We start from the raw sequence: 101,210 nt of genomic DNA, 5'->3' as shown, positions 1-101,210 counted from the left end.
TTTTCAATCAGAGTCAAGATTCGGAGGTTAAGTCCCACTCTCTTGATTTGTTGGCTGATGAAACGGGGTGATATTTATATAAACCAATGGGAAATTTTTAGGGAACTAGGTAGCGTCAAGTGACAGACCGTGGTTAAGAACCGATCCCTAGTATCATTGGCCAGCTTTGTTGAGTGGCGATCTCCCTGCCAATAAGATTGGCGGATGTTCCTGCTATCCTGGAACTGCCCCTAATAGGCGGGGCCAAAATGCCTTTTCCCGAAACACCGCCTCCGGGCCTGGATAACTCGCTTCCCGCCGCTATTGGCTTCTAGCACAATAGCGACAGTTCTTTCGTCCAATGAGTCCGAGAGAAGGTCCCCAGGGGGAAGACTCATTTGGCCGTAGGCCCGTGCTTCGCTTTCATTGGCTTGTGTGCACGAGTGACAGCGCAGCCGACCAATCGGGGGTGGCGCGAGAGCTTTGGGTGCAGCCCCAGGGCCCGGGCGGGAGGTCGCTTGGGTCGGGTGTTGCCTGAGAACCGGATGAGGCGGCGACCGTGAGGCCGAGCCGGGAGCGGGCGTCGCGCCGAGGCCCGGGCGGGCGGGGAGCAACGGCCGCGGACGCCGCGGGGCCGCATCGTCGAGGGCCAGGGGCGGGCGGGGAGCGCTGGGCTCTCGGGCCGGGGCCGCCGGCGCCATGGGCAACCGCGGGATGGAAGAGCTGATCCCGCTGGTCAACAAGCTGCAGGATGCCTTCAGCTCCATCGGCCAGAGCTGCCACCTGGACCTGCCGCAGATCGCCGTGGTGGGCGGCCAGAGCGCCGGCAAGAGCTCGGTGCTCGAGAACTTCGTGGGCCGGTGAGCGAGCGGGGCGGCGACAGCGGGCAGGCGGCGGCCTAGGGCGCGGAGGGCGGACCGGGAATGGCGCGTCCTGCGCCGCCGGCGTAACTGCGGCGCTTGCGTGCCCGCGACGGGGACGGGGACAGGGAGGCGGGCCCTGTGGGACGCCCTGGGCGGAGGGCTCCCTGCCGGGGCTGGGGGGCGTGGGCCAGGAGGTGCGGTGAACCCCCGCCGACTCTCTGGCCCCCGGCTGTAGTGGGTGAATTATGCCATCTGGTTGTCTGTGGGTCAGGGATAGGTTCCCCTTCTCTGTCCGAAACCTGTCACCTAGATATCTATTGGGCCGATCCCTGCGGTCTGGCTGGCTGTTCATTTATCTGGAGCAGTTTCTGTCGTCTGGTTGGCTGTCTCTCTGTCCTGGATAGGTTTCCCCGCCGCCACCATTTGGCTATCCATCTGTCCAGTACCGCAGGGCAGCCCCCTGCTGCCTGGCTAGCTATCCAGAATGACCTGTCCTGTCTGGTTGCCCATCCGTGCCCTTCCCAGACTTTAACACTTAGCTATTCCTCTGTTGGGTTACCCAGCTGGCCTCTGCTGTCTGTCTGACTGGCTGGCTGGACCTAGGAGACCCTGTTGTCTGGCTCTCCTGGGCTGACTCTTCAACTTGGTGCCTGGTGAACGCTGGCTCCTCTCTTCCAAGTGGACCCTTTTGTCTGTCTGTCCTGGTGTCTGTCCTTCTCCTAATCTGCCTGTCAGTGCCCTAGCCGTCACCTCTGTGGCAGGGGGTGGTGGGAGCAAGCAGAGGAGAAGGGAGCTGAAGGATGAGACCTGAATTCCTTTCTATTGGAAGTAGGACCCCAGGGGGAACTTCCTCCAGGAGTCTCTCCTGGCCCATGTCAGGGTGCCTCTGGGGCCCTGGAACATAGGGTCCAAACCCCAAGCTAAAGCCTGAAAATTGGGGGCCCTCCTTGGATCCTGGGAAGGAACTTCTTGCCTGATCAGGTTGTGGTGGCAAGAGCTGGTATACAGCCTTCCCTAGGCAGCCCTGAGAAGCCTCAGATTGCCCATCTGTCCAGTGGACAAATTCCACTCTCTGGGCTGTTTCCAGGATTCAGGAAGCTAATGGATGCGAATGGACCCTGTGGCCACTGAGGGCGGTTGGTTCTCCTCTCTCCCTTCCCCCACCTCTTGTCCTTCTGCCTCCCAGATGGGTGGCCACTTCTGCATTCTGGGAAGGACTCCATTTGTGACTGTGGCTGCCAAATAATAACGTCATAGTCATCATTATTATTATTGTTGTTATCAATGTTAAGAGATAATGTTCATCCAGCAGGCCCCAAGCTGAGTTGTTTCTTGGTTCAGCTCAGAAAAGACTTGCTATTTGCCCAAGGCCACCAGGCTGGCACTCAGTGGAGCCCAGCTGGGCACCCAGCCCCGCCCCTGCCTTCCCAGAGGCCTGGGGTTTTGCTCCCAGCAGCACGAATTTCCTCCTTTGCTGCTTTGTCTCTGGCTCAATGCCCTCTGTCTACTGTGGCGGAAAGGTGTGTACTTGGGATCAGCGCGGCCTGGGTTGAGCCTTGGGCTGGGCTGTGGGCCCCCTGCTTGGCCATCTTCCCGTCTGCCCAGGCTTCCGGTGAGCGTCTGTAAAGCTCTGTCCATTTCACCTGCCTTGTGACCTCGCACAGATTGTTTGACCTCTTTGAGCCTTAGTTTCCCCTCTGAAAAATGGGGCGATGGACCCTCAACAAGACTGTTGCAAGGATGCAGTGACATGGTGTGTTGAAAGTGCTCACTTAGCATGGTGCCTGGCACACAGTAGGTGTACTTGGATGGGGCTGTTACTCCCCAGGCTGGTTCCTTACGTATCGACAACAAAGGCTAGTCAGAATTAAAAGTGCTCTGCAGTTACACACTGGACTTCATTTAAGCCTTATGAGACTGGCACTGCTGTGATCCCATTTTCTAGAGCAGAAAACTGAGGCTCAGAGAGCTGCGCATTCTTGCTCGAGGTTGTTCAGTGAGGGATTGAGGGCTCTGGGTTGGAGACCCCGGGTCTCTCTCCCATCCCCACCTCTTCTCGGGCCCCCTGCCCTTCACCTTTCCCTCCCACCCACTCTGGCATCTGGCAACGGCCAACTGCTATTGAGCTGGCTCCTGTGGCGACCTCCTCCTAGAGCCTGCAGCGTGACGTCGGTCGTTAAGCGCATTAATTCAGGGCCCGAGAGCCAAAGCTGTAAAAAGGCCTCTCTTTGGGTATGGGGTGCTCAGACAGGAGCCAACTTCTTTTTATTTCTGGAGTGTGGGTAAGGCTTCTCAACTACAAAGCCCTGCCATAGGGGGATGGCAGGCAGGCCTCGCTTTGAGTCCCACTGCCTGCTTCTTTTTGTGACTTTGGCTAAACTGTGCTGCAGCTGAAGACCCTTTTCCTCCCTTGCGCCCTGGACCCACACAGAGGGTTTCCCGGCTGGTTTCAAGGAACAAACAGGAGAGCATATCAAGCTCTGTGCCTTGGGGGCAGCACGGGCTGCTCTGTTTCCTTGCCTCCTCCTTGTGGCTTTTCTAAGAACTTGATCCGAGAGTGAGAATAGCCCAGATAGCCCAGCCCCGTACCAGGGGTTGCAGGTCCATGGCCACGGGGGCCGAAGCCTGCTTGCTCCGTCTTTTTTTTCACCAGCATGGAGTTTAAAATGTTTTGTTTTGTTTTTTATAAATTTATTTATTTTATTATTTTTGGCTGCGTTGGGTCTTCGTTGCTGCACGCGGGCTTTCTCTAGTTGCGGCGAGTGGGGGCTACTCTTCCTTGCCGTGCGCGGGCTTCTCGCTGCAGTGGCTTCTCTAGTTGCAGAGCACAGGCTCTAGGCGCGCGGGCTTCTGTAGTTGTGACGCGCAGGCTTCAGTAGTTGTGGCTCATGGGATCTAGAGTGCAGGCTCAGTAGTTGTGGCGCATGGGCTTAGTTGCTCTGCGGCATGTGGGATCTTCCTGGACCAGGGCTCGAACCTGTGTCCCCTACGTTGACAGGCAGATTCTTAACCACTGCGCCACCAGGGGAGCCCTAAAATGTTTTGTTTTTAATTAGCTGTCAACATTTAAAAGTGAGATTTTGCATCAAAATCAGATTTTGGTCATGCTAGCAAAAACCCCAAAGATGTTTAGGGTTTAGTGGTGTAGAGCACAGGCTCTGGGCCCTAGGCCTGGCTCTAGCATGCTTGGCTGTGTGACTATGGCCCGATTCCTATTCCGTAAAATGGGGTGATTACTAGGCCCTCTCTGCAGGACAGGGTGAGCTAACGTGTGTTGAGTGCATGGACCCTGTACCCGTGGCTGCTGCTGTTATAATCATCGTATTCTGGCCTCCCTGGGCATGTGCCTGGCACCAACTGCCTGGGTCTCAGAAGCAGCAGCCACTGGCTGCCCCATCAGACTAGGAGTGGCCCCTTGAGCTGCCAGAGTCCCCACTACTCCCTAGTGCTTGCCCAGGCCCATTTCATATTTGTCCGGAGCCTCCTGGCCCCGGAAACCTTTAAGGTTAAGGCCCAGGGCTTGTCCTGCCCTGTACCAGCAGATAGACCTGTGGCCCTAAAGAGAGGGGAGGATGTGGCTCCCTGGTGACCCTTGTCATATGACCCTTGCCATAGCCTCAGGGTCTGGCAAAGGGAAGGGCTGTAGAAATATTCCCTTGGGAAAAGAGCAGGAAGGGGAGGCAGAGGTTGAGGCCTCCAGCTTGGAGTCTCCCAGTCTTGGACTTGATCCTGTCAGTCTTTGTCTTCCGAGCCTCAGTTTCCCCGGCTGGGAAATGGGGCTCTTAACATTACCTCCTCATGGGCCCCATTCAGGCCACCAGGTTGGGTGTGTTTCACCTCTTAGGGCATTGAGGGTGGAGTGAGGATTAAATGAGTCTCGGAAGAGTGTCTAGTGTGAAAAAGCACTTAAAAGGTAAAAGGTCATGCATTTTTCATTCGTTCATTGAAAAGTGTTTTCTGAGCATGTTCACTCTGTGCCCGGTTCTGTTCTAGGGCTGCAGACACAGCCCTGAGCAAGATACCAAAGCCCCTGCCCTGGGGGAGCTGACCTTCCAGCAGGACGCAGATAAAGAAGAAACAAGGTAGAAGATAACCGTTTTATGGAAAAAAAAGAGAAGATTATGGAGAGGGCAGGGGGAGGTTATAGGTTTAAATGGAGGGTCAGGGAAGGCCTCCATGGGAAGGTGACATTTGAACAGAGACTTAAGGAGGTGAGGGAGGACCTGTGGAGATCTGTGGGAAGAGCGTCCCAGGCTGTGGGAACAGCCAGGGCAAAGGCCCTGAGGTGGGAGTGTGCCTGGAACACGGTATAGTGGGCGAGTGGGGGGAGGTGAGGTGAGGGGGGTACTGGGGTGGGGCGGGGTGCAGGCCACGTGGAGACTTGGAGGCCAGGGAGGGCCCTGGGTAGAGGGAGAGCTGCTGGTGGCACTGTTGTGATCCTTCTGGATCTGGTTCTGGGCAAGCTGAGGGCTCTTGCCTTTGATGTGCAGCTCCGCCTCGGCGCTCTCAGTGAGTAGTGGCTGTGAGCACATGTAGGGCCCGGTGCCATTTTTCTTTTGACAAGAAGCAGCTACCCACGGACTCTACCGTTTCCAGCTGCGTTTCCATTTGGTCTCGGGTGATGGGTCCTTGCAGGGAGACGTAGCTGTATCATGGGGCCGCTGCGGGGCACACAGTGGGTACTGGATGAATGCGTGTCAGATGACCGTTGGCTCACGTCCCTGCCAGACTGAGGGGTGGGCACATGGCTTGCTCTTTGGGCTGGTTTGTCCCTTAACAGCTCTTCGGTGTTCAAATGACAGCTGCTGTTTCCATGGTCCTTCCTTTCAGGCAAAGCCGAAGGGCCTTTGCCTGTGTGATCTGTAGTACCCAGGCCAGCCGGAGCAGGCAGAGTCCAGAGGCACCTGTGGGAAGGTGGCATCCATCAGCTGAATGACCTCACTTCTTGGGCCTCAGTTTCTTTGTCTGGAAAGCGGGGTTCATGATGGTTCCTCTCTCCTGGGAGCGGGCTGAGCATTCGGATGAGCTAATCCTTGTGAAACATTAGACCTGTGCATTTTGTATAGCCCTGGGTCAGGACTCTGAAGATCAGTTGTTAATTTCTCTTTCCTTAAAGAAAAGGAATTCATGATTGTTAATATAAGTAACGCCTCATTTTAGCACAGACACTCATTGAGCACCTGTCAGTGTACTTTGAGCTCTGGGGAGGCAGCTGGAACCAGCTGGTGAACCAGGTCCTGAAATGCTTGTGGGAGCCCGTTCCTGCTGTTTCTCAGTGGGAATGGTGACTGGCCATGAGAGTTTTTTTATGCTCATTCAGCATATGATGGTGGGAAATTGGGAGCAAAAAAGGCCCAACAGTATCGAATTGACTAGACAATGTGTCCAGACAACCAACTACGAAATAGCTACTCAGAGTGATCTAGAAGAGAATTGAATGACCCAGAAAGCCTGTGCAAGACCTGTTAGGGCCCAGACCAAATGGACGTGTGAGCCCATCTTATTCCAAACAGTTGTATTTTCATAGTAAAAAGCCTGGAAAAATGTACCGCTTCGAACCCCACATGTGGGTTGTCTCCCCACATAATTCTTTATTCGTTTTGGCTCATTTGGGGATTATGTTTATAACCAGGAAGACAGATTTCTCCAGAGCTCAGCTCTGGGCTGCCCAAATGCTTTTCAGAGTTATTTGTCTGGGGATAATGGCCCTTGCTAGGTACACGGATTGAAATCCTCTGGTAAAAAGTCCAGTTCATTGTGGGTGAGGGCAGAGGATGGCCTCGTGGACAGTTCCAGATTTGGAGTTTTCAAAGGTAGTGCGGGCAGAAAACGCTGGGCATGGCATGGAACCCTGTGTCTCTCCGGTGTTTGCATTTGGTTCAGAGCCACATCTGCCAAGCTTTTGCCCGATTTGAATGAAAATGCCGAAATTACAGGCCCCTCAGCTGCAGAAAGAAATGGGGACGTCGGCTAACCCTTAATTTACTGGGGTTGCCAACTGCATACTGTAATTAAGCCCTTATTGTTAGAGCTTTGGAAAAATGCAAGCCAATAATGAGATATTTATAGTCCATTAGCCCCAGTCCGAATAAAGAAAAAAATTACCCTGCCTCCGAGGCAAAATGGCACTAGAGAGAAAAGGCTCCTGCTTCCAGGTACATTGGGGTTCCTGTTAGTATTGGCAGTGAGGTCCCTGCTAGATGCTGGGGATTTTCCCCTTTGGAGTCACCCTCACCTTGAACAGGGAGCTGGGTGGCCCTTTCGGTTTCACCTGCTGCTGGATGTTTATAACACAGTAAGAGCTGATGTTTGTGGAGAGTCACTGTGTGTCGTGCCCCAGGGACTTATGTCTAAAATCTGACCACATGGTCCCAGCCGTCCTTGGGGGCAGATACTGCCCTTAGCATCCCTGCTTCACAGGTAGAGAAACTGAGGCCTCAGAGGTAGACTGGCTTGAAGTCACATAGGGAGGAGGGCAGGAGCGGGCCCTGAGCCGGGCCTGCCTCCTCCAGAGCCCACTGCCCGGGGATAGTGGGGTTCGGAAGGTGTGGCCATGGCTTTTGGCTGTCAGGTCAGTAGTGGACACTACGGTGCTTGTATCTGGGGCTGGGGCCGAGGTGACGGATGGAGCGATTTCTGGCTTTCCGGATCCTTGAGGTTAACTCTGTGTCTGACAGCATGCCGGGTGCTGGGGACCCAGCGGGGACCAAGATGGACAGAGGTCAGCAGAATGGTTAAATGAGCAGTGACATTCTGAAGATGGAGAAGTGCAGTGAAAATGATGGGGAGAGTGAGAGAGTGGCTGGGCAGGGGCTGCTTCAGACGGGGTGGTCAGGGCGGGCCTGCAATGGAGCCAGCCCCTTGCAGACCCCAGAGAAGGGTGTCCCAGGCAGAGGGCTCCACAGGTGCCCCCTTCAGATATGGAAAGGGACCTGAGTCGAAGGCAAGACCACTGGGCCCATGGGGGTCAGGAAACTGCCTGTCAGATGCCTATTTTTCCTAAGTTTTTGTTTGTGTTTTTTTTTTTTTTTTTTTTTGCGGTACGCGGGCCTCTCACTGCTGTGGCCTCTCCCGTTGCGGAGCACAGGCTCCGGACGCGCAGGCTCAGCGGCCATGGCTCACGGGCCCAGCCGCTCCGTGGCACATGGGATCTTCCCGACCGGGGCACGAACCCATGTCCCTTGCATCGGCAGGCGGACTCTCAACCACGGCGCCACCAGGGAAGCCCCCTAATTTTAATTATATAAGTAGAACACTGAAGACTGAGTTCTCGGAAAAAGGGAAACCATGACAGATGAGGAAGGATACATTGCCCACCCTGTCCCTTCCTTCCAGCTCCATGTGGAAGCACCATTGTCAGTTTGGCATATATCCTGTCAGAGCCCTCTCGTGTTTACGTACATATGGACACGCTGGTACCTATAGAAAATATACAGCACTATTTGGGGTTGCTTCTTTTGGGGGTACATCTTTTTTCCAGAACTGGGACTACCCTGTTTATATTGTTCAGAAACTTGTTTTCCAACCACGCAGCACATCCTAGGGGTCCTGCTTCGTCGAAATGTTTGTAACTGCTGCTTGGAGCTTCCTGACCCTCCCAGAGCGGTAAGAATGGAGGTGGGGGGCCAGCAGGAGTCACTGCGGCTGTCCCAGTGAGAGAGGACAGTGCTGTCTCACGTGCTGCTTGCCAGGATCCATGCTGGGACCTGGGTACAAGGCGCCTCACCTACTTCGAGGCCAGTGCTTGATCTCCGTCTACTGACGAGGAAACTGAGTCACAGAGGTTTGCCCAAGTGGCCAGACTTGAACCCAGAGCCTCGGCCTTCATGGGTGGCCCCCTTCCCCCAGGCCTGCTGGCCTGTACCTGAAGTAGCATCCTCACCCCTGGCTCCGTTGGATTTTCCAGCCTCCCTTTTCCCCTTGGCTCCAGCTTCACAGGGTCCAGTTTTCCCTCCCTCTGCACTGCATTTGTACCTCAGAAGTTTCTGGAACAAAGCCGGGTGTTGAGGAATAAGTGAAGCCCTTGTGGGGATTTTTGCAGTGCCCATTGGGGTGCCTGGTGCCACGGCTCAGCTGCTCGAGTTGCCTCCTCTGGTGGCGATTGGGGGGCGGGTCTGGTCTTCCTGTCACACTGAATGGACTTTCCATGCCCTTGACATACTCACCATGTGCTAGGCACTGAGTGCTGTCTGTACGTCCCCTCAGCTTGGCCCCATTTTACAGATGAGGCAGTTGAGGGGCAGAAATGGGGCAGGCGGTGGGGGTGAGGCTCTGAGCCCCATCCTTACCCACTTGTTCACTCTGCCTGAGAGGCCCTAGAGGTCCTTCTCTGAGGAGGTACTTTCCAGTGAGAAGGGAGTGGAGGCATGTGGGAGACGGCGGCCCCATAGGGAGCCTTGGGGTGGGAATGGTGGTCAGGGAATGCTTCTTGGAGGAGGCAGTAGGTCTTTCTGTCTAGACGAGGACAGGCAGCAGCTGCCTGGAAGCAGGTAGGTGACTGCTACACGAGGACCTTTGTGCCCATCCTGCCTGGCTGTGGGCCCTGGCTCGAGGCTCATGGCCTGTTACACAGGGTGCTTTCTTGTTGTCACGGCTGCATAGTACTCCATGGTGCAAAGCCACCTTTGTTTGTTCACCAGCCTCTTGTTGGTGATGGATGCTCAGGCTGTGTCTAGTCACCCGCTCCCAGGATTTGCACGTGGACATGGGACACCTGTGTAGAACACGTGTCTACACAGAGGAGGACATGGGGAGATGGATGGCCAGCACTGGGTGTGTGGCCTTCCCCTCCCTGGGTGTGGAGGCCAGGATGCTGCCTGGCAGCTGTTCACCTGGGTTGAATGAGTGGACTTGGGATTGGCCAAAGAGTCCATCCCAGGGCTCCCACATCAGCGTGTCCTCGCCGCGCTTCACCTGTCCCGACCCCTTCCACGACCTGGACCAGTGCAGCTGCCTCTGCCCTGGTCCCCTGGCACCCGCCCTGCCTCCCCCACCGCCCACAGTGTCCACAGGGTACCTGTGAACACCTGAGTCTGGGCATGTCCCTCTTCTGCCCACCACGCTCTGCGGCCCCCACACTTGGGCTAAAAGTCCAAGTCCTCCACTGGCCCCCCAACACCCCCGCCCTCGCCTGCTCCCACTGCCCCCCAAGCTCATCCCGCCGGCCACACAGCCTCCTGGCCGCCCCTGAACCCCCCAGACTCACGCCTACTCGGGGCCTTTCTCTTCCTTCCTCCACATCTCCTCTTTGTCCAGAGTTCTCCACACCCTGCCCCTCTCTCCTTGGGTCCCTGCTCAAACCTCACCCCTCTGAGAGGCCGTCCCTGACCTACCCTGGTTCACACAGGGCCCTGGCACTCAGACTGCGTGCCTAGATGTGTTTTCTTCAGAGCTCATCGTAGGACCGGAAACTGTTTTGTGTGTTGTTTGCTGCCCACCCCGCGGACGGCAGGTCCACAAGGGCAGGGATCTTCGCGCGTTCCTCGCCATTCTGGCACAGGGTAGGAGCACGCATATTTGTTCCGTGAAGGTACCTTAAGACCAAACTTGGATTAATTTCACTGCACAGATGTCCACTGAGAAGGGGACCAGCGGACAGCCCTGTGACTTGCCTTTAGGGGCTCATAGCCCACCTGGGTTGTGTGGGACTGAGAATAGAAGAGGGTTTTGGGGTGCTCCAGGGGGGACAGAAGCAAGTGTATCCTTTTTATGGGGAGGGCTGTGATTTGCCCTTTGGGCACAGGGTAATAACAGTAGCAGGCTAAGACCTCGGGGCCGGCCAGGCATGGCTGTCTCTCTGGACCGGCTTCCTGGCTGTGAGATGGGGCCGAGCAGGGCCCCCTCCCTGGGCTGAGGTGACTGAGGTCCTGCACAGCTTCCAGTGAGCCATCCCTTCCGACTCTTGCTTCTTGCCTGGGTACCAGGCAGCCACTCTGTCTGGGCGCTGGCATACTCTCTCAACGGGGACCCGAGGTCTGAAGGCAGCTTCCCTCCCACCCCCACCCCCCTGCCCGAGGATACCCAAGTGCCTGCTTGGACCAAGAACCAAGGAAAGGAAGCTGCTGGGGTCATCGCTTCTGAGTCCTGGCAGCCCATTAGTGTCCGTCACGGGGAGATGCCCAGTGCCAGACCCCTCCCCAGACCAACTTGAAACTCCCAGGGGGATTCCAGTCAAATGCCACAGCATGGAGAACCATGCTCTGTTTGTTCTGGGAGACCTCCTTTGCCTAAACTTGAACCCGCTTGGATCACAGACCCATAGCGTGTGGACAGGTGGCCAGCAGAGCTGCCCAGGGCCCCGATGACACCCTGATGCCCAGACGGAGGAGGAGGACGAGGCACCCTGGAGACTCTGCCCCATGACACGTTTTCCCAGCCATAAGAGTCTCTAGGGACTGGCAGGCCAGCAGGCGAGCACAGCAGGCAGGAACAGTCCCAGCTGGGGTTACGTCTGCTTGCCGGGTGATACGCCCTGGCACAGCCAGGCCAGCCCTGGAGGAAGCCCCGGGGTGGGCTGGGGACACAGCCCCTACTGTCCCAGCCACGGGGCCTCTGTCTTCTGTGCTCATGGCCAGGATCCTTCTGGAGGGTCACAGCCTGCTTGCCTACAAGGCCCTCAGCAGGCCCTGCAGCCAGGGAGCCAGTGGCTTTGAGGATGATACCCTCAGAGTTGTTCTTTTCTGGCTGGTGGGGCGATGGAGTCCCAGGGATCTATAAGTCAAGATCAGGGGCCTGTGACCGGGGGCTGTGAGCCGCCCACTCAGCTTGAGAGAGGCTGCCTGTGGTTTGGGCTGACACTTCTCCTCATCTTGCGACACTTCCCCTCGTCTAGGCGGAAGCCATTCAGGAGGAAGCCCGGCTCCAGCGGCCTCTGCCCTAGTGGCATCTCCCGGTGGCACCGCCTGGCACAGGTTGACAGCAAGCTCAGAGCAGGCCACTTTCTGAGGTGGGGAGGCCCCCACCTGGAATACGCTCCTGGCAAAAGGATGTCCTAGCTTCATTTTTTTTAAATTAATTTTTATTGGAGTGTAGCTGCTTTACAATGTTGTGTTAGTTTCTGCTGTACAGCAAAATGAATCAGCTATACATATGCATATATCCCCTCTTTTTGGATTTCCTTCCCATTTAGGTCACCACGGTGCATTAAGTAGAGTTAACATAGTGCTATACAGTATGTTCTCATTAGTTATCTATTTTATACATAGTATCAATAGTGTATATGTGTCAATCCCAATCTCCCAATTCCTCCCACCCTCCCCTTCCCCCTTGGTATCCATACATTTGTTCTCTACATCTCTGTCTCTATTTCTGCTTTGCAAATATCTGTGCTATATTTCTAGATTCCACATATATGCATTAATATACGATATTTGTTTTTCTCTTTCTGACTTACTTCACTCTGTGTGACAGTCTCTAGGTTCATCTAGCTTGATTTTTAATTACAAGAGTTCTTGGACTGTTTACTCGCTGTAAAATACAGTTCTCTCCTATAGGAAGAGTAAGGTGGAGGTTCTTCTTGCCTTTTGCTTGGGACCACCTTCATCAGCTTGTAGCTCTTCTCAGATTCTTTTTCTTTATTTTTTTTATGTGTGAATGCCCCCCCCCCACCACATTAAATGCCAGGATTAAGTCTGTCTTTTTGTTTGGTTTTGGTTTTGTGTTCTTCTTTTTTTTTGACCGTGCCGTGCAGCTTGCGGGATCTTAGTTCCTGACCAGGGATTGAACCCAGGCCCTGGTAGTGAGAGCTCTGAGTCCTAACCACTGGACTGCCAGGGAATTCCCAGGTCTTATCTTTGATAGTCCAAAATCTCGCTGGAATGTGTCATGCCTCATGCCAAGTTCTTTGCTATTTAGTGTCTTGAGGGGTTTTTGCCTTTGTTTTGTTTCTTTAAGACATTTTTTATTCTGGCATAACTTTAGATTTACAGAAAGTAAGCAGGCTGTAAACATACAGGAAAGTTATGGGGATAGCACAGAGAGCTCGCATATACTCTTCACCCGTCTTTACCTAAGGTTAACCTCTTACCTTGCCGTGGTGTATTTCTCACAGCTAAGAAATTAACCTTGGCATATTATCGTTATTAATGAAAGGCAGAATTGATTCACATTTCCGCAGTTGTCCCCAATACGTCCTTTTTCTGTCCCAGGACCCCATCCAGGATCCCACATCGCATTGGGTCATCCCGTCTCCTTAGCTTCCGCCCAGCTATGACAGCGCCACAGCCTTTGCTTTTCATGACCTTGGTTTTTTTTTTTTTTTTTTTTTTTTTTTTTTTTGTGGTAAGCGGGCCTCTCACTGTTGTGGCCTCTCCCGCTGCGGAGCACAGACTCCGGATGTGCAGGCTCAGCGGCCATGGCTCACAGGCCCAGCCGCTCCGCGGCATGTGGGATCTTCCCAGACCGGGGCACGAACCTGTGTCTCCTGCATCGGCAGGCGGACTCTCAACCACTGCGCCACCAGGGAAGCCCTCATGACCTTGGTATTTTATAGACTGTCCCGCAATTTGGGTTTATCTGGTATTTTCTCATGGTTTGAGTGGGGCTATGGGTTGTGGGGAAGAGGACCACAAAGATGAGGTACTCTTCTCACATCTTATCCGTGGTCCATGATATCAATAAAGCTTCCCGTGGATGATGTTGACCTTGATCTTTTGGGTGAGATGGCATGTCTGTCATTTTTCCTTGCCACAAAGTTACTTTTTCTCTCCTTTTTGTACACTATCCCTTGGAAGCGTTGAAGATTCTTTTTTTTTTTTTGGCTGTGTTGGGTCTTCGTTGATGTGTGTGGGCTTTCTCTAGTTGCGGTGAGCAGGGGCTGCTCTTCGTTGCGGTGCACAGGCTTCTCATTACGGTGGCTTCTCTTGTTGCGGAGCATGGGCTCTAGGTGCGTGGGCTTCAGTAGTTGCAGCATGCGGGCTCAGTAGTTGGGGTGTGCGGGCTCAGTAGTTATGAATTCCAGGCTCTAGAGCACAGGCTTAGTAGTAGTGGCACATGGGCTTAGTTGCTCCGCGGCATGTGGGATCTTCCCGGACCAGGGATCGAACCCGTGTCCCCTACATTGGCAGGTGGATTCTTAACCACTGTGCCACCAGGGAAGTCCGAGTGTTCTTTTTAATATAATTGTTTGAATAGGTAGTATGTCCAACATGGAACCAAATTCAAAAATATCAGGAAGAATGGAGAGAGAGAAGCTTGCTTCCTGTCCTCCTACTTCTACAGCCATGGCTAACCACCCTCGCTCCTCTCCTGCGTCCTCCCAGTTTCTCAATGCAAATGGAAGCAAATATGAATGTGTGTGTATCCACTTCCCTCTCCCGCCCAGCTTAACACCCTGTTGTGAACGATGAGGTTGTCACTTAACAGTATTTCTTGGAGATCTTAGTGTATCAGAACACAGAGCATGCTCAGTTTTGTGGGTTTTTTTCCCCCACCCTAGGTATAAAATTTACATATCGTGAACACACAAAGAGTTACCACCACAAACAATATATAGAACACTCTTATCACGCTCCAAAATCCCCTGTGTCCTTTTGCAGTCACCGCCCCCCCCCCCCCGCCCCACTCCATTCTATCGTTTTGCCTTTTCCAGAATGTCATATAAATAGACTCATGCAGCCTTTTGAGTCTGGCTTGTTTCATTCTGCATAACACCTCTGAGAGCCATCCAAGGCTGTGTGCCTTGATAGTTTGATCCTTTTTGTTGCTGAGGAGCATTTCATGGTGTGTCTGGATCACTGGCTGTTGAAGTGTTCACCCACTGAAGGATGCTGACGGATGCTGGGTTGTCTCCAGTTCTGGGTGCTTATGATCACTGCTGATATAAATATTTATCTGCACGTTTCTGTGTGCCTTATAACTGTGATGCATTTTGAGAGATTTTGAATTAATTAAGGTTTTAAAATTTGGCTGTGCCACGCGTCTTGCGGGATCCTAGTTCCCCAACCAGGGATCGAACCCGGCCCCAGCAGTGAAAGAGCCAAGTCCTAACCACTGGACCACCAGGGAATTCCTTGTTCTTTTTCAGAATTGTTTTGGCCAGTCTAGTTTCTTTACCTTTACATGTAAATTTTAGAATCAGCTTGTTGGTTTCTGCAAAAATGGTACTTGTGCCTTGGTACATGGAGAGCTTTGCTATTAGTTGTTTTTTTTTTTGAAATAAATTTATTATTTATTTATTTATTTATTTTTGGCTGCGTTGGGTCTTTGTTGCTGTGCGCGGGCTTTCTCTAGTTGTGGCGAGCGGGGGCTACTCTTCGTTGCGGTGCACGGGCTTTTCATTGCGGTGGCTTTTCTTGTTGCAGAGCACGGGCTCTAGGTGTGCGGGCTTCAGTGGTTGTGGCACGCGGGCTTCAGTAGTTGTGGCTCGAGGGTTCTAGAGTGCAGGCTCAGTAGTTGTGGCGCATGGGCTTAATTGCTCCGCGGCATGTGGGATCATCCCGGACCAGGGCTTGAACCCGTGTCCCCTCCATTGGAAGGCGGCTTCTTAACCACTGCGCCCCCAGGGAAGTCCCGCTATTAGTTTTTGTAACCGTTATTATTCCCTCTAACATGAGTGCTGACCTGGACCATTGCAGTCACTTCCTGCTAGGTCCTGCACCTTCTGACTCCACTCCCCCCACTCCACCCCAGGCAGTTCTTCCTACAGTGGTGGGAGGGGGCCTTTTAAGAAGGTGCCCCTCCTCTGCTCAGAACCCAACATGGCTCCTAGTTCCCTCAGTGTAAAGGCTAAAGTCCTTGGAAGTTACCTGGTGGCCTAGCGGTTAGGATTCCGGGCTTTCACTACCGTGGCCTGGATTCAATCCCTGGTCAGGGAACTGAGATCCTGCAAGCTGCATGGTGCGGCCAAAAAAGTCGTCATTATCACCCAGAAGGCCCTGCATGATATCCTTACCCTCCTCCCCCTGCCCCATCACCTCTCTCCCCTCACCTCCTCCTATTCCTCTCTTTCTTGCTCTGTTCCAGCCACACAGGGCCCCACACTATTCCTCAAACATGTTAGACACAGTCCAACCTCAGGACCTTTGCATGTGCTATTACCTCTGCCTGGAAAGCTCCTTCCCTCAGATAGCCGTGTGGCTCGTGTATCATCTCTATTGGGCCTCTGCTCAAATTGTTTCCTCCTCAAGAGGCCCTCCCTGGCCACCCTGCTAAAATGTCCCCACCCTATTACTCCATCCTCTTGCTCTGCTTATTTTTTCCTGGAAGCACTTGTCAGTCCGCGTCCTTGTCCTACCTGTTTATTTGGTTTATTATCCTACCACCCAGTAGTAGGTGAGTGCCCTGATGGTGTGGCCTTGCTCCTAGGTGTGTGCCAGCCCCTTGTACTGTGCCTGGCGTGTATTAGATGCTCTCGAAATCCATCTCCCTTTCGGTGTAAACTCACCCATCTGTGTCTCCATCACGAAGTGGGACCCACTCAGCAAAGGTAGCAGAGCCTGTTCGGTACCAAGCTCTGACCCCAGCCGCTACTCAGCTGGGGCCAAACAGAGCTGGTCACCACTTGGAGTTAGACTGGTTTGTGTGGGTCAGCAGAAGTTCTTTTTTTTTTTTTTTTTAAATTATTTGTTTTTATCTTTGGCTGCGTTGGGTCTTCGTTGCTGCACGCAGGCTTTCGCTAGTTGTGGCGAGCGGGGGCTGCTCTTCGTTGCGGTGCGCGGGCTTCTCATTGTCATGGCTCTCTTGTTGCGGAGCACGGGCTCTAGGCGCGCAGGCTTCAGCAGTTGTGGCTTGCAGGCTCTAGAACGCAGGCTCAGTAGTTGTGGCACACGGGCTTAGTTGCTCCGCGGCATGTGGGATCTTCCCGGGTCAGGGCTCGAACCCATGTCCCTTGCATTGGCAGGCAGATTCTTAACCATTGTGCCACCAGGGAAGCCCAGCAGTTCTTTTGTTTGTTTGTTTTTTGGCTGCTCTGGGTCTTCGTTGCTGCATGTGAGCTTTCTCTAGTTGCGGTGAGTGGGGGCTACTCTTCGTTGCGGTGCGCAGGCTTCTCATTGCGGTGGCTTCTCTTGTTTTGGAGCACAGGCTCTAGGCACGCGGGCTTCAGTAGTTGTGGCGCACGGGCTTAGTTGCCCTGCGACATGTGGGATCTTCCCAGACCAGGGATCAAACCCATGTCCCCTGCATTGGCAGGCAGATTCTTAACCACTGCACCACCAGGGAAGTCCCTCAGCAGCAGTTTTTTATCTTAAAGCTTTTTAAGATGGACTTTTCCCCTTGTTGGTACATAGGTGGCTCTTGTGCTTTTTGTTCTAAAATGACATCTTTACTGAGATATAATTCACAGACCATAAAATTCATCCTTTTAAAGTGTACTATCCGGCTGATTTTAGTGTTTTCAGAGTTGTGCAGTGATCACCAGTATCTAATTTCGGAACATTTTTATGTCCCCAAAAGAAACTGTGCCCATTAAGCAGTCAAGTCACTCCCCAACCCCAGCTCCTGGCAGCTGCTCATCTACTTTCTCTCTATGAATTTGTCTGCTCTGGACATTTCGTATGAATGAAATCATATGCTCTGTAGCTGTTTGTGTCTGGCTGCTTTCACTTTGCATTAATGTGTTCAAGGTTCATCCTTGCTATAGCATCTATCAGAACTTCATTCCTTTTTATGGCTGCATAACATTCCACTCTATGGTTATGTCACCTTATGTTTATCCAGTCCTCACCTGATGGACATTTGGGGTGTTTCCACTTTTTGGCTCTTAGGAATAATGCTGCTGTGAACATTTTTGGACAAAGTTTTGTGGGCGCATATGCATTCATTTCTTCTGGGTATGTACCTAGGAGTGGAATTGCTGAGTCATATGGTAATCCTTGTGTTTAACCTTGAAAAACCCCCAGACAGTTTTCCATAGTGACTGCATCATTTTACGCTCTCACCAGCATTGTAGGAGAGTGCTGATTTCTCCACATCCTCATTAACACTTGTTATTATCTGTCTTTTTGAATTCAGCTTCCTAGTGGGTGTGAAGTGGTATTTTGCTCATCGTGGGTTGTTTTTTTTTTCTTATTTTCCTAATGGCTAACGGTAAGCTTTTCATGTGCTTATTGTCCATTTGTATATCTTCTACAGAGAAATGTCTATTCAAATCCTTTGTCCATTTTTAAAAAACATTTATTTATTTATGGCTGTGTTGGGTCTTTGTTGCTGCACGCGGGCTTTCTCTAGTTGCGGTGAGCGGGGGCTACTCTTCATTGCGGCGCGCGGGCTTCTCATTGTGGTGGCTTCTCTTGTTGCGGGGCATGGGCTCTAGGTGCACAGGCTTCAGTAGTTGTGGCACGCGGGCTCAGTAATTGTGGCTTGTGGGCTCCAGAGCACAGGCTCAGTAGTTGTGGCGCAACTGTTGTTGCGGGCCTAGTTCTGTGGCGTGTGTTATCTCCCTGGACCAGGGCTTGAACCTGCGTCCCCTGCATTGGCAGGTGGATTCTTAACCCCTGCGCCACCAGGGAGGTCCCCCTTTGTCCATTTTTAAATTGGGTTATTTGTCTTTTCATTTGTTGGTTTGCAAAAGTTCTTTACATCTGGTATCAAGAACAGCCCTTTATGAGATAAATGATTTGCAGATATTTTCTCCCATTATGTGGGTTGACTTTGCACTTTCTTGTGTCCTTTGAAGCAGAAAAGTTTTAAATTTTGATGAACTCCTGTCTTTTCTTTCTTTTTTCACCTATGCTTTTGGTGTCATATCCAAGAAGCCATTGACCAATCCATGAAGATTTACTCCTATATTTTCTTTTATTTATTTATTTTAAAAAATTTTTATTTATTTATTTTGCGTTATGCGGGCCTCTCACTGTTGTGGCCTCTCCCGTTGCGGAGCACAGGCTCTGGATGCGCAGGCTCAGCGGCCATGGCTCACGGGCCTAGCTGCTCCGCGGCACGTGGGATCTACCCGGACCGGGGCACGAACCCGTGTCCCCTGCATTAGCAGGCGGACTCTCAACCACTGTGCCACCAGGGAAGCCCGTATATTTTCTTTTAAATATTTTGTAGTTTTAGCTCTTACATTGAGGTCTCTGATCCAGTTTGAATTAACTTTTATATATGGTGTGGGGTAGAAGTCCAATGTCATACTTTTGCTTATAGCTATCCAGTTGTCCCAGCACCAGTTGTTGAACATTCTTTACTCATTGAATAGTTTTGGTACCTTGGGTTAAAAATCAGTTGGGGAATTACCTGGCAGTCCAGCGGTTAGAGCTCCGTGCTTCCACTGCAGGGGGGCACGGGTTCGATCCCTGCTTGGGGAACTAAGATCCTGTATGCCGCAGCACAGCCAAAAAAATAAAATAATAAAATAAATCAGTTGGCCATAAATGCAAGAGTATATTTCTGGACTCTCAAATCTATTCCAGTGACGTTTATGTCTACCCAAATTCTAGTACCCCACAGTCTTCATTTCTGTACCTTTGCAGTAAGTTTTGAAATTGGGTAGCGTGAGTCTTCCAACTGTGTTCTTCTTTTTCAAGCTTGTTTTGGCTATCCTGAGTTCTTTGCATTTCCATATGAATTTTAGGGTCAGCTTATCACTTATTGCAAAAAATGCTGTCGAGATTTTGAGGAGGATTGCATTGAATCTCTAGATCAATTCGGGGAGTACTGCTATCTTAACAGTATTAAGTCTTCCAGGGAGGAGGGATAAATTAGGAGATTGGGATTAACATATACATACTACTATATATAAGATAGATAACTAATAAGGACCTACTGTATAGGGCAGGGAACTCTACCCAATGCTCTGTAATGACCTATATGGGAAAAGAATCTAAAAAAAAGAGTGGATATATGTATATGTATAACTGATTCACTGCTGTACGCCTGAAACTAACACAACATTGTAAATCAACTATAATTAAAAAAAAAAGAAAGTCTTCCAATCTGTGAACACAAGCTGTCTTTTCGTTTATTAGGGCTTTAATTTATTTCAACAGTGTTTTTTAGTTTTCAATGTAAACGTTTTGTGCTTCCTTTGTTAAACTTATTTCTAAGTATTTTATTCTTTTCGATGCTATTATAAATGAAATTGTCCCCTTAATTTCATTTTCAGATTGTTCACTGCTGGTATGTAATAATATAACTGATTTTTGTATATTGATCTTGCATCCTGCAACCTTGCTAAATTTATTACCTCTAATTTTTAAAAATTTTGCGATTTCCCAGCGTCTTCTATAGACGTGATCATGTCATCTGTGAATGGTTTTCCTTCTTCCTTTGGATGCCTTATTTCTTTTTCTCCCTGACTGCTCTCGCTGGACCCTCCAGTACAATGTTGAGTAGAAATGAAGGTGGGCATCCTTGTGTTGTTCCTGATCTTAGAGGGAAAACTTTGAGTGTTTCGCCGTTAAGTATGATGTTAACTGTGGATTTTGTGCAGATGTCCTTTATCAAGGTGAGAAAGTTCCCTTCTATTCATAATTTGTTGACTGTTTTTATCATGAAAGGGTGTTGGATTTTATCAAATGCTTTTTCTGCATCTGTTGAGATAATCATACAGTTTTGTCACTTACTGTATTAATATGGTGTATTGTATTGATTGATTTTTCCCAATTTTGGACCAACATTGCATTCCTGGAATAAATATCACTTAACTATTGCACGTAATTTTTTTTTTTAATTTGGGTGCGCTGCACGGCTTGTGGGATCTTAGTTCCCTGACGAGGGATTGAACCTGGGCCCCCAGTAGTGCGAACGTGGAGTCCTAACACTGGACCACCAGGGAATTCCTGCGCATAATTTTTTTTTATGTTGTTGTGTTTGGTTTAATAGTTTTTGTTGTTGATTTGTGTGTGTGTGTCTTTGTTCATAAAAGATGATGGATTTGTGGTTTTCTTGTGATATTTTTGTCTGGCTTTGGTATCAGGGTAACGCTGACCTCATAGAATGAGTTAGAAAGTGTCCTGGTTCGGGCTTCCCTGGTGGCGCACTGGTTGAGAGTCCGCCTGCTGATGCAGGGGACACAGGTTCATGCCCCGGTCCGGGGGGATCCCGCATGCCGCGGAGCGGCTGGGCCCATGGGCCGCTGGGCCTGCACGTGTGCTCCGCAGTGGGAGACGCCACAGAGGTGAGAGACCCGTGTACCGCAAAAACAAAAACAAACAAACAAAAAAAGTGTCCTGGTTTAGGGGAAGAGTTTGTGAAAGACTGGTATTAATTCTTTCCATATTTGTTAGAATTTACCTGTGAAGCCACTTGAGCCAGGCTTTTCTTTGTGGGAAGATTTTAAAAAATTAATTAATTTTATTTTTGGCTGTGTTGGGTCCCTGTTGCTGTGCGTGGGTTTTCTTTTAGTTGCAGTGAGTGGGGTCTACTCTTCGTTGCGGTGCGCGGTCTTCTCATCGCAGTGGCTTCTCTTGTTGCGGAGCACGGGCTCCAGGCGCGCAGGCTTCAGTAGTTGTGGCGCACGGGCTTAATTGCTCTGCGGCACATGGGATCTTCCAAGACCGGGGCTGGAACCCGGGTTCCCTGCATTGGCAGGTGGATTCTTAACCACTGTGCCACCAGGGTTGGTGGTTCCCTGTGGGAAGATTTTTGATCAGGAATTCCATCTCTTGTTATAGGTCTATTCATTTTTTTTTTTTTTGAGTCAGTTTCAGTAGTTTGTGTCTCTCTAGCAGTTTGTCCATTTCATATAGGTTATTTGATTTGTTAGCATAGTATTTCCTTGTAATCCTTTTTATTTCTGTAAGGGCTAGTAATATCCACTTTTTTAATTCTTAGTTTTAGTAATTTGAGTCTTCTCTCTTTTTTTCTTAGCTAACGTAGCTAAAGGTTTGTTAGTTTTGTGGATCTTTTCAAAGGACCAACTTTGATCTTACTGATTTTCTGTATTTTTCTATTCTCGATTTCATTTATATCCTCTCTGATCTTTGTTTTCCCTGTCTGTTCACTGTGGGTTTGGTTTGCTCTTCTTTTTCCAGATTCTTAAGTGGAAGATTAATTTTTGATTTGAAATCTTTCTTCTTTTTTTATTTTTTATTTTTTTAAATTTTTTTTTCTTCTTCAGCTAAGACAGCAAAAGATATGATTTATCGTTACATGTTACATTCAGCCACAACTGAGAATAGAACTAGTCCAGTATGTCAAAGGTCCAGGGCAAAGGGCCAAAAGGGGCCGTTTTGATACGAGCAAGGTGGGTCTCTCAAAGGCGGTCGAGGCGATCAGAATGGCCATCGATGTTCCAGATCCACTGAGACAAATTCTAGACAGTAGGCAAGCAGTCCAACAATTTGTACCAGCGTCCCTGGCCTCTGGCTTCCCTTGTTTCTGCTCCTGTGGCTTCCATGGATGTACAAGTTTACTTGGACCTCTGCCTCATCTTTCTTCTTTTGCGCTTCAGCCTGCGCATTCGCTTCTTCCTCCACTTCGCTCTCATGGGGCGGAGGTTTCTCCGAAGATGGCGCTAAGGCCGAGACCTTTCTTCTTTTTTTTAGAAAAATTTAAAATTGTTTTTAATTTTAAAAATTTTATGAAGCTTTATTGAGGTATAATTGATATATAGAAATCTGCAATCTCCTTCTTTAATATATAGGAGCTTACACTATAAATTTCCCTCTGACCTGCTTTAGTTGTATCCTGTAAGATTTGGTATGTTGTACTTTAATTTTCATTCATCTTAAAGTATTTTTCTAATTTCCCTTGTGATTTCTTCTTTGACTCATTCGCTGTTCAGGAATGTATTGTTTAATTTCCACATGTTTGTGAATGTCTCAAACTTTCCTTCTGTTACTGTTTTCTAACTTGACTCCACTGTGATCAGAGAACATACTTCGTATGATTTCATTCAGTCCTTTCACAGTTAATCAGTCTTGTTTTATGACCTCAAATATGGCCTATCCTGGAGAGAATGTTCCATGTGCCCTTGATAAGAATGTGTATTCTGTTCTTGCTGGGTGGAGTGCTCTATACATGCCTTCAGGTCTTGTTGGTTTATGGTGGTGTTCACGTTTTCTGTTTCCTTGTTGATCTTTTGTCCATTGTTCTATCATTTTTTTTGTTTTTTTTTTTTTTTGGCTGCGTCATGCGGCTTGCGGGATCTTAGTTCCCTGACTGGGGATTGAACCCAGGCCCCACGCAGTGAAAACGTGGAGTCCTAACCACTGGACCGCCAGGGAAGTCCCGATCCATTATTGAAGGTGGGGTATTGATGTCTCCAACTATTATCGTTGACTCGGCTGTTTGTCCCTTGCCCTGTGCTTTCTTTACAGCTGTGTAGTATTCCTCAGTCCCACTAAATCCGGTCACTCTCCTGCATGATTTTTGTTTGTTTGTTTTTGTTTTTTAAGTAGAAGTATAGTTGATTTACAATGTTGTGTTAGTTTCAGGTGTACAGCAAAGTGATTCAGTTATACATATAGTATATATTCTTTTCCAGATTCTTTTCCAGTAGAGGTTATTACAAGATATTGAATATAGTTCCCTGTTCCTTGTTGTTTATCTGTTTCCTATAGTAGTGTGTGTATGTTAATCCCAAACTCCTAATTTATCCCCCCCACCCTGACCCCTCTCTCCTCTTTGGTAACCATAAGATTGTTTTCTGAATGAGCTTTGAGGTTGTTTCCAGTTTTCTCCTCCTGACAGAGCCTTGGGGGTCGACCAGCTTGCACATCTGCTAGGCTCAGGGCTGATCCCTGGAAGGGGGCTGCTGTGTTGGAGAGGGAGCAGATATAGGATCATCTTGCCAGAGACCTTCTGGGGGTACCAAGGAGGGTCTGTGGTGCCAGGGGGTGACACCCCCGCTCCATCCCCATCACCCTTGTGAACTGTCCTGTGGAACAGGGCCCTACGTGTGCCGGGCATTGGGCTTCATGTGACTTGTCCTAGTCTTGCCAGTGACCTGACGGGGTGGGCACTGTTATTAGGTCCATTTTACAGATGGAGAAACTGAGGCCCGGGTAAGTCCTGACCTTCACCCAGGTCCCACAGCAAGGCTGTGGCTGAGCTATCTGGCTGCAGACTGTGCTCTGCACCCCCACGCTTGGCTCTCCTGTCTCCACAGGCAGCCGTGCCTGGCTGTCCTGCCTTCAGCATTCAGGGCTCCTTTCCATCTTCATTTCCGGATGTGTGGTATAGTGACTGGGATGGTGCCTGACAGTGGGGACAGGAACGAGTCCAGCTGGATGGGTGCCTCAGTGGTTGGGGAAGAGAGGTGTGCTGTTAGCTGTGAGGCTTTGGTCTAGGTGATGACCTAACCTCTCTCGCCTCAGTTTCCCCATCTGAGAAACGGCGTGGGTGAGAGTGTCCGTGAGAGTGAAACAGGGACTTGCGTGTGCAGAGGGCAGCTCAGGGCCTGCATGTCGTACCCCAGAGATGCCAGCCGGGCTTGCTGTTTGCTCCTCAGCAGGCATTTACTGAGCACTTGCTGTGTGCCGGACACCGGCAGTGAACAAAGCAGACAAGCATGCCTGTCCTGACGGGGCTGACGGTCTGCGGCGGGGGACCAGTGAGCAGGAAGGAAGCGTGGAGGGGTGCAGAGCCCGGCCCGGGGAAGCGGTGAGGGCAGCCTCTCCCAGGAGGTGCCGTCCGGCCAGCGTCCGAAGGAAGAGTGGAGGGCGCTCTGGCGTGTCTGGTGGCAAAGCAGCCCAGGTGGAGGCCTCAGCCAGCAGGGCCTTGAGGTGGGAGAGGAGGGAATGGTAGGGAACAGTGGGGCGCTGGCCCAGGCAGGGCCTTGTGGGCTGCGGGGAGGCCACAGATTTTGTCCCAGCGTGTGCGGGAAGCTACAGGTGGGTTTTAAGCACGTGACGGGCGGTTTGAAAAGCTCTCCCTGGCTGCTGGGCTAAGAACATACAGGGCCGGGAGAGGGAGACGTGGGTGGGGGAGTGTGGCTGTGACCCAGGGGACTTAGCCTAAGGATGTTGGGACCAAGCAGGAGAGAAGGGGATGCATCTGGGTCTGTTGAAGGCAGTGGCGACAGGATTTGCTGAGAGGTGGGCCCTAGGAGGTGGGAAAGAGACCACCCAGGGAAGGGCGGGAAGCCCGTCCTGTCTCGTGTGTCCCTGTGCCCCTGGTATGCCTTGAGGGTTCCTCACAGTGTGACACTCCATCATGCTGGCAGAGGCTCTGGGAAGGAGACGGGGTGCAGAGGGGGTGCACTTATCCCCAGAGGCCAATGCCCACCCTCTTGCTTGAAGGAAGCCTGCAAGGAGGAAGGCTCTGGAATGCTGGCAGTGGGCTGGGGCGCTGCCTGGCTTTCCTTTCCACGTATTTACCAACACCCTGCCCCTGCGTTCGGTTGGGCCCCTCTGGGTGGCGATGTATACAGAGCTAGAAATCCACATGTGGCTGACCACCGTCCAGGGGCTACAGATTCACGGCGAGCGCCCACCACCTCCCCAGCACCTGCGATGTCTCCTCCCTCCCCCAGCACATCCCATTTTACGGGTGAGGACACCGAGCCCAGAACATGAGTGACTTTGCTGCCAAGGTCGCACGGCCAACACTGCGCAAGTCAGGCCACCTGCTGCAGTGTAGAGCTGTGAGGAGGTGTCAGAGGGACGCCCGCGAGGGTGGAGTTGAGAGCTCAACTCCCCCAAAACTGGTGGTTTCCCCATCACCCTTGAAAATGTGGCTTGGCTGACCCGTTGCTTTGGAGCCTCAGTACAAATGGAAAGTTATGAATTAGTGGGAATTCCCTGGTGGTCCAGTGGTTAGGACTCTGTGCTTCCACTGCCCAGGGCCCCCACAAGCCGCACGGTGTGGCCGGAAGAGAAAAAAACGTTCAAGTTACAAATTAATATTTGCCTGTTATAAAAGTTATTTAAAAAGTTATAAAAGACCAAAATCCAAATCACATTGGAGACTGTAAGAAACAGAAGGTTTTCCATTCTCACTCCATAGACGACCTCCATGAAGGGCTCAGGGTGTCACCTCCAAACTTACTGTCCCTACACAGGCAGGAAAAAAAAATGGAGGACACAAACGGTTCTGCATGTCACGCTTTGCTTTGAGCACTACGGCCTGGATTGCTCCCTGGGCCAGTTCCAAGCTTGATTTAGCCAATTGCCTGCTGACGGACCTCTAGGTTGTTAATGGGTTTCACTCTGGAAAGTACTGCCGCAGGGAGTGGCCGTCCTTGCAGACCCACTCAGGAGAATGAAAACCCGGTGACGTGGGGCAGGAAGGGTCAGAAGAGGACAGTCAGGCCTCTCAGAGGAGGTGGCATCTGAGTTGAGTCCTGAGTGACCAGAGGAAGCCAGGATTATGGAAAGGCTCCAGGGAGAAGGTCATTCCAGGCAGAGAATGAGCATGTGCAAAGGCCCTGATGCAGGAATTGCTTCGGCCTGCTTGCTGTACTTTGACCACCGGTGTGGCCAGAGGGAGTGCGCGAAGTGAAGGTGGGGGTGAGGGAAGGGAGGTGATGGGGTGATTGCCCAGGGCCTCGGAAGCCACAGGGAGCACTTTGGAGCAGAGGAGGGATGTGATCTCATATTGCGTTGGGTTTTTCTTCGACTGCATGGGGCAGATGGTCTCTTTTGGGCACCGTGGTAAGAACTTCTGCAAACCTTCCACTCTACCTTACCTCACTTAACAGATGAGGAATCTGAGGCACAAAGATGTCACCCCACCTGCACAGGTTGTCCAGAAAGGATTCCAGCCGGGGTCTGAAAGGCCCAGAGCCAGGGCTGCTGTATGCTGTGGGCCACTTCCTGCTTTTGCTCCTGGCCTGGCTGCCAGATGAGACCACAGAACAAGTGACACTATGGCTGAGTGCCTGGCGAACCTGCAGGATTCCTGAGCAGGGAGGAGCCTGCTGGGAATTTTGTGAAGGGTGACACCTGGAAGTGAGATGATGAAAGCCGGCGGGGGGCACCCACAACCTATCCCATCGTCCCATCGTCATCCGAGCCTCAGTCTCCTCATCTGTACAATGGCAGGTTTGGTCCTTCGTCCCACAAGCATTGGTCCCCTGCCTCGGGCCAGGCAGAGGACCCTTTCCCCGTGAGGCTGCCACTCTTCTAATGGGCGGGTAGGTGGGAAGGGATAAACCACAGCCATGTGAACAAATCAGTAAACCAGAAGGTGGCGGTTATGAGTAGAAGTGAGAATTGAGCAGGATGGTGGGTGACAGCGGGGAGCTGCTCCATATCAGGGGGTGGGTGCAGGGAGGAGACCGTTTGGCCAGGAGTTGCCAGCTGGCCTTGTGAATGCTGCAGGGAGAGGGTTCCAGGTCTAGGGAGCAGCCCGTGCAAAGGCCCTGAGGCACACTGTGCCTGGTGTGTTTGGAGAACATGGAGGAGGCCAGTGTGGCAGGAACTAAGTCATTGAGGGGAGAAAAGGAGGAGGTGAGGGCAGGGAGGTGACTGGGAAGATCACGCAGGGCGGGTCCCATGGGCCACAGGGAGGACTTGAGCTTTTTTTTTTTTTTTCCCCCTTGGCCAAACTTCATGGCATGCAGGGTCTTAGTTCCCCTGTCAGGGATCAGACCCGTGCCCCCTGCAGTGGAAGTGCGGGGTCTTAACCACTGGACCACCAGGGAAGTCCTCAGGCTTGGGCTTTTAACCTGAGTGAGGTAGTAGCCCTGGGAGGGCTCTGAACAGAGGGGGTCATGCCCTGACTTGTGGTGGGCAGCCTGAGAGGCAGCCACTGCACTGGTCCAGGCAAGCGCTGGTGGGCCAGGCTGAAGGCCTTGGATGTGGAGAAAAGTAGGCCCATTCAGGCTCCATTTGGAGGTGGAACCTGCAGGACTTGCCGCCTGGCGGGGTGGGGGATGGGAGACAGGAGGACCCCCTGGTCTGTGGTCTGAGTCAGGGGCATAATCACCGTACCTGGCCCTTGGGGGGACCACAAGGACACTGTGGCACATGCCTAGGGACACTGAGTGCAGGCTGGGCTCCAGGTAGCCGATGGTTACTGTTGGATGGTATCGAGAGGGGATGTGGACGAGGCAGGGACCAGGGCAGGGACCAAGGGCGTGTGCACAGGCCGGATGTTGTGGCCTCGGAGACTGAGCGATGATGACCTCTGCTTCTGTTCTAGCAAAATTACAGAGGAGGGGCTTCCCCGGTGGCGCAGTGGTTGAGAGTCCGCCTGCTGATGCAGGGGACACAGGTTCGTGCCCTGGTCCGGGAGGATCCCACATGTCGCGGAGTGGCTGGGCCCGTGAGCCATGGCCGCTGAGCCTGTGCGTCCGGAGCCTGAAAAAAAAAAAAAGAAACTACAGAGGAGTCCCCCCAGGCAGGTGGGGGTGACTGGGGGCTCTGCCTCATTGGTGTCCCACCCAGGTTCCCATCCTGATTCTGCTCCTTCCTTGCTGAGTGGCTTTTGCAGGTCTCGAAACTGAGCCTTAGTCTACCCATCTGTGAAATGGGCGTATTGACCCTGGCATCATTCCTTTGGCATTGCTAGAGAGTTTACTGAGATGTTACCTAAAATGGGGTTAGAGCTGGGCCGGGTGGGCAGCCAGGGTTCCCTGTATGGACTCTTGTGAGAGCCTGAGAGAGTCAGGCCAGACATGACCCTGGGGCACATGCTCCTGCCCAGGGGCTCTTGCTGTGGCTGGCATTGTGTGTGGTCTCCCAGCCCCACTGAGGCTTTGGGTGACCCCTTGAGGAATTGATGATGAGGAGGGGATCCCAGCGTGGGGCCCTTGCCTGGGCCCTCACAGGCTCTGGCTTCAGGCTGACTCATCCTCTGCCGGCTTTTGTGTTTGTTTTCCCTCCCCTGGGGTTTTAGTCTCCATTGTTCCTGCATCTCTACCCTCCTGGGGACTGCAAGTCAAAGTGCTCCTGGGGAGGCCTTGTGCTCCATTCAGGAGACAGTAAATAAACAGCCTGGGCTTCTGAGTGGCCCACGGTGCCACCTCCTGTTGCGCCCTTCCCCTCCCTGCCCCCTACTGCCTTTCCCGGAGCCCTCATCACCTTCTAGGGAGAGGCAGCCCATTTTAGAGCCTGGAAACTGAGGCTCCAAGAGGGTGAAGTGACTTTTGCCAGGTCACGTATCCCAGTGGATGGGCGGCGTCCTCCCATCCCACAGGTGGCTGGGCCAGTGCCCAGAGAGGACAGAGACCTGCCCAGGGTGGGAGCAGATCTGGGCTTTGAAGCCAGGCCATCTGGCTCCAGTGTTCACGTTCCTCCTGTCCATTCAACATTTAATGAGCACCTGCTGTATGACAGGCTCTGTTCTAGGTGCTGGAGATCCAGTGGTGACCAGTTTAGGTGAAGAGGTCCCATCCTGACACAGGACTAGACCTCCACTGGAGGCCAAGTTGGTGGTAGTGGGCAGGGGCATGCATTTGGGAGGGAGAGGTGTGATCCGCTGCATCTGCAGAGCCTGAGAGGAAGGCAGAGGGAACAGCCCTTGCAAAGGCTTGGAGGCCAGCAGTGCAGGGAAGAACCCAGAGGCTGGGGCCGGTGGGTGGGGGGCGGCTACCAGGGGGCAGCCCTGGGGGGGTGGTGGGATGGGCAGGTGGGGGACCCTGTCAAACCTGGGATTGGTCATGTGACCTCTGCAGGAGGGAGGCTTGGAGGCCCAGGTCTCTGTTTTAGGAGGATGACCACATATAGCCTGAGAGGAGGATGGGTCAGAAGCCTGGGACCAGGGGTGGGCCCAATGGCTTAGAGGCCAGGGATGGTGCTTAAATGACCATAGTTAACACCTATTGAGCACTTACTGTGTACCAGGGAGCAGAATAAACCCTAGATCCTGTTCTGGGGAGCTGACATGGGGGTGGTGAGGGGCAGACAAGAAGCAGATAAGTGACATACAAGGGGTTAGTGCTCTGGAGAAAAATGAGGCACGGGAGGAAGATGGGGGGCGGGTGGAGCTGTGAATGAGGGTGGGAGAAATCTCCCTAGGGAGGTGTCGTTTGAGCCAGAGCTGTGGGGCGCAAGTCATGGGCAGCCTGTTTTGCTACCTAGCTGCCCTCTGAGGTGAGAGGAGTTTCCCCATTACTAACTAGGAAACCCAGATCAGAGAGGCTGGGAAGCTGGCCCAAGGTCACAGCATGCAGGGCCACCTCGGGGCACAGTGGCCCTTGTAGCAGCTGGGAAGAGAGAGGAGGGGGTGGGCACTTTGAGTCAGAGGGAGGGACTTGGTGACCAGTGGAGTGTGGGTGGGGTCAGGGAGGAGGAAGCTGATGACTGAGGCTTGAAAGTCGCCTCCTGATAAGTGGACAGTCAGTGTTGCGGGCAGAGCTGCTTGGGGGAGGCGGTCTCCTTCCACCACCCAGGCCAGGAGGGCCCCAAGAGTGCTCCTGCTGCTGCGTGCCGGGAAACCCTGTGGGTGGGCCTTACGGCACAGCCGGGCAGGAGCCTCCTTACTGAGCCCCTCCGAGATTTCTGGGGGGCTGCTTTTCAGGGACTGTTGAGGCTGAGGGTGGGTGTTGCAGTCTGGCGGCTTCCGGATACACGTCCCAGCCCAAGTTGCAGCCTTCCCCTGCGAGGGCCCAGAGCTCTCATCACGCTGGCCCTCGTGTTCTTCTGAGGCTCGCATTGTCTGTTGTGTGTGGTGTCACCATCGTGCTCACGGTGCCTGGGCCTCCTGGACATACCCCGAGCAGTCACAGGACAGCACGTGTCAACACCAGTGGCGGAAAGCCTGGTCCTTGCCGGGGAGATGCCTGTAGTTTCCATGGCGGACATGCAGGCCCAGAGGCCGGGGGCCTTGGTGGTCAGAAGCTCGGACCCCATGGGTTTCAGTCTACACTCCTGCCACCCCCGGTTGCCAAGTGACCGTGGGCAGTTGCCCAACCTCTGGGCCTAGTGACCTCCGTAAAATGGAGCTCACAGACCACCTTGTTGGATCTTGTCATGGTTAAATGAACCCATTTAGTGGCACGGAAAGTTCTCAGCTTTTTGCCTGGCATACAGTGAGCTCTCGACAACTGTTAGCTACTCTTAAAAAAATTTTTTTTTGGAGTCAGTAATCCATGTGGATGATGCAGAATTCAGAGATGTTCCAAAACAGTGCAGTGCCTCTCCGCCACCCTAACCCCCTGCAACAGGCCCCAGCCACCCTGGGCTCTGTGTTGAGGCTTTTTATTTACTTACAAAACACACTGTTCCACACGTTTTGTTTTCCGCACTTAATACACCCAGAAGGAAATTCCATGTCAGGAGATAAAAAGCTCTTTTTTGTTGTTGTTGTTTTGGGGTGTGTGTGTGTGTGTACATGTGTGTGTGGCTGCACAGTGACACGAATGGGCCATAATATAATCAGTCTCCCCCATGGGCTTTAAAGTCCTATACATCTGAGCTATTACTGGGAAACTAGTAAGATTATAATGTTTTTTTTTTTTTTTTTTGCGGTACGCAGGCCTCTCACTGTTGTGGCCTCTCCCGTTGCGGAGCACAGGCTCCGGACGCGCATGCTCAGCGGCCATGGCTCACGGGCCCAGCCGCTCCGCGGCATGTGGGATTTTCCCGGACCGGGGCACGAACCCATGTCCCCTGCATCGGCAGGCGGACTCTCAACCACTGCGCCACCAGGGAAGCCCAGATTATAATGTTTTTGTGGGCAAATTTTAATGGAGTGCTTTCTCTGTGCTTTGTATCTGAGTCTTCACGAGTGCATGTTTCTGGACCTCCTTGTGCTTGTGAGCTTGAGATTGAACTTAGATATGGTAAATTGTCCTAATCTTACATGTACACCTTCATTTTAAAAATAAATGCATGCACTGGTCAGATCAAGATAGAGGGCGTTGTCATCGCCCCACAAAGTCCCCTCCTGCCCCGTCTAGTCAGTTCCCCCAGAGGGGACCAACTGCTCTGATTTCTATCAGCAGAAACTAGTTTTGCCTGTTCAGGGTTAGGTCTGCCCTGTGACTCAGCAAGAGAAACAAGGGCATATGTCAACAAAAGGCATGGATGAGAATGTTCATAGCAGCTTTATTTGTAATGGCCCCGAGCTGGAAAGACAACCCCTCGCTCCCCACCAAAAGCCTCATCAGCTTGCGAGCAGATGAACAGACTGTGGACCATCCACGCAGTGGCTCACGGGTCAGCAAGGAAAAGGAACCGACCCTGATCACACATGACAGCGTGGAGGAGCCGCATGGGCGGGACATTGGGGATTCCATTCACATGCTGCTCCTGTCTTGTTTGGTCACTGACCAAAGCCCTCTTACCCCCATGATGTGTCTTCTTTGTCCCCACCCACACCATCTCACGTGGTTCCTGTCAGGAGGTTGGCACTGGTGTCCCCAGCACTTCCCAAGGTGCTCAGTACGTGTGAGTAATACTTGAGTGAACAAGCTTGTGACCTTGGCCAGGTCACAAATCCTTGCTGCTTCTCAGTCTTCTCACCTGCCAAATGGGAGAATGGGAGTCACGCCCAGAACGTCGCTGGGTTCTTTGTCATCCTCAGGAATGTGGCTCCATGGGGAGCATCCGAGGCGTGTGGAGGGTTGACCATGCCTGCCGCCAGGGGCTGTGGGCTTTATCCCCCCCGGGGCTTATGTGTGCCCTTGGGGCGTTCTTCCCTCTGTGTGCAGTTGCCTACTGCCTGCCTCTTGGCTCCCACCCTCACCACTGAAGCTGCCAGAGGGGTCTTTTATTTTATTTATTTTTTATTGTTTTTATTTTTTGGCCGTGCCACGTGGCATGTGGGATCTTAGTTCCCCGACCAGGGATCGAATTCGTGTCCCCTGCATTGGAAGCGCAGAGTCTTAACCACTGGACCACCACCAGGGAAGTCCCCAGAGGGGTCTTTTAAAGCCACATACCTTTAAAAGCACACAGGGTTATGATCTGACTGTCCCTTAACAGTGACAGCAAGTGGCCTTGCTCTAAGAATGACGACCAGCCTTCTCCCCGTGACCTCCAGCACCACCGTCACCCCACCCCTCTCTGGGCCCGTTCACTTGTCCACTCCAGCGCCCCACTCTGCTGCTCACAGCGGCACCCCCATAGGACCTCCAGAGCCGATCTGCCCCTGGGATGTCCCTCATCTCACAGGCCGACCTGCTGCGTGGTCACTGCCGTGTCCCTGTGCCCAGCCAGAGGAGGCGCAGCATAAGCGTGGTGGGACCGCCCACAGGCCGATGGGGCACGACCCTCATAGTGCATGGCGTGCGGTGAGGGCGCGCCTCCTCCCTCATTCCGCCCACTGGGCTAACAGGTTCCCAGGGGTTCCGACACCCAGCCCATGCTGAGAACCAGCAACCTCCTCTGGGGCTCTCTCTGGTGTTCCCGATACAGGTAGGGTGCCCCTGAGACACTGGTTGTCACAGTTCTGGGGAGCGGGGTGGCACCAAGGATGCTTGCCTGTATGAAACACACCTGCCCAGTGTTCTGCACAAATCTCAGATAATCTGAAGTTTATCTGGGTGCAAAACTTGTTTAAAATTCCCTGAGCCCAGAACCTTTCTCCATTTTACATGGAACAACAAAGAATCCTTTGCCTGGCTTTGGTGATCTCTGAAAATGTTGCTTCTTTTGTGCCTGCCTGGACCCCTACTCTTTTGCTTTCCTTTTTTTTTTTTTGCCACGCCCATGCGGCTTGCGGGATATTAGTTCCCCACCAGGGATCTAACCTGGGCCTTCAGCAGTGAAAACGCGGAGTCCTAACCACTGGACTGCCAGGGAATTCCCTTGCTTTCCTTTCTTAATGGTCCAGGGTGGCTCCCGGCTTTCCCACTTTGCATGAATCCAGGTGTATTAGTGTAAGTCAGTGCAGGTAGTGCCTGTGTATTTCCATAGTGAAATACATAGCATATATATATATATATTTATTAAACAGCTTTATTGAGGGCTCATTTACATGCTAGGAAATTCACCCATTTCAAATGCAGTGATTTTTAGTAAATGTATAGTAAGTATTAGTAAACAGCACTGCAGTCAGCTTTAGGACATTTCCATCACTCCAGAAAGCTCTCTGCTCTCAGTTTCCCACCCCTGGGGCAACCACTGATCCACTCCACACCTCTATCGATTTGTCTTTTTGGGACATGAAACACATCGTGTTTTGTCATTAAATATTTTCCTTTTATTTTAGTCTTTATATCATATGTATGGCATTATATTACTTTTAAAAATGTAGGTAGGAAATGTACTGATCTGGGGACTTCCCCGGGCAGTCCAGTGGTTAAAGACTCCGCACTTGCACCGCAGGGGACGTGGGTTCAATCCCTGGTCAGGGAACTAAGATCCTGCATGCCACACGGTGTGGCAAAAAAAAAAAAAAAAAAAAAAGAAGAAATGTACTGATCTCTTTTGGGTCTGGGGGTTCAAATATTTGGCAGGGAAAGGGCTCTTTGGGCATGCTGGGTCTGGAGCATAGCCAACTGGAGGGAAATGGTTCCGTTTGTCGCTAACCTCCAATCCAACCCCTCCCCAATTCCTCTGTGGCCTCAAGACCCTCCAAGGCCAGAGCGTTCCCGGGTACCCTGCTGGGGTTGGTGTCTTTGCTGAGATCACCCAGATTGCAAGAGGGGATTGCTCCACTCCATGTGGCCACACTTCCTGCCCCCCCCTGCAAGCTGGCCTCGTGAGTAATTTCTGACCCTTTCCCCCTCCCACAGGGACTTCCTTCCCCGAGGTTCAGGAATCGTCACTCGGCGGCCTCTCATCCTGCAGCTCATCTTCTCAAAAACAGGTACGATGGGGTGGCTTGTAGCCCAAACAGGAAACGAACGTGGATGCGGTGCCCAGCGGGAGCCAGGGGCCTTCTGATGAGTCTCGGGTCCTAGGCTGCCATTTGGGTTTGAATTCACTTTTTCCTTGTATGCAGGGAAGTTGAAGCACAGTTCATTGAGCACCTCCACCCGCCCCTAGCATCCTCAGCTGTGACCAGGCCATCAGGTGCCATATTTCTGGCTCTGTCGTACATGACACGTTTTTGCTGAACACTTTCAGAATCAATAGCAGACACTGTGACACGTCAACCCGAAATGCTTCAGTGCATCTCCCTTTGCAATAAGGACACTCTCTTACACTCACAGAACCACACCCAAGAAAAGTCATCATTTCTGCCTGTTATCTTACACCCAGTCCATACTCATGTTGCCAATTGTCCCCCAGATATCTTCCCTGGCTGGTTCTACAGCTGCTCTGATCAGTCCCACACTACCCTTCATTGTTGTGTCTCCTCTTTTCATTAGAGCAGCATCCCCACCGTTTCTTTTTTTATTTTCCCCACCGTTTCTTTTTAAACTACAGCACTGACTTTTGGGAGAGACCCAGCCTGTTGAATATAGAATGGCCCACATGTAGATTTTTTTCTGTCTTTCCCTCGGCGGCCTCCGTTCTTCCCACACAATTCTGACATAACATGGGCATCTCTCCCAGCTTGAAACCCACTTGGCTTCCTTGTAAAGCATCTCAGGTCAGAGGCTGGAAGGGGAGAGGGGAGCCGTTGGGGGTGGGGCCTCTCTTCTCTCCAGAGCCCTCAGGGGGTCTCCATGCTGCTTCCCCACTGACCTGGAATGTCAGCCATGGTCGGTTTCGCACTCGCTGCGCCAGCGTCACCACAGGCCATGTTAAACACCCCCACTCGGGGAAGGCAGCTGACATATTCCCATTTTACAGATTGGGAAACTGAGGTTTAACCAGGTTACCTGCCTTTCACCTGGGATGAGTACCCAGGTGGGGTCAGACCTCAGACTCCACTCTCAGCTGGTTCTAGTCCCTTCATCTCACCTTCATCCTCCGGGCCTTCGCCCAATCCACCTGCAGGAGGGCAGGACACCGTGAGAGGCGGCAGTTGATTGGTCCAGCGCCCGCCACGGGCAAGCCAATAGGCTGCCTCCTCTGGGTTCAGGTGTCCAATCAGCTGTGCCAGGAAGGGCAGCGGCAGGGCCGCAGGTTTTCAGACGTCAGCGGGGTCAGAGTCACATAGGGCTTGGCCCATTGGGTTTCTGTTTCACATTCAGTAGGTTGGTGGGGGGTGGAGGGGTGAGAATCTGCATTTTTAATGAGTTCCCAGGTCATGCTGATGCTTTTGGGAAAACCTCTGCCCTGGTGGGTGGCGGCTGAGAGCTAATACTGCCCAGGTTCAGATCCTGGCTTTGTAGCTTACTGGCTGTCTGGCCCCTGGGGAGGGACTGCTGCTCACAGCTGTGTTTCCTGTCTGGACAGTGAAGATAATAATAGTACTGCCTTTGTCGGTTGCCATGAAGACCGTATTATTCAGTACACGTACAGCCCGTAGAACAGTAGTGGTACCATCCCATTGGCTGTGGGTCTGTGCTTGCTGCCAGCCTGTTTGGGGACAGCTTGCTGTTTGGGGAACAGGTTGGCTGGCTTCCTGCAACAGAAGGTCCGTGGCATTGTCGTGGCGGGAGGGCTCCCCCATCACCTCCCCAGTGGCTGTCACCCAGCAATAATCCAGTGAGCACTTGCTGCATGCCGCAAGCTAGCGCAGGGCTGGGGCACAGTGGTGAGCAGGACCAGGGGTGCTGCCCCCACCTGTCACCTTGCCTCTTGGTACTTCTTTTGGTGCTGAGGGACAGTGTAGGGGGAGACTTGGGTTGAGAGCAGGAGGGAGACACATAGACATGGCCCTTGCCAGATGCGAATATGTGTGGTGGTGGTGGGGTGACGCAGTCCATCGGTTGGGAGCATCACAGGGCTTCTCGGAGGAAGTGATGTTTGAGCCGAGGCTGACAGGTGCTTTGGGGTGTGTTGGGGGAGGGGAAACTCTCCCTCCTAGCAGAGAGTGGTACGTGTGAAGACCGTGAGGCAGCGAGGCCCAGCGTGGCCTGCTGGAGGAACTGAAATTCCTTCTGCTGGGGCAGAGAAGAGAAGCACATGACAAGTGACAGCCCTGTGGGAGCACATCTGCCCAACGCCTGCCCCGATGATGCTGAAATCTCCATTCCTGCCACCCCACTTTACAGAGGAGGGAACTGAAGCGTCCAAGCCACTTGCCTGAGGGCACATGGGAGGGCCATCTTGAAAGCCAAGGCTTAAACTCATTCTGGGGGAGTGTGGCCTTAGGCTGAGGTGTGGTTTGATCAGATCCTGTGGCCACTGGTGGAGAAGAGACCACAGGGACCAGCTCTGGGGCAGGGGGACCCAGGAAGTAGGGATGGGGTGGCATCCGTGGAGATGGAGACATATAGTTGGATCCTGTTGGGCTGGGCCTGGGGGTGTGGGGTGGGGGAGAGGGGTCCAGGGTGTCCCACGTGGGAGTGCTCCTTGCTGTGTCCCAGCTTGCACAGTCTCCCGCCACCGACCATGGCATTCCCAGTCTCTCTCTCTTTTTTTTTTTTTGGTTGCGTTGGGTCTTCGATGCTGCGTGCGGGCTTTTCCTAGTTGTGGCGAGCGGGCGCTACTTTCTTGTGGTGCGCGGGCTTCTCATTGTGGTGGCTTCTCTTGTGGAGCACAGGCTCTAGGTGCGCGGGCTTCAGTAGTTGTGGCATACGGGCTCAGTAGTTGCGGCACACAGACTCTAGAGCGCAGGCTCAGTAGCTGTGGCGCACGGGCTTAGTTGCTCCTCGGCATGTGGGATCTTCCCGGACCAGGGATCAAACCCGTGTCCCCTGCATCGGCAGATGGATTTTTAACCACTGCGCTCCAGGGAAGTCCCTTCCTAGTCTCTTGATGTCCCAAGCAGATGTGAGCTGGGCCTTGGCCAGATGCCAGGGAGGCAGCGTGAGCGCTCCGAGGGTCCTGGCCCTTCCTAAGCTCAGCCTGTTGGGTGCGGCACACGCGGGGTTGCTGTGGTCCAGCTGAGAGGGGAAAGCACAGGGGACTGTGGGAGAGTATACCAGACACTGGATCTACTTTGGGCCAGGGGCCCGGGGAGAACATTCTAGGCAGGGCAACAGCTGTGTTGTGAAGCTGTGAGGTGAGGCTGGGGAGGGCCTGGGAGGCAGGTGGCACATCCTGGCAGGTGTGATAAGGGGTTCAGGCATTGGGAACCCGAGTGGCATTCAGGGTGTGTAGAGACCGGCTTAGCCCATTGGCTGCCTTGTGGAGGAGGGATGGACAGGCGTAGGAGTGCAGGTGGGGAGGCCAGGGAGAGGTTGGCCTGGAGCCAGGTGAGAGGTGTTGGGGCCTGGCCCAGGGCCGTGCTGTGGTGGCGAGGGCAGAGTCTACAGTGATCTCGAGGTGGGGAGCCCAGGTGACAGTCACCAAGGCACCAGGGCTGAGGGTGACACTGATAAGAGGGAGGAAGCTGAGCGCAGTGTGGGACTTGGTGATGGCTGGGGCTTTAGAGCTTTCTAGGGGCTACACGGGGCTGCATTGCTCCTAGATTAAAGTTTTGTTCAGGTGGTTCTCAGGGACAGGACTCCAGAGCCAGGCTGCCACCCCTTCCTATCCGCGAGCTCGGGCAAGTAACTTCCCTCTCTGTGCCTCGGCCTCCTCGTCTGTAGAATGGGGTGGTAGTGGTGACTCCCTCGTGGCCCTGGCACCCCATGAGTCTGTGGTGTGGCTGTCGCCTCCTGTAGGGTCTGGAGTCCCTGGTACCATAAGTTCCTAATTCTCTGACTTCGGCAGCGCCCAGTGGCACCCTGCTTCTCCTCGTCCAGGTTGGTCTCAGTGAGCCATTACTTTTAATTGGCTTAGTTTAAAAATTACGTTAGACCGCAGCCACCAGGAAGTTTGGTGGCTCATGGGGGAACCCTGCTCCTCCTTGGGAACCACCCCTGGACCTCGTAAACCCTGGGTGCTGGGAACTGTTCTTGTGTGGAATGTGCATGAGCCTCCCCTCCCAGCCTTGACCTTGGCCGATGCTCACAGGAGCCAGAGAGGGGATGTCAGGGCTTGGCTCTCAGCCTCCTTGAGGCTTCGTGGCTCCCACGGGGCCTTGCTGGCCTCTGGGACCTCACCTCCTCCTGGTGCCACAATCTTCCTCTTCATCCTCAGGACCAGCTCGATTGTTCCCACCTCTGGACCTTCACCCTCACTGTGCGTCCCGCCTGGACCACCCTGCCCCATCCTCCTCCTCCCCTGGGTGAGCCCCACCCCAGTCACTGCTGCCTTAGTTCTTCTACAGCATGCGTTATGAGGCACTGTCCTGTTCTCGTATTTCCTTTTTTTATTCCCTTAATACATATTTATTTATTTGTGCCGGGTCTTAGTTGTGGCACGCGGGATCTTCGTTGCCCCATGCAGGATCTTTGTTGCCACATGTGGGTTCCTTTAGTTGCAGCATGCGGGATCTTTACTTGCAGCATGCGGGATCTAGTTCCCTGACCAGGGATTGAACCCGGGCCCCCTGCATTGGGAGTGCGGAGACTTAACCACTGGACCACCAGGGGAGTCCCTTGTATTTTCTTTCTTTCTTTCTTTTTAAAATTAATTAATTCATTAATTATCTATCTATCTATTTATTTATTTATTCTTGGCTGCGTTGGGTCCTTGTTGGTGCGCGTGGGCTTTCTCTACTTGCGATGAGCGGGGGCTACTCTTTATTGCGGTGCGCGGGCTTCTCATTGCGGTGACTTCTCTTGCTGCTGAGCACGGGCTCTAGGCACGCGGGCTCAGTAGTTGCGGCACGTGGGCTCTAGGCGCACGGGCTTCAGTAGTTGTGCCACACGGGCTTAGTTGCTCCGCAGCATGTGGCATCTTCCCGGACCAGGGCTTGAAGCTGTGTCCCGTGCATTGGCAGGCAGACTCTTAACCACTGCGCCACCAGGGAAGCCCCCCTCGTATTTTCTTGATGGTCTTTCTCTCTCTCCCCATGCCTCAACGTCAGTGCCACCAGAGCAGGGCCGCTGACCTGCTTTGTCCATTGCTCTCCCCTGTGCCCAGCATGGGGCCTGGCACCCAGTAGGTGCTCCGTCATCATGGGACAGGTGGCTAGCCATGCTCTTAAGGGCTGCTGCTGGGCTCCTTCTCTCCCGTGGGAGAGTATCCACGACTGTGTGTGCAGCACCTTTCCCTGGCCAGCCTGGCCCTGGCAGGGCCCTTTCTATAAAGCCTATAGACCCTGCCATGGTCGGGGTGTGGCCTTGTGTCTGCATAAGGAAACCAAGCTGGGAGCTGGTGAGGGTCAGGTGGGAGCCGGTCAGGATGGCAGCCTGGCACTGTCACCTTCTCCAGTGTGTGTTTTTTCCCACACCAACAGCCAGTTCTCCAGTTGTCAGTGGACACTGGTCCGGTGTGCTCCAGTTTAACTCAGTTCTGACACTCCCTACCTGGAGGCAGCATCACATCCCACAGGTCAAGGGGTCAGTCTCACCAGACTGTACCCCCGCACCTGCTTCAGATGCCGATCCCAGGTCCAAGCTGTCACCTGTGCTTCTGACCGCCCGACTCTAGATCAGAGGTTCCTGTGAGCCCCTCCTTGGGTTCAATCGATTTTCCAGAGTGGTCCACAGAACTCAGAGAAACATTTTACTCCCCAGATTCCCGGTTTATTATAAAAAGATATGTATAACTCAGGAAGAGCCAGATGGAAGAGATGCATGAGGCAAGGTATGCGGAAGGGACAAGGAGCTTCTGCGCCTCTCCGAGCTCGCCGCTCCCTCGGTCCCTGCACCTGCTCACCAACCTGGAAGCTCTCTGAACGCCATCCTTTTGGGGCTTTCTGGAAGATGTAGGGAATGGTTGATTAAATCATTCCCATTAGTGCTTGATTCAACCTTCAGCCTCTGTTTCCTCCCCGGAGGTCAAGGGGTGGGACTGAAGTTTCCAACCTTCTAATCACAGCTGGCTGGTTTCCCTGATAACCAGCCCCCATCCTTAGGTGCATTCCACGTCACCTCATTAACATAAACTTAGGTATGACTGAGAGGGGCTTATTATGAATATCACTCTTATCACTAGAACATTCCAAGGATTTTAGAAGCTCTGTGTCAGAAGTGGAGGCAAGACCCAATACATATTTCTTATTATAAATCGTAATGCCATACCTTCCCAGTGGCCAGAACGTGTCCTAGGATGGGAGGTGTTCACGACTTGTCTCAAATCTGGGGGTGGGGGTGGGGGGTTGGGGACCACACAGACTCGGAGATGCCACGGGCTTTGCCCCCTTCCTGCTCAGCTGAAAGCTCTGAAGACTTCCTCAAGTCTGGATCCCTTCGGTTGTGTGGTGCGCAGGGTCGCCCAGGTGTCTCTGAGCCCCAGGTTGTTCCTCCTGGGCTGTGTCGGCCAGACCAGCATGCTTGTTGACAGGTTGGGGAAGGCAGACCCCCATCTCCGCTGCCCGGGGTCGGCCTGGTTGTTCTGCTCTTCGTTGGGTTGAGAATGGAGAAGGGATGGGACGTGCTCCCAAAGGTCAGGACAGAACCGTCACACACCCCCCTGAAGCACCGAAACCCCAGGGAGCATCGGAAGTTGCCCTAAGCCCGGCAGCTGAGCTATCTGCATGCTGTCTCTGGGCCTGGCACTGTTTGATTGCTTTATCACATCGCTAACCCTGGGCTCTGTGTTGTCCTGTTTCACTGTGGGGAAACTGAGGCGCTCCCACCTCCCTCTCATCTTCCTGTCACCTCCCCAAGTCGTGCTGTGGTGCCTGACTTGTGTTCTCCAGGCCCGAGGGGCTGTTTTTTTAAAAAATTCGTTTTTTTAATGCTTTATCAAGTTTTAGCATTCTCTATTCTTTTTTTTCCTTATAAATTTATTGATTTTATTTATTTTTGGCTGCATTGGGTCTTCGTTGCTGCATGCGGGCTTTCTCTAGTTGCGGCGAGCGGGGGCTCCTCTTCATTGTGGGCACATGCTTCTCGTTGCAGTGGCTTCTTTTGTTTCGGAGCACGGGCTCTAGGCGTGTGGGCTTCAGTAGTTGTGGCACACGGGCTCAGTAGTTGTGGCTTGTGGTCTCTAGAGCGCATGCTCAGTAGTTGTGGCGCAGGAGCCCAGCTGCTCTGCGGCACGTGGGATCTTCCCGGACCAGGGCTCAAACCCGTGTCCCCTGCATTGGCAGGTGGATTCTTAACCACCGCGCCACCAGGGAAGCCCCCGTATTCTTAAAGATATCCAGTAAATGTTTTCTTCTTAATACACATCTCTCCTATCTTTTTCTTCTTTCTATATCCTTGATCCTTTTTCTTTTTTTTTTTTGGGCTGCGCCACTGGGCTTATGGGATCTTAGTTCCCCGACCAGGGCTTAAACCCAGGCCCCCTGCAATGGAAGCGTAGAGTCCTAACCACTGGACCACCAGGGAAGTCCTGAGGGCACCTTCTTGAAGGGCATGCCTGGGAGATGCCCGAGGCGGGGTGTTGGCTACTGAACACAATGGGGACCCACATGGGAGTCATGGGGTGGGGGAAGTCCTCCTACGCTTCGGCACCTAATGCTTTGTAACAGGCCACCTAGTAATTAAGTTTTATTAAGCAGTTACTATGCACCAGGCACTGTGGAGTACAAAGACCAAAACCAAGTCCCTTGCAGTCCCTTCTTGCAGCTCTGACTTTAGCAGGGGACACACAAGCACATGGTGAGTCAGTGTGAGGAGTGCCGCGAAGGGCCGGCTGGTCTGGGTGGGCCTCCCCAAGCAGCGTTGTTTAGAGCCAAGACCTGAAGGAGGCAGGGAACAAGTCCTGGGCGGAGGGCAGAACCTCCTTTTAGAAAAAAACTGCAAGTGCGTTCACTGACCCCATGGGACGCGGGTGGGATGCCCTGCAGTGGCTAAGGGTGGCTGGCTCTTTGGAGTTGGCAGCTCAGCTGCTCGCCGAGGGCCCGCTTTATCCTTGACTCCTGCTGTGCCCTGGGCTGGTCCCATGGGGCCTCCGGGGACTGATCACATGTGGCTGGCCCTCCTTCCAGGGAAGCCTGCTGCCGGGCTCCGGTGGGATGCCTGTGTGGCTGTCGAAATGCTGTGGCAGGGCCCAGGGACCTGAGGGACTGGCTTTGTTATCTGAGCACAAGGAAAGGAAGGTTTGAAAACGCTGCAGCTGCTCTGGGGATGGACCAACGCTGCAGCGGGGCCCGGGGACCAGGGCAGGCAGAGCTGGTGGTGGCTCGACCTGGGCTGCTGGGGATGAGTTGAGAGGGCACTCTCCAGGCATTGCAGGCCAGTAGCTCAGCCTCAAGGCCCCTGAATTATTCTTCGAGACCGTACATCGTTAAAAAAAATCACCTCCCCCATCCAGGCACTTACAGGGCTGTGGAAACCCAGGCTAAACACTCCGCCTATTTGTCATTTTTTTTTTTTCTTTTTTCGGTGGTACATGGGCCTCTCACTGCTGTGGCCTCTCCCGTTGCGGAGCACAGGCTCCGGACGTGCAGGCTCAGCGGCCATGGCTCACGGGCCCAGCTGCTCCGCGGTATGCGGGATCTTCCCGGACCAGGGCACGAACCCGCGTCCCCTGCATCAGCAGGCAGACTCTCAACCACTGCGCCACCAGGGAAGCCCATGTCATATTTTAATTTTCCTCACGGGGAAACTGAGGCACAGAGGGGGAGCCTGGCCAGTGGGCATCCCCCCCACCTTCTCTCCATCTCCTGTAGACTCCCTTGTGTCCAGAGCATCCTCAGGGCATGGGGAAAGGTGTCCACTTCAGAAAGATCACGCGGCCGTGAGGTAGGCCAGGGCTGAGTCGGGCAGGCCGCCCCTCCAGGAGCTGCCTCCTAGTTCCTGGTACGTTGAGTCTCTCTTCTGAGCGCCTCTGGCACCTGCTGTGACATGCTTGTGCCGAGTCCATCTTCCTCGTCAGACCAGGACCCTGGCTCTGGGCTGGACCTGTGCCGTCAAGAAGTGCATTGGGAAGGAGGGAGGGAGGGGGAGATAGCAGGTGGTCCCATCAGACCCTGTTCCTGTCTAGTCTCCCGTATATCCAGCTTGGTGGCCGTGGTGGTGCTGGGCCACCTCACGGAAGCTGGAGCAGGGACCATACTACCTTTCCGGCAGTCATTTTAGTTGTAAACGTAATTACAGCGCACCTACTGTGTGCTCAGAGTACTGTGCCTCGGGGACACAGAACAACACAGATTCAGATCCCTGCCCCGTGGGGCGGACCTTCTCCTGGGGATCAGAGAAAATATATAGGCTGACAGGGTAAACCATATTAGAAGGTGGCAGGTACTTGGACGATCCTAAGGAAGGGAAGGGGGAAAGAGACTGAGGAGGTTTGTTATCTCACTTTGGGGTCAGAGCAGGCCTCATGGAGAAGGAGAGGTGACATTCAAGCAGAAACCTAGAGGGGGAGAGGGAGGGGCCCGTAAGGGTATCTGTAGGTAGAGAGAAGAGTCAGTGCAAAGGCCCTGAGGCAGGAGTGGAGGGCTTGGAGTGTGAGAAACCAGGCAAGCCAGTGTAGCTGGAGGGGAGGGAGTTGGGGTCAGAAGCTGGGGGGAAGGAAATTTTATAGTGACATGTGGTGAAGACTTCAGCTCTTTTTTTGGGGGTGGGGGGCCGCACCGTGTGGCTTGTGGGATCTTAGTTCCCAGACCGGGGATCGAACCTGCACCCTTTGCATTGGAAGCGCGGAATCTTCACCCCTGGACCGCCAGGGAAGTCCCAAGACTGGCTTTTATTGGGGTGAGGTGGGAGCTGTGGAGGGTTTCAAGGAGCAGAGGCTGAGGTCTGGCTTTAAGAGGGTCAGTGCTTGTGGGCGGAGAGGAAGGAGGGTTGGCAGAACCTTTCTTAGTTGGTATGAGCCTGGAATCTAGCCCATGGTTCCAAAGTGACGAGGAGCCTAGTAAAGAAGGCAGGTTGTGAGGGATGGGCCTGGCGGAATCCTTGACCTTCCTGTTAGGCACAGAGGGTATGGCTTCTGCTGTCCACTGACCCTCTGGGGAAGAAGTTGTGGCTCTCCAGCACCATCTCCTGCACATCTTTCAGTCACACAAAGGCACAAAGGGTCTGGCAGAAGGGAAGGCTGCCACACACACTAGGCTCTGGGAGGCTACAGCTGGCAGGTCCTGGTCCCATGAACACAATCCAGGGTGACCTGGCTCTGCCAGGGGAGGAGGTCCAAGATGCACAGTGGGGTTCCAGGTGGCATGGAGTCAGGGAAGGCTCCCTGGAAGAGGCAACAGGCAGGCCGGCCTGGCAGGGCAGAGGTTTGCAAGGGACAGGGCCTGTGTCCTGGTCCGCAGCCCCTTTCCCATCCTCCATTCCCCGCACTCTAGGAAGGGGGATGGTACCTTGCAAGTGCTGAGCCCAGGGCCTTGAGCCGGAAGAGAGCTGAGGTTTTGTGTGTGGGTTGGAGGACTGTTCCCTTTTTGGTGGCTGCTGCAGGAAGAGCAGCGGAGTATTTCCTCTTGTCCCTGTGGAGGGCTGGAGCACGACCGTCCTTGGGAACTGGGTCAGCTGAAGGGGTTGGGGTGGCTGGTCCTGTACCCTCCAGCCAGCGTCTTCATTGCCCTGCTCCCGAGTGGCCAGCGCCCACATTGGGTAAGATCCTCAGTGATCTGAGCGCGGAGTCCCCCTGACCCCCGCAGCAGAGGTTAGAGAGGTGAAGAGCCTGTCTGTGGCCTCACAGAGGCCATGTGACTCGAGAGCCGCCATCTGGAGACAGATTATCTGAACTCCAAATCCCAGCTCCGCCACTGAGCTTGAGCCAGCTTGTGTCACCTCTCTGGCCTCAGTTTCCCTGTCTGTGATATGGGCATTATGGAGGTGCCTACCTGCTAAGGTGCTCACTTGTGAGGAGCAAATGGGACCACATGCAGGGCCTGGCCAGAGCAAGCAAGGCCTGACTGTTGGCCATAGTTTGTTTGGTTATGGTGATGGGATGGCGAACCTCTTTGCATTCATTTCTGTCTGCTGTGTTCCACGTCTGGGTAGAGATTGCTCACCTGCCTGGCCTTTCTCTGTCGCAGGGGTCTTTCTCCCTCCTTTCTTCTGCTGCAGCTGATGGTAACACTGTGCTGTGATTTATGTAGCCAGGTCTCCTCCTGGTGGACATTGAGGCAATTTCTAGTCTTTTACTGTGAGAAACAGCGCTACAACGCTGTTTGCAACATCTTTGCATCTCTGCCATGGACCAGTTCTTTAGGCTGTTTGCCAGTGAGACTTACTTCCCTCTTTTTAGCATCACTTGCAGGAGCCATGCTCTCTGGGCCTAGAAGGTCCCCCATCCCCAACATATACTGTGAAAATTCAAACGCATAGAAAAGTCAGGAATTGTACAGCGAATGCCTGTAGACTCAGCACCTGTGTCCTGCGATGAACATTTTTTCTTCCTGCTTTATCCACATTGTGCTTTGGATTTCTCTGCCTTGATGATAGGACCAGCACTGTCGTTAGTCACTTTTATTTCCCTTCATCTCAGTGTCAGTAACGGCTTTCAGACACCCCGGGCTCAGAAGGCCTGAAGAAGCCAGAAAGCTTTTCTCTTGAGGGGGTCACGTCTAGGTTGGGGGGCCCCATGAACAGCCAGGACGGGAGGAGGGGCAGCGAGATGGGCTTTGGTGAGGCCAGTGGTGCTGCCTGTTCCCCATCCTGTGCGGGTGCCTTGGGGAAGGAGGACAGTGAGTCCCAGGGACATGCACCGGGGATCTCACCTGGCTAGAGGGAGCTGGCGGCTCAGGACCCCACCAGGGCAGCGGCTTGCGGCCCTTTTGACTGAGATTCTGCATCACGACCCAGGACCATCTCATGTAATATAAAACCGAAGCAGAAGCTTCGTCAAACGTACATCACTGCACTCTGGGTGATGCATGCTTATCCTTCGTATCCTGTTCATCAGAAAAAAAGGATAAGTGCTGGTCACATCCACCTGTTGGTTGTTGTCTTTTGTTTTTTGTGGGGTTTTTTTTGTTTTGTTTTGTTTTGTTTTTGCTGTACGCGGGCCTCACTGCTGTGGCCTCTGCTGTTGGCCACAGCATGGCCTCACTGCTGTTGTGGAGCGCAGGCTCCGGACGCGCAGACTCAGCGGCCATGGCTCACGGGCCCAGCCACTCCGCGGCATGTGGGATCTTCCCGGACCGGGGCACGAACCCGTGTCCCCTGCATCGGCAGGCGGACTCTTAACCACTGCAGCACCAGGGAAAGCCCTTTGTTTTGGTTTTGATTTTTTTTTTATACTCATAGTATGTCATGACGTGTTGTTTTGCAAAATGTTTCATGAAAATGTCCGTTCCACAGAGTCAGGATTTTTGCCAGTTTTGTACCTTGTGGAATCCCTGAGGTCTAGAAGGGGGGCATGGTCTATAGGAGGGCCCCCCTCAAATACTTGTCAAGAGAATTAATCTGTTGCTCCCCAGATTCCTGGAAGGCCTGTAACTGATTCTTCACTTGCTCTGCTTGACAAAGCACCTGTCCCAGAAGGCCCTCTGTTCCCCCGTGCACAGCGAGACCGCTTCTCTTTCTCATTTGAGCATCTTTCTTCCCTCTTCAGAATATGCCGAGTTTTTGCACTGCAAGTCCAAAAAGTTTACAGACTTTGATGAAGTCCGGCAGGAGATTGAAGCCGAGACCGACAGGGTCACGGGGACCAACAAAGGCATCTCCCCAGTGCCCATCAACCTGCGGGTCTACTCACCACACGGTAGGCAACAGGGACCCCTCACATACGGGGGCAGCGGAAGGCTGACTCCACGGGTCACGGGTCGGGTCGGCCTCACTCTCAAGAATACGGCCCCTCCCATTTCTCTTCACACACAACACAGCCCTCTGGATCCGTATCTTCCCACGTCTGATCTCAGCTCTAAGAAAAACAGCATGCCAGGGAGACTGTCAGGAATGGTGGAGTCTGGGGTGAATTGCAGCTCGTATGCTCCTTTTAAAGGGGCAGCCACGGCTCGGCTCCCAGGTGAATGGTGGCCACACAGTGATGCCAGCCCAAGGCAGCCAGGTCTTCTGGTTCTTCAAGAGGAGCCAGAGAGCCAGATTTTTCTGCATAACGTCCCGATTTTAAAACTGCATCATTTAAACAAAGCAAGCAGCCTGTAGCCATGTATAACCTCTGACCCAGAGGCATGGATTGCTAACTTAAATTGTATTTGGTGAATATTGCAGCTGACTCCTAACACCTCAGTGTGGGTTCTTTGTGATGCGTTTATTTATTTATTTATTGGCCGTGCCATGTGGCTTGCAGGATATTACTTCCCCAACCAGGGATTGAACCCACGCCCTCGGCAGTGAAAGCACAGAGTTCTAACCACTGGACCGCCAGGGAATTCCCAGTTTATTTATTTTTGAACAAAGGATGCCTGTACATGGCTCATATTCAAGTTATAAAAGGGTATATCCAGCGAAAACCTACCTTGCCCCCCCAAATTACAAATATATTTCATGTTCTCGAAATGATACATAATGCCTATGTGGGCAGTTATGAACATGTGTGTATATACTGTGTATGTGTGTTTCACAACTTCTACTCAAATCGTAGCATGGTATAAAAGTCGTTGATGCCTCTTTTTTGTATGAGTGCATCTCAAGAGTGTGTTTCTTACCAGAGTATCATCTTTTTGTTTTTAATAGTTCCTTGGTATTGGCTGAATCGATGGGCTGAAATTTGTTCGGCCATTGAGCGTAATTCCAGTCTGCAAATGCAAATGTCCAGATTTAAAACTGTGTCGCTGATAATAACTGTAAATGGAGTATAACCTTAAAAAATTGTGAATCACTATATTATATACCTGTAACTTATATAATATTGTATTTCAACTATATTTCAGTAAAAAAAAGTAGTCATTTCATTAAAGAAACAAAGCTGTCTCACTGAAATAGAGTACAGGAGGGTGTCTGTAAGATGGGATTCCTAGGAGGGAGTTATCGGGTCAAAAGGTGGGATCCAGTTGGAGCGCAGGAGAAGTCCTGAGGCCTGACCCCCAGCACTTGGAGAAGTGGGCCAGGTTCCTGCAGGGCTGTGCGTGCCTCCCTTGCCCTGGCTCTGACAGCCTCTCCCTCTGCTTTCCCTCCCAGTGTTGAACCTGACCCTCATCGACCTCCCGGGCATCACCAAGGTGCCTGTGGGGGACCAGCCCCCAGACATTGAGTACCAGATCAAGGACATGATCCTGCAGTTCATCAGCCGGGAGAGCAGCCTCATCCTCGCCGTGACGCCCGCCAACATGGACCTGGCCAACTCGGATGCCCTCAAGCTGGCCAAGGAGGTCGACCCCCAAGGTACCCCCCGAGCCCCACGGCAGCAACTCCCTCTTCCCGGCGCCTTGGAGCATCACGCCTTGCCCCACATCCTCGATTCCACGTCACTGGCATTCTCTTTGGCGCACAGCCTCCCCAGGAAAAGGCCTGGGACACAGAATTTCCCATGAGGGCCAGCAGTTCCGGGGGGCATCCCTTGGGAGGCCAGTGTGTGGCAGTTGGCATTGCTCCTTGGAAAGCTGGTCCCTGCTTCGCCTGTGCAGAAAGCTAGTCCAGGGGGGTGGGAAGAGGGCAGCCCTCCTTGGACACAGATGCGAGTCCAAATCCCACCTCTAGAAGTTCCTCTTCCTCCCCGAGGTTTGGTCCCTCCTGTCGAAATGGCAACAGCGGTCCTAACTTGTAGAGCTGTCAAGAGGACTGGAGGTCTCTCCATCACTGTTCGGGGGGTCTGGCAGGGAAGGTGAAAGGATGACGAGTTAATGAAGCCAGTTGGGGCAGGAGGGAGTGGTGGAGACTGGGGCATCTCTGGCCCAGGGCCTTCGTTCAGTAAATGTCAGTTAAGCCCCGGCTACATGCCAGGCTCTGTTTCGGCCTTGGGAACCCGGCACGGGACAAAGTTGAGAGGGGCCCCCTGCCACCAGCGAGCTGATATTCCAGTGGGAGCGACAGAATCCCCCACTGGAAATAAGCAAGTGGAATAACTTCCGGTAGTGGTAAGCACTGGATGGAAATAGAACCCACTGAGAGAGGCTGGGGTGGAAGGGGGTGCAGTCACGGGCCTCTGAAGATGTGAGGTTCTGGGCAAGATCAGAATGAGATAAAGAGGCAAAACCCAGGAAAATGGACAGTGGGTGCTAAAGAGCGGGGGTGCCCAGGACACAGCAGGGGGGGCCGGTGTGGCCAGAGCAGAGTGAGCTAAAGGGAGGGCGCGGGAGCGAGGGCCGAGAGGGGCCAGGGCCAGTCGAGCAGGCCCCGTGGACTGCGGTGGGGAGCTGGGTGTGCTCTGAGAGCGGCGGGGGGTTAGCAGAGTACGACACATACCGAAATACATTCTCCAAATTGTCCGCTGACCGCCTGGATCCCACAGTGTTTTGGAAGGAGTTGGGGACCAGTGTGGAGTTGGGGGAGACAGGCTCTGTGGCTCACGCTCCCTAGTTTGTAGGCCTGGGGGACAGTCGGCGAAGGGGGCTCCTTTCCCGCCGGGACTGTGAGCTCCTCAAAGCTCAGGGCTCTGGCAGCTCTTCCCCAGGGTCATCCAGGTGTGCTTTCCTGGGTGGGGCCACCCCTGCCCACAGCGCCCCGCTCAAGCCCTCCTGTCCCCCTAGTCCAGTCCCAGGAAATAGTGTGTGACCGTGACTGCAGAGGCTAGATCAGGCAGTGAGGATGTGTGCTTGAAAACAGTTAAGTGAACTTGATGCTGGCATTCTTCCAGAAAAAAGTGGCTTTCTAACTTTGAAAGTATTCCTGATAATTATCCCCAAAATGTCACCATTGTAAAATGTAGGACCTAACATGTGACGGCTCCTCTCCCCCTGCAGATACTGGTGGCCACACTTGGCAAATATCCTTTCAGAGTTTGTTCTTCCACGTAAAGTTACATTTTTAGAAATGGGATGGTCTTTCCTTATTTTTCTGTAGTGGTGTGTGTTTGCCTATTACCACAGGGACATAGGTCCATAGCCATCCACCATGCGGCCCACTGCTGTCTTTGTTTTGTTCTTGAACATTTGGGTTGTTTCTGAGCTTTTAGGAACAGTGCTTCAGTGAGATTGGACATTTCTAATAAAGTAGATGCCCCCAGACCCCCTCCCCAGTCATATCTCTCTACCTTGGGCTGCCTCTACCCTCCCCAAGCTTTGTGGGTGCTTGCACACACACACACGCGCGCGCGCGCGTGCGCACACACACACCACATGCATGGCTAGAACAGAGGGGCCCTCAGGCACCAGCATGGGCAGTTGATCGATCTGCAGGGTTCCCTCGATTCTGGGCAACTTGGGACGAAGAGGAATTCCATGGGGTGGTTTCCAGTGTGGAATTTTGGCCATTCAGATGAGAGGTAACCCTAGAAAGAATTGTCACGGGTTAGTGTGTTACGTTGCATGCCACTCAGAGAGCACAGCATGGAGATTCTGACCTGGGGTCCAAGTTCGATGAGGTTGCCCCCTGATGCTGCAGCAAGACACCGTCGCTGGTCGTACCAGTGATGACGGTGGCCAGCATTTATTGATTGAACATTGGCCACATGCCAGGTTTATCCTCATGGACGACCCCCTGAGATTGGTGTGTTACTGCCTTCATTTGACGTGAGGGAAACTAGGGTCCAGGCAGGTGATGTTATGGTTTGTCCCAGGTCACATGGCCTGGAAGTGGGGGGATCCAGCTGGGCCCCAGGTGGCCCGGGGTCGCCAGCCCGTGCTCCTTCCTCATGGTGCCCTCTGACCTCTGTGCTCTTTTCAGGCCTGCGGACCATCGGCGTCATCACCAAGCTCGACCTAATGGACGAAGGCACTGACGCCAGGGACATCCTGGAGAACAAGCTGCTCCCCTTGAGAAGAGGTGCGGCCCGGGAGGGCCTGGGAGCTACAGGGCAGGGGAGGGCAGGCAAGATGGGTGGGCTCGAGCAGCAGGAGAGCTGGTGCACCTTTGCTTTTGGAAAATGATTTGTTTTTGTTATCTTTACTGAAACCCCAGCAAATGCTCACAGATACATTCACCATCCCATTTCCCCACTGCCCAGAAGTAACTGCTTTTCTGTTCCATTGTAGAGCCTTTCTTTTTTTTTTCTGCCCGAGTGAACACAGGTAGCTTTTTCTTCTGATTTGCGTGCATTTTTCAGTTACACAGTGAATGCCTACTCACTTTGGCAACAGAAAACAAGTGTCCAGAAGAAGGAAACAAATCATCCACAGCGCAGCTTGTCCCCCTATTTAATACTCTGTGGTTCTCCTTCCCAGGAGTTCCCGAGGGTTTGTAACTTTTCTTAATGTTCAATACTTGCTTTCAAACATTCTCTCGAGTGGAGAGAAAAGTGCAAGGAGAACCACTGGCCCAGCCTCGCTGCTAATCACATACAGCTAACCTTCAATGTCCCCAATATCCTCTCCTGTTGTTCTTTCCTCCCTTGGGGGATCACGAAGCAAATCCTAGGCATCCTATCATTTGACACATAAATACCTACGATTCTGTTCAAACAGCTCCTCCTCCGGCCCCTTTATCTGTACTGCTTCACTTGGGATCTGGCCATTGTAGTTCCCTATAAACCAGTCATTTGATCTAGACAGAGGCTGATGAGGCTCGTGTTTAAGTTTAGTTTCAGATATTCTGACAAGAGTAGCCCAAGTATTTTTATTTTCAGTAAAATGAGAATAGCAAACATGTATTAAGTACCTGTTACATATCAGGCACGGTTCTGCACTGTTGGTGTGGAAGAACCCATTTAATCCCCGTAACAATCCAATGCAGTAGCTCTGTGCTCATCCCCATTTTATGGATGAAGAAACGGAGGCACCGAGAGGCTAAATCCCTTGCCCCAGCTCGCAAAGCTGGCAGGTGGCGGAGCTGGTTTGGAACGCCAGCTCTCCAGCGCCACACCACCTGGTGACCTGCTTTTCCATTTCACTTAGCAAAATAGCAGAATGTGTCCCTGTGAACATTCCCTTGAAGGCGAATACTCTTCAAGATGACTGTAAAAACTCCCGTGGGGTCCCTCCTATGGGGGTACATGGACCATTACTCAGACCCCATTTGTTGGACGCTTAGGTTGGTTCCTGTTTTTCACTGTGGCACAGTGTAGAATAGGTATTAATATCCAGCAAGATTAGCTGTCCCCCATTGCCCTTAATTTTGAACGTTTTTTTTTTCCGTTTCTAAAGCTCGGATTGTGGAATTCATCTTCTCCAGAGCTTTTCTCTGTCCAGCCTCTCACACCATGCTGAATATAACTTCTTCCTCCAAACACTTGGCATTGCTTTTCAGGACTGTACTCGGTGTTTGCATTCCCCGTGTTGCTTCTGAGTAATGCGTATGGCTTGTCACCTCCTCTGTGAGTGACTTATAGGGCAAGATCCATGTCTATACCCGCACACTGCCCGGTCCCGTGGAAAAAAGGGGACATCTGGGCTCCTTGGCTTGCCTGGCACTGCCCTGCCCTGACCCTCTCTCCCCACAGGCTACATTGGCGTGGTGAACCGCAGCCAGAAGGACATTGAGGGCAAGAAGGACATCCGCGCAGCGCTGGCGGCGGAGAGGAAGTTCTTCCTCTCCCACCCGGCCTACCGGCACATGGCAGACCGCATGGGCACCCCACACCTGCAGAAGACTCTGAATCAGGTACGGCAAGTGTTTTGTGCAGTTGCTCAGGCTGCGCACTGCGCAACAGCTGCCATGCACAGCGCCATTGGCCTTGGTCTAGAGCAGCACTTGTTTTAGCAAAATGGGTTCAGTGAACATTTGACTCAGGGCCTGGAGAAGAGTGGGTGTTCAGTAAGTCTGTACTGGTACTCTTATTACCATCACTACTATTGTTACCATTATTTTATTTTTATTTTTTAAAAAAATTTTATTGAGGTATATAGTCGCTTTACAATGTTGGGTTAATTTCTGCTGTACAGCAAAGTGGTTCAGTTATACATATATATATTCTTTTTCATATTCTTTTCCATTATGGTCTGTCACAGGATATTGACTACAGTTCCCTGGGCTATACAGTAGGACCCTGTTGTTTATTACCATTATTTTAATTACCACCGTAATTACTTAGTCACGTACCCAGAAGTTTGCATACAGTTCCTGACACTGATGACCTGGGTTACGAATGCCTCGCCTGAACCAACACCGGGTGGCTAGCAGCGCTCGACAGTAGCCAAGTGGGAGGACTTCGGAGTCTGGCCTTCCTTGGTGCAAAGCCCAGCCCCGCCTCTCCAAGCCTCCCCGTCCATCAGGCCGGAATCATCCGCATCCCTGCCCCCAGGGCTGGCGTCTGCTCCATGAAATGCAGCACAGAGCAAATGCCAGCAACTCTGGTATCTCACTGCTTTTCTAGTGTTATTTTTTCCCACAGGTAGTATATTCACAGGGCTCATAAAAAAACCCAGTGTTTGTAAGTATATAGTGGGGGGGCTTCCCTGGTGGCGCAGTGGTTGAGAGTCCGCCTGCCGATGCAGGGGAGACGGGTTCGTGCCCCGGTCCGGGAGGATCCCACATGCCGCGGAGCGGCTGGGCCCGTGAGCCATGGCCGCTGAGCCTGCGCGTCCGGAGCCTGTGCTCCGCAACGGGAGAGGCCACAACAGTGAGAGGCCCGCGTACCGCAAAAAAAAAAAAAAGTATATAGTGAAGCACCCCCATCTGCTCCTGCTTCCCACCCCTAGGGCACCACTGTTAACACCACCTGAGTTTCTTTCTGTTCATAAAAGCAAAAAGGACTTTTGAGAATCACATTTCTCTCTTTCTTGCATAGTCATGGATAACCGCCCCTTGGTGTTTTTTTTTTTTTTTTTGCTCATCAGTATCTCCTGGAACTCGGTCCCTACAGAAAAAGCTTCCTCACTCTTTTTCGTGGCCCTGTAGTAGTCCCTGAACACATGGGTCTTAGTCTGTTTAAGCAGGCTCTTTTTGGAAGGCTGGTTTCTGATGTTCCTAGTCAGTAAAAGGCTGCTGTTTAGTAACATCGTTTTGCATGTGTGCCACTTTCTACGAGAGTAAAACCCCTAATGTGGGATTATGTAGCTATATCTTAGCAGGCAGTGCGGTCCTTAGTGGCCCCGGGGCTACGAGGAATTCCCCCTCAGTGCTATATGGTAGCATCTCGGATGGGGCAGGGCCCGACAGCCTGAGTCCTTCATGACTGCAGTGGGACACAGTGGCAACGTGGGAGCTGGGCCCTGTCCTTAGGGAAGGGATGTTTCTAATTGGGGGCACCAGGTGGGGGCACCAGGTAGAGGCACAGTCGAGTGTTAGGCAGTGATGGGGCCGGGAAGAGAGCTGGCGCAGAGCAGGAAGGCAGAGCAGGCAGCTCAGCAGAACAAAGAGGGAAGTAAGTGTCTGGTGGGAGGGGCCCTGCAGGAAAGGAAGCAGCGGTCTGCCTGGGCAGGGGGTGGAGGGAGAGGAAGGGAAGTAGAACTCCCTGCAAGTGCCTGGGGCCCCCTCTGAGAGCCGCAGGTGAGCAGCCCAGCTCCACATCCTGGTCCCCCCACCCCTCCTTTGCCTCACGAGCTAAATGGGGCCACTGTAACGCCCCAGGATGCTGTCGGGGGCCGGAGTGGACTGCCACCCTTAGGGACCTGCAGCTCCCACAGGGAGGGGCCCCAGCTCACATAGGGCTTTGGGGTGACCATCAGATTTATTCAGCGGAGTGTGAGGCTCCTTCATGTGTTTTTTTCTAGCTTGATGGAGAGTTTGTCATTTCTTTTGTCTTGTAGGACAGATGTGGCCACAAAACACTGCTTTGCACTTTGTGGGTTTTAGCTGATGTTATGGCTATTATTCTTTTCTTCCCTTCTCTCTTTCTCTTTTATCATAGCATTAAAAAAAGTCAGACAGTGCAAATATAGTGAATGTTCCATTTCCTCCCATCCCGCGATGGCTCTCTTCCCCTGAGGCGGCCAGTGTCACCACTTCCTGGGCTTCCTTCTCGAGACGCTAGACACTGATGTGTCTGTACCGCCAGCCTTCCTTTTCCTCCTGCTTCTCTTTTCCTTCTTTTCCTTTTCCGCCTTCCTTTTCACCACCTGAACAGTTAAGATATTTACCCACTGCTCTGTAACTAGCTTTTTCTTGAACGACCCATCTTGAGGCTCATTGCCTAACTTTTTCTGCACTGCTGCCCCCTTTTAAAATTTGTGAATAAGGAACAAATCCCCGTGGTTCAAAGGCAGAACAGTAGGGCTTCCCTGGTGGTGCAGTGGTTGAGAGTCCGCCTGCCGATGCAGGGGACACGGGTTCGTGCCCCGGTCCAGGAGGATCCCACATGCCGCGGAGCGGCTGGGCCCGTGAGCCATGGCCGCTGAGCCTGCGTGTCCAGAGCCTGTGCTCCGCAACGGGAGAGGCCACAACAGTGAGAGGTCCGCGTACCGCAAAAAACAAAACAAAACAAAACAAAAACAAAAGGCAGAACAATAGAGGAAAAGGGGGCTGCAGGGAAGGGTCCTTCCACCCACCTGGTCCATTCTGCCCTTCTCTTGTGAACCATCCTTCACTCTGTTCGTGCAAATGAAAATGTGTTCTTACTTTCTCCCCGTCTTTACAGAGGGGAGCACCTCATAGGTGTCTTCTGTGCCTTTTTTGGCAAACTGTTTCTGTTGTAGTTTGTAGGGCCCGTCCCCGTATCTGTACGTTCCCCCAGCATTCTGCAGTGTGGATGCACCATCGCCCGTCTGACAGTCCTTCTGTACCTGGGTCCTGCGTTGGCTTCTAGGCATTTTTTTTTTCCCCCTACCGAGCGGCACTTGTGGGAGGCTGTTCCCAGTCAGCACTTGGGTCCTGCTGCCTGGTCCTTGCGAACACTTGCGTGTACTCTTTGGTGTGACAGCCTGGTTGATCTGCCCTCCCAAGGCCCCGCGGGCTTTTTGCAGCATCTCGCGCTGTGGACGGAGCTGTGCCACCTCTCCCTGCCCCTCACGCCAGTGTGACTCCAGCTGGATGTTTCTGTTGGACCCTCGAGGCTGGGGGTGGAGCAGGCCCGCCCCTTCTCAGCATCCTGCCTGTGCTGACCTCTGACCTCTAGCCTCTCTCCTGCAGCAACTGACCAACCACATCCGGGAGTCACTGCCGGCCCTGCGCAGCAAGCTGCAGAGCCAGCTGCTGTCCCTGGAGAAGGAGGTGGAGGAGTACAAGAACTTCCGGCCCGACGACCCCACGCGCAAGACCAAAGCCCTGCTGCAGTATGTGCCCCTCCCCCCGCCTGGCGCTCCGGGGCCTCCACCTGGCCTCAGGCTCCCCCACTCATCCGTCCGTCTGTTTGTTCAACAAACACTTGGCCAGAGCCCACTGTGTGCTAGGCCCTGGCTTGAGCACTGGGGTCTCCCCAGTGTGCTGGGCAGACACACCATATGCTCAGAACGGGGAGGGGGGAAAGGATGAGGCAAGATAAGTAGATGAGAACATGTGTACTCTGTGAAATGGCCAAGTATCGGAGTAGGGAAGGGGTAGAGAGTGCCAGGGTAGTTATAGGGGTGCCATTTAAAATAAAGTGGCCAGCGAAGGCCCCCCTGAGACAGTGAGAGTCGGGAAGAGACCTGAAGAGGTGAGGAAGGGGGCCATGCAGAGTCCTGGGGTTGGGGGCCCGGCCAGTGCAAAGGCCCTGAGGCAGGATTTCATCCAGCATGTCGGAGGAGGCCCATATGGCTGGAGCAGAGTGAGCGAGGGGAGAGTGGGAGGAAGGGAGGGCGGGGAGGGAACAGGGTAGAGCCTACAGGGCCTTGTAGACCATGGGGAGGGCTTTGGTTTTTGCTCTGAGGTGGGAGCCATGGAGGGTTCTGAGCATTGGCAGGACGTGGCCTGACTCAGGTATTCAGGGCGCCCTCTGGCGGCTGCAGGGAGGACAGACATGGGGGGAGGGAGCCGAGCCATGCGTCAGCTACTTCTGCTTGCTTTCGTGGAATCCTCACCCTGACTCTAAGAAGGTGCTCCCGGCAGCCACCCAGCTGTGAGTCGGAGGAGTGGGTGTGCCCCGTGATCTCAGCTTCTCACCCGGGTCTTCTCCTGCCTCCGCACTCCAGGTGTCTGCCCTGCCGGGGACCCTTAGCTGGCTTGGCTAGAATGGGATCCAGAAGCTCCTTGGCACCTCAGATGGCAGATGGTGCCGCGTACAAGACCCCTCCCAGAGGGACACTGTCCTGTGTGGCCGTTATAGCCCTGACGTCCCCCTACCCTCTCTGCCAAGTGGCACTGCACACTGGTTGGATCGGGGGTGAGAATGCTTTTAACCTCAGACGGCCTCAGCCCATTCCGAAAAGCTTTCTGCAGCGCCAGCGCTGGCCCCTTGCAGGCTTTAGGAGATCTGGTGTAGCGCCTGCTGCAGAGGCCACGGCCTGGGGCTAAACCTGGGCCTGATGGGCAACCACAGGCAGGTGGCCACACCCCTCTGAGCCTCATTTTCTTCGCCCCTAAAATGACGACCGCAGCCCGCAGCGGCTCTCAACGTCACGTGGCCATTGGGGAATCTTGTGAAGACGCTTTTGGGGCCCTTGGCGGGGCGGGCCAGGGGACACCCTCCACGACAGCACCCATCCCCCAAGGTTCGTGTCATCTTTCACCAGTGCCCTGAGGCCCGGCCCGGGCCCGGGTGGTTTTGACATCACAGCGGAGGTGCACTGCTATCATCTGCGGCCCCTCAGCGAGGGCTGGTGTTCCTTCTTTAGTGTCTTATCTGCAATCCCAGATCCTCCTGCAGGCTATGGGCCACACAGACCAGCAGTCAGTAGAGGCCCTTGCTTCTTTCTTCCCTGCTGGCAGGCGTCCCTTTGAACGGCTTGTTGCGTGACCTCCTCCTCGGCCTTTATTATAAAATTGACTGCCTTCACGTGTACAGAGGGTGAAAACTTCCCCTCCCTCCTCTGCACCACGGTTCCTGTCTCCAGGCTCTTGTCTTACCAGAGAATGAGAACAGTGGCATCAGACTAGCCCCCAGTTCTGCTCTCTCGCAACTGATGGAAGTGGCATCGAGAGCCTTCCATTTCCCACGGCCGCCTGGAGTATCCCATACGCTCTTCCCGTGACCCCATGCCCATAGGGGACATTCGGGTATTTTTTTGCTTCTTCGATAGATGCTTCTCAAATTCATTGTTGAGCTCACAAGCGAGGATTCCCGCAGGGCAGACTCCTAAAAGAGGGATCACTAGCTTGAGGAGAACTTGAATTTGAATCAGTAGCGCTTCCGTGGCCTCCAGGGGGCCCCATGCCCGCTGGCCCTCCCAGCCTCGTTCTGGGCACCCCCTCAGGTCCCACACAGGTATATATGGTATGTGGCTCACTTGGAGCCAGTGATAGGAAAGCTAACTGTCTACTTTAATCATCCTCGTTACCATGATCGATTGTTCTGGGTCGAGCTTTTTCCTCCCAGGCACAGCTTGGTCCTTGCTCCATGTCGGGGAACCAAGTTATACAATGACCTTCACCTCAGCTCCATCCTGTGCATAGAACACAGATCACTTAAAACCCTGGCAGGTTTTTCTCCCCAAGCAGAGGTGATCGGGGACATTTTTCAAACCAGCCCTTGTCCCTCAGCTTTTGTGTTTTGCGCCTATATCTCTCTCCTTCTAGAACTAGGATCAGGAATGCACGTTCCCTAGACGTGCAGCTGTGGCTCTAAACTCAGGACCGTTCATCTCTAGGGACCGCTGGTCAGTTTTAGATATCTTACCTGCCCTGTACCTTGGTGTATTTATTTGCTGTGGCTGCAGCAAAGTACCACGAACTGGGTGCCTTAAACTGAAATAGAAGTTTATTGGGAATTCCCTGGCGGTCCAGTGGTTAGGACTCTGTGCTCTCACTGCCGAGGGCTTGGGTTCAATCCCTGGTCAGAGAAGTAAGATCCCACAAGCCCCGCAGTGTGTCCAAAAAAAAGAAAGAAAGAAAAAGAAATGTATCGTCTCATAGTTATGTACTGATTTTGGACTGAGTGTCCAAAATCAGGGTGTCGGCAGGGTTGCTTTCTTCTGTGGACTTCGAGTGGCTTGCTGGCAACTTTGGGGTTCCCAATCTCTGTCTTATCTTCACATGCCGTTCTCCCTGTGTTGTGTGTCCAAATTTCCCCTTTTTCTAAGGACACCAGTCACAGTGGCTTAGGGGCCCACCCTTCTCCAGTATGACCCCATCTTAACTAATGACATCTGCAAAGACTCTTGTTTCCAAATAAGATCACATTCTGAGGTCCTGGAGGTCAGGACATCAACATGAATTTTGGGGGGGGACACAATTTAACTCATGACAGTTGGTAAGTATGCTCTCTGCGTGCAGCGCGGACTCCAGGGCCCCTGGGAGGCTGATGCTCACGCATGCTGCGTCTTTTCCCTTCCGAGTCTGGCGGCAGCTGGCGTGGTCTTCATCCCGCTGCCTAAACCACTCCCTGCTCCGTACTCTGTCCTTGCTGTAGTGCTCAGCCGTTTACGACCTTGGCCCTGATTTGGCCACCGTTCAAGGTCCCCATTCCAGGTGCAGCATTAACGTAGGCCTTTTTGTGTCTCTGGGAAGGAAGTCAAGCGTGGGCGCTGTCTGCTTCACGTGGGCAGAGAGCTTCTGGGGATCTGGGACGCCCTGTGCGTGACCCCCTGGGTGTTCTGGAAGAACCCCATCCATTGGTGGCCGAGGCTGGCCGCCCTGGCAGCTTGCAGGCATCAGCTGTATTTGCCCGTAAGAGCCGGGCTTCTCTGTGCCAGGGAACTGCCAGCTCCCTGCTGCCAGCCCAGTGCGGGGCTGGTCCCGATTGGAGCAGCTCCTCTTCTGGGGAACCTCCACACAGTACTTGAGGAGATCCAGAATTGGGGGAATGGAAATGAGGAAATGATTCAGACAGACAGTGCAAGGGACTGGGGAAAATAATTAGAAATGCTAAAGAAGACCAAAACACTGATAAATATCTTGGTTCTTTACTGTTCACTTCTTCACAGCACTAATCAGCAATACTCTGAGACACTTTTTTTTTAAGGGCTGGGCTGGATTCTAAGGGGCCACGCGTGGCGTTTACCACATTTCATCAATTAGGTGTGCACTTAAAAAAATTTTTTTTTAACTTCTCAAACCAGATGATTCAGATGAATTACCATTAATTGGCAACATTTTTCTTTTTGGGGGGTGTCCAGGGCCATTAGTGCATTTGGGGACCAATGCCTGCTTTGAGTTGATGAAATCTAGAAACTCCTTAAATCCTTATTACAGTGACCCTGTGTGGAAGTGCTGTTACAACCAACCCACTTTGCAGATGAAGAAACTGAGGCTCAGAGGGCAGAGCCACCTGTCCAAGGCCTCTCAGCCCATCAGTGGTGGAGTCCTGACCCAAGCAGACTGGGAGGTGGCGGGAACCAGTGGAAGCCACCTGAATTGTGTGCAGGGGCTCCCTTTTCACGTTATGGTCCTGCTGGATCAGGCCAAACCTCAGGGCAGAGATTGCTAAACTGTGACCCCCGACACACACCCCGCACCTCCCTCTTGCCATCTGCAAAATGGGAGTAATAACTGCCCCCCCCCCCGAGCCCCCAACTCAATGAATGAATAGTCGTAGCAGGCCTATAGAGCGGGCCTGGTGTGTAGCAAGTGCTTGCCACTGGCTGCTCCTGGATTTTGTCTGGTTTTGCTGCTAAAAAATAAAAAGATGGGCGTTCCCTGGTGGCCTAGTGGTTAGGATACAGTGCTTTCACCGCGGAGGAAAGTAAGCCACGGCTTGACCAGGGACGTAATTCCGGAGCTGTGTTAAAACCTCTGCTTTGACCTTCGGGTCTTCTGTTTCCTCATAGGATGGTCCAGCAGTTTGGGGTGGACTTCGAAAAGAGGATCGAGGGCTCCGGAGACCAAGTGGACACGCTAGAGCTCTCCGGGGGTGCCCGGATCAATCGCATCTTCCACGAGCGGTTTCCCTTCGAGCTGGTGAAGGTAGCGCTGCCCGGGCCAGGCCCTCTGGTCAGCCTTGACCCTTCTGCTCAGTCCACCTTGAACCCGGCCTCTTCCCAGGCCACGAGGTCTCGAGCTCCCACTTTCGGGCCCGGGCCTCCTTCCCTGAGCTTAGAGATTTCCAGCAGAGCTGTAGGAAAAGTTCCATTTTCTTCCTCTGAATACATGTTCTTTGCAAAGTACATAGAAAATATAGGTAAACTCACATGGGAAAATGTCCCCAGCATGTGGTTGAAAGGGAAAAAGCAGATTATGGAGCCAGCATGTACAACAGAACATACAGATGATAGTTACAACATCCTTCATATGAAATCGTACACGCATGTCTAGATGTGTGTCTTTTTGCAGAGACAGACCTGCAAGGATATTCACAAAATGTCAGCTCTGGGTGCTGGGATTGGAGGTTTTCTTTTTGTTTTAATTGCTTGAAGTTTTATACTTTTTTACAGTGGGCACGTGCCATCTTTGTAAAAACCAGTCATGTTCTTTTCAATAGAAGAGCAACAGCTAAAAGGAAAAAAACACCCATAATCCTAACACCTACAGACAATGCCTCTTAGCACCTGGATGTGTGTCCTTTGAGAATTATTTCTGTGCAAATGCAGGCAAAAAGCCTCACTGCGTCCACAAACACAATACATATATTCATCCATACCAGTGTGTGCATATGTATTTTTTAAAAGATGAATCATGCACCTTTGTATTCTTTTTTTTTTTCAAATGATTTGCCATCTTTCCAAACTAGTATATACATTTCATGCGTTGTCAATGGCAGAACACTATCTTATTTTTATGACTGTCCCATCGTTCATTTAACCAGTCTCCCATTTCGCGGCATTTAGGTTCTTTGCACATTTTTCAGCAGTTATGGCTGGTTTTGTGAATGTAGCTAATCCTTGATTAATTCCTCAAGATAAATTCCTAGAGCTCTTAAAAACGACCTTGTGACAGTATAGGTATGTTTTGATTTTTACTGCCACATAGCCCAGAAGAAAGTTTGAGTTGATTTTCCTTCCAAGAGAGCAAGAGTGTTAGTTTCAGAGCATCCTTGCTGAAACTGAGTTTTAATGTTCTTGAAAATTCTGACCAATTAAACATTCTGCCCTGTGAATGTAAATGGTACACGGGAGGTGACATTCCCTAGCTACAGACCTGATGTGGCGGTGCCTCAGGCACCTCCTTGCATGTGTTTGGTTTGTCTCTTCTCAGATGGAGTTCGACGAGAAGGACTTAAGACGGGAGATCAGCTACGCCATTAAGAATATCCACGGAGTCAGGCAAGTTCCACGGGGGGAGGCGCCGTGTTCCCTTCACCTCCATGGTGCCACCCTGCAGCGAGTCAGTCCCCACAATCCTTGGGGTGCCCCAACTGGGGGGGGGGCCTGGAGAGGGCTCTGGGATGGTTTGCAGTAGCTGTCAGTCTCTCCCTCTGGGTCTCCAAAGGCACTCGAGGGTGGATGTGCTTAGTTCTGTGTGGATCTGTCGTAAGCCCCGCGGCTGTCCGCTGCCCTTGGGTTAAACGTGGGTTAAAGGGCCCAGTTACCGTGGTCAGCCAAGTCAGAAAGCTCACTGCAGATTTGCCCTGGGGGGTGGGGAGGAAGTCAGACCCAAGGCACGATTGCAGGAACCCCAGCATTTGTCCCCGTCATGGGTGCCCTGGACTCCTCCTGGGTCCCCACCGTTTTGCTCCCGCCCTCCACGCTTGTGTCGCCGTGGGGTCCTCACATCGCCCTGGGGGGTTCCCGGTAGCGGACGCGGGCGTCCGACCCCCAGACTTGCTGCAACCTTGGCTCTCTCGGGAACCCAGCCCCTGCCTATGAAATCGCTGACCGTGCTTTGTTTCTCTCTGACTTATCTCCCCTGCCCCCTCCCCGGGTACGGATGGTTTTAGGACCGGGCTCTTCACCCCGGACTTGGCATTCGAGGCCATTGTGAAAAAGCAGGTCGTCAAGCTGAAAGAGCCCTGTCTGAAATGTGTCGACCTGGTTATCCAGGAGCTAATCAATACAGTTAGGCAGTGTACCAGTAAGGTATTGGACCCTCGGCAGGGTGACTCCTGGCCTTGTGGAAACGGGGCTGTGGGAGTTTGGTATCAGGCTCCCGATGGCTGCTTGGCCTTTGCCCCGCTGGTCCCCCTCCCTCCCCTTCCCAGATTGCCTCAGTTTCCAAGAACGTGGCCTCTACCCAGAGGCTGGGGCAGAAGCGTTTTGGCCTGGGTGCAGCCTGGGGGTGCCAGGCCTCCAGATTCCAGACTGGTGGGCAGGGCTCCCTGGGACCCTGATACCAAGCTTAGCATGTGTCTGATGGGGGTCTTGCTGGGCTGTCGCTTTGCTGTCTTCTGGGAAGCAGAGAGGGACCTCGCGTCACCTGCTGGAGGCCAAGCTCCCTGAACCTCCCTGCCCCTCACAAATGCCTTCTTGACAAATGCCTGGCACCCTCAGGCTTTCCCGGAGCCAGCCACTTCTCTGTCCCCAAGGCGCCGAGAAAGGCCCAAACGCCAACGGCCTAAGGAGTGCTCGGCCCTGGGCTCGCCCCTAACAGCCTCCACCAGCTCCCGCAGGAGCAGTGCTGTCCCCAGGCAGTGGCCCTCGGACCCCCGGCCTGGTTCCCGGGGCAGCACGTGTTGGCCAAGGTGCTGAAGCGCTTCCTAGTGGCCAGTTTGTGCTTGCACGTCCCCCATGGCCGTGGAGCTCTGGGTCGGCCTTCCAAGGCAGGAGTTTCTGCTTCATCCTTCTGTTCTCAGTCTGGAAAAGCCCACATTTGCTTCTTAAGCTTCTTCGATTGGACAAGGGAAGGGAAAGAAACCCAGGTGGTTTGGAAATGTTCGTCCTAGAGCCCATTGTCACAGATACGAAAAGGCAAGGCCTCCCCAAACCTTTAGCTGTTCGTAGGCTGACTCCCACCCGTAGCACTTTTATAATTAAACCCCAGACTGAGCCCACCCCTTGGACCCAGGTCGCCTCTTGATCCGAAGCAGCTTCCGGGGCAAATGCGGGCGCAGGCTCCTCCATGCATGTCACTAACCAGCTGACTCTCGTTTCTTCTTTCTCTGTCTCCCGTCCCGCGTGTGTGGCCTGCACTGCCCCCTGGGTGTCTTTTTACCTCATCCCGCCCTCCGCATGACCCAGGACGGGGCTCTTCACCCCCGACATGGCCTTTGAAGCCATTGTGAAAAAACAGATTGTAAAACTCAAAGAGCCGAGTTTGAAGTGTGTTGATCTCGTGGTCTCAGAACTGGCCACGGTCATTAAAAAGTGTGCTGAGAAGGTAACAGAAGGTTTCATTATTATCACCTATGCCTCTGTCCCCCATCTCCTCTTTCCCATCGTGAGTCTTAACCCAAGCATCTGGGAAACTCTGCCTCGGCAGGAACCCCCTTCCGTGGGCCAGTGGTCGCTTGGAGACATCTCAACTTTGCCTTGGCTGACACAAGGGGGTGGGCCAGTCGCACTTGCGTTCCACCTTTGCATCTTGGGCCTCTGACGGGGATGGAAGGCCTTTGATGTCGCCAGATGCACTTACTAAGCAGGCAGCAGGGATGAGTGTCCATGCCCATCCCTGGCACGCTTTGAGAAAGGTGGTTTCCAAACTGCCACCAACGCGGTGAAACGCTTCGCCCGTGTGCTGGTCTGCGTGTTCTTACATCACAAGGCATCTGAGAATTTTTCAGAGTTCCTTGGCGGGCCAGTGGTTAGGACTCTGCAGTTCAGGTTTTGACCCCTGGTCGGGGAACTAAGATCTCACAAGCCGCGTGGTGTAGCCAAAAAAGAAAATGGAATTTTTCCTCTAGTGATTTTGACCATTGGCTCAATTTTTCCCAACTCGTGGTCTTTCCCCAAACCATGGAAGGTGGGCTTCTGTGCGTTGGGTTGGTTGCTGCTGCAAAGGCTGGGGCAGCGGGGGTGCCAGAGGAGTGGATCCCAAAGGTGAGATGATTGGGAGCAGTTTCCCACCCCCCGCAAGGGAGTCCCTCCGAGGTCGATGGCCCAGATGCTGGCCCTCCCCCTATGCTAGAACGGGCGCTGCTGCGCACTCCTGAGCTGCGCTCGGGACCTCGCCCTGGCGGCCCAGGGGCTTTAATTACACTGTGTCCTTGCTCTCACCCAGCACTTCGAGGGAGGGGGGTGGCTGTCACCCGCTTTCTCCACTTTCTGCCACTTTCCACCTCCGAGACGCAGTCTCGAAAAGCACCTCTGCTTGTGTGCGGGCACCCTCTCGGTCTCTCCGGCCCACCGTCCCCTCACCGTCCCCTTCCTGTCTCCCGGCTGGAGCAGCTCTGAGACAGGAGCGGGGTGGGGAACCGGTGGGCACACTCCACGTCACCCCCCCTCCTCCCATGTTCTCCTTTTGGCTCACTTTGCTGCCCAAGCCACGAGGACCCAGCCGACGCCGCCACTCTGCTTTCCCTCCAGCTCAGCTCCTACCCCCGGTTGCGAGAGGAGACCGAACGAATCGTCACCACTTACATCCGGGAACGGGAGGGGAGGACCAAGGACCAGGTACTGGCTTTTTGTTTCATTCTTCAGATACAGTTTATGTGCAGTAGATCTTGGTCGTGCAGTGTGAGTTTTTTTTGTTTGTTTGTTTTTTGCGGTACGCGGGCCTCTCACCGTTGTGGCCTCTCCCGTTGCGAAGCACAGGCTCCGGACGCACAGGCTCAGCGGCCACGGCTCACGGGCCCAGCCGCTTCGCCGCATGTGGGATCTTCCCAGACCGGGGCATGAACCCTTGTCCCCTGCATCGGCAGGCGGACTCTCAACCACTGCGCCACCAGGGAAGCCCTGTGATAGCCTTTTGATCCTGTGTCCCTTCACTCTGCACCATGCATTCAGGACTCATCCCTGTTGTTTGTGGTGTAGCCAAAGTGTGTCTCTTAGGACTGCCAAGTAGTGTTTCATGGTGCACGTGGACCACAGCCTGCTTATCCATTCACCCACCAGAACATGTTTGAGTGCTTTCTGTGTTTTTACACTGTCTTATGAAGACTGCATAAGCATACCCAAAGGTAGAGAGTGAGATGCCCCACACAGCCACAGTTCAAGTCTCACCTGTCACCTGCTCAGCCCAGGGCTGTCATCCTGCCTTCATGTGGCCCGACGCCTGGTTTGGGTTATTTCCCCCACGGTGGTCCACTGTGTTCTCTCTCTCTCTCTCTCTTTTTTTTTTTTAAATTGAAGTATAGTTGATTTATACTTCAATATGTGTGCCAATCTCTGCAGTACAGCAAAGCGACTCAGTTATACACACATAGACTTGCTTTATGTATATATATATGTATATTATTTCCCATTATGGTTTATCCCAGGAGATTGGCCGCTGTTTATTCAAACTGGAACCGAAACAAGCCCACCTGTTGTATTTGGTTGTGAGACCACCTTGTTTAGAACAGTCCCTCTCCCCTTGACATTGACGGAGAAGAAACTTACTCATTTGTCCTTCACAGGGTCCCCCATTCCCTCGAAGCTTCTGTAACCTGGAAGTTTTGTGAAAAGCTTGAGAGATTCTAATTTGTTTTGTTGTCATGGTTGGCAAGAATGCTACTGTCCCTTCCATACACACCAGAGCCCCCGGTTGCCCCACTGTTGTCATGGCTGGGCTCTGGGGCAACAGGACTCAGACCTTTTAAACCAGCGACAGTGTCTCCCGTGGACCGAGCACCCCAGCATTTTCCAACAACCCCCCAAGATCCGAGTGCCTGGCCCGCTTTATGCTTGAGGGTTCAGAGGCACAGTGAAGTGACAGGGCTGTTTAAGGGCCCGTGTCTTATCTGAGACGACATCCTGGCTGGCTGGTGTGTGCCTTTGTGCCCGTGTGTTTCATTTTAATGTCCTTACCTGGCCAAATTACCTTTGCCAGTTTTTTGTTTGTTTTTAATTTTACCTAAGTATAGTTTTTCTGTTTTTTTTTTAAATTTTATTTATTTTTGGCTGCGTCGGGTCTTCGTTGCTGCATGCGGGCTTTCTCTAGTTGTGGCGAGCGGGCGTTACTCTTCGTTGCGGTGCGCGGGCTTCTTATTGTGGTGGCTTCTCTTGTTGCAGAGCATGGGCTGTAGGCACGCGGGCTCAGTAGTTGTGGCTCGCAGGCTCTAGAGCAGGCTCAGTAGTTGTGGTGCACGGGCTTAGTTGCTCTGCAACATGTGGGATCTTCCCAGACTAGGGATCGAACCCGTGTCCCCTGCATTGGCAGGTGGATTCTTAACCACTGCGCCTCTAGGGAAGTCCTTTACTGAAGTATAGTTGATTTACAATGTTGTTTAATTTCTGCTGTACAGGAAAGTGATTCAGTTATCCATGTATATACATTCTTTTTCATATTCTTTTCTGTTATGGTTTATCACAGGATATTGAATAGTTTCCACCTTTGCCGTTTTAATGAGGCACTTATAGCATGCCGGGCACTACTCTCAACATGACATATTGTGACCTACGTAAGCCTTTGCAGTGAGGCCTTACTGCCCTACTCCAGGCCTCGGAGGCCGCACTTGTGGCTACCACATTGGGCTGCCTCACTCTGCTCTTTTGGCCCAGTCTTTCTCACTTGTGAGGCCTTGGTGTCTGGAAGCACCCATGCCCCCTTCCCCCTGCAGATGGACCCCAGGATATGGGAAGGAGTGGGTGGGTGATCATTCTTCTCCTAACTGGGAAACAGTGTGGTTGTTCCGGGGCACCCCCTGCTGGCGGGTGCGGGAAGTGCTCTGGCAGCAGCCCCTCCCTGCCACGCTGGGCTCTGTTCTCACCATGACCCCCGCTTTCCCCCAGATTCTTCTTCTGATCGACATCGAGCAGTCCTACATCAACACGAACCACGAAGACTTCATTGGATTTGCCAAGTATGTACTTTTCAAGATAGCGGCTGGTGGGGTGGCATGAGTGTCCACCCTCAGAGCCACACCTTGAGAAAGGCGGTCAAGTTGGGATTCCGCTGCTGGGCCGGGGCACGAAGGTCTCTCTGTCATGGGTCCCCAGGTGAAGCGCGGGGCCATCGGAGAGCATCTGGAAGCTTTGCTGGGTAGCAGCGACCCCCCCAGCCTCCTTGTCCCCAATGCACCTCCTGTGGGGCACCCCCATGGTTAGTTTAAGGAGGAAAGGGCGGTCCAGTGGTCAGAGGCTTCAAGAAAGGGCAAGGCTAACTAGCGTTCACTGCTTCCTTTCCTGCAGGGCTTCTCAGAGCCTTTCGTACACACGTGCAGCTTTCCCAGTCTCCCCCACGTGCACTGGGCCCTTTCACTGAGCAGCTCAGGGGCTCAGGGCTCCAGGGGCTGCTCTTGGGGAAGTGCTGCCAGGATTTGCATGGCTTTTGTCCATATGCTGTAGATTTAAAACTAGAACCTTCCACGGCACCCGGATAAGGGGCCAGAAGAGCAGGGCGCTGATTTCAGCAGGATATAAATATAAATGCTGGTGGCCTCCAGTGTCACCCGCTGATGCCATCAGCCCCCCGCCTCGGTGAGTATCACACAGATTGTTCTGATGGCTCGCGAAGGTCCTCTTTCCGGAGGCTGATAGAATAACAGGCGGTTGGTAGCCAGCCTCCTTGTATTTGTTCAGCCGGTATCACTGGTGTGCTTTCATTGCACCAGGCCCTGTGAGAACAGCAGTGAGCAGGCCCAGACCCAGGTCCCCACCCTGAAAGGAAGGTCCTGCGCCAGGGACAGAGCTGCCCCCAGGCAGTTAAGACACAGTGTGGTCAGTGCCGGGGTGGGGCTGTCTACCGCCCGTGGGAGTCCGGAGGGTGGCCTTGTGGCCTGGCCTTGGGGGTGCAGGGAGGAAGGGGCTAGCAGGCTGGGCAAGAGGGTCTTCCCGTCCAGGGTCTCTGCTGGCTGAGTAGTTCCCTGGGTAGACATTCATCAGTGCACTCAGCCCTTCTGTGCTGGACACGTGGTTGGTGAGTGGAATTAATGAATGAGTGAACAAATGAATGGGGGGCATGATTAGAAGCTGCTGCCGCAGCCCAGGTGAGCTGAGGGCCCCGGCCGGACTGTCCCCGCTGTGGGGAAGGCTGAGGGGCCCTGGCCGGGCACTGCCCCCAGGCTGGGCTCTCAGCCCCACTTGCTCCTGCTCCCCCAGCAGCCGGGTGTGTGGGGCCTGGAAACGCCGGTCCCCCTTTTCACGTTGCTGCTGTTTTCCTCACCTTGATGTCTCTGCTTCTCACACTTCATCCACAGTTCCTTCTCACAATCTCTCCTGTTTTTCCTTTGACCACTCCACTCTTTCCTCTGGATTCCTGGGCCTTCCCACTTACCCCAGCTGTTACTATACTGAGCAGCTGGTGACCGGGTGGGTATTGCCTGCTGTGTGCCTTTTCCCTAGTGTGTGAACGGGGGACGCCCTGGCTGGGGGCGGGGCCCAGGGTGCCAGGCTCCACCCGGCCCAGGCCCAGGCCCCGGCCCTGGGTGGGATGTCGCAGGAGCCCCCGGAATAGCCACGGAGCACTGCCTTTGTCCTAGGATGGTGAACAAGCCAGACTTGGGCCTTGCCTTTTCAGAACCCCGAGGCTGAGAACCCACACGCTGTCGTTAAGCCAGTTCTCATAAGGAGGATGACAGTGGGAAAGGAGGGCAGGTGGAGGGGCTGTGGGAGAGGGCAGTGAGGGATGAGGCTTGGAGAGACCTTCCCAAGGAAGTCATGACAGCCAGGCGGTGGGGCCGGAGTGGAGCGGGGTCAGAGAGCACTGGAGACAGGGAAGGAAGGCTGAGAAGCCGGAGCATGAAGGCCAAGGCAAGGTGGAAGGGTGAGGTCACGGCCTCGTCACAGGAGGGCCTGCAGGCCAAGGGGAGCACTTTGGATTTTCCCCCCAGCACACACCACACACACAGACACACACACACAGACACACACATGCACACACCACACACACACACAGACACACCCCCCCACAGACACACATGCACACACACACATGCGCACACCCCACACACACACACGCACACATGCGCACACCACACACACACATGCGCACCACACACACACACACACCACAGGCGCACACCACACACACACACACCACACACACACACACACCACGCACACCACGCACACAGACACAGACACACCACAGACACACACACATGTGCACACCACACACACAGACACACACATACACACACACCAAGGAGGCAAGGGAAAGAGGGGCTGCGAGGCATGTGTGAGACCCAGGAAGCCCTTAGGAAGTAGAGCATCTGGGACCTCACCAGCACCCAGACATCACTGTGAGTGGCTTAGCTCTGTGTCCTTCAGACACTATTGATCCACCTCCTTGCTGTGCATAGAAGTTCTGGGGTGTTTTCTCACTGCCCTCAAGACACTAAAAACAAGGCCCAGAGAAAAAGTCCTTGTAGTAAATATATTGATCTTAAGGAAATCAGTGGATAAATTCCACTTCCATTCTTTTCTTTTTTTTCTGCGCCACACGGCATGTGGGAATCTTAGTTCCCTGACCAGAGATTGAACCCATGCCCCCTGCAGTGGACGCGCGGAATCTTAACCACTGGACCGGCAGGGAAGTCCCTCATTTCCATTCTTAATGTTCCACCGTTTACTGATCTAGGAACAGAAGCCTACTTCCTTAACATACACGCACGCGCGCGCGCGCGCAGACACACACACACACACACACACACACACACACACACACACACACACACACACACACACACACACACACACACACACACACACACACACACACACACACACACACACACACACACTACCTTATCCAACAGCCAGCTTGAACTTTAAGGTAAAATCCCAGAGGCATTCAGTAAAGGGATTAAACAAGATGTTTTGCCTTTTCATGTTGTTTCAAAAGTTCCAGCTAAAGCAATGTGATAAGAAAAGACAATATGACCCCTAAGTAACAGGAGTTAACAGTTGGTTGCCGTTGGTGATAATGATGGTCCGAGTAGAAAATATATTAGGACAAACAAGGGAGCTGAGTAGGTGCCCACGTACAAAATAAAGGAGACTTTGTCTGTCTGTTGTGAACTAGCCAGGAAACAACATAGATGAAGTAAAGAGATCTGGGACTATAGGTAAATAAGGGACCTTGCAGAAACACATTGACCTTGACTGTCCTCTGACTTGGGTCAGGAGCCATCCAAGATGAGTAGCGTTTTCATGGCGAGCAGCTGTCCCATAGCCTCATCTCCCAGTCTGGATGGCCCTGTGGTCAGAGCCGCTCTGGGCCTCGTGCCCGGGCCAGGATGGGAGGAGAAAGCGGGAAGAAGCCTCAAGTTTGAGCCCCCAAACACTGAAGGTTACTCTGAAGCCAGCATGGCTACCTCCCAGCCACTTGGGAATCCAGCTTCCCATGCCCCCTCTTGGAAGTACCAGGACCCAGTGACTCCTAGAAATAGCTGGCGCTCTCAGCAGTGGCCGAGATCAGGGATGAGAAGTCAGGGTTTAATTTGGTATCTCGTTCGTTCCATGAGCCCGCTCTCTTTCCCTTGGGCAGCCCTTCGTACACGGGGGGCTTCTCTCTGCCTCTGTCCTTGGCCCCCACTCGGGAGAGAACCCCACCTGGGCCACGAGGGCCTCTTGCTCCTCGTCCCTCATGGGCTTCCTGCCGCATGAGCTCTCTCTGTGCTTTGGTTTCAGCGCCCAGCAGAGGAGCACCCAGCTGAACAAGAAGAGAGCCATCCCCAACCAGGTAACCGCCCACCCCTGCACCCTCCACGGCCCGCAGCTCCACCCTTGGGGGTGGGAGGGCACTAAGGGACCACCGAGCCCAGCGATGGCACCTGGCTCATAGCATGTCCTTCCAGAAACCCCCACCCCCACCCCTCCAGCCTCTCATATCCACTTCGGTTTTGATATTTTGGGAAACCGGTCTTTGAGCGGCAGCTCTGGCAGGGCCTAGGGAGCAGATTTGCAGAAGGCCCTGTCTGACATCCAAGGCCACGGCTAGAACTTGACACTAAGGAGGCGGGCAGCCCAGTCCCTCTGGTGTCTGCAGCCACATTGGGTTCCCAGGCCCAGCCCTGGAGACTCGGAGCCTGGGGGGAGGCTGGTTGTGACAGGCAGGTCTCGGGAGCCTGGGGGTGCTTTGATCCCCATACCTGGGGAAACCCAGAGCTGTATGGGGGGTTCTCCACCTTGATGTCATGCCCCAGCCAGAGGCCTTGTGAAGTAAGAACAGCTTTATATAGGCCAGTATTAGGTGCCCTTTTTTTTTTTTTCCTGCTTAAGAAAACATATCATCTTTGCAAAAATTTCTGCCGGTGTCCCCTGCCTTCTCCACATGGGGCGGGGGTGGGGGTGGGGGCTCTGCTCTTTATCTTGCACGATGACAGAGCCCTCTGGAAAAGAAGGGTGTAACCACTGCATGATTTTTTTTTTGCGCTTGCCATAGGTAATACATATATTGTTGCTTTTTCATTTCGGGAGATGATAATGAATTAAATATTAACACCATGAATATAATTAATAGCATGTAATTTTTTTTTCTTTTGCTGTTTTCTCCCCCTGCTCTTCTCTCTCCTCATTTTTGTGCCTTTCCTGCTTTTTCTCCATCCCCTCATGTCCCTTACGTCTCTTTTCCTCCGCCTGCTCTTCTTTGATTTCCCCACAACCCTAACTTTGCATTTTCAAAGGGGGAGATCTTGGTAAGTACTCACTTAGTGTGGTAGCAAACATTAGAGAACTTGGTAGTGGTGGAGACCACGCCACCCCATAATATCCCCTCCCCCCCCCGCCCCCTGCCAAAAATAAATAAATAAATAACAGAACAACTAAAAATCCAGCTAACCTTTAAAAACCTCTGCCGTGGCTGCCGCCTGCCAGGCTTCGTGTTGCCCTGGGCTAAGCTGACTCACACAGACACTAACCTGACCACTGCCCCCATCTGGCGCCCACCCCTCCAGCCCATTCCTGACACGGTTTCCTAGTTTCCTGTAGGTCAGGGATGGCAAATACTTAGCTAACACCCCAGGCCTTTCTCCCTTCACCTCCCTGGCCGGGGATGATTTTGCTCAAGCCCTGCAAGAGCTTATTCTTGCCACTGCCACCACTCTGTTTCCAGACAACACCATGCAGAAATTTTCCCCTCCTGCACTCAAGGCAGACATTCTTAATTGATCCAGCACTCTTTTCCTTGTACCTCTCTCCTGTCCTGTGCCCCTGGCAGACATCACTAATTGATCCTGGCATTTTTGTTTCCTAAGCATGTCACTACTCCCCATTCCGTGGCAGATGTGACTAACTGGTCAAGGAATTTTTTCCCCCATGTGATAGCTTTGCACGTGATACCCCTCCTGTACCCATGACAGACATTGATCAGGAGACTCTCTCCTGGATGCTGCCACTATCCTCCTGCCTCCATAGCAGATACGATGATTGATTAGGCTGTTCTGTTGCACTTGCCCCTGTCCCTTTGCCAATGGCAAACATCACTAATTGATCCTAGTGTCCTTTCCCACAGTGCCCAGAATTCTCACCACAGTGCTACCCATTGATTGGCGAATGGTATTTGCCATCCCTGTTTTAGGTAACACCTCCTCTCTGTGTGTGGCCCAGCCCAGCCCGGCAGGGAGCAGGCAATGCCCACTTCTGAGAGTTGAGCTCTTTTCAAGATGATTGCCTTTGGGCAGCTGGCTTCCGCCCCAGCTCTCCACCTTGGAGACCATGGCCTGCGCCACCAGCCCTAACCGAGGCCTCCTTCTCCCGGGTTCTCTCCCCCCACACTGGGCGGGCCCTACTGCTGCCCTCTGGCAGGGATCTTCTGGTGACCCCGGGATCTTTCCAGTAGCTGAGCTGAACCCCTAACAGGACCTGGAAGATGCAGAAGAGGCCAAAGCTTGCCATGGTTGGGGGCAGTTGCGGGAGGAATGGGTCGTCCTTGGGCCCATGGTTCCCACTTTCCCATGTGTCACCCCAATCCCCTTTGAATGGTTTCTTCCCTCCAAACAGCCCAGAGGCATGTTTCTCCCCACACCCACACCCTGAGAAGTTTAGTCATTCTTTTCCTGCCAGATTCCACACCCCTAGCCACGAAGCCCAGCCCTGCCGTGTGCGTGGCTGTGGCTCCTGGGTCTTCCAGCCATGGTTTCCATCCCTGCCCAGGCGACTCACCCAGGGAGGAGGAGGTGGGCCCCAGCTGCGTCACTTCTCCTGGCAGCCCTTCCTCCCGCCCCCAGCATGCCTGCCCCCTGGAGTACGGGAACCCCGCCTGCCTCTTCTATCTCCCCAGCTGACCCTATTCCCGCCGCCCCCGCCCGCCTTTTCTAAGCCCAGTCCCTTGGGCACAAATCTGGCTTTTGGATGAGAAGGCCCGACCACTCCTTTTCCTCTAGACTCAGCGCCTGTGTCTGCCACCGGCAGCTTGCCCCTCCCCAGGGCGGGATTTTGTCTCTGAATCCCCTTGGGCTCCCACACAGGCAGCTCTCTGGGTGGCTCAAGGGCAGAGGGACCTGAGGGGGGGCAGTGCTTCTCCAGGCCTAGCTAGCAACCTCCTGCCCCAAGGCTCAGAGGTGCCATTTCCAGCAGGGCCGCATGCCCTGGAGCATGACAAGGGCCCCATCTGCTAGCTTTGACCTCTACCTGACCCAAGGTGGAGGCAGGCGAGCCAGCTCGGCCACCAAGGGGTGGCGGTGGGGGGCACATCTGCCCCCTTGGGAACGAGGCTGGGCCTGGAAGCGTGGAGGCCTTGCCATGTGAGGACTTCTTCTCTGGGGAGCACCCAACACACACAGCCTCCCCCCTGCCCCCAGCTGTCGATCAATGACTGAAGTTTAGAAGCACCCACTCTAGACCTGGACTAAGACAAGGCAGGCCCTACCCTGCCCCTGGGGGAGCGAGGAACAGGCGGGGACAGGCACCCACGCTGCTCTGGAGATGCAGGGGCTCCTTCCGCCCCCGGCCTGAGCACCCGTCCCACTTTGCCCGGGACTGAGGGCATTCCCAGGACTTTGAGGACTAAGCCTAGGGACCTCCTGGACAAGCCAGGGCGGGTCGGTCACCCTGCTGCCAGGACTGAGACCGTGACCTCGTTGGGGCTGACAGTCTCTGCCTGCTGCCTGACGGCCACAACACTCCCAGGTGCTGTCTCTTCATCCCAGGGAGGGAGAAGCCTTAGCACGGGCTGCCAGGTGGCATTTCAATGGTGGCACAGCCTGGGCAGGGACTTCTATGTGGTGCTGAGGTCCCTGGCCACTCTGTGGCCATCTCTGCCTTCCTGGTCTCTGAGACTTAAGAGCTCATTTCCAGTCACAGGCGGGTGGTGGCCCTGTGAAGATTTGGTGTGCCTGGGGGCAGGACAGAGTAGACAGGATGAAGCCCCTCTTGAGCTGCATCCACTAGGGAGGCATGTGGGCCCCAGAGGCAGCCCCAAAGCCCTACCCCACCCTGGGGGGCACAGCGCCAGCCCTTCCCCGCTGTCCATGGCCACTGGCAGCCCACCTCCTGCAGCTTAGCCCAGTTTGTCGCTGCCTTGGCCCCGGGTGTCCCTGCCTGCGCAGACTCGTGCTTCCCGCCACCCCGGGATCCCCAGTCCAGAGTGGTGGGAGGCTCCATCCCACAAGCGCCTCCATGGCCCGGGGAACATGGGAGTGTGGCCTCCCCCAGGCTACCTGCGTTTAGCTGTCAGGTGAGTCCCCCACGCAGGCCTGGGTTCCGTCTCCTGCTCAGATGACAGCAGTGGCCAGACGAGCCCCATATAGGGGGTCTCACAGCCCAGAACCCGGATGTGCCAGTCAGAGAAAAAGCCAGAGTGGGGCATGATCCTTGGCGGGTCCCCTGGGCTCAAACTTTTGTCCCCAGCCCTCTGGGTGGAGGAGTCTCTTCATCCTCGTATTCTGAAAAGAGCCTGTGGGGAGGGGAGCCCTGGGGCGGGGGCTGGCCTCGACTCCTGGTCAGAGCAGGTCCCTGTGCCCACCGAGCACCTGCCTGGGTGAGCCGGGCAGCAGAATCAAGCCTCTGCCCGTTGCCTGGGCGACTCCTCCAGCTCTACATCCACAGCCGCCTTCCACAGGGCACGAGGGGCAGGGCCCAAGGGTGTCGCTGGTACCGCGTCTCACCAAGACAAGTGTGATTCCTTCAGTCACATCCAATGTGACATGGCCCCCCCCCACAAGCCTGGGATGCCCTCCTCTGGGCCCCTTCCAGCTGGGAGTACCTTTTGCCACCTGTGCTAATTCAACCTAACACCAAGCGCAGAGGGGCTCCCCAGGGACCCAGTTCCCAATCACCCTGGGGACTGTGAGTGAGTCCACGTCTGCCCACCCGAGGGCCCCACGTTGGTCTCCGTTGGGAAGTGCTTGGGGCAAGGTGGCCTGGAATCAGGGTGCCTGGCTTTGGGCTGGAGGTGTCTCTGCCGTGGTCCCCGTTTTCCCGCCTTGCTAGGGGCGAGGGTGCTGGCCACCGCGCTGGGGCAGGCCGGGCTGGGTGGTGGCCGCTGTCCCCTGCTGAGCCCCGCCCTCCCCCCCCAGGTGATCCGCAGGGGCTGGCTGACCATCAACAACATCAGCCTGATGAAGGGCGGCTCCAAGGAGTACTGGTTTGTGCTGACGGCCGAGTCACTGTCCTGGTACAAGGATGAGGAGGTGAGTGGCTGGCAGGGGTGGGACGGTTGGGCAATGGTGGGTCGTGCTCTCCACACCTCCCTCCTCTGGGTGGCGCTCCCTCAACTTACTGCTCGTTCGGGAAAGGCTCCCTGAGCGCCACCATACCCCGAAGCTTACCATTAGGATGGTATCAGCCAGGGCCGCAGAGTGTCCAAAGGCACTGTGCATCATATCCGAGCCCCTCACGGCCCCCCGTGCGGTTGTGCCTCGTGGGGGCTGGGCTCCCTGAGGAGGAAAGGGGCACGGGGGAGGCTCCAAACTGATCCCACCCTTCAAAATCATGGCAAGGTGGGGGCTTTCAGAGGGGGCACGGCCTGGGGTCGGGGACTCAGGTTCACGCCGAGGCTGCTGGGGTTCCATTTTCTACAGCTAACCCAGACTCAGCCAGGCCCTTAGCCTCTCTGGGCCTCAGTTTCCCCATCCGTGAAGTGAGGTAGAACGGCCCTTGCATCTTTGAGGTGCTCCGTCATGGTGTCTGTCTTGAGATCATTCCACATGTGCTTGGCCTCCTCAGAGGGATGAGGGAGGCCTCTGGGAACGGCACCAGGAATAATAAGCACAGGGGGTGGTGTTGCACGTTGCCTCGTGCCATGGTCTCCCTGAGCCTGTGGACGGGGCTGTGAGTGAGTGCACCCCTGTTCCCTGGCCCAGCGGGCAGCCCCACCGGGTGTTGCCATGCAGGTCCCTCCTCCGCCTCGGCCCATCCTCCCGTCCTGAGTGGCCCATTTCGTGGCTTAGTTCTCTTAACAGAACGACAGTACTGTGGCTTAGTGGCCTGGGAGTGAAGCCACTCCTCTGGTGTGACTGCCTGTTGCCACTCTGACACAGGCTTCCAGGGGCCACCAGCGAGGGCCAGTGTGTTTCTCTGGGCTGCCCTGTGAGGGATAACACAGGCGCTCCCTGTCGTCAAGGTGGTGTTAGGTGGCTCTCGATTTGCGTCTGCGACAGAGGTCCCAAATGAAGGCACTTAACAGAGGTGGTCTGTTTCTTGCCCGCCCGGCGAGCTTGGCAGCCCTGTGCTGTGAGGCTGGCCAGGGCCCTGGCTCCGCCTCCCCCATGGCCATCGTAACACATAGCTCCTCCTCGTGGTCCAGGATGGCTGCCCCATGTCCATCACCACGTGGCCACAGGAGGGAAGGAGGTGCCTGACAAGGAAGGCACACGCATCCCTCTGCACACATGCTCCGGGATCTTTGCTTCCGCTCTGTGCTTTGCCCACATGGGATGGCACAGCCTCCAGCCCGGCCCAGGTGCCCCCAGAGGAGAGGCTGGGCTTCTCTGGTCACCCCTGGAGCTGCCCTACCTGGCTCTCCCCCCTTGGGGTTTTGGGGTGACCCCCACACCTGGGGCTTCACCGGCAGCTGACCCCATCCCGGGACAGGCAGGCCTGTGCCCAACCATGTGTATTTCCACCCAGGCTCAGAGACAAGACAGGTAGAACTCTGTTGGCGCCCCCGGGTAGCCCTGTCCTGTTTATGAAGCCCCTGCCCTGTGCCAGCCTCACTGGCTGGGAGAGCCTGCCGTGGTCCCACACGGAGAGCATTGTCTTCCTCCTCCTCAGTAGATACTCACATTCCTTTTGTCAGGGAAGGAAACTGAGGTTCTGAGCAGTGACTTGCCCCCATGTCACGGCGTGGGGAAGTGTCCCCATGCGGTGGGTACAGGACACAGGCTCCCTGACGCGAGGCACCTCAGCCCCACACCTGGACCACTCCCCACTGCCCAGGCCGGAAGCGGTTCCCACAAGTGGCGGGTGTTTAAGAGTAGAATGTCATCATCCCACTCCCCGTGAGGCCAGAGCTCACCGCTGGAATGTCGTGAAGGCTTGGGAGCCCCGAGTCCCCCAAGGGACCTTGTCTGGGTGGCTGCTTCTAAACTGGGGTTGTCCAGGACCCTGGCGCCTTCCTGGGTCGAGATGCAGAGGGAGGGTGGGTGGGACTGGGCATTTCTCAAGGAACCTGCGTGGCCAGATCCGCTCCTCAAAATGGCCGGGGTGTAGTGTGGGTGGGGATGACGCTTGCACTTTTTCTCCCTCTCTTTCCTCCCCCGCAGTCTGAAGCTCAGTCTGCTCTGTGCTGCATCAGCTGTCAGATAAGCTGAGAGCTGGTTCGCACCTTTGGGCTTTGGGGGTCCCCGGGGCAGGAATGCCGGGCCTCGGGCGGTTGGAGAGGGGGCTTCTGGGCCCAAACCCTAGCCTGGCGATTCGCTGTATGGCATCATCGGGAGCTCAGTTTTTGACTTAAGGAGGGGCCCTTCGTTTCTTCTTCATCTAGGGGTTGAAAGCAGGAGCCCCAGACCCTCCCTCGGGGCCCCAGAGCAGAGGCAGGGGCAGTGCTGGGAGGAGGGTCGAGCGCCGCCGGCGGTAATGAGAACCAGCAGACCTGTGAATGGGGCCCTGTGTACACCCCAGACACAGAGCTGCCTGAGATTGGGGAGGGGCAGTCGCGAAATCCTGTCTGTCTGTCTGTCCGTCCCCCGCCCTCCCCCCTCCCCGCCAAGTTAGGATCCCAGCAAGGGCCCTGAAAATCACACAACAGGGTGGCCACCCCCGGGGTCAGGCCACCATCGTAGAGAAGCCTCAGAGAGAGGCAAGACACCATATTTCTTTATTAAAAAAAATAAACAAGAGGAGGTGGTTACTGGAGGGTAGGAATAGGAGACTGATTCCACCAGAGCCCCGACCCCTCAGCCGGTGTCGGGGCTCTCTTTGCCTCTGCCCGGCGCCTCTTTTCCTCCCCGGCGCCCGCCCCCGCCCAAGCCCTTCTTCTTTATTCCAGAATCTTCTGTCCAGGCCTCCAGCCTGTGGGGAGGAGGGCAGTGGGCAGTGGCACTCACCTCCTGGTCTGCCTCGCTGCGTGGGTGGCAGCAAGTTTGGGTGGGGGGCCCATCCTGACGCGCCGCTCGCCCGAGCCCAGCCTAACCAATGTGCAGACTACTGTACACATTCAGAGCCCCCTGAACAGGTAGTCTGAACACTGGGTTGGCGGGGCCGGCTGTCTGTCCTGCGGGCCCCCTGGGCAGCAGCAGGGCCACAGCGCCCCAGCACCTCCGAGCAGGCGAGGAAGCCACTGGTCCGCCCGCGACGATCTGCTTCGTCTCTTCTGACGTGGCACGGCCGGGGCCAGCGCGCATCTGGAGAAAGTTGTGGGTTTTCAGGAAATCCTAAGGAGGCGGGGTGGGGGGGCGGGGGGGAGGGCGGGGGGGTTGGGAGGGAGGGTTTGGGTCCGTGGCCTCTGTGTGCAGGAGAAGGTCTCTTTGGGGGTGGGGGCGGGGTACATGCACGCCTCCGTGTCTGTGTGGTGTGTGTTTGTGTCGTGCATGTGTGTGTGTGGTGTGTGTTTGTGTCGTGTGTGTGTGTGTGTGTGTGTGTGTGTAGAGAGAGAGTGTGTATGCGTGCGTGCGGGCAGCATCAGGAAGGCAGCCTCTGTGCTCTGGGCGGAATCACGCTATAAACACTTCCAGATGTGGTGTCTCACTCGGGGCCCAAAAGGACTGTGACTCAGTTACTTGGCCTTAGCCGGCCAACTGGAAGCTTCCTGCCTCATGACATGATAGGGTGGGGGCAGCAGAGGCTCTTCACAAACTTCCGGGCCGGGAACTCCTGCCCTGGCCCTTTCTAAAGCCCCCCGCCCAAATTCTTCCCTGAGAGGTTGGAGGGCCCCGGGCTCCGCATTCCCTGGCCTGCCTGTACCTCCTCCCCTGCCCTGGCTCCCAGCATGAATGGGGTTCCCACCTCCTTGGCTCCTCTCCTTGCCCAGAACCCGGTGGACTGACTGACCCTGGAGCATAAGAGTGACAGACAGACAGACAAAAGAAAACCCCTGGCGCCTCGCAAGCACCAGCTCTGGGGTGGGCATGTGCTCGGGACTTTCACAGTGTCCGTCCTCACCTTGCACCAGGAGGACGAGACTCCTACCCATCTTTGACAGCTGAGGAAACTGAGGCAGACAGGGGCAGTGACTTGCCCAAGGGCACATGGCTGGGGAGGGGCCAGGCCCAGCTGAGCTTCTCGCCTCAGTCAGGACTGAGCCCACGCACCGAGCCTGCCACTCGCTCCTGCCTCCCGTTGAGTAGTCCTGAAACTCCAAGTGGCCCTCCACCCTCTGGGAGGGCCCCTGGGCCCCTTCCCCGCCACCACTGTGGCTGCTGTTGATTTGGGGAGGAACCGCCACGGTGGGTTTCGTTCTGAGGCCTTCCGGAGGTCAGGGGTAGGATGGGTGAAAAGAAGTGAGCTGCTGTGTGAGGGGGGCAGGTCTCTCTTCTCCAAAGATGCCCAGGAGGTCAAAGACCAGGAGGGCCGTGGGGAGAACCTGGCTTCTGAAGTCCCACCGTGGCCCACTCCACCCGCTGCGTGGCCCAGGGCGGCCCGCTTCCCTCTGAGCGCGATGCTTCCCTGGCAGGGATGCGTGAGAGGGCTCCGTGAGCTGCTGGATAAGCAGCATTTCCCATCAGCCCTTGAGAGCTGCTGTGGGTCGAGTGGGAGTCGGGGAGGGGCGGGGGGGTACCCTGATGCTGTGCTTTGGTTTCCTGGTGTAGAAAACCCAGTGAATGCACTGCCACCTCCTCCCCCCGCCCCCAGTAAGGGTTAATAGCAATGCATCTGCACGGGCCTAGGCGTATCGTAGGTGCTTAGCTAACAGGAGGTGGGCTGCGGAGTGGGACTCCCAGCTCGGAGACTCACCAGGCCCGTGCCCTTGACCAAGGGACGCGTCCTCTCTGAGCTGCTTTCCCCAGCAGCCGTCAGGACTGCCATGCCCAGCACTCGGTTGGCACTTTCTGAACAGGGCCACCCCGGCCATCAGCTCACGGGGGCCTCGCTCTCCAGCTCCCTCCCCCGCCCCCACTGCCTGCCCCTCTGTGCCTCTGTCTGTCTGTCTCTCTCTCTCGAAAATGGGATCATATTGGTAACTCACTTGCAGGTTCGTCGTGAAGAAGTAGTCATGTTAATGGTTTCATTCACTCAGTGGTTGGAATCTGGGTAGAGTCAGAGTCGGCCAGTTTTGAGCATCCACTGTGTGTCAGCAGTAAACCAAATAGACAGGAGTCTCCACACCCCGAGGACCCAATGAGTCGGTCTAGGTGACCCTAGGTCAACAAGCAAGAAATGCGGGGTGGCGGGGGAGACTTCCCTGGTCCAGTGGTTGGGACTCCGCGCTCTCACTGCCGAGGACGTGGGTTTGATCCCTGGTCAGGGAACTAAGACCCCGTAGGCCGCGCAGCACAGCCAAAAAAAAAAAAAAAAAGATACGTGGTGTGTTGTGTTACGTGAGGGGAAGCGCCAAGGGGAAAAGTAGGGGGAGAGTTTGGGGTGGGGTCAGGGCAGGCCTCTCCTGGAGGGTCCCTCTGTACAAAAGGGGCAAGGAGGGCACCAGGCCGGTGTTGGCGGGGGTGGGGGTGGGGCATGCTAGGTGCAAAGGCCCTGGGGTAGGAGCCCGCTTGGGATGTTCAGAGTCACAGAGGCTAGCGTGGCTGGGGCAGGTAAGCGAGGGGGAGGGCGGTGCCAGACTAGTTCACCCGAGGAAAAGCAGCATGGGAGGCGTCAGGTGTTGGCGGTGGTCCTCCCGGTAGAGTCCAGCCCAGGGCAGCCTCAGGGCCTCAGTTAAACAGCCCAGGGTGACCCCTCCCCTTTCACCCTCAGGAGAAAGAGAAGAAGTACATGCTGCCTCTGGACAACCTCAAAATCCGCGACGTGGAGAAGGGCTTCATGTCCAACAAGCACGTCTTCGCCATCTTCAACACGGAGCAGAGGTGAGTGCCCCCGACCCCGACCCCCATCCCCCAAGGTCCCAGGGAGACCAATGGCCCTCGTTCAGTCATTCTTCAGTGTCCACCAAGCACTTGCTGTGAACAGTCCCTACCCTGGGGTCTCACATTCCAGAAAGGGTGTCAGTCAAGAAACAGAAAAGTGCTTCTGTGGGGTGGTCAGCGGGGTGGGGAGGCTGAAACGATGCAAGAGCCGTGGAGGGTTCTGAGCAGAGGAGGCACGGGACCGGGCTCTGGTGCTCACCGGCGCCCCCTGGTGGCCCCGAGGGGAACAGGCTGAGGAGGCCAGCGTGGCAGACCAGGGAGGAGACGCCTGCACTGGCCCAGGTGGGAGATGGTGGGGCTGGACCCAAGTGGGGCTGAGGACATAGAGGAGGAAGGGGTGGATTCCAGTAGAGCGACTGAACTCCTGGCGGGTGTGGGTATGAGAGCAAGAAAGGTGTTGCTCAGGGACTGAGCTGCCATTGGCTGACATGGGGAAGGCAGAGGCAGAGTAGGCTCGGGGCCAGTCGGAGGCTGGGTTGGGGTGATGCTGAGGGAGAGGGGCCTGTGAGACACCACGTGGGGCACAGGGGAGCCAGCTGGGTAAGTATGAGAGACTGGTGTCCAGGAGTGCGCTCCGGGCAGGAATGTGAATTTGGGGAGTTGTCGTTGTGTGGAGGTGTTTCAAGTCTAATGGGATGAGATTCCCTGGGCCAGTATAACAGAGAAGAGAAGGGCCCAGGAGGCTCTCAGTAAACCCATGCCAAGGGGTGTTGGTGGGAGACTTTAGCAAAAGCAAAGATACTTCTCTCAGCTCAGGAAGAGACCCAGTTGGCAGGAGGTCTGAGAGCAGGAGGAAGGGCTGAGCATGGACCCAGGAGGGCCCCTGCCCAGACTCACACCCTCATCCAGGGAACCCCCAAGTCAGGGGTCAGCTGTCAGCCAGGGTCTGGTGGTTCTTCATGACTGGCCAGCAGGCACTGACATCCTCCCTCCTGGCCCCAGGACCACCTTCCCCACTGCCCATCCACACGCACCAAATCCAGCTGAGCCACCTGTTTTGTGCAAGAATCGTTCTATCCTGCTTTGTTCTGGGCTGGCCTAAAACTCTTGAGACCCACTTTGACCATCAGCTGGCTCCAAAACCCTTTGAGGCTCATCTCTCCCTACCCCCCACCTCCCCTGCCTAAGAAACCCTAGGGTGTGTGGGAGACCCTGGGTTCTGCGATGGGACAGGCCTGCTGGGAAGCTCTTCCTGGCTGTGTAACGCCAGACAGCCATCCCACCTCCCTGGCCCTGTGATCCCCTGTGCAGCGGGCGGTGGGGCGGGGGGGTGAAGATATTACCTAATGTATCATTTAGTGGTGAGTTCGGGAAACCCAGAATGATAGTAGCAGAAACAAGATAGAAGTTGGGGTTTTTTATGTAAATCAAGTCCAGACTTTACCATCTGGGGCAGGTTGGACAACCCCACAGGCATCCAGGCCCAGGCCCTCCTTCTTATTTCTCAGCTCTCCTCCTCTTTGTCCAAGATGGCTGCTCAAACTCCAGCCATCATGATGATGTTCCAGGCAGCAGGAAGGAGGAGGAGCAACAAAGACATGCTCCCTTTCCCTGCTCTCAGCTCCTTCCAGAAGTCTCAGGGCAGCCACTCACTGACTGCTGGTTGGCCTGAGCACTGTTGTGAGGCCATCTATGCCTAACCTCAGACCCAGATCTCACTCGAAGACTTTGGGACAGCTTGGCCGTCTCAGTCACACCTGCCCTGTGGGACAGGATGGCATGCGTGTAGCATGGATCCTGGCCTATATATGGAGAATACTGCCCATAAACACTGGTTAGTGTCTGTCCGTTGTTCCCCCAGCCTTTTGGCTCTGCATCTTCCGCTCACAGACCCACATTTGCCCAGCAGTTCACAAGCGTTTGCTGGGAGTTTCAGTCCTGCCCTGGCCAGTTCCACCTCCCTCCCAGGAATCGGGGCACATGCTGGACCTTTACTGTCCAAGGCAGCAGCCACTGGCCACATGTGACTGTTTATTTATTTTTATTAATTTTTATTGGAGTTTAGTTGTTTTACAATGTTGTATTAGTTTCTGCTCTACAGCAGAGTGAATCAGCTATACGTATACATATATTTCCTCTTTTTTGGATTTCCACATGTGACTATTTAAATGTAAATTGATGGAAATAAAATAAAAATTTACATTCACTTTCTTGGCCACGCTGGCCCCATTCCTGACGCTCAGAAAGAAGCCACCTGTGGCTCGTGGCTGCTGCGTCAGGCCAGAACGTTCTTTTGGATGATGCGGCTGTAGCTTCTCTAGAAAACACCTTGATGGGAGCTCCCCAACTGGCGGAGGGTGTCGTGGGTCACTGCCCACTTCTGGAGGGGTCGTTGGCAGCCTTTGGCTCCCCCAGGAGAGCATAAAGGAGGGGATGGGCAGTTCCCAGGGGAAGGAGAGGAGTAGCTGAGCCCACAAACAAAACACTGCAGATGCCGCTAGATGCAGACTCTTGCTGAGCACACGCCCTGCTCTCGGCACGGTTTTGGGTGTTACAGGCACGAATTCACGGTACCTCCATCAGCCCAATGGGGTGCAGGGGCTGCTGCCATCCTGGGGCCTCTGGTCATGAGTGTCCCCGGTCAGGGGTGAATCCTGGTCAGTCAGGCCAACCCCAGGGCCTGAGCTCCAGCTCACTGCACCCACTGGGCCCATGGGCAGCGTCAAGCATGCACCTTTCCCTCCCTCCCTCTCACCGCAGGAACGTCTACAAGGACCTGCGGCAGATTGAGCTGGCCTGTGACTCCCAGGAGGACGTGGACAGCTGGAAGGCCTCATTCCTCCGAGCCGGGGTCTACCCTGAGAAGGACCAGGTGAGGAGCGCCCTGCTGCCAGCACACCTTGGGCTGAGCTGACCCCACCTGGGAGAAGGGCGGCCAGCATCTCACGGGATGGGTCATTTCAGGCTGTGTTTGCCAGCACTCTCTGAGGGCATGTAGCCCATACCCTCTTGAGCAAACAAAGCAGAAAGGGCTGGGGAGGGTTCTGTCATCGGCGCCCAGAAGGTTCTCCAACTAAAGTCAAGGACAGGGACACACGTGGACCAGGATCCTGTCTGCTTTGTTCTCTCTCCTTTTTTCCTGTCCTTGAGGCGGAGTGAACATGGCCCCCAAATTAACATGTTCCAATCCCCAGGTGAGAGGCACTAGCCCATCTTTGGACTGTGGTCACCCCCCAGGTCCGGGCAGCTCAGCCCAGGGGCAGGCAGGGCCACGTGGTGCCAACGCGGCCATGAGGGGCCAGCCCCAGAGGGTCAGCTGCGGGTGGGGTAGGGCAAGCAATCCCCAGAGGAGGGGTGCTCCCCACGCTGGACTCAGGCTGCAGTCACCCCTCATGGCCTCCCCTCCCCGCTTGCAGGCAGAAAATGAGGACGGAGCCCAGGAGAACACCTTCTCCATGGACCCGCAGCTGGAGCGGCAGGTGGAGACCATTCGCAACCTGGTGGACTCCTATGTGGCCATCATCAACAAGTCCATCCGTGACCTCATGCCAAAGACCATCATGCACCTCATGATCAACAATGTGAGTGCCTGCCCCTCCAGGTCCCCCTTCCCCCAAGACGGGGTGGCCACAGCCAGATTTGGGCTGATCACAGTCTGTATAAAATCAGAAATGAGAGTGAGGGCTTCCCTGGTGGCGCAGTGGTTGAGAGTCCGCCTGCCGATGCAGGGGACACGGGTTCGTGCCCCGGTCTGGGAAGTTCTCACATGCTGCGGAGCGGCTGGGCCCGTGAGCCATGGCCGCTGAGCCTGCGCGTCCAGAGCCTGTGGTCTGCAACGGGAGAGGCCACAAAAGTGAGAGGTCCACATACCACAAAAAAAAAAAAAATGAGAGTGAGTCTCACCACCTTTTAAACATCACAGTCAGGATCCTCAGCCTCTCTTGGGAAATGAGAAGGTACAGACACACGGGGCTCACACCCCCGTTTAATCGGGTCATTGAAGCTATCACCACGCTTGTGCATTTGCTCTAAAGTTTTCCAGCCTTACAGTAACCCTGGGAGAGGGCCTGCTATCATCCCCATTTTATAGACAGGAAAACAGAGGCCCAGAGAGGTCAAGAAGCCTGACCCAAGTCACTCAGAAGAGTGAGGGGTGGGATTCAAACCCAGGCTGAGTCTGTCCCCAGCTGTGGCCTCCTGGTGGCCTGCAGCCCGGCCTGCCTTCACCCCAGGGTGTTACCTGCTACCTCCGGGGCTCCTGAACCTCTCAGGGTATCAGGCTTCTCTTCGGTGAAATGCAGCTGTACTGATGTCTCCTGCTCCAGGCTGCTGGGAGGGTTCAGGCCTTGGGCTCAGCACTAGGCAGTCAGAAAGCTATGTAACCCAGGTTCAGTTTATGCTGTGACTATAAAACCTCTAAATACGACAGAGTCTAAAGCAAAAATCCCATGTCCCTTCCCTTTCACTCCGTTCTTCCCAGTCTCTTCTTCAGTGGTGGTCAGTGTTAAGTTTCATGGGTGTCCTAGTACCTTGTTCACGTATAGATGGGATTTGCCGCAGCTATGAACTTTTAAATTCATGTATGCTTTGACCCAGCAGTTCTCCTTGTAAAAACGGAAGGGAAATTATCTATTTGTCTATCTATAATATGCCTAGAAATCTGGCAGTTTGTACAAGGACCTAGTGACCAGTTGCTCCCTAGAGGGAGAACTCAGGGGGCCTAAGGAGGCCAGAGTGGACAAAGGAGTTTTCACTGTATCTTTAGGTTATATTTTATTTTCCCTTTTACTCATTTTTCAGAATTTAAATGTTTGACTAGCTAGTGCATTTACGTGGTTCGCAAATGAAAAACTATCCAGCACTGTCATCTTTGTATGTGTTGAAAGTTCGAGAAAATTCATCCATCCATATATGTATTTTTTTCATGTTCTTTTCCATTATAGTTTATTATAGGATATTTAATATAGTTCCCTGCAGTATACAGTAGAACATTGTTGTTTATTTTATATATAGTAGTTTGTGTCTGCTAATCCCAAACTCCTAATTTATCCATCCCTCCACCCTTTCCCCCTTTGGTAACCATAAGTTTGTTTTCTGTGTCTATGAGTCTGTTTCTGTCTTATAAATGAATTCATTTGTATCATATTTGATTGTTTTTTGTTTTTTTTTTGTGGTACGTGGGCCTCTCACTGTTGTGGCTTCTCCCGTTGCGGAGCACAGGCTCCGGACGCGCAGGCTCAGCGGCCATGGCTCACGGGCCCAGCCGCCCCGCGGCATGTGGGATCTTCCCGGACTGGGGCACGAACCCGTCTCCCCTGCATCGCAGGAGGACTCTCAACCACTACGCCACCAGGGAAGCCCAGTATCATATTTTAGATTCCACACATAAGTGATATCATATCCATTCTTCTTTATGGCTGAGTAGTATTCCATTGTATATATGTACCACATTTTCTTTATCCATTCATCTCTCGATGGGCACTTGGGTTCCTTCCATGTCTTGGCTATTGTAAATAGTGCTGCTGTGAACACAGGGGTGCATGTATCTTTTCCAGTTATAGTTTTGTCTGGGCATATGCCCAGGAGTGGGATTGCTGGGTCATATGGTAATTCCATTTTTAGTTTTTTAAGGAACTTCCATACTGTTTTCCATAGTGGCTGCACCAATTTACATTCCCACCCACAGTGTAGGAGGGTTCTTTTTCTCCACACTCTCTCCAGCATTTATTATTTGTAGACGTTTTGATGATGGCCATTCTGACTGGTGTGAGGTATACTTCATTGTAGTCTTAATTTGTACTTCTCTTATAATTAGCGATCAACATCCATTTTTTTTAATTAATTTAATTTATTCATTTTTGGCTGCGTTGGGTCTTTGTTGCTGTGTGTGGGCTTTCTCTAGTTGCAGCGAGTGGGGGCTGCTCTTCATTGCAGTGCACATGCTTCTCATTGCGGTGGCTTCTCTTGTTGCGGAGCACAGGCTCCAGGCACGCGGGCTTCAGTAGTTGTGGCTCGCAGGCTCTAGAACGCAGGCTCAGTAGTCGTGGCACACAGGCTTAGTTGCTCCGCGGCATGTGGGATATTCCTGACAAGGGCTTGAACCCATGTGCCCTGCATTGGCAGGCAGATTCTTAACCACTGCGCCACCAGGGAAGTCCCCGACATCCATTCTTAAAAGGACAATTGTAGAAGGAGACTTCTCTTAGGAGATCTCATACATCCATTGAATTGATATTTCAGTCTCAAAACCACTCTTGCCCTTAATGGGGAAGCTCTGGAAGCATCCCCTCCAAAATCAAGAACAAGTTGGCTATTTCCACTTTTATTTAATCTTCTTGTAGGGTGATTAGGCAATGAAGTTAGACAAGAAAAATTATTTATTTATTTATTTATTTATTTATGGCTGTGTTGGGTCTTGGTTGCAGTGCACGGGCTTCTCATTGCAGTGGCTTCTCTTTGTTGCAGAGCACGGGCTCTAGGCGTGCGGGCTTCGTTAGTTGTGGCACGCGGTCTCAATAGTTGTGGCTCGCAGACTCTAGAGCGCAGGCTCAGTAATTGTGGTGCAGGAGCCCAGCTGCTCTGCGGCATGTGGGATCTTCCCGGACCAGGGATCAAACCCATGTCCCCTGCATTGGCAGGCGGATTCTTAACCACTGCGCCACCAGGGAAGTCCCAAGAAAAATAATTTAAAGCTGTGAACGTCAAAAAGAATAGGAAAAACTGTTTGTATGTAAACATGAACATGTATACTTAGAAATCCCAAGAAAAGTAACTGAGGGATTTCCCTGGTGGCACAGTGGATAAGAATCCGCCTGCCAATGCAGGGGACGTTGGTTTGAGCCTTGGTCCGGGAAGATCCCACATGCTCTGGAGCAACTAAGCCCATGCATCACAACTTCTGAGCCTGATCTCTAGAGCCCGCGAGCCACAACTACTAGCGCCTATGCTCCATTAGAGAAGCCACCGCAATGAGAAGCCTGCGTACCTCAACAAAGCGTAGCCCCTGCTCGCCACAACTAGGGAAAAGCCCACGCACAGTGACGAAGACCCAGTACAGCCAAAAAAAAAGGATATAATGGGAGAAAAGATAGCAATAAAAGAGATAAGATTCAGGAATTCCCTGGCCTTCTAGTGGTTAGGACTCCGCGTTTTCACTGCCAAGGACCTGGGTTCAATACCTGGTCCAGGGACCAAGATCCCACAAGCCATGTGGAAGGAAAAAAAGAAAAAAGATAAGATTCTAGGAATAAGTTTCACAAGAATCTGATGAAATGAGTTGGAAGAACACTTGCAAGCACCCCTGAGAGACTCAGGAGACAACTGAGTGGAGAGCTCACCTCCTTGTAAGTGTCTCCCACGTTCTGCAGTCAGGTGAAAGACGAAGCCCCGCCCAGCACGCTGGGTGCTCTTCTGGCCCTTCGCAAGGCTGGCTGAGCTCTTGGCTGGTGTGGTGGGAAGCCCTGACCTCTCCAACCCTTGTCCTCAGACGAAGGCCTTCATCCACCATGAGCTGCTGGCGTACCTGTACTCATCGGCGGACCAGAGCAGCCTCATGGAGGAGTCGGCTGACCAGGCCCAGCGGCGGGACGACATGCTGCGCATGTACCACGCGCTCAAGGAGGCGCTCAGCATCATCGGGGACATCAGCACCAGCACCGTGTCCACACCCGTGCCCCCGCCCGTTGATGACACCTGGCTCCAGAGCACCAGCAGCCACAGGTCTGCGAGGCCTGGTCGCCTGCAGGCTGCAGAGGCTGCTGCCTGCGGGATCCCAGCTCCACCCCCTGCCACGCCCCCATGTGTCCATCAGGGCACAACCCACGGGTGGGCGGGGTGCAGGGGCCCCGACCACGGATGGCTCAGCACCCAGGGCTAGCCACAGTGTGGGACTGCCTCCTCGCCTAGGCCTGAAGGGACTGGAGACAGAGGGTTAAAGGCCTGCCTGTCTCCTGGTGCCTTCCATTGGTTAAGCCCCAAACAGAAGCCAGAGAGGGCAAGGGGCCTGGGCAACCCCGGCCATACGGGTGAGCTCCTGGGGCATAGAGCATAGCTGAGAATGGTGGGCGGGGGGGAACTGGAGGGACACGTGGAGGGTGTAACCAGCATCCCCCGCCCTGTCCACCCTGGAGCTGAGATGGAAATAAGGCCCTGGCATGGGCAAGTCAGAGCATTGGGCAGGGACATCTAACCAGTGACAGGACAGATAGTGGGAGGAGAGAGGATTGGTCAGGGAAATCTCAGAAGGTGCCAGCCCTACTGAGCCCTTGGGGAGCCTTGGAGTTCCTCGGGGAGAGGGTACAGCAACCAGCCTGAGGGGCATCAAGTGCTTGGCCCCAGAGGGGAGCCTTGGGCGGGGTGGGGGGGGCACCTGGGACAGAGGCCTTTGGGCCCTGCAGCCTCTGGAGGCATTTGGACCTGATCTGAAGGGCAGGGCTGGGCTCTGAAAGGATCTTTGGCTATAGAGGGGGGATTAGAGGAGCGGGGAAGGCCTGAGTAGGGCCAGTGAGAGGGGAATGCCCACGGGAACGAGGCCAGAGGGAAGCAGGAGCCCTTCGCAGCTGAGGACAGGTGCTGCGCCCTGGCTCAGGTCTTGGGGCTGGACGGAGGGGCCCAGTGTATCTGCGCTGCCCCACGCCCAGGACCGGGCAGTCACCTGCATCTGGCTGGGTGGTAGCTGGTGCCAGCCCATGTTACAGAGGAGGCCACCGTGGCCAGCACCCCACGCCCCGCCTCGGGCTTCCGCGGCCACACGGATGCGGCCAGTGCTGCCACCCCCCATCTTCAGCTCACACCCTCTCCTTCCTCCACAGCCCCACTCCGCAGCGCCGGCCTGTGTCCAGCATGCACCCCCCAGGCCGGCCCCCAGCAGTGAGGGGCCCCACCCCGGGGCCCCCCCTGATTCCTGTGCCGGTGGGGGCAGCAGCCTCCTTCTCAGCGCCCCCCATCCCATCCCGGCCCGGACCCCACCCCAGCGTGTTTGCCAACAATGACCCCTTCTCAGCCCCGCCTCAGATCCCATCTCGGCCAGCTCGGATTCCACCCGGCATCCCCCCTGGAGTGCCCAGGTAAGGCTGGACCCCCTCGCTGCCTGCCACCTAGAGCCACCAGCCTGTGCCCTGCAGGGAGCGGAGGAGTCACTGGCATCCCCATTGGGCTGGTGGGGAAACTGAGACTCAGAGAGGCCAAATTCATGGAGTGGTGGAGTCAGGGTGACTCCCAGGCTCTCGGGCCTGTCCTCTTTGTGAGCAAATGGGCCCACCACGTAGCTTGGGTCCCCTCCCACGGGGCCCCTTCCGGTTTTCACCTGTCCCCTTTCTGAGGATACGCACGTCAGTCACTGCCCGCCCCAGCCCTGCCTCTCCCCACCCTGCAGGCCAGGGTCTTTCCTCCCTACTTCTCCTGTGAGTAACCTGAGGTCCAGGGCGGGCGGGGGACTTGCCCAGGGTCACAGAGCAAGGGAGTAATGACGGGGGTACTGATGTCCAGGCTTGGCACGCTCCTTTCCAGCACCCGAGCAGCCTTTAGAGGAGCAGCCGACTTCGGGCAGCAGCCTGGGGCAGCGGTGGTGGGGCCTGGGTCCTCCTCCTTGCCCTGCTTCCGGCCTCACTGCCCTCTCCCCTTCCCCGTCTATCTCTATTCTCTTTGCAGCAGAAGACCCCCTGCTGCGCCCAGCCGGCCTACCATTATCCGCCCAGCCGAGCCATCCCTGCTCGACTAGGCTGCGGGCAGCATGTTCTCGGGGGTCCTCGAGCAGGACCCTCGGTGCAGGAGCTTCGGTGGTCCGGGCCCATCCACCGCCACCCCTGGCCTTCCAGTCCCCACGCGGGACCAGGCTCCCTGCAGGCAGCCCCTGACTCTTCCCTAACCCTGGCCCCAGTCAGGGGCTGGCCTGGCCCCCATCCCCAGCTGGACACAGCACTGAATGGAGGGGCCCTGGAGCCCCAGGATGAGGGGAGCCGGGGTGTTGCACTTTGGGGGATGGGGTCTCAGGTAGCAGAGGAGGCAGCTGCATCCTGAGTGCCATCTTGAATGAGGGGTCCAGGCTGGGGTGGCGGTGCTCACCCAGGGGCTTCTCTGGCCAGGAAAGCCTGAGTAGGCCAGGCTTTCTAGAAACGGCACCGAGGGTGTCCATACCCCCAGTCCTTGCTGGGGCACAAGGAGTGTGTCTGCTTCTCAGCAGTGGGAGCTCCCAGCGGCGAGCCAGGCCCAGTGGGCCCAGCGCTACCCGCCCACCCAAGTTGTACATATTCCTTCCTTGGCCGTATTAACTGCACGGCCCAGCCTCGGCTGCCGGAGGTGCCTTTCCCAGGTCCGGAACACTCGGCCCGGCCAACCTCGCTCTCTCCTCCCTGGGCCACCTCCTCCTCCTGGGTCCCCGGGGCAGCCTGGGCTCAGGGCTGAGTGGGTGGGGAAGCTTCGGGGGCCTCTGGGCTCCCACTCAGGCCTCCCCCACGGGTCGGGCCCAGGTGGCCTCTCTGTGAGCAGACCTTCTCGCTCGCTCGGTTTGACCACTGTAAGTGCCTGCACTCTGTATCCTATTAATAAACTAAAATAAAGGGAAGACGCTTCTGGTGGCTGCTGTGTGGGCCTTTTGTGTTGACCTTCAGGCTGAGGACGGGGGCTGCTGGCCTTCCCCCTTCCCCCTGCACCCCCAACGGCACTGCTCTTGGGGAGAGCGTTCACTTCTGGAGGGGAGAGCTTTTACTTTCCTTAACACCTCAGGAGTAGGAGCAGACATTCACACAGCCACACACACAGGCCTGGCTGTCCCCCCACCTGCACCCCAGACGGCACTGGTTACAGAGGCCAGGACGGGGGCCTGCGGCAGGCGTTGCAGTTACTGAGGGGAGAGGGCCTCCTGGCCCTGCGCCCCAGACTGTGCCGCAGTCAGGCCCCCTCCCCACCCGCAGTCTCCTGAGGACTTTCCCCAGAGGCCCCCTTCGCCCTCTTCGGGGCACAGGCCTTCTAGCCCAGCCGGGGACACAGTTAAGCTTTGCTTTTTCTGATTTTTCTCTTGTGCCCAGGCGACCACCTCCATCGGCTCCTGCCCGACCTTTCTTCTGAGCTTCGTGGGAGACCCCTCCCGCCTGCCTGGCTGCCCCCCTGGGGGCAGGCCTGTCCCGGCTGGTGTCCCTGAGCCCCAATCACCAGGCTCTGTGATTTTTCTGACCATAATTTATTGACTCTGGTGCCCAGGCCAGACTGCCCTTTGTTCCATGAGGCTCCTGTGCGGGCTTTGGCCGAGGCCACCCCTCAGCCCTGTCTGGGGCCCCTGCAGGGACAGCGGGAGGGGCGGGTGGTCTTGGAGGCCCCGCTCCTGGAGTTCTGTTACCAGACCTCACACCCAGCCTGCCCCCAGCTGGGCCGAGGGGCCGGGCCCCTTCCTGTCAATAAAGTGACTGTTCTCGCAAGAACACTGCGGCCACATCTCCTTCCTGGCCCCTAGCACGAGCAGGCCACCCCCAGCAGTAGCACAGCCCTCAGGCGGAGCCACAAGGAGAAGAAGGAAGGCATGGCATCCCACAGCAAGCCCCTTCCTACCGGGACCTGGCTTGGAGGGCCAGTGGGGAGGGAAGGGGGAGTTTGCTTCCTGGGCCCCGTCCGTACCGTGTAGGGCTGGTGCAGGCTGGAAGACTCTGGCTAAGGCACGTTTTACAGTAGGGGACAGAGGCAGGGCCAGAAAACGCAAGGGTTGCATTCGAACGCTGCAGTGCCCCCCATGCACAATTTCCGGGTGCTAAGCCACCCCTCCTGGAGCTTCCATGTCTGCAAGCCAGCTGGTATTCCCTACCCAGCCCCTGAAGGGAGGAGATGCAGGGGGACCCACACCTCAGGCCTGAACTGCACAACCTCCCCTCCCGTAGAAAACTAAGCTGGGGCAGGGACCCCACCCCCGACCAAGTCTCACACGCATGCGCCTTGCTGCTCTTCCTTTCGCCTGTTCTTCCATGGCAGCGGGCTACGTAGGCACGGGCCGCTTGTCTTGAAAGAAGCGCTTGAGCGTGCAGACTTGCAGCACAGCCACGAGCAGCAACACAGCCACGTTCACAGCAGACCAGAAGTTGACCCGCTCCAGGTTGCCCTCTTGCAGGTTGCGGTCACGTGCCTCAAAGGCCCGCAGCAGAGTCAGCATTTGGATGCTGCGCTCAAGCCGGATCCTCATGGTCTCGATGGACTCCTATGGCACAGAAGGAGAAGGAGGTCAAGGTTTTGTCCTGCAGAACGGGGTGAGAGTTCATGTTTGGGGGGAGAGGGAGAGACAGCTGAGAGCACAGACTCAGTGGCCAGGCTGCCTGAGTCTAAATCCCTCTGCCACTCAATGGCTGTGTGACCATAAGCAAGTAAATAACCTCTCTGGGCCTCAGTTTCCTCCTCAGAATTAAACCTCAGAGTTGCCATGAGAATTGAAGGCCTAATTTTGTTTTTGGCCGTACCGCATGGCTTGCGGGACCTCAGTTTCCCAACCAGGGATCAAACCCCGGCCCCTGGCAGTGGAAGCTTGGAGTCCTAACCACTGGACTGCTGGGGAAATTCCTGAGTGCCTAATTAAGTATAAAGAACATATTAGTGATTAATAAATAGCAGTAGGTGAAGCCAGACTGCTTGGGTTCAGATATTGGCTCTGTCAGTTGCTGGCTGTGTGGCCTTAGAAGAGTTACTTAGCCATCTTGTGCATCAGTTTCCCCAACTGTAAAATGGGGGATAATTAGAGCACACTCCCTACATATAAGGTGGTTATGGAGATTTAATGAGTTATTTAAGCCCTTAGAACAAGGTTTACACCTAGAAATGTTCTACTGTTACTAGGTTGGGGGCACCAGTAGGTAGGAAAGGCAGGGTCAGGCCAAGGCGGACCCCAGTCAAGGTGAGAGGGTAGGGTCCAATGCCAGAGATCTGGGAGGAGTGGCCCCAGCTTGGCCTGGGCGCACCTTGATGTCCTCCATCTTGACATCCAGCATCTCCTCGGGCTCCACAGCCTCTGCCCAACCCTCCACCTCCTCATCATCCTGCAGGCTGTCAAAGATGAGTTCAAAGAACACCAGCTTCTCTGAGATGGTGCTGAAGGAGTTGTCAAAGCACAGCTTGTAATCCCCGGCCTCCGTGGGCTCCACCCTGGGCAGACAGACACACAGACATGACCCTGAGTGGCCGGCCAGCCAGACTTTTCAAGGCAGGCAGGGTGGTAACCCGAGGCCGCTGGTGAGGGGCAGGGCTGTAACTGAACCTGGGCAGCCAGCAGGACTTAACTCACGTGTGCACACCGTCTGCCTTGCGGGACTCACTGACCAGCAGCACTCCCTGAGGGCTCTCCAGAGTGAAATCCACGTCCAGCCCAGCACCTCCGATCACCTGGGGGGCAGGTAAGAGAGGGTGGAGGGCTAGGGGTAGGCCAAGGGCACCTGCCAGAGAAGGCCAGGGCTCGGCCGACCCGCACAGACCCGTACCGACCACCACCAGGGGCCTACCTGAGCTCCGACACCTACACCTGCAAGCCAGTCCCGCCCCTCTCCCGTGCCTCTGGCCGCGCCCCTTGCCTTGGCTCCGCCCCCATTGATTTGATGGCCTCAGGACCCGCTCTTTTATCTGGTCACGCCCCCCCTAGAGACCACGTCCCGGCTTGGCCACACCCCAAATGAGATGACGGAGCCCAGCCTTCTTCTCTTAGCCCAACCCCCGAGAAATTCTCAGGTTGGCCACGCCCTTTCTTGTACAGCATTCTGGTCTCGCCTTGCAACTCCCGCAATCGACCAAACCCTTTTGGCCACGCCCACCCTTGAGGGTCCTGCCTTCTGAAGGGCTCCCTCGTTCTCCCGATGGCCCCTCCTCCCCGCTGCCCCACTCTAGCCCCGCCTTCTTCCATTCCCATCCCTTCCGCTCCCACGCGCTGTCCCCGCCCCCTCCGCTTAGCTCTCCCTGGCTCCGCCCCCGCGCTCCTACGCACGGGCTCCTCCTCCTTCCCTCTTCAATGCATGCATTGCTTGGTCTGTATGGCCACGCCCTCTCTCCCTGGCTCCGCTCGCTCTACGGCCCGGGACACTCTACCTGGTACTCAGTCTCAAGGCTTGCATTGGCCGGCGCGGATTGATAGAAACATTGCTTCCGCCCCGCAGGCAGTAGGAACGTGAACTCGCCGTCCTGGATCGGCGGGGGCCCTGCCCCTCCCACCCCCACTGGCGGCAATAGTAGCCACAGGGCCAAGGCTAAGGCCGCGCCGGCCGCCATCATCCGGGTCACCCTCTGGTCTGCTAATAGGTCGCTGTTCCTTTAAAGAGTTAGCCCTGCCCCCTCTGCTACTCGGCGGGACTCATTGGCAGCCGCTTCTGCCCGTTGTCCGAAGCCCGCGGAGCCAGGAGTGAAGGACCCCCTGAGAGCATAGCTGCCCGAATGAATGACTGATGCGCCTGAAAACACTCGACTTTCTACAGACGTTTTCTTTGCAAAGTCTGCACTTTTAGTCTCAAATGCTGGTGGGGGGCAAAAGTACAAAAATAAGACACGATGGTACATTCTTCTCAGGCAAAAGTTAAGACAACTGTAGCGGAGGTGGCCGGGTCCTTCCTGCGGTTTTCCCAGAGTACCCCGCGCGCGACGAGGATTGTGCGATCCAGCCTGGGTGTAGCGGATCGGAAATAGAGACAGGGCATGGCCCTGCACGCGACCCGTAGGGCTCGTCTAAAAAGGCTCAGCTAGGGTGGGCGGAGGCCCTTTTATGTTAACTTGGGGGGCGACTTGTGCCAGGTCTGTGAGTTTGGTCCCGGGTCGGATGCCTAACCACTCATTCCTTGGCGCCTTAGAACCGTCACTTTATCAGTTTCCTCGTTTGTGAATTAGAGGTGATGAGAATTGAGATGAGGCCTGGTCTATAGTGAGCGCCCCGCATTTCTTGCATATAGTTAGCACGGCGGCTTGGCCCCGCCCTGCACCCCAATGGTCTCAAACTCGAGGGCTAGAAGGTAAACAGTGATTGAAGTGGCCCAGGGTAAGAAGAATAACAGCCGAGGTGCTTAGCGTCAGAAGAGAAGAGCGGAGAAGAGACTGTGGGTTTGGGAGGCAGGTTGCCTAGTTCAAAGCACGCCTCACGCTTTACTTGAGGCATCACTCTGCTGAGCCTCACTTTTCACATCCATAAAAGGGGTATGGGGACTTCCCTGGTGGCTCAGTGGTTAAGACTCGGCGCTCCCAGTGCAGGGGGCCCGGGTTCCATCCCTGGTCAGGGAACTAGATCCCACGTGCATGCTGCAACTAAGAGTTTGCGTGCCGCAACTAAGGAGCCCACCTGCCGCAACTAAGACCTGGCGCAACCAAATACATATTTAAAGAAAAGGCGGGGGCGGGTGATACTAGTCCTCCTTCACTGGGCTGTTGTGAAGATTAAGTGAGTTGCTTGTTTAGTGCATGGCATGTCATAGGACCTCAGTAAATATTATCCGTTATATTCCAGGTTTATCGCCCTTCCTTGGGCATGCCGCCAATTAACCTCTCCCTCAGTCTGGCTTAGAGGATTTGGAGGCGACCTAAGCAGATACGCAAAGATGTCGCTGGAGAAGTGGACTCTGGTGATTCCATCTAAACATAAGAAAAATGCTCAGATGGAAATTCTGAGTCTTTCAAGATAGGCCTGAGAGAGGTTGGCAGGTGGTGGTAATTACTCTTCGAATACAGCTGGTGGCTGTCAACTGTTTTTGGCGTTTGGAGAGCTTGGGGAAGTAACACTTTGTAATGTCAAAGTTTATGTATGATCACGCTTCGTACTCCTTTTCGTTCCAAGTTTGTCTATCATTCAGACTCACTACTTGGACATTTTGAAGTAGTTGTGGAGAACGAGTGATAACTTTTTTTTTTTAATGAGATGAATTTCACATTGCATTAGATTAATAATTTTAAGTGAACAACCCAGTGGAGTGGCATTTAGTATGTTCACAATGTTGTGCAGCCACTACTTCTACCCACTTCCAAAACGTTTCATCAGCCTAGAAGGAGACCCTGTACCCATTAAGCAATTATGCCTCATTCCCCCTTCACCCCAGCTTCTGGCAACCAATCTTCCTCTATGGAATTAGCAATTCTGGGTATTTCATATAAATGGGATGTGTCTGGCTTCTTTCACTTAGCATGTTTTTAATGTTCATGATATCAGTATTTAATTCCTTTTTATAGCTGAGTAGTATTCCATTGTGTGGGTATCTGTTGGACACTTGGGTTGTTTCCACCTTTTGGCTGTCGTGAGTAGTGCTGCTAAGAACATGTGTATTTTGAGTATCTGCCTTCAGTTCTTTACGGTGTATTCCTAGGAGTGAAATTGCTGGGTCATATGGTAATTCTATGCTTAACTATTTGAGGAACTGCCGAACTTTCCCACAGTGGCTGCACCGTTTTACATTCCCACCAACCATGTACGAGGGTCCCAATTTTTCCACATCCTCATCAACACTTGTTATTTTCTATTTTATTTTTAGTATGTCCCTCCTAATGGATGCGAAGTGGTATCTCATAGTGGTTTGTTTGTTTCTTTTGGGGGGATCAAGCCATTTTATTGAGGGGCGTCGGGAGAGGGCCTTAGAGCTGGGAGGACAGTGATATCTGACATCCTTCTCCCGGCCCTGGGATCTTCTCAGCTTCACAGTCTCTGAAAGCTCATAGTGATTTTGGTTTTTTGGGTTTTTTGGCTGTGCCAAACAGCTTGTGGGATCTCAGTTCCCCGACCAGGAATTGAACCCTGGCAACAACAGGGAAAGCCCGGAATCCTAACCACTAGGCCACCAGGGAACTCCCGAAAGCTCATGGTGGTTTTGATTTGCATTTTCCTAATGATACTGAGCATCCTTTCATGTGCTCATTGGCCACTTGTATATCTTCTTTGGAAAAATGTTTGTTCAAGTCTTTTGTACATTTTTTAATTGGGGTGGTGTTGATTCATATATTATGGAATGGAAAAGGAAGAAAGAAAAACAATGAAAAACCTCTCCTACTCTTTGCCAGTCTCTGCTGGGGCACATCCATACTTCACCTGGGTGTTTATAACTCTGCCTTAGTCTTCTCTTCCTGTTTGCACCAAGTTTAGAAATCAGCCAGAGATGAAGGGGTAGGGTCTTCTCAGGTCTTTTCTGAGCATTTGTCCTGCCCTGGGCATGCACATTGCTCTCTAAGTTACCCAGTGTGTATGAGTACTTTTGAATGCCTTAATTACCCAAAGAAACTCTCGCCCCAGCTTTTCCTCCCAGCTTTTGGTAAGTCAGTTGTAATCTTGTGCCCCAGAGAACTGTGTTTTCCAAGAATGTGTTCTGAGTTAAACAGACAAGCACCTTGAGGCAGTCCCTCAGGTAACCCCCAGACATCTTAGAACAGACACACACAATACTGTGAGAACGAGGGCTGCTCTGCTCCCTTAGAAACTGGGGACCAGGGCCCTATACTTCACTTGAAGACACAGGCTGTTGTCTTCAAGTCCTCCACTGTGCTGGGAAAGGAGATGAGGAAGGGCAGGGAAAACACCATAAAAAGCTTTCCTGCCATGATCAAGTTGCCTCTTCTTGATTCAGCATTTCCTTGGTTGGCATCAACATTGAGCTGTTTTCCAGAGTTTGGATAAAGTTAATTCTTACCACTTCTGCTCAGTTGGTCGATGTTTCGGTGGAGGTAGAGGCCCATGGAGCTACGAGCTCTGCCATTTTCACTGTTGTCTGGGGTGAATGGGTGATTCTTGTTTCCCTCAATTAAACAAAACCATCCCCCTCCCCAAGTATTCAATAAAATTTACTGAGTGACACTGTGAATAAAACAGACAATGTCCTCATGGAGCTGTCATCCCCGTGCTCCTCCACTAAATGATTTCAGGAAGTCAGAGGCACTGAGAAGTAAATGCTAGGTGGGTAGGTGGGGATGGTTCATCTCACCTGGATGGAGTCGGAGAGATTCCCCAAGAAGGTGGCATTGAAGCTCAGGTTTGAAAAGAAGGGAGAAGAGGCAAGCACAAAAGAACAGTGCTCTGAGGTCAAAGGCTCTCAGAGACTTCAAGAGGCAGAAGGGAGATGAGGGTGGGGTGGGTGAGAGAAGTAGCCAGAGAAGAGATGGGAGCCTTCGGCAGAGGCCACATCATACAGAGTCCCTCTTCCGTTTGTAATGTTGGCCTAGGATCTTAGCCTGGGGTTCTTATCACCATGGGGAGTTAGCAGACTGGCTTCTGGAGGTCAGGAATCCCCTGAAATTATAACCAAAAGATTACAAGACCATGTGCTGGGCAGACTCACTACTTGGACATTTTGAAGTAGTTGTGTTTGTTTGCCCCACCAGAGCTGTTCTCTACCATTCCCTGTACTGCTTTGCAGTGGGAGGCAGGGAGCTGATATGTACACACCGGGTCAACTTGGCTTCCTTTTCCTCTTATTTCCAGTTGGGTTCAGCCCTGGTAGGATATCTGAGGGCCGAAGGAAAGGAAGGTCTAGGTATCTATTCCCTGGCTCCTACCCTGTTGGTCTGCATCTTTCCACCAAAGCTTGTAACTCCAGCTCTCTCCAAGTTCCAGAACTGTTTTCTCCCCAGCAACTTCAGCAACCCAGCAACTGGCTGCTAACAGTTCCCTGACCCCAGGGAGTCACCATCCGTCATTGCTTTCCCTTCACCCTGCCCATGACTCCTCAGTCCT

The 101,210-nt window shown here is 54.2% G+C and overlaps 2 protein-coding genes across 12 annotated transcripts; one reads left to right on the top strand and one right to left on the bottom strand.

Moving 5' to 3' along the window:
- The first annotated feature begins 564 nt into the window (after positions 1-564).
- Positions 565-93,981, top strand: DNM2 (dynamin 2). 10 transcript variants are annotated; one of them, XM_060145165.1, is made up of 21 exons: positions 578-839; positions 34,291-34,364; positions 46,946-47,095; positions 48,475-48,678; positions 51,118-51,216; positions 52,829-52,989; positions 56,395-56,537; positions 61,107-61,242; positions 62,470-62,537; positions 63,152-63,290; positions 65,673-65,759; positions 68,019-68,089; positions 71,859-71,910; positions 72,854-72,865; positions 76,685-76,798; positions 82,458-82,567; positions 85,328-85,439; positions 85,984-86,148; positions 90,054-90,286; positions 91,378-91,632; positions 93,592-93,981. In XM_060145165.1, the coding sequence occupies exons 1-21, from the start codon at positions 679-681 to the stop codon at positions 93,629-93,631; spliced, it is 2,586 nt and encodes an 861-aa protein (XP_060001148.1). In that variant the 5' UTR covers positions 578-678; the 3' UTR covers positions 93,632-93,981. The 10 variants fall into 10 exon arrangements, with proteins under 10 accessions (XP_060001150.1, XP_060001149.1, XP_060001148.1 ...); XM_060145160.1 differs by lacking the exons at positions 63,152-63,290; positions 93,592-93,981 and adding exons at positions 64,389-64,527; positions 92,219-93,135; XM_060145159.1 differs by lacking the exon at positions 93,592-93,981 and adding an exon at positions 92,219-93,135.
- TMED1 (transmembrane p24 trafficking protein 1) lies at positions 89,187-96,904 on the bottom strand. Of its 2 annotated transcripts, XR_009539787.1 has the most exons (5): positions 96,611-96,904; positions 95,820-95,917; positions 95,497-95,680; positions 94,476-94,745; positions 89,187-89,259 (listed from the first exon to the last, which is right to left on the bottom strand). XR_009539787.1 is itself a non-coding variant. In XM_060145168.1 (4 exons), the coding sequence occupies exons 1-4, from the start codon at positions 96,791-96,793 to the stop codon at positions 94,527-94,529; spliced, it is 684 nt and encodes a 227-aa protein (XP_060001151.1). In that variant the 5' UTR covers positions 96,794-96,904; the 3' UTR covers positions 93,728-94,526. The 2 variants fall into 2 exon arrangements, 1 of the variants encoding a protein (XP_060001151.1); XM_060145168.1 differs by lacking the exon at positions 89,187-89,259 and having other exon boundaries at positions 93,728-94,745.
- Between the last annotated feature and the right edge of the window lie 4,306 nt (positions 96,905-101,210).

This window comes from Lagenorhynchus albirostris, chromosome 3 (assembly GCF_949774975.1).
Source record: "Lagenorhynchus albirostris chromosome 3, mLagAlb1.1, whole genome shotgun sequence".
In the NCBI taxonomy this organism is placed as follows: domain Eukaryota; kingdom Metazoa; phylum Chordata; class Mammalia; order Artiodactyla; family Delphinidae; genus Lagenorhynchus; species Lagenorhynchus albirostris.
The sequence above is the reverse complement of the archived record's forward strand: the minus strand, read 5'-3'. Positions and strand labels throughout refer to the sequence as shown.

Coding starts and splice junctions, on each gene's coding strand:
- DNM2 (XM_060145158.1), top strand. CDS start 679: ATGGGCAACCGCGGGATGGAAGAGCTGATCCCGCTGGTCAACAAGCTG. Junction 47,096..48,474: donor GCGGGTCTACTCACCACACG/GTAGGCAACAGG, acceptor TTTCCCTCCCAG/TGTTGAACCTGACCCTCATC. Junction 90,287..91,377: donor CAGAGCACCAGCAGCCACAG/GTCTGCGAGGCC, acceptor CTTCCTCCACAG/CCCCACTCCGCAGCGCCGGC.
- TMED1 (XM_060145168.1), bottom strand. CDS start 96,793: ATGATGGCGGCCGGCGCGGCCTTAGCCTTGGCCCTGTGGCTACTATTG. Junction 95,918..96,610: donor GCCTTGAGACTGAGTACCAG/GTAGAGTGTCCC, acceptor CCTGCCCCCCAG/GTGATCGGAGGTGCTGGGCT. Junction 94,746..95,496: donor TCAAGATGGAGGACATCAAG/GTGCGCCCAGGC, acceptor TCTGTGCCATAG/GAGTCCATCGAGACCATGAG.